Below are 144,179 nucleotides of genomic sequence, written 5' to 3'. Positions count from 1 at the left end.
TCCTATTTGGCTGTTTGCTGAAATTCGATTTCTGACCCTTCCAAACAGGATTGGTTGAGGATCTCAAATATAAGGGAACCTCTTACAGCTCCACACCTTTAAATCAAGTTTTAGCCACAAGCAGACTTTACCAAATTGTTAGACCTAGTGTATGTCCTTGCATCTTCTGAGACAACAGAGTAAACCTGTCATGACATAAAACAAGAACACGTTCAGTGACGAACCCATTTTTAAAAGCAAAGTGCACATTTATGTGTTTACCACCTTCCCCTGAACTGACCCCCCCTTCTGATCAATGCATGATCACCTCAATCCAACAGTTCACTATACTAGACACAGTAGTGATGTACAGGCTGCAGGATCAGACCACTGAACGCAGTATCGGACCTGGAACCCAACACTCCTGGAAGTGTCTATTACAGTACCTCCATAGTCCACCCCGGAGCCTAATCAATTCAGTTCATGTGCCACTTGTCACGTGGATTTGACCGGTTGCACATATAGGCTCTTGTTGGCAGTCATCTGCTTTTGCCTGCCACCCGCCTCGACCTCTGCCTGGATGATGACTCTCTTGCCTGCCACAACCGCTGTGTCGACTCCCAACTACTCTCTTGCCTGCCATCTTCCTTGACCTCTACTCAGACCATTGACCTTCTGTTATATCCCACACTGTCTCCCCAGCATAGCCATCCTGTTCCTGCGCCCCTTTGGTGGGGCCCTGAGATCCATGACTTGATGTCATCTTGCAGAAAAGTGAAGCAAACTAGGATATTTTGAACTGAACATCAATATGATCAGCTACATAGGTGCAGAGATCATGTTTGCTCACATAAGTGCAAGAGAGATCCGATCATACTCTTGAAGTTTATGCCTACTCTTTTATGTTTTTTTAAAAAAAAAAAAAAAAAAAAAAAAAAAAAGCTATGCTGTCCGATAACCACAATTTTTCATAAATAAATCACAAAAAAAAAAAAAAAATAAAAATCATATGGGATGATAATAGAATATACCGGTAATTCAGATAGTTCTTTAAAGGAAGTATGTTTTTTTTTGTTTTTTGTAGTTTTATATTTACCTAGGTGGATGCTGCATCTGTCCCCAGTCAACTCCACACTGAGAACCAGGCAATCGAACATTGCCGATGGCTCGGTTCTCACAGCTCCCCGAGCAGAGAGCTGCTGACTGTCGACCACAACCAAACCAACGAACCACATAGCCCACCCTGATGCCGAGGGTCCCTGCTTTGCAGTGAGGCGTTTATTTTTGGTAGATGAGCAAACGAAAGAAACAACCGCTGGCCAAGATGAATGTCACCACACACTCCAGCCAAGATGGCCGCCGTAACACAACATCGCACTGTATCTCGCCTGCATCTACCCCTGATCTCTTTGAGGAAGCCCCGGATACCTCTCCACCATCCTCTCCGAGTGTCCTGGACCCCCCGAACGTGTCTTAAATATCCACTGGAGAGAATGGCCCGGATGGCGGGACTGGGCCTACACTGTTGGACATATTACACACCATCAAGGTAAACCACACTGATCTAATAGGGATGGTGGCTGAGATGAAAACAGACTTTGCAATTATGTGGCAAGATGTACAAAAAATATGGGCCCGGGTTACTGAAACCGAATGCCGCATTAGTGATCTTGAAGATACGGTTAACACCCTATTGCCTAAATTTAATACATATGGTGGGAAGATTGCAACCCTAAAGGATACAGTGGATGACCTGGAGAACCGCCTCCACAGAAACAACCTACGGTTGGTAGGTCTCCCTGAGCAGGTGGAGGGGTTTGACCTGGTGGCTTTCATGGAAAGCTGGCTGGAGCAGGAGTTCAGCCGTGACCAACTACCCACGTGCTTTGTGATAGAACGGGCCCACAGCATCTCGGGTTGGCCTTTTCCTGCAGGAAATCCTCCCCACACCATGGTGATCCATCTGCTAAATTACAGGGGCCGAGACTCCATTCTTGTGCTGCTAGCTTGAAAGGGAGCCTTAGGATCAACAACGCGGTGGTCTCGCTTTTCCCGGATTACTCAGTGGCAGAGCCAAATATTAGCAAGTCAAGCAGAAGCTGCGGGAGCATTCCGTTCAATATGCCATGTTATTTCTGGCTACCCTCCGGGTTGTCCATCAGGGAAAGACTCATTTTTCCAGTCTCCTAATGATGCCCTGACATGGTGGGAATCGCTGCCACTGCTTCCCCAGTCCCCTGCCTGACGGAGTTACATTCATCCTATAGGCCTACATTTTCATTGAGCTGTGGGACTTGCAGCAACTCTTCTAATGTGTGGTTTGGTCAGCCAATACATCCGTCTTGCAGGAAATTCCCAGACCCTCTTCTACTGAGTTGGCATGAGCTGCTATGGGAGATAAAATGTTAAATCCTCCTTTTTTGAACATTGACAGTTCTCTTTTCGTTCTATAGGTAAAGGCCATGCACCCCATGCATGGTACAAGTTTAGGCTCTAGGCCCGCTCTGTTTGCTTTCGTAGCCTTTGTTCTCATGTACATAGTTTTATTGATGGGTGTATGAAGTATGGATGGTTGTTTGAATGTGCACTGGAATGTCTCACATGTGGCACTGGGATCATGACTGGACTCTGGGAGGTTTTGCCCTCCCCCCCTTTCCCTGCCCTATTGATAACCCTGCTATACTATGGCTGCATTAAATTCTTTGCTCTGGGAATGTCTGTGGTCTGAACTTGAAGTTCAAAAGAGCTTTGATTTTTGAATGGATCAAACATCTCAAACCACATATCCTGTGTCTACAGGAAACTCACCTGATGGGTTGCAAAGTTTTAGCCCAAAAAAAAAAAAAAAAAAAAACCAATGGGTCTCCCATAACTACCACTCCACATATTCCAGCTATGCCCAAGGGGTGGCAATTCTGATCTGTAAAGGGCTGGCCTTTCCCTGTCACCAGGTACTCTCAGATCCTAAGGGCCAATATCTCATCTTATATGCCACTATACATGGGGTTCCTATGTTACTGGTCTCAGTTTATGTCCCTCCTCCAGTCGCGGCTGCAATGTTTACTGAACTGAGTGCAAAGCTCTCCTCCCTACCATTATGCCCTACGCTCCTTGTAGGGGATTTAAACTCGGTGCTACAACTGTCTCTAGACAGATTAAAACCAAAACCTTTACTGTCTGAATCTAAATTGATCCTTAGGTGGTGTGAACATTAAGGATATGTAGATCTCTGGCCTTGGAAATGCCCTACTGTTAAAACCTTCTCATGCTAATCTAAATCTTATTGTACCTTCTCCAGGTTGGACTATGCACTGACCACCAAGGACTTCCTTTCATTTGTCCAGTCAATTGCCTATGTCTCCCAGATGGTGTCGGACCACTCGATAGTACAGGTAACCTTGATTCTGGGTCATAGACCCACATTTTGGGCCTGAAAGCTCAGTCCCCTCTGGATCTCCACGCCTGAAATCCATGAATCCATCCTATGTTTAACTATTGGCCTCTACCTCCAGCACCATGACTACAGTGCCAGTATAGGATGCATTAAAGATGGTATTGCGGGGCTCCTACATATCATGCCTCAAAACATTATTGATCTTCTGAGCGGGCTCTACATACAAACACTAGAACAGTCCTAAGATACTGTTAGATCCCGACATATAGCAAACCCAACCTCTGAATCTTGCAGGGAGTTGGCAGAGGCCCATAATACATTGCAACTACATATGGTTGGACATAACAAAAAAAAAAAAAAAACACAGCAACTGTACATATGAGCATGGGGGGGGGGGACCCAGAAGGCTATTGGCCTTTCTTGCCCATACTGACTTTCAAGACAGTTCAATCTCTGCCATACAACTCTGATGGGTCTATTCTTCCGATCCTTTCGTTATCATTCAGGGAGTTTGCATCCTACTATGATGATCACCTGATCCTTACAGAGACTGCATTTACATTATTTTTCTCCTCTATAGATTTCCCTGCCACTTAGTGACTCTCAAAGACACCTTCTGGACCAGCGATAGAGGAAGTGTAGACTACCATTTGCTCTCTGCCTTCCTCTAAAACTCCTGGTCTAGACGACCTCCCCTTTAAGTGGTATCAGGCATATAATCAAAACACTTGCCCCTAAACTCCTTGCCACCTTTTGTGCATCCTTGGATCTGGGAATACTGACTCAATGAATGATGCACTTATGGTCATTATACTTAAGCCTGGTAAAGACAAGCTATTATGTGGGTCCTACCGTCCCATCTCCCTTCCAAATATTGATGCAAAAATACTAGTAAAAATCCTAGCACTACGGTTGCAGAAAGTTATACCGTCACTTATCTCTCCCGATTAATCAGGGTTTATGCCAGGCCGGAACACCTTTGACAACATCCGGAGGTTATATCTACATATCCATAAGGCAACTGATGAATAAACGCAGTGGTCTAGTGCTTTCTTTAGATTTACTGAAAGCATTTGACACTGTTCGATGGTCCTTTTCATGGGAAACTAGGTTCACAATATTTGAAATGGGTCCGCCTACTATATGCGGATCCAAAGGCTAGAGTTTGTACTAATAGGGATGGCTCCTCGCCATTTTCACTAAAGAGAGGTACTAGGCAGGGATGCCCCCTCTCTTCGCTCTCGCCACTGAGCCCCTTGCATTGGGGGGGGGGGGGGTATCTGCTATGGTCCGCTGACAGAGAAGATTTCCCTGTATGCGGACGATGCCCTCATGTACCTTGACGGCAAAGAAAGTTCTTTCAACAAGTTAATACAGGTGGTGGAGGAGTTTGGTGAGGTGTCTGCTCTGAGGGTTGGCTGGGAGAAATCTATAGCTTTTCCTATTGGTCCTTCTTTTTCCACTGACTACTGAGGGGCTCTGGTTTACAAACCACCCATACCTTCAGATATTTAGGGGTCTATATACACACACACACACACACACACACACACACACACACACACACACACACACACACAAAAAATCTCTAAATATGAGGAACTCATATTGCTCCACTCGTTAGATGACTGATAAGCTTTGTGTATGGTCAGCGCTGCCACTTAATCTCATAGGTCGTATAAATTTTTTTTAAATGTTTTACCAAAATTTTTATAATGGTTTTAGAGCGGTCCCTGTCCCCCCCCCCCCCAAAAAAAAGCTCTTTTTGACTACTGAATCCATCCACCCTCTCATCTTTCCTATGGAATAATATCCAACCTCGGATTGCGAAATCATCTCAGCAGGCATCTGAATCCTCAGGTGGTCTCGCATGCCCAAAATTACTAGGGTTGTCCCGATACCACTTTTTTAGGACCGAGTACAAGTACCGATACTTTTTTTCAAGTACTCGCCGATACCGATTACCGATACTTTTTTTTTTAATGTCACGTGACAGTTTTTTTTTTTTTAACAATGCTTTCTTTTTTTTCGGGGGGGGGGGTGAACGGTGTCTGTGTGTTTTTGTTTTTTTTTTACAATTTTTATTTTTTAAAATAATATTTTTTTTTATTCATTTTTGCAATATGTTTTTTTTTTTTTTTTTTAAATCAGCCCTGTTGGGGGGCTTTGGTGAGATATCAAGGGTCTTAACAGACCCCTGATATCTCCCCCTTGAGACAGAGAAAGAGACAAAGGATAGAGATTCCCCAGTCCCTTTCTCTGCAGCCTCAGCTCACTGAGAATGAATGGAGAGAAGACAGCGGCTCCTCTCCATTCATAAACTGACACATTGTAATCACAGGAGATTACAATGTTTCAGTTATGTGAATGGACAGAGTCAGCTGACTCTATCCATTCACAAAGGAAGGAGGAGGGGGAGAACGGAGAGGCACAGCAGAATGGAGGAACGGAACGGAGGGGGACAGAGAAGGAGAGGGGGACAGAGGAACGGAGGAACGGAATGGAGGGGGACAGATAAGGAGAGGGGGACAGAGGAACAGAGTGGGCATGGAGGAGGATGAGGTGACAGTCAGCGGTGATCGCGTGGGGAAGTTACAAGCACCGATCACTGCTGTATGTCACTGAAAGCCGCTGAAAGCCGCGGGGGGGAAGCTTGTAACTCCCCCACACGCCGATCACCGCTGACTGTCATAGTATCGGCGGAAGCATCGGGAGCATTTGCCCGAGTACAAGTACTTGGGCAAATGCTCGGTATCGGTGCCGATACCAATACTGGTATCGGTACAACCCTAAAAATTACGCAACTACTTTATTGCATCTCAACTCGCTTATATCTATGATTGGTTGCATTCTGACCCTCAGACCCCCTCGACAGCTCTCTTATTAGCCTTTTTTGGTTTGGCCACTTCCCTCAAAAGATGAATTGCATAAAGCACTGAGATCCAGGTGCTCTCCTCATTCTCCTATAGATGTGGGTTCCTTAGCATGGAAAGAAGGGGGTAATATACTTATGACATCGGATCAGGGACCATCGCCACACACTCCCATATGGAATAACCCCAACCCCCCTGAACACTATGGACATTCGGATTCAACCTGGTGGGTTAGTTTCGAGGTCACTCATCTCTCACATATTGTCAGTGGGAATACATTTTTACTTTCAAACAGGCAGGAACGGGGCATAGACAGCAAATTCTTTTTTAAATACCGGTTACTCCGGCAGGCCATCTGTATGCAATTTGGGGCATTGACTATAGAGCTCACAGAAAATTGGGAGAAAATCTCCCAATGGGAGATTTTCTCTCCTACCCCGAACTTACCAAACTGGTGACAACATTCTACAGCAGACTGTCTTTGAGGGGGTTGGACCCGTTTCAGAACTCACACGGTAAATGGTTGGTGTTGTTGCCTAAGCTCTCTTTGCAGGGCTGGGAAAAAAAAGTCACTGAGGTTTGTTTTCAAGATATCATTAGTACTGCTGACCAGTTCATCCAATTTTAATTTATACATCACTTACATTATAGTCAGCTAAAATTGTCTCACATGGGTTTGGAAATTGCTGCTGTTTGTTCCAGATGTAATCTAGTTGATTTATTTCACATGTTTTGGAGCTGCCGAGGACTGTCCTCTTACTAGAGGGATCCGTTTGTTTTTTTAAAATTCAGCTGACACTTCCTCTACCTCAGACCCCAGAAGTTGGACTTTTAGGTCTACTGAACGACTTTGTACACAGAACCCATGCTCAATTCCTAGTTCACACAGTTTTGTATTATGCACGTAAAGTTATACTATTGCACTGGAAATATTTCAACTCTCCAACGACCCAAACCCTTTTTCGTCAATTCAAACCTATACACAAAAGTAGAGCATGTACAAAAAACAAAAAAAAAAAAAAAAAATTCACTAAAGTGTGGCAACCATGGCTGGATGTCTCCAATTAATTCTGGGGTACAATCTTGTGATCCCAAATGGTCTAATTAAGGTTGATCTGCATTGAGTTGTATTTTTACACCCAATGAGGAAATTGAGTAGTTGAACTGGATATTGTCTAATATGATATTATATTCCTGTCTTTATGTAAATTAGGAGTGAGGTGGGCTGAGATTCGTGCTGACCTATTGTATCCTGGTTCCTAGTTCCCCTCTCCCGATACTATAATTTTTTGGGGGTGATCATGGTGGTATATCATTACTTTAATTTGGTTGCCAAGACCCACATGGATGCATTTGGTTTTCTGTAATACATCGCTGGTACTTTGTTTCTCCCCATTTTACTGTATTGTTCATTCTTGTGTCTTCATGTAAAACTCACCTTTCAAAAAAAAGATTTTGAAAAAAAAAGTATTCTTTTGGGAAAGAGAGCACCAAGTACATTTACCTATCATCGTGCGAATCCCTTATCTTGCAGGCTGCTACTTCATGTAACAATCCTTAGTTCATGCCACCAGGTATTGCCCAGAGCAGCTATCTTTCAGTGCTGCAGGGGTGAACTGCAGCATCTGCAAACGTGAAGAACTTGCTCTGCTCGCTAACCCCTTCCTGTTCCCTCCATCATTCACAGAACTCCTACTACTACTGTCCCACAGTGCAATGCACTTTATGAATGGGTGGCAGAGATCTTGTCATTCATCTGTTCCTCCTCCAGTAACAGAATGTTATGTATTGTGGTACAAGCTCTGTGAAGAGAGGTGGAGATCTGCTCTTCTATTCACAGGGAGTGGTGAATTGGGGGAAAATAATAGTACAGGTTTTTAGAAAAGGTGGTGGAGATCCTGTCATCCATCTGCTCCTCCTCCATTCACAGAAGGCACTGTGGGAAAATAATAGTATGATTTCTGTGAATAGGTGGTGGAGATTTTATCATTCAGCCACACCTCCTCTATTCATAGAACGCATTGCATTGTGGAACAATAACAGATTATCTGTGAATGGAGGAGGGGCAGAACTGAAATATCCCAGCTCTGGGCAGCATGAAGAAAGGATTTTTAGCAGAAGCAGCAGCCTGCGGGTAATTGGGATATCATTGCACATAACTACCGGTAATGTGTTTCCACATTCCCATTACGGTACATGATGTTAAATGTTGCACATTTGCACTTTTTGTGCGTGTTGTCACGCAACACACATAAGGTAGCCCATATTTCAATGGGCTGCCCTACATAAGGGAAAGTAGCTTGTGCACCTTTCACGCAATTTGTCACAATTGTTGCATGAATAACCATGCATCTACTTGCCGAGTCTGAGGTGCCATTTACAATGAATGGTACCGTGAGCTCGATACGTGTTTATGACTAAATGTGATCACGTGAATGCTGCCTTAAAGTGGTTGTATTGTAAACCTTTACATACACCCAGTGAAGTGACTGGCTCAGGTGATAAATAGACATGAAACTAACCCTCTTACATAAGTTGTATCTGTTTATCTGTAGCCCTCTCTTCTCTACATCTATTCAAGGTGCTGAAGAATTTAGAAAAAGGGGGAGGAGAGCTAAAGGTACACTCTGCAGAGATTTGAGAGCTGATTGGAGGGAAGGGACACACCCCCCTCCACGCAGGAACAAAACTGAGGCTAGCAATATGCTGGAGATCCCTCCTCTGTCATTTTCTCTTGGTGTCGGGAAAACTTGTTAGAGGTGACTGATGCTGATAGCAGAGGAACGAAGCAGTAGACAAAAGTGACACTTAATGCTTTTATTAGAGACAAGTACACACTATAGAGGGATATGCTTTGTACATATTTCATATCTGAGGTTTATAACCACTTTAATGTGTTTTTAGATTGTAATATCTAACAAACAGGGCCCTCTGATTCGTCTTGTATTGAACTGTAATATACTGTAACTGTACTTTCTGCCCTCATCTTGTAAAGCAGTGTGCAAACTGTTGACGCTATATAAATCCTGTATAGTAATATATGGCACAAGACATGTTAAAGCAGTAGTAAACACATTTTATTTTTATTTATTTTTTTTAATACTTTTTTTCCATTTCATTTTTTTATTTGAACTCTTCTGTTATCACAAGGGATGAACAACATCCCTTATGATAGCATGGGCCAGGACAGGTGCTCTTTATAGAGAGATCTTAAACTCCAGATCTCTCCTCTGCCCGCCAAAGCATCTCATCAAACCGAAATCGGTTTGATCAGATGCTTTACAAGCCATTGATGGCTTGTAAACAAACCTACAGGTAAGATTATCATAATACTGTAATAAAAGTTTGCACCTACAGGTAAGCTTATAAGGTTTACCTGTAAGTACAAGGAATATCTCCTAAATTATTAAAAATTACCTAAACAGTTTGAGCAGCGCTTTACAACGTTACAGCAAACAGTACAGCTACAATACAAAAGGAATCAGAGGGTCCTGCTCGTTACAGTTTACAATTTAAATAAATAAATAAATAAAAAATGGCACCATTTAGATGAGATATTCACTATTTCTGCAGCCGGTGACGTCATGGACACATGCACACTGAAGGGACGGCATACTAAGTATGCCGTCCATTCAGAGCCCTGTGCAGCGATTGTGGCTCCTACTGTGCATGAGTGACATCATTGCGGCCCAGCCAGTCAATTGGGCCTGTAAACCCGGAAGGAAAACTAGGTGAAGCTGGAAGCCCTGTCAGTGGTGACAGCGTACCGCTGGAAGGCTTTGTTTTAAGGCAAGTCCTTCATAATGTGCTAGTATGCAAGGCATACTAGCACATTATGACAACTTGCAGGAGGAAGGTTTTTTCCCCAGACTTCACTAGCGCTTTAATGGAGCGCATGGTGTGAATGAGCCCTCACTGCTTCCATTTTTACTACTAAAGAAAGACATTCTTTAACCTCTTCTTGGCCGTGGTATGAATATATATGTCCTCGGAGCGGTGATATCTCTGTCACTACCGCAGCAACAATCGAGTTATCATTTATTACTGCAGGCAATGGGCTTTCATGTAAAAGTGATCTGAGTGGCTGTACAGCCACTCGATCACTTTTACAGGTGGCAGATGGAGGTCATCTCCTTTAGCCGCTGCCAAGTGGGACAGAGGAGACCGAGACTGATGTGACTGGTCTCAATGGAAAAGCGGGAGGAACTTCCGGTTTTGGTTTGTTTATAAGCCATTAATGGCTTGTTAAGCATCTGATCAAACCGATTTCGGTTTGATCAGATGCTTTAGAGGGCAGAGGAGAGATCTGGGAGTTTAATAGACTCCAGATCTCTCCATGAAGAGCACCTGTCCTGGCCCATGCTGTCAAAAAGGGATGTTGTTCATCCCTTGCGATAACAGAAAAGTTCAATTAAAAAAGTACAGGGTTAAAAAAGGATTAAAAAATAAATAAATAAAATGTCCCCCTGTGCAAATGTGAATGCACACATATATGTAAATGGTGAACATCAGAGTGAGGATAATAATTTTAGCTCCAAACCTCCCTTGTATCTCTAAGCCCCTGTCACACCAGGTGACAATACGCACCCTATTGTCGTCAGCAATGGCACTTTTCAAATCGGTGCAATGCCGACTGTGCGGTGCTGCATCGATTTGAAAAAGTAGTTCCTGCACTACTTTTGGCGATTTCAGGTGCGACTTGGATAAACATCTGTGCATGAAGCTGCACAGATGTCTTCCAAATCGCACTGACACGTGGCTTTGAAATTGTGCGATTTCAAATGAAGTCGCATGATTTCAAAGTCGCATTCAACAAGAACGAGGGCTAAGCTTTTAACCTCTAAAGACTTTCAAAAGCGTCGCCTATGACAGATTTTTAGGTACCGTTAATTGTCGCCGTTCCACGGACATATTACATTTTTAAGGAATGACATGTTAGGCATCTATTTACTTGGTATAACATCATCTTTTATTCTCTGCTTTAAAAGAAGCTATATCATGTTTGGGGGCTCTAAGTTATTTTGTAGCTAAATAAAAAAAAAAAAAAGCTGATTTTCCATGTATGAGAGAAATGTCAGAACTGGAAGTGGTTAAAGTATGCAGTAACAGCACATGGCTTCATAGTGCCTTAAAGCGGAGTTCCACTCATGTTTGTGTTTATTAAAAGTCAGCAGCTACAAAAAAAGTGTAGCTGCTGACTTTTAATAAACACACACTCAGCTGTTCCGCGATCCAGCAATGCGGCCACCCGAACCCTCAGTTCTCTCCCTCACCTCTCATTGGCATCACAAGTGTGGGCACCCAGCTGTGACAGCTTTCACAGTGCGCACCCAGCTGTGAAAGCAGGAGTCACACTGCGCCTGCTCAATGGCCGGGCAATCTTCTGGGACCTGTGACGTGTCCCAGAAGATTGCAGGGAGGGAGGGGGGAGAGGAGAACTTCTGTTTGAGTCACCTAGGCGGCCTGTGCAGAAGTGGGAGATGGGTACCTGTCAAAACTAGGTATCCACTCCCCCCCCCCCCCCCAAAAAAAAAAAAAATGACATGCCAAATGTGGCATGTAAGGGGGTTAGGAGTCCTTAGAGCGGAGCTTCCACCTTTGGGTGAAACTGTGCTTGAGGCTCGGTTCACATTGGTGCGATGTGGGAAACCTTGCGAATCCACAGTCGGTTCCCACATCGCACCTGACTCGCAGGCAGTTCACACTGCCCTATGCGAACCCTTGGGAGTGTCAATACAAAGTTAATTATGCCCCCAGATTGGTTTGTATATCGCAGCGCGAACGGTAAATTCGGACAGGAATTGAATCGCATGGGATCCAATTCTGGTGTGGACGAAAAAAAAAAAAAGTCCTGCACAAGTTTGGTCCGAATGCGATCCAAATTCAGGCTTACAATCTGTATGGCTGACTTTGCAACGTACAGACATCGCACCAATGTAAACCCAGGAGAGGGAAGGAGAGAGGGTGACCCCAGATCTCTCCATAAAGAGGACCTGTCACGGCCCACCCTATGTTGTTCATTGTATTGATGCTGATGTCAGAGCGAGAACAATAATTCTAGCCCCAGACCTCCTGTGCCATGCTAAACTGGTAACCTGTAAAGACGTTTAAAGCATCGCCTATGGAGAATTTTAAGAACTGTAGTTTGCCACCATTCCAGGGGCAGACGCAATTTTAAAGCGTGACATGTTAGGTATCTATTTACTTGGTGTAACATCATCTTTTATATTTAACCAAAAACAACTGTATTAACTTTAGTGTTTTATTTTATTTTTTTAATTAATAAAAAAACAAAATGCATTTGAAAAACCGCTGCACAAATACAGCGTGACATAAAAAATAGTAACACCCACCATTTTATTCTATATATATATATATATATATATATATATATATATATATATATATATATATAGAACATACGTTTTTTTGTTTTTTTTTTTTTGTTTTTTTTTTGTTTTTTTGTTTTTTTTAGGGGGGGTTCTAAGTCATTTTCTAGTAAAAACAAAAAACAAAAAACAAAAAAACAGTATATTTTTACATGTAGGAGCGAAGTGTCAGAATTGGCCCAGATAGGAAGTGGTTAAAAAGGAGATATAGACCCCCCCCCCCCCCTGTCAGACACTGAATACACTGAGGTGTGCACACCCTGCCATTGTCTGTGAGGAAGATCAGGAGCTTTCTTTATCAGTGATTAGATAGCAGGATACAAAGGTGGGATTCGTTGTATACAGAAGAAGATGGGGGGGGGGGGGGGTATCTCTATGTGAGGAAGGAGGGAAAGGTCAGCCTGGGTGGATGACATCGTACACTGTATACAGCCAGCTGTTCTACGAGCTCCTGCGTGCTTACCTTGTTTAGGTAGCTGGTCACCACCTCCTTAAAAGGGTAAGGATAAACCTTCTTCACGTCCATTGAGACCCCCATGCTGCCCTCACACTTCCCCTTTCACACACTTTTCCTCCTTCACACTTTTCTGCTCTTCTCTGTCTTAATAAAGCGCCATGTTTTTGAAGCCCTCCTTTCGAATAACTTTATTGTTCTGCTCACAGACACAAAGTCACACGCACACGTGTGAGAGCTGGTACGGAGTCACTCGCACAATGTCACATTCTTGTAGGTTTTGTGTCACATTAAACCGGCTTATCTCCAGGCAGCTGTCACCACTGCTTTGTGTACACAGCACATTCATGTGAACGAGGTGTACAGGAGAGTGAGTCAGGGACACCATGTGTGTTATACATACATTTATATATATATATATATATATATATATATATATATATATATATATATATATATATATATATATATATATATGTACATATTTGTTTTTATTCGTTATTGAAGATTTTTCTGTTATTTCTCATGTCCTTTGTAAATTTTCTAAGCTTCCTGTTTGACTTTAGCAAAGGTAGAAGCTTAAAAAATGAAAGAATAAAGATACCAGTGAGCTTCTGTAAGTGATCACCAATGGAACAATCTTAAATGCATGATCACAATATTGAATAAATCAATTCACATCCTAAGTGACAGTTCATAAAAATAAATCTTGAACAGACAATCCAATGGATAGGCGAATCTCCCAGTGATTTGACAGTGTTCAACATCCGACAAACACAGCGTGAAATGTGCTCATAAGGTTGCCATCCCCACATAAACTCACACCTCTTACCAGATTAGGATCTCAAGCTATAGAGATCTATCTCGCTATGTAAAATATCCATGGAACCCAGCAGGTGAGGAAGGGTCATCCCGATCAAATCCCCGCAGTAATGTCACCTGAGACAGTTGGTTAATACACAGTGGGGCATATATATCACTGACTCGCTGACACTCTCAAACATGGGCGGTGGCAGCCTGTCGATAGGGGGAGGACGGGCACTGCCCCCCCTATGAATGCTCCGGCCCCCTTATCTACATGCGTGGTTTCAAATCAGGGATTTTTTGGGTTTTTTTGAAGCACGTGATTAGAGCCAGAGGCTCTGATAGGCTTCAAAAAAGGGTGGGCTCAGAGCGCAGAGCACTGCGCCTGAAGCCCACCCAGATATGTGACAATAGCGAATGAATATTCGCTATTGTAACATTGATTCTCCTTCCGGTCAATAAGGAAGCGGGTCCTGAGACAAAAAGGAGATCCGATCAGATTTGCCACCAGGAGGAGAAGGCAGGAGACGCAGAGGAAGCGAGGAAGCAGCAGCCCGGAGTGCTGGTAGCTAGATGGGGTAAGTGCGGGGCCCCGACTACTGACTGACCAACCCGGGGGGTGCCACCTGTGACCCGGCCGACCGCCCGGAGAGAAGCTGCCCAAAGCACTGCCCGCGAGATGGTATAAGTGTGGGGCCCCCCGACTACTGACTGAGAGACCTGGGGTAGGCCCATGACCAAGCCGACCCGGGGGAGGTGGTGTATGGCATCCATAACCCAACCAACCGGGGCATGGTATCCAGTTGGATTGTTTGCCACCCAGCCTCCCCCCAAAAAAAACACCAGCCACAACTGGTGGAAAGAGGAGGATACTTCATGGTGCGGTATCCTAAAACAATGCATTTTATTAAAGGTAAACATGCACTTACACTTAGAAGATAAAATAACAGCGGTTTAAACACAAATGCAGGCTCGGCCGTGGTCCTCACCCACCAGCTTGTACGCAATGACGTCACAGATGTGGCTCCACCCAATGCGCTTCTCCATAATAGGCGTCAACTGGGAAAGAAGTAGTAGCTTGTAGATTGCTTCTACAACAATAAATTTATCCCTGTCACACAGGGATTATTGTACATAAAGCGGAGCTCCACCCAAAAGGGGAAGTTCTGCTTTAAGGACTCATCCCCCGCTCTTCTTGAAGAATCGGCACCGATTTTGACAGGTACACAATCCCACTTCCACTCTGACCACCTAGGCGATCAGAAACTGAAGTTCTCCACCAACCCCCTCCCCCCTGTCTTCTGGGATACGTGACAGGTCCCAGAAGACTGCATCCACCATTCACGATGCACAACGTCACAACGTAGCTCGTGCATGTGCAGTGGGCACCCGGCTGTAGAGCCGCAAGCTGTCACAGCGGGTGCCCATAGTTGAGGTGCCGGCGCCAAAGAAAGAAGACAGTGGGTGATACCGACTGGGGTGAACACACTGCTGGATTGTGGGACAGGTGAGTGGCTGTTTTTAAAAAGTCAGCAACTACAGTGCCACTTATCAGTGCCCATCAGTGCTGCCAATCAGTGCCTCATCATCAGTGCCACCTATCAGTAATGCCTATCAGTGCAGCCTCATCAGTGCCTCCTGATCAGTGCCGTCTCATCAGTGCCCATCAGCACAGCCTATCAGTGTCCATCAGTGCAGCCTCATCAGCACACATCAGTGAAGGATAAAAATTACCTGTTTGCAAAATTTTATAATCAACTATGAAAATATTTTTTTTTTCTTTAAATATTCGGTCTTTTTTTGTTTGTTTAGCAAAACCCCAGTGGTGATTAAATACCACCAAAATAAAGCTCTATTTGTGTGAAAAAAATGATAAATATTTCATATGGGTACAGTGTTGCATGACCGCGCAATTGTCATTCAAAGTGCGACTGAAAATTGGCCTGGGCAGGAAGGGGATAATTCTGAAGGTTTTTTTTTTCTTTGTTTTTACCTTTAACGGTAACTCCACTTTCATGAAGAAAAAAATAGCAGATAGAAAAAAAAATGATATATGGTATACAATTGCTACACAAGCCATAATTGAATGTTATTAAAAGTGACCTTTCCTTTTCAATGTGTGGCACTGTCCTTTACTAATATGCCCTTGCTCCTGTGCCATCATTTTAAAAAATGTTTCTGGGATTAGTTTGCAATATACTTCCAATTCACATGTGTTAGATGGAGCACATGACCTCATATGTCTCGTCTCACACATGCACTGTATGTTGTTACATTTATCTGCGGCCCGTTCTGGGAGGACATCATATGACGCCCACTCAGAACGACGAATGTCCTGCCCAGCTTATAGTCAATTGATTAAAGCGTTTGTTAACCCCCAAAAAATATATATAGATTCTGGTCCCTTAAAGCAGATTACACAGGACAGTGCTTGTGCTATGTAATTTGCCCCCCTCTAAACTGTAAAAAAAAAAAAACTCTGAACATTGAACTTCCTGTATGGCCTCTCTAAACAGACCACGATAACCAGGGCTGCTCCTCCCTGATTACCGTGGTCAAAGTGGCTCCCTCCGTGATAGGCTGCCCTGCTCTGCTCTCCCCCCTCCTTCCTGCTCCGTCCCAGCCCCGTCCCCTCCCGCCACTATTATTCTAAAAAAAAAAACTTAAAATTGTTACTGCCAGCCCCTCTGGCATAGCACGCTGTCTATGTTGTTATACTTACCTGTTCGGTGTAATGGTTTTGTGTTACTTTTCAGGAAAGATATATACAAAAGTAAGGCAAAACAATAACCACTTGCAGATATTGTTATGCCTTGCTTTTTGCAAGTGGTTTAACACCCCCCCCCCCCCCCCCCCCCACCGTCGTACGCTTACGCTGATGTTTCTCAGACTTAAAAAATTGCAATGATTGCCATTTTATTCCCTTGGGTCCCTGTAAAAAAAAAAAAACACACACACATATATATATATATATATATATATATATATATATATATATATATATATACTGTATATATACAGTATATATATATATATATATATATATATATATATATATATACACAGTATCTCACAAAAGAGAGCCCTCACATTTTTGTAAATATTTTATTATATCTTTTGACACTTACAATGTAAAGTAGTGAGTGTACAGCTTGTTTAACAGTGTAAATTTGCTGTCCCCTCAAAATAACTCAACACACAGCCATTAACGTCTAAACCGCTGGCAACAAAAGTGAGTACACCCCTAATGGAAAATGTCCAAATTGGGCCCAATTAGCCATTTTCCCTCCCCAGTGTCACTTGACTCGTTAGTGTTATAAGGTTTCAGGTGTGAATGTGGAGCAGGTGTGTTAAATTTGGTGTTATTAATCTATCAATGGGTCCGCGCTTCAGACTTTTAAAACACTGCTGCCCCCCTATGTAAGTAGAGAACACCTTAGTGATACCCCGAAAGGTTAAAAACAGAATATAGGGGATGGCGCTGTGTAAATGTGAGTGTTTAAAGTGCCAAGTGCTTTGGTGCGTAATATAATCCTACCTCGATACAAAAAGCATAAAAATAAATATAAAATAAAATAAAATAAAAGTTGTGAATTGACCAAAAATTAATCAATACGGTGAGGTGATAAATCCTTAATGGAATTGCAAGTAATAATAATCCCATCCATTAAGCAAACCCAATCCTAATATTGTCTAAATTGTGAAACGTGTGTGAACAAAATCCACTAAAAATGCAGAGTGACAAGTATCGAATCTAAAAAAGTTGGTTGTCAGACCACAGTGCAACCCACACAGTGCAATAATGTGCAAATACCGTTGAGAGTTGAAACCATTCTATTAGATGTGAAAAAGTGTATCAAAAAAATGTATCACAAAAAATTAATATTAACAAATATTCAAAGAATTATATATATATATAGTCCCAACTGCTGTATAGTACAAAAGTTCATAATGGTGATACCATTGCAGTGTAATAAATCGTATAGCGTATTTCCCAGAAGATTCTTCTTTAGCAGTGGAGATCCATGCAATAATTTTTAGCAATTTCCCCCAATGTGATTGTACTCACCGGAGCTCCCTGCCCCTGCAGGGGTATGAGCGTGTGATGTTAATCCTCAGCCTTTAATCGCTCCGATCTCACCGGTGCCAGTATTCTTCCACTCAGCCCAATCCAGGAGAACCACTTGTTGAGGAGGGGAGGGGGACTCACTGCCCTTTGCTGTAGCACAGATCCCAGCCAGGCATCCACTTTCATATGTTTAGATAAAAAATAAAGATTCCTTCATAGCGTAACTTTGTTTCTAATTAATATTTTATTTGTGTAATACAGTCCAACGACTGAATCCACTAAGACCAAATATAAAACGTTTAAAATTGATATTAAATCCACAGAGAGGGAGCTCACAGGCTCACACGGTCCGGGGACGCAGCGCTGCTTAAAAAACTACCGCTTGCGTTCCACCGGCCTAGTTTCCGGAACCACGGTGTGCGGAAGTGACGTTGTACGTGCCAAGATAGTCCCGCCTTACGCGTTTCGTTAATGGAATCCTTAAATCCATTAAGGATTTATCACCTCACCGTATTGATTAATTTTTGGTCAATTCACAACTTTTATTTTATTTTATTTTATATTTATTTTTATTTTTATACTTTTTGTATCGAGGTAGGATTATATTACGCACCAAAGCACTTGGCACTTTAAACACTCACATTTACACAGCGCCATCCCCTATATTCTGTTTTTAAATTTGGTGTTATAGCTCTCATTTTCTCATACTGGTCACTGGAAGTTCATCATGGCACCTCATGGCAAAGAATGTTTGTAAAATATTTACAAACATGTGAGGAGTGTACTCACTTTTGTGAGATACTATATATATATATATATATATATATATATATATATATATATATATATATATATACCCGTATATATTGGTCATGTGAAATACGTATCCTCAGTATTCTTTTAGTGCACCCCACGTAGTATAACCCACATGGGCACCACGACAAATAAACAACATGCGTTTTGTTGCAGGTAATTAACACATCAATCGAAAACTCTACAGCAGCCATAGATCTGAAAGAAGTATGACTCCTATTTCTAATCTTGACAGTCTTACAGCATATACATTTTCTACATGGATAGAATCCATTTTTATCAAAACTGAATTTTTGTATTTTCGATTGTCCAGGTGGATCTAAAATTTTCCCGACTACCCTGTCACAGAAATTAGGCGTCTTCCTATAAATACATTTCGGATTGGCAGGGAGGACCAAACCCAAGTTCCTATCCATAGTTAATATGTGCTTTTTAAATATAGTCTCATTCTCACGGAGTTGGTGATGAAAATCTGATATAAAACCCCATTGATGCTGATTAGGTACTGTCTGAGGTGGGGGACTCGAGTCACATGACTTGACTCGAGTCAGACTCGAGTCACCTGTTTGAGGACTTGCGACTTGCTTGACAAAATTAAATAAATGACTCGACTTGACTTTGACTTGTCACTAATGACTTGCGACTTGACTTTGACTTGGGCTATTTGACTTGCAATGACTTGGCACCACCAGTGCTGTGTCTTGGCCTAGGCAAAAGCCGCCCCCCCCCCACAAAAGAAAGCTCCCCCCGAGTCCCGGCTTCAGATTAGATCAGTATTTTGACTTAATTTGTGACTTGACCAAAATAAATGACTTGACTTGACTTGCTTGACTTCTAGCAGGGACTCGACTTGACTTGCTTGCTTTTCGCCACAGTAACTTGGGACTTGCTTGTGACTTGAAGGTTAAGACTTGAGACTTGCTTGTGACTTGCACATGTGTGACTTACTCCCATCACTGGGTACTGTTGAATTATTAATAGCTGTAGACCCATGAAATCTAGTGGTATTAGCCACCTCTCTTATAATATTATCTAAAAATGTAGGATCATATACTTTTTGAATTAATTTGTAATGCCACGACTCAGCCTCCTAGACATATTGTAAATGGCATTGGCTCGGTGACTTCAAGGCTGGGAGAGTACCTTGATAAATTCCTCCAGCCTTGTGTACACTAGGGCCTATTTAAAGGATACGAAAGATCTGTTGGTGTCACTGAATGAGGTCAAACTGGATAGTGAGAAACACACCTGTTTATGGCTGAGTGGGAGGATAGATACGTTTTCAATGTTGTTAGACCACAATTAAAATATTACTGTAGGTATATTGATGACCTTACATTTATATGGGAAGGTACAGAAGAGTCAGTCTATTCTTTCCTATCATTCCTCAATATCAACAACAATAATATACTGTACATTTGGATTATCAAGTAAGTGCCGATTCCATTAACTTTCTGGATGTTACTATCCAGATAGTAGGCTCATCATTTGAAACAAAGGTTTATTTCAAACCAACAGATCACAATAGTTATCTCTTGGTAAAAAGTGGACATCATCCAACATGGCGAATTGCAGTAAGGTAGATAACTACTATACACAATCAAACATATTGAAAGGGATTTACTTATTTACTTTAGATTTACCTCAGTGTCCCTTCTTCTAGCTCTAGTCTCGAATAGAGACTGAGCCTGTGAGGTGACACCGTTTCCGATTTACTATCTTTTCAGTTATGGTGTCACGATGACCTATGTTTAGAAACAATAGGGCAGTGAGGCTGTGCTATTTGGGTTACTACAGTACTCAGGATCAGCCTAGGTATAGGTGATTATCATCTGCACGACTTTGGGTATATTAGGAAGGTTGCCGTGCCGTGCAGCCAATCCCAGGACGAAGTCAAGATGACGAAACGCATCAGGGGAGCTGCACCACAACTAGTAGGAAGACTTTTGTTACAACAAACTACGTTTTTATACGCAGTGTGGTGAGATATTGCTGGTACTCGGCTTAGAGATTAACACAACGCTCTGGGTTTTACATCTTTTATGCTTGTTTATACATACACCTTGTAAGTGCAATGTATGAAGGTTTTAATTCAATAAATTATAAGTGTGTTTTGACGTTATCACACTAGTGGAGCTCTTTTCTTATCTTTCCCATGTAATTGCACACCCGTCTACACTGAGTGGGGAAGAGCTGTCCGTGGATTTAACGCTTTATGGGTAACTGTCTTGCTGCCAAACATGTGAGTGTAGGGCAATATCTCTTTGTGAGTTCATTACTGATGCAGTGATTTGAAGACTTTTTTCACCCTTTGGAAGACGTTTTACTTGGTCTTGGACATTTCTCCTACTCTTTATGGACTTTCAGTCACTGAAATTCTATTTAATCACCATTGTGTCTACATATCATGTGTAGTTCATTTTAGCGCTGATGTTAACTCGATTGTTTCTTTTGTTGTGATCATTAGTATTCTAACATGACAATGACCCCAAACACACCTCCAAGACAACCACTGCCTTGCTAAAAAAGCTGAGGGTAAAGGTGATGGACTGGCCAAACATGTCACCAGACCTAAACCCCATTGAGCATCTGTGGGGCATCCTCAAACGGAGGGTGGAGGAGCGCAAGGTCTCTGACATCCCCCAGCTCTGTGATGTCATCGTGGAGGAGTGGAAGAGGACTCCAGTGGCAACCTGTGAAGCTCTGGTGAACTCCATTCCCAAGAGGGTTAAGGCAGTGCTGGAAAATAATGGTGGCCACACAAAATATTGACAGTTTGGGCCCAATTTGGACATTTACACTTAGAGGTGTACTCACTTTTGTTGCCAGAGGTTTAGAGATTAATGTCTGTGTGTTGAGTTATTTTGAGGGACAGCAAATTTACACTGTTATACAAGCTGTACACTCACTACTTTACATTGTAGCAAAGTGTAATTTCTTTAGTGTTATCACATGAAAAGATATAATAAAATATTTACAAAAATGTGAGGGGTGTACTCACTTTTGTGAGATACTGTGTGTGTGTGTGTGTGTGTATATATATATATATATATATATATATATATATATATATACACACAGTATCTCACAAAAGTGAGTACACCCCTCACAATTTTGTAGTATAGGCAGCACTCATTCAACCCCAGACCATGACACCCCCACCACCATGCTTGACTATAGGCAAGACACACTTGTACACTTTGTACTCCTCACTTGGTTGCCGCCACACATGCTTGACACCATCTGAACCAAATAAGTTTATCTTGGTCTCATCAGACCACAGGACATGGTTCCAGTAATCCATGTCCTTAGTATGCTTGTCATCAGCAAACTGTTTGCGGGCTTTCTTGTGCATCATTTTTAGAAGAGGCTTCCTTCTGGGACGACAGCCATGCAGACTAATTTGATGCAGTGTGTGGCGTTTGGTCTGAGCACTGACAGGCTGACCCCCACCACTTCAACCTCTCCAGCAATGCTGGCAGCACTCATACGTCAACCTCTGAATATGACACTGAGCCCGTGCACTCCACTTCTTTGGTCGACCATGGCGAGGCCTGTTCTGAGTGGAACCTGTTCTGTTAAACCACTGTAGGGTCTTGGCCACTGTGCTGCAGCTCAGTTTTAGGGTGTCGGCAATCTTCTTAAAGCCTAGGCCAGGGGTAGGCAACCTCGGCCCTCCAGCTGTTTTGAAACTACACGTCCCATGAGACATTGCAAAACCCTGACAATCACAGGCAAGACTCCTAGAGGCAGAGGCATTATGGGATTTGTAGTGTCACCACAGCTGGAGTACTGAGGTTGCCTACCCCTGGCCTATGCCACCTGTAGAGCAACAATTCTTTTTTCAGATCCTCAGAGAGTTCTTTGTCATGAGGTACCATGTTAAACTTCCAGTGACCAGTATGAGAGAGTGAGAGCGATAACACCAAATTTAACACACCTGCTCCCCATTTACACCTGACACCTTGTAACACTAACGAGTCACATGACCCCGGGGATCTGAAATAGCTAATTGGGCCCAATTTGGACATTTTCACTTAGGGGTGTACTCACTTTTGTTGTCAGCGGTTTAGACATAAATGGCAGCGTGGTGAGTTATTTTGAGAGGACAGCAAATTTAAACTGTTATACACGCTGTGCACTCACTACTATACATTGCAGCAAAGTGTCATTTCTTCAGTGTTGTCACATGAAAAGATAGAATAAAATATTTACAAAGATGTGAGGGGTGTACTCACTTTTGTGAGATACTGTACGTGTGTGCTCGCTTCTGCAGGGTGGGATGGGGTGCTTTACATTTTTCTTTTTTCCTCTATTTATTTTCATTTTAATTTTTTATTTTTACACTGTCTCTTTATTTTTGTATCACTTTTATTTAAATAATATATATATATATATATATATATATATATATATATATATATATATATATATATATGTTTGGGGGGTCTAAGTAGTTTCTAGCAAAAAATACAGATTTTTAATTGTAAACAAAAAGTGCCAGAAAAGGCCTGGTCATTAAGTGGTGACCATACACTTCAATAAATGATTTCTTCTGCTATTGATTTTCTCCTGCAAGAATAATTGACCTATAGCTGACAATCCATTTGATCGATATACCACACACAAGGAAGAGGATTTGGGTTGATAGTTGGAATAGATGATTGGAAGTTATCAGTTATATTTCTGATTTTCATGTACCATGTAATAATACTGTATGACCAATCAAAATATGATCACATTCATGAATAAAGCATCTCAGTGCTGGTGATTGATGCAACACGATCGATAACTTTCCATCCTGGCTAATCGACTCAGTTTGATGGAATGTGTTCTAAATCAAGTCTAAATTGAATAGAAGGGAGGTCTATTTGCTGATTCAGTTGTATCATCCAGGCATACATTGATCGGGTAATAAATGGAAGCGTGTATAGCCACCATAATATACAGTATGTGCTGGTCTCAGGGGGTTCCTGTTTATGGTCAGTGTACAGATTTCATTACTAATGTTGGTATATGGGATAACAATGTAATTAGTAATGAATAGGGGTCTAATTAACTGTGTTTTATGATGAATGTATGTAATCGCACCAGGCTTTCATTATTATCTTGTGCTGCGCAATTGAGCCATGCGAGCATATCGTTTATAGTGAATGAATGAATGAATGAATGATTTATAAAGCGCTGCAAATGCGAACTGAATCGCCTCAAGGCGCTGGATGCATTCTCTGATGTCAGTTTCTCAGAAAAGGAAGGTCTTTAGTTTTTTTCTGAAGGCCTGGTGGTTTTCTTCCATGCGGATGTTGGTAGGAAGAGCGTTCCATAGTCGAGGTCCTTGGACTGCGAATCTTCGTTCTCCCTTTGCTTTGTAGCGGTATTTGGGAATGGTAAGGAGGTTTTGGTTAGCTGATCGAAGACTGCGATTCGGTGTGTAGTGTTTTATTTTCTCGCGGGGATATGGTGGGGCGTTTCCTTGTACGCATTTGTGGGTGAGACAGAGGGTCTTGAATGTGATCCGATTCTTCACAGTTAGCCAGTGTAGGCTCTTTAGAGAGGGGGAGATGGATTCCCAGGGTTTTTTTCCTGTTAACAGTCTTGCCGCTGTGTTTTGGATGAGTTGTAAGCGCGCAAGCTGATATTGGGGTAGTCCTACGTAGAGCGAATTTGCGTAGTCGAGTCGGGAATTGATGAATTGTTCCTACAACTGCCGCTCTGTCCTCTTCTGGGATGAAGGGGATGAGTCTACGTAGTTGGCGGAGGAGATGGTGGGATCCGCTCACCACTGATCCTATTTGTGCATCCATTGTCATTCCTGAGTCAAAAATGACTCCGAGACTCTTGGCTTTGGTGCTTGGGGAGATGGTCTGTCCAAGGATGGTGGGAGGTGTCCATGTAGTCTTTATTTTGGAATTTTTGTTAGCCTGTAGGAGAAGAAGTTCTGTTTTTGATCCGTTGAGTTTGAGGGAGCTAGTGGTCATCCAGTCGTCTATAGTGTCAGTGTAATGCAACAGCAAGCAGTCAATGGTCAGGATAGGAATGTAACCATGCTGACCAATGATTATCTCTCTGAGTCCTCTTTGTTCTCAGAATGGCATCCAAAAAGAAAGAAGGGCACACAAGTACATTTTTCTTTTTTAAAATGCCTAGACTACTACATTGGATAACGTAGGCGGTGGAAGATAATCTTGGAAGGAGCTAAGTGTAATGGAAGGAGGGGAGGGTGTTGTAAGGTACAGTGGTTCTGAAGCCTAAATATTTTTTACCTTAATGCATTCTTTGCATTAAGGTAAAAAATGTTTAAAGTATTAAAGCCCCCTTACCCTCTAATACTTACCTGAGCCCGATCTTGATCCAGTGCTGTGGCCTCTGCAGTTGCTATCTTCTTTTCTCACTTTCACAGGCTTTGCTGAGAGCAGGGGGAGCCATTGATTCCTGCTGTTGTCAGGCAAGTTCTTTGATGAGGCAGTTGGGGACAGGGCTGAGCCTGTCAATGGACAGTGGCTTCCTACGGTGACACACCAAAAAGAGGAGGGGCCGGGAGCACCGGTAGAGGATCGGGCTGCTCTGTGCAATTCCATTGCACAAAGCTGGTAAGTATAAATCTCTTTGTTATTTATAAAAAATAACATGTAAGACTTTACACTTTTCCTCACCTTCCCACTTTTTCATGAAATGGGGAACGAGCTTATCACAGGAAAAGGAGGCATATGGGTGGTACAAAAACACTAAATTTCAAACAAGCAAATTTTCCTGAACTACGGTCATTGCTACATGACATTTATTGGGACCAAATCCTGGGGTCATTGAACACAGAAAATAAATGGGAATGCTTTAGGAGCATATTAAATAAAAGTATCAAGCAGTGCATTCCAATGGGCAACAAATATAGAAGAGCAAAAATGAAACCTGGGTGGTTAAATCATAATGTAGCCTCATCAAGGAGGTAAGTATGGCCTTTAAGAAATACAAAGAGAACAGGCCAACACCAGCATTCCTGCACTACAAGGAATGCAACAAGAAATGTAAAATCGCGGCGGCCAGAAAAGATTACAAGAGACACATAGCGGAAGAAGGTTAAAATAACCCCAAAAAGTTTTTTAGATATATTAACAGTAAAAAGACAAAAAACTGAGCACATTGCACACTTAACCACTTTATCCCTGGAAGATTTCACACCCTTCCTGACCAGAGCACTTTTTACAATTTGGCACTGCGGCAATTTAACTGACAACTGCGCGGTTAGGCAATGCTGTACCTAAACAAAATTTGCGTCCTTTTTTTCCCACAAATAGAGCTTTCTTTTGGTGGTATTTGATCACCTCTGTGGTTTTTGTTTTTTGCTCTATAAACAAAAAAAAGAGCAACAATTTTGAAAAAGAATATATTTTTTACTTTTTGCTATAATAAATATCCCCCAAATGAAAAAAAAAAACAACACATTTCTTCATCAGTTTAATATTCTTCTACATATTTTTGGTAAAAAAAATTGCAATAAGCGTATATTGATTGGCTTGCGCAAAAGTTATAGTGTCTACAAACTATGGAAAAGATTTATGGCAATTTTTTGGATTTTTTTTTTTTTACTAGTAATGGCGGTGATCTGCGATTTTTAGCGTTTTTGCGGCATTGCAGTGGACAGATCAGACACTTTTGACATATTTTTGGGACCACTGACATTTATACAGCGATCAGTGCTATAAATATGCACTGATTACTGTGTATATGTCAATGGCAGGGAAGGGGTTAACACTAGTGGACGATAAAGGGCTTAAATGTGTGTTCTAACAGTATGGGGATGTGACTTACTAGGGGAGGAGACATATCGTTATTCCTACTTAGTAGGAACAAACAACATGTCTCCTCTGCCCTGACAGCACAGGGATTTGTGTGTTTACACACACAAATCCCCGTGCTGGCGCTCGTGCACTTAATCACGTGTGGCCGGCACGATTATGCCCGCCGGCCACGCGCATCTGGTTCCCGCTGTGCAACGGGGGTGCGTGCCCTCTGGTGGCTCTTAAAGAGAAACCTGTATATATACAGGATTTCGCCCAGGAGAGCCATTGTGCCGCAGTAAATCTGCGTGAGCTGGTCGGGAACTGGTTAAAAGATGGGGATGGGGGAATGGTTACAGATGACACAAAGAAGGCAACTGTACTAAATGCCTTCTTTCCCACAGTTTTTACGCAAGAAAAGGAAGGGTTTACCGACAGCGACTGTAGTGTTAGTGGCACAACACAAGACATACCCACATGGCTAACAGAGGCCAGAGTCAAAGATAGACTTAGTTGGCTCAACACAAATAAATCACCGGGACCAGATGGCTTACACATGCGAGTCCTCAGAGAACTCAGTCAAGTTAGAGCCAGACCATAATGACAGGATTGGTACCAGCTGATTGGAGAAAAGCCAATGTGGTACCAATATTCAAAAAAGGACAGAGACATATTCCCGGGAATTATAGGCCTGTCACCCTATCATCAGTAAGGGATAAATTATTGGAGGGGATGATTAGGGACTACATCCAAAGTTTTACTGAGGAGAAGAATATCATTAGTGGTAATCAGCATGCGTTTATGGGGGGATGTTCCTACCAGATCAATCTACTAATCTTCTACGAGGAAGTGAGCAGCCATCTAGATATGGGGAGGGCTGTGGATGTGGAGTATCTGGACTTTGCAAAAGCATTTGATACAGTCCCTCATAAACGCTTAATTTACAAGCTAAGGTCTGCAGGCTTAGACCATAGGGTTTGTGCTTGGGTAAAAAACTGTTTACAGGGACGGGTCCAAAGGGTAGTGTTAAATAACATGTACTCAGACTGGTCTGGAGTAGTGAGTGGGGTACCCTAAGGTTCTGTCTTGGGACCAATTCTATTCAACATATTCATAAACGACATAGGGGATGGGATAAATAGTTCAGTCTCAGTTTTTGCGGATAACACAAAGTTAAGCAGAGTAATAGACTCTCATCAGGACATGTACATTTTGCAGAATGACCTGAACAAAATAAAGGAGTGGGCAGACAAATGGCAAATGAGGTTTAATGTGGAGAAATGTAAAGTAATGCACTTGGGGTCAAAAAACAGAAGTGTAACATATTCACTAGGTGGAGTACAGCTGGGGGAGTCGAGGATGGAGAAGGATCTAGGGGACAGGTTGTGCAACAGCATGCAGTGCCAAGCTGCAGCTGCCAAAGCCGGCAGAATATTAGCATGCATAAAAAAGGGGTATACTCCAGGGACAAAACCATAATTCTGCCACTTTATAAAACTCTGGTTAGGCCTCATCTGTAGTTTTCAGTCCAGTTCTGGTCACCAGTCCTCTGAAGGGATATGCTGGAGTTGAAGAGAGTCCAAAGAAGGGCAACAAAACTAATAAGGGGACTGGAGGACCTCAATTACAAGGAACGGCTGCCAACACAAAATTTTTTTCTAGCTGGAGAAAAGACGCTTGAGAGGATATATGATAGTGATCTACAGATATCTCAATGGGGATCCCAGCATAGGAAATAAACTATGGGAGAGTAAAAGGACACGGGGCCACAAAATAAGACTGGAGAAGAAGCGGTTTAACCTTAAACTGCGTAGGGGGTTCTTCACTGTTAGGGCAATAAGGATATGGAACTCTCTACCAAAATTGGTGGTGGCTGCGGGAAGTATGGATATCTTTAGAAAGACTTTTAGATTTACATCTTAAAGGACACAACATACAGAGATATGGGAAAGCATTATAGACACTGATACGCATGCACCCACACAGGTTGAACTGGATGGATTATTGTCTTTTTTCAGCCTTACCTACTATGAGCTATCAATGAGCTTATAATAGTTACTTGTATTGATCTTTCCTGCAGTCTCCATGGTCTGTTTTCTCCCCTGATGAAGAGAATGTTACCATTGGTCAGCGGTTCTTCCTTATGCCAGCTCACTGGTGACGTCTGCTCCTGATTGGACACATGCACTGTATGAGATTATGAAGAATAATGAATCTCACCAGATCTGGAATGGAGACATCAGGTAAGCTTTTCCTGGAAGACACTGGTGACATATTCTTCCCAGGGGGCAGCTGTAAGATCCTGTCTACAGTATATCACCAGTGCCTAGTGACAACCCAGAAGTCCTTTTTTAGTGGTTTTTCCACCACCCTCTCCCCAGCACCGCCATTGTGGGGCATGTACAGATGTGCCAAAGGGCTGTACCCAGACTTCAGGTTCTGGCAGAGTCCTTAGTTACATCAGTGCATGCGAAGGAGATTTATCGCAGAAGAGCAAACACAGGAAAGTTTCAAGCATTCCACAATAGCTGTCTTTGCTCATGCATTGGCAGCACAAAAAATATTTTAAAAAGTTAATTCAAGTGTGGGGGGGAGGGGGAGAGGCAGGGCAATATGAGACTTGGTTTAGAGTGAAGGTCTGCTTTAAGTAAGAACTCATTGACTACACAAATAACTTGCAGTTTAGGGATGCAGATGTAGAGGTGGGGATTTGAGATTCCTGCATGGCGGGGCAAACAGACCGGCTTCCATGATTATGGGCTCTTACCTGCCCCCTCTGGCACCTCACTATTGGTCAGTTTCTGTGATAGGTAGCCATGCTAGACAATAGTAAGGCTCAAAAGGGGATGGATCGAAGCCAGTAACCACAGAAGCATATTCGGGTTCACTAGTCTAGAACAGATATGGTGTGCAGGAGTATGGATTTATTTTATTTTTTTGCCTCTCCAGTAAAAACTGAAAATTTAATCCATTAATACATACAAAGAGTAAAGCATACCTGCCCTGTACTGCAGTTTTTATCCAGGTGATACTGTAGATCACCACAGAAATTCCAGTCTATCCCAGTCCGTTTTGTTGGTGATCTGAGAACACATGCTTTTCGTACAGAAGAGCAATTCACAAATATGCCCACTGCAGTCCCTTTATTGCCTCTCACATACAGACATCCTAATCTAAATGGAAGTGTTGTTTCTAAAAGGTACGAAAAAAATCAGATTCAGACTTGTTTAGGAATTTTGTATGTGATTGGTGATGCAGGAAGCTGTGGGACAGAGGAGAAGTACCATGGCCTTCAGGTACTATGATTCCTGTGAGGTCCCTTCTGAATTCTGGTAGCAGCTAGTTACATAGAATTCTGGTTAAAGCAAACTGAGTGACATTTCTGATTATAGCTCAGCTGCAGATTTTTGTGGAGGAGCATTAGAATCTCTCTCATTGGTTTACCTTGTTTCCTGGAATTTTCTATAAGAACTAAATTCCTCAATCCACAGGGGTTTATTTACTAAAGGCAAATCCACTTTGCACTGCAAGTGCACTTGGAAGTGCAGTCGTTGTAGATCTGAGAGACATGCAAGGTAAATAAAAAAACAGCATTTTTGCCTGTACATGATTGGATGATAAAATCAGCAGAGCTTCCCCTCATTTCAGATCTTCCCCTCAGATTTACAGCGACTTCACTTCCTAATGCACTTGTAGTGCAGAGTGGATTTGCCTTAAGTATATCAACCCCACAGTCTTTTTGGTGTAGTAGTTTAGAACATTTTATCTCATTCTTAAATACAGTATTTTGTATTTTTGTATACTTTTGAGATTACTTTCTTAAATGGGCAGGTGTAAAACAGGTCATGGAATTTGAGTGGAATTCTGTTATTATGGATTATTTAGCATCTTATGTGAAAGAGATCTTAAAGCCCAACTCTGGGCAATAATTTTTTTTTTTTCTACACATTGCATGGGTCAACTGCTGTGAAGGATGGGCCTTAGTGGGCCTCATTTAAAAAATCACCTTAAAGAACATGTTTAGTTGGCAACTTCCAACAAACAATCAGATTCAGACTTTTCCAACTCGCTAATCAGTTTCCAGTAGAGAATAGAACCTGCATGGATGCTCTAAGGTTGTCCAAGGCTATTCTTGTCATACACCATTTTATAAAGAAGGGCCAATATGATTTCATGTTTGGAAGTAACCAACTTCTGCTCTGCCTTAAAATTCTATAAATAATTTAGAGCAGAGCATTTGAAGTTCTGGATATTGCGTTTGTGAATTGTGTAACATCAGGATTTAATTTTCTGTGGTGCTGGAACATCTGCATTGGCTGTGATCTTTGTAGATTGTTGTTTTTTTTTAATAGTCACTTGTTTGTAATAGACACTACAGTTGTTAAAATACCATTGTGTATCTCTTAAAGTGTCCCTACCATCTTATTTGCCATAACAAACTCAAAATAGACTAAACCTATGATACACGAAATATGTACACCTGTATCAAAACTCCCAACATCTGTAGGTGGGAAAGAAGGACTGGTGGGCACAGCGTGAAAGTGGGTAGGATTAGATATACACACTAATTATGGTGACCTAAAGCAAAGGTATTTTTTCTTAAAATACCAAACATGCTATACTTACCTGCACTGTGCAATGGTTTTGCTTAGAGCAGCTCCTAGCCTCCTCTTCTGGAGTCCCCTGCCAGCTCTCCAGGCTCCTCCTCTTCTCAGTTATCCACCATAGGCAGCTGCTTTCTACAGAGGCCCACCTGCAGGCTCTGTCCAGAGGCAGGTTGTGTGTGTCTATTGACGCACAGCCCAGCCCTGCCCACCGCTCTCTACTTGCAGGATTTGATAGACAGCAGCAGGAGTCAGTGGCTCCCACTGCTGTCTCTGTGAGCGGAGAGAGCTTCTGTAGATGTGCACAGCGCTGGATTGAGATGGGTACCATTGCATAGGGCATATTCACATCGGCAATAGTCGATGACATCAATCGTGCAAGTGCAATAATGCTCTTCATTTGGGGCATGCAGAGCACTGTGACATCATTGCGGCCCAGCCATTCAAGCGGCTGGAGCTTTCAAACCTGGAAGGAAGACCAAGTGAAGATAAAAGCCCTGTCAGTGGGGACAGTCCACTGCTGGAGGCTTCATTTGAAAGGAAAGTTTGTCATAATGTGCTAGTGTGCCCTGCATACTAACTCATTATAGCATAAACCTGCAGGGAGTCCCGATTTTTTATTTTTTCCCCTTGGTGGACAGTTTACTTCTGATTTACTTCTGATTTTCCCAGAGTTCACCTTTTAAAGCCAAAGCATTAGCATGAGAGGCTAGGTAACTAGCATTTTCAGAAGAGTAGGTCACAAGTGGGAACAGTGGTCAGAAGTAGTCAAATAGTCAGAAGCCAGCCTGTGATTCTCTCCTTCCATTCAGCAGTTATTCATGATGCCTATGGTCCATTCACAAGGATTGTATTCTGTATTCCAGCACTGTAAATAATGGAAACCAGAATGAAGTATACACAAGAGAAAATTTGTCTCCTGTTTCTAGTGTAGCTGTGCTAGTTGAGTGTTTGAATTTAACGGACAATATTTGAACAAAACCAACTAGTAGGATGGCCATACCCATATACTGTAGATACCATGTGGATGGAGGAAACTCCCCCTGTGGTTATTGTATTCTGACAGCCAGCACCATAGGCTGCATAGGATCTCATTGGATGCAGCCGCTGTTCAACCACCAGTTTTCTGCCTGGCTCCTTTCATTTTTCAATTAAAGGATGTTGGGAGGTGGGGTGATAACAGGAGGACCAACCATGTAGTGAATTTTGGTTGGTTCATCATGAACTCACTGCAGTTCACATAGTGTATGGTCAGCTTTAGGTAGGTTCACACTTACGCATTGGCAACCTCAAGCATTTTTTTTAAGTGTTTTTATTTAGGCCAAAGAAAAGCAGGTTACTAGGAGGAGGAGACTGACTGTTATGCTAGAAAAATGCATGTTATGCATGTTTTTCTGGTGCTCCTATTGAAGTCTATAGGACCAGAAACATGCGTCCAAAGAAGGGCCTGTACTACTTTGGTACAACAGGTGACAGGAGACTCAGATGTAAATGGGCCCCATAGAATAAGATGGAAATCTTACTGATGAGTGGTGTCACACTTTTGGAAAGGCCCAACAGATCACTTAATTCAGTTCAATATGGCAACCTGGAAGAATTCTGAATACTGCTGGTGTAGGAATGCCTCCAGAATGTAATTTGCTTGTGTGATTGTCTGACTGATTTCCCAGAAGTCTGCAGTAAGGTAAGTCAGATTTTAGGCATCCCCTGCAACACAAATTTCATATTTGGTGCGATACTTTCAGTATCACTTCTAAGGGGATGCTGACCCTGTAACATTCCTCATTAGAACACTCTAAGTACACCAGCTGATCAATAATGAACAAGTCACTCCCATTTAGATTCACTCTGCAGACAACAAACAGTTTTTTTTCTACAGAGCAGAAACAGGTAGGGCTTAGCTGGGTGCTGTTTCAGGCATGTGGGCGGATCCTGACCATATTGTCGCAATATTGCTTCAGCCTGGACCGGCTCTGTGACATCAACTGGCTTCAGCTCGCTGACTGCTGAAAACTGATCACAGGAGTGCAGAACAATCTACACTCCTGTGATCCACAGGAGATGTCCAGCCAAACAAGCTTTGGCTGTACTTTTCCTTTTAAATCATTGCAATGTACATATATCATCCAGAGGGATTTTTTATTTTTTCTTCACTACAGTGGAGTTACTCTTTTTAACCGTTTATGTACTATGGCCGGACAGGGGCAGCGTCGATGTGGGTGGATGTACCCATTCGTCCTCCCACATTGCACACTCACTTGCGCTCTCTAAGCACACAGCAGTGGGATCTGTGACCCACCATTGTCCACGGCTCACAGCCGATGACTGATCACTGTACCAGGCCACTGTGAGCGACCCTGGTACCATGTGATTGCTGTGACAAATCACAGCTAGCATGTGAACAGTAGTAAACAATGCTGTCACTGGTTTCTACTGTGTGAGTTCAGTAATTGGTCAAAGAGATCACATGGTACCAGGGTCAATCACTGTGGCCCTGTACCATGACGAAACCTTTACACAGTCTTGATCATCACTGTAATAAGCAATCACAGTATAAAAAAATAAAAATAAAACCTGATCACCCCCTAGAGTAGTACAGTGTCACTATGGTAACACTGCACTGCTCTGGTGACAGTATGTAAAAATTATATCTACAGCGGGTAAAATAAGTATTGAGCACACCACCCTTTTTCTAGGTAAAAATATTTGGAAAGGTGCTATTAACATATTTTACCTCAAGTCGGTAACAACCCATGCAATCCATACATACAAAGAAACCAAAACAAATAAGTTCATAAATTAAGTTATGTGTAATAAAATGGAATGACAAAGGGAAAAAGTATTGAACATGCTAACTTACTTCGTACAAAATCATTTGTTGGTAATGACAGCTCAAGACACCTCCTGTATGGAGAGACTAGTCGCATGCATTGCTTAGGTGTGATTTTGGCCCATTCTTCCTTTTTTTTGGTTTACAAACGGATTTTATTATAGAAGACAATCTCAATACAAGTTATTTGCATAACGGTATACATAAGTATGGAAAGTGAGGTACAAATGTATGTATATATATATATCAATGATGAAAAAATAGTGCATTAGTAGAAAGGTACATCTGATCCAGAATTGAATAATTTCAGTAGATTGTATGGTCTGTTGTTATCAAAAACTGTATATAACATATATAAAACAATAATAAAACACATTATTCTATAAGAGATGACTCCCGTGGTGTCCATTTTTTTTGTATATATGCATGGTGTCAAACAATGTGTGATGAATGTGCTCTGATAATTTAATATTCAGCATACGGTTCATTATCTGAGGCCATGGGATAGTAGAAGAGCGCCAATTGAATGCTATAGTCCAATGAATGGTGCTAAATAATGTATGTATTAGTCCGGTGTGTGCTATATGTATATCTGGCATAGGAAAGAATAAGAGGCATATTTGTGGTGTTAAAGCTATTTTCCTACCTATTATTTGTTCTATTTTGTTGTTTGCTTTTTGCCATGTGCGTGCAGTCCCAGAAGGTGTGTAATAGTGAACCTTTTGTGGGGCACCCCCTGAAACATAAGGGGGATGTTGCTGGGTAGGATTAATTAATTTTATCAGGGGTAAGGTACCACCTGTGTTGCAGTTTTATGGCTGATTCTCTGATGGATGCTGTTTTGGTACATTTTTGTAAATTACAAATCATAATATCCCATTATTCAACTGAAAATGATTTGTTCAAGTCGGACTCCCATTGGGTCATTGGGTGTGATTTGTCTGGTGTATTATGCTCATTTACATTTTTGTAGATTCTGGATATCAATCCTCTATCTCGTGGTGATGTTAAACATATTTGTTCGTAAAGGGAGTTTGGAGGGTGAGTGAATAATAATTTTGATAGAAAAGTTTAATTTTGTTATAGTCTATTTGTTCGGTATCTGTTAAATTGTATTCTACTTGTAGATCTGAGAATGGACGGAAAATATTATTTTGGGTAAGATATTTCAAGTTAGTTAGGTTATGGAGTTGCCATGTGGTTGGGGGATTTGGGTTTTGATTAAGGGTAGTATAGAGGGGGTCGCTTATGAATGATGCTAATGGGGATGTCTGACGACACATTCAATTTGTGATTGTGCCAGTTCCATAATAATAAGGTTTGAGTTACTATTTTATTGAGGGGACTAATTTTCTGAGGTGAAATATATTTGGACCATAATAGGCCTTGTAAGTGATATGGAAGGACAGACTGTTCCTCAAATAAAAGCCAGGCAATTTATATGGTTGAGGCGTACCATTGTGCCAGTTGAGTGTATCTGGCTGAAAGATAATATATAGCCATAGGTTTGGAATGCTTAGCCCCCCTTTAGATTGAGGGCTGAACATTAGAGCTTAGCCAAATCTAGATTTTTTATTCTGCCAGATAAATTTGTTAATGTCACTTTGGATTGAATCCAGGGTGATTTTAGGTATTAGAAGGGGGGGTGCTCTGAAAAAAAAATAGTTTTGGTAATATAACCATTTTTGTGGCAACTATTCTACCCATAAATGAGATATGATATGCTGACCATAATTTGAGTAGGTTTCTGATGTTGTTGAATAAATTAGGATATTTAGTACGGAATAATGTTTTATATGATGAGGTGATTTGGATACCTAGATATCTAAATGTTTCTGAGCACCATTGAAATGAAAACGTCTCTTTTAGTAACGCAGTCATCTCTGGTGGGCAATTAATAGGTAATGCTGAGCATTTAGATAGATTTATGCTTAGGCCTGTAAGGTCATGGAATATGTCCAAAGTTTTTTTATGAGATTTGGCAGAGAAATTAGAGGTTCAGCGAGAAACAAGAGGACGTCATCAGCATAAAGGCTTAGTTTAAATTCTTCGGATCCTTTTGTGTATCCTTTGATGTTTATGTTGTTACGGATGGCGCAGGAAAGGGGCTCATTGGCAAGAGCAAAAAGGAGAGGGGATAGTGGGCAACCCTGTTGTGTGCCCCTGCTTAATGGGAAAAAATCGGAGTTATTACCAGGGAGTTTGATATGTATATGTGGATCATGATATAAGGCTTTAAAACCACGTAGAAACTCATTACATATGCCAAATTTGGGGAGCAATAAATCTAAGTAAGACCAGCTGACGCTGTCGAAGGCTTTGTGCATGTCTAGACTAAGTAAGAGTGTAGTTTTAGAGTGTAGGTTGGAGTCTTGAATGATGTTCATTGCTAATCTTATGTTATCTGTTATTTGTCTGTCTGGAATAAATCCTGATTGATCTGGATGGATTAAGGGTGAGATAACCGAGGCTAATCTGTCTGCTAGCAAGCGGCCAAATATTTTTAGATCATTATCTATGACTGAGATTGGGCGATAATTCTGTGGAGTGGAGTGATTTTTGTTAAATTTTGGCAAGAGCGACATATTTGCCAATAGCATTTCAGTTGGGAAGTTTCCTTGTAGAATATGATTATATCATTTAGAAAGGTGAGGGGTTAATATGGAAGCAAATTTTTTTTAATAGGATGTGGAGTAGCCATCTGGGCCTGGAGCTGTAGAAGTTTTTAGGGAGCCTATTATTCTGTTAATTTCTGTGTCTGAACATGGGGCATTCAGTGTTTCAATTTGTTGGATAGATAGAGTGGGAAGTAAAACCTCATTAAGCCAGTGTAGTGAGGATTGTTTTGGTGAATTTTGAGGAGTGGACAGAAGTTTTTTATAAAAATCTAGAAAAATTTCCATAACTCCTTTTGGGTGTGAAATTGAATTACCCGAATTGTTTCTTAGTTTATATATATGGGGGGGGGGCGGTTTAGGGACTGGTTTAATTTTCTGGCAAACATAGTGGAGGATGAATTACTGTATAGTAAAAATCTAGCCTTGGACCATCTCAAGGCCTTTTCCGTGTCAGATATTAATAATGTATCCAGGGCTGTGCATTTTTCTTTAATTTGTTTTAGTAAGTCACTAGAAGGGGATTGATTGTGTTTGTGGTATAGTCGGTCTAAATCCTTAGTTAGGGATTTAATGTCTGCTAGTTTCGTTTTGTTTTTGGTTGATGCTATATTGATTAAATGACCCCTCATTACTGCCTTGTGGGCCATCCATAATGATGTGGGTAGTATATCAGGGGTTGAATTATGTGCAAAGTATTCTTCTAGATGAGATGATATCTGCTGTGTAGTCATGTGGTCCGTCAATAATGCATCATTTATACGCCATTTATATGGAGTGGGGGCTAGGTCTATATGTGAGGTTGTAAAGGAGACAATATGGTGGTCTGACCACAGACAAGAGTGGATATCTGCTTTTGAAGAATTTGCTAATAAAATTGGGGTGCAAAAGATGTAATCTAGATGTGCAAAACCATCATGTGGATGTGAGTAGAAAGTGTATGCTTTGATGCCTACGTTGTGTGCTCTGCGAGTGTCTATTAGTTGATGATTGTTTAACGTGTGATTTAGTGTTTTAGGAAATGCCTTAGATGATGGAGCTACTTTACTCCTGTCTAGAGCTGAATGCGCTGCTAAGTTGAAATCCCCGCCTACTATCAAGTGGGGGGGGATAGGTATTTGTCTAGTGTATCAAAAAACTACAAAAAAAGTTGCTTGAGCTTCATTAGATGCATATACTGAAGCAACTGTAATCATGCGTCCTTTGATAGTGCCTTTTAATATTATATAACGGCTCCCTGAGTCTTTAAAAACGCTGTGGGTTTCAAACACCACTGAGTTTTTAATAAAGATAGATGTTCCTCTTGATTTAGAATTATAAGTTGTACAGTGGAATTGACTGTAAGATTTGTCAAAAAACTGGGGGTGTTTGAATGTGGAAAAACGTGTTTCTTGCACTAAAATTATATCCGCCCCCCAGCCTTTTGTAATGACAGAAAGCTTTTTTCCTTTTTTGGGGTGAGTTAATGCCTTGGGCATTCTGGGAAATTACTTTAAGTCCCTAAAGGGTAATGATCTGACTAGTGAGGTAATAACAGAAACCCTTGACATTCAAATATTGATGAGTGTTTGGATATTTTGGTGTAAGGGTAGCAACGTACATGATACCTTTATGTTCTATGGTGTTACATATGTATAACAAACATGAAGATATATGTGAAACCATTATATGATCCAAGTAAATAAAAGTTTTGCAAAACCAGTTCCTAAACAAAAACTTGTAGGAATAGCATATTTCACTGCTTTTGTGAGACGCAAGTAAAATTAACAATCATGAACATAACCGTAGATTAACTATATCAGATTTTCTGGTGTAACTAAACATGTTACGTAACCTGCAATAATGTGTTAGGTATAGAAAACAAAATAGAAAGGGGTCAAGCTGAAAAAAACCAGTTTGACTGAAAAACAAAATCACTTGGACTGTGTCGTCCATATTTCACTCCGGGAGCCCTGCCGAAAAGGGCCAAGGTGTAATGGATCAAGAGCACTAAAATCAGTGCTATTTGGTCCATATATGGGCTTCAAAAGTGAGAGGGGGTCAATCAAGTGGAGGCGGAGAGACTCACCAGTATTCCATTTCTTTTTTTTTTTTAAGTCAAGAATAGCATGCATGCTGTTTCGTATCTATAACCTATTACCGTACCATATATGTTTAACAATGAAGGTTTTTGTAGTGATATATATTAGATTCATGCGAGAGGTGTTAATACTAAATTATGTATTAAAAAAAAAAAATTTCTTTTTTTTTTTTCATGGCTCTCTGCAGTATCTTCCTTCTTCTTCTGTTTGGAGCTTCTTCTCATTGAGCTTCAAGCATCATAAGGTGGTATGACCAGTTTAAAAAAATATTGGATAAGAAAAAAAAAAAGAAAAACTCCAAAAAGAATAGTCCAAACTTGCTTGAAGCATCCTTTATGGATTAGCATATCTTATAGATGGTCTCATTCTTCTTTGATCCCGTCTCGAGTAGGGGGTGACCCAGATGGGTGATGAATGTGGTGTAGGTGGCGGTCTCGGATTTGCTTCTGGTTCCAGCAATCCTAGTTTGATCAGTAGCTCTTTACCCTCTGCAACATTCATGACTGTATACGTGGTGCCATTGTGGGGTACTGTTAGTCTAAACGGGAATCCCCACCTATATCTAATATGAGCAGACTGTAAGATTGTTGTTATTTCCTTCATCTTGGCTCTTCTTTCAAGTGTGGCCTGTGAGATGTCTGGAAATATTTGAATCTTTGTTCCATTCAACTCCATGTTTTGTGAGTTTCTAGACGCCCTTAGGATATTCTCCTTTGTAATAAAATCCTTCATACATAAGATAATGTCCGTGGTGGTTTATCTGGTGGTGGTTTGGGGCGCAGAGCACTATGAATCCTGTCACATATGAAGGATTTTGGCAGGTTGTCAGGGAGGAGAGATTGGAATAGTTTGGAGACAGCAGGCATCAATTCTGTAACTGATTCTGGAATTCCACGGATTCTCAAATTGTTCCTTCGATTTCTATTGTCCAAATCCTCGACTTGTGTTTGGAGATAGGAATAATTCTCAGCTAAAAGCTCAAAATCCTTTCTCAGGTCACTATGGGCTAAAAACAGCTCATCATGCTTAGTTTCTAAGATGTCTGTGCGCCCTCCCAGGGAAGCTATCTGCTGCTTTAGTGTGCTAGTGGATTTTTGCAGTTCTGAATGAATCTTGTCTGCCAGCTTGTCATAAATAGCTGACAGGCTGGCGTCCAGATCTGCTTTAGTAAGCTGTGCAGGGTACTCACTTTCTTGCTGAGCTGAAACTTTCTTCTCTGAGGCACACGAGGCTGTAGGGGAGAATTGAGAAGTTGAGGGGCGCCATCTTGAAACATCTTGCATTTGTCTTTAGTACGGAGCAAATAGTTGGTTAGAGAATGCTGTGGCTGGCGACCTTTTTGCTTGAAGGCATGCACGGAGGTGTCCTGCAGGGGTACTGATATATTTCGAGTGTCCGTTTTATATTATGGCCCCGCGGACAGGGTTTTTTCCTCCGCGACTGTCAGAGCTATTAACCTCCCTGCGATATGATTATTTCAGATTTTTGATGCTGAAAGTGGTACAATTATTTTGCACAGAAATTTGGCATTTTATATTGTAGGCCTGTAATTCTTAGGAATAACTCACTTAAATCTGTTCAAACAAGAGTCTAGTAGACATCCCGGGTATGATAAAGTTTGAAAAATGAAATAAAAAATTATAATATAATAAATAACTATAAATAATTATAAGAAATAATAATAAAAATGATTCAATAATGTAATCAAATCAAAAACACTGAAATTTGCTCAGTTGAAGAATTGTCGCTGTCATTACTTTTAGTGTTTGATGACGAATTTCCCCACAAATCACTATCGCTCAATTCTGCAAGTGATTCTAATTTATTATCGCTTTTTTCTAGCTGGTCTAAAAGCACTTTTGATGTAAACGGACATTTTTTGGTTGCTATGGACAATCACCAGTTTCCAGGCAGAAAGAACAGTTTTTATAATATAAAACTGCATGCAGGACACTGGGCAGACCACTAGGGACAAAGGGGATGTGTAATTATTTGATACAGTACTGTAATCTGTAATATTACAGTATACTGTATCTTTACTGTGTTTTTTACTTTTTGAATTTGGCGCCGAACTTCGTCCACGTGCGTCGCAACGCTCGCAGGGAACGGAGCTCGGCACTGTGAATCGAGCGAGACACGGCCGATCGCAGATCACAGCGGGGAGACATCGCAGGATCCAGGGGACAAGGTAAGTAACCTCTACATAGATCCTGGGATGCGATCCCGAGTCTGGCTCGGGGTTACCGCTTTTGGTACTGAAAATTCACCCCGAGCCACACTCGGGAATACCGCCAGGGAGGTTAAGGAGAGCTGCCGTTCTGCATCGCGCCGCGCATACGCCCCTGGATTTTGGCCCATTCTTCCACACAGTCTTCAAATCTTGAAGGTTCCGTAGGTCTCTTCTATGAACTCTGATCTTTAGTTATTTCCATAGATTTTCTATTGGATTCAAGCCAGGTGATTGGCTGGGCCATTCTAGCAGCTTTATTTTCTTTGAAACCAATTGAGCGTTTCCCTGGCTTTGTGTTTGGGATCGTTGTCTTGCTGAAATGTCCATCCTCGTTTCATCTTTATCATCCTGGTAGATGGCAGCAGATTTTTATCAAGAATGTCTCGGTACATTTTTCCATGAATCCTTCCTATAATGAAATTAAGTTTGCCAGTACCATATGCTGAAAAACAGCCCCACACTATGATGTTCCCATCTCCAAACTTCACTGTTGATATGGTGTTTTTTGGGGTGATGTGCAGTGCCATTTGACCTCCAAACATGGTGTGTAATATGGCATGCAAAGAGTTCAATTTTGGTCTCATCTGACAAGACTATATTCTCCCAGCATATCACAGGCTTGTATAAATGTTGTGCAGCAAACTTTAAATGAGCAAAATACTTTTTCATTTTCTTTCCGTATTTTCCAAAAGCTTGTGGTAAAAAAATGACATTTTCAAAAGACTCACTTTCCTTTCAGAAAATACATTGGAGTGATTGCTTTCTAAAATTGGGTCATTTTGTGGGTGTTACTACTGTCCTGGTGCTCCAGGGCCTCCAAAAATGTGATTGGTAGTCCAAAAATTAGATGTTTCATTTATGTGCCTAGAATGCCTGAAGGATTTTGGGTCCCCTATACAGCTAGGCTGTGAACAAGTCTCACATACATGGTATCCCCATACTCGGAAGGAGTAGCAGAATGTGTTTTGGGGTGTAATTATAAGTATGTCTATGCTGTGTGTGAGATTTAACTTGATAAAATAAACAGTGGTGATTAACCACTTCGATACCAGACATTTTCACCCCCTTCCTGCCTAGGCCAATTTTTAGCTTTCAGAGCTGTTACTTGTTACAGTGTTGCATGACAATTGCGCGGTCATGCAACACTGTACCCAAATGAGATTTTTATAATTTTTTTTACACAAATAGAGCATTCTTTTGGTGATATTTATTTTACCACTGGGTTTTTTATTTTTTGCTAAATAAACAAAAAAAGACTAGAATTTATTTTTTATTTTTTTTAAAGCATTTTTTGTTTGTTTCTGTTATAAAATTATGCAAATAAATAATCTTTCTTTATAAATTTAGGCCAAAATGTATTCTACTTGTTCACATTTTTTTCTTACATATTGTCACCAGTGCAGTACAGTGACATAGTTACATAGTTACAGTACATAATTAGTCTGGTTGAAAAAAAGACATAAGTCCATCTAGTTCATAAAACTGGTGTGGAGGTGATCAGGGTCACTAATTAGTGACAGTATGTAGTAATTTTTTTACATTTTTTTTTAAATCTTGTTTTATTACAATTTTTCTTTTTCTATGATTATATATATATATATATATATATATATATATATATATATATATATATATATATATATATATATATATATATATATATATACACATACTGTGACCAGAGCAATGCATTAACATTGCACTACTCTGTGGAGGTGATCAGCATTTTTTCCAGGCTGGAAGCAGTTAAATACCATCAAAAGAAAGCTCTACCTGTCTCAAAAAAATGATAAAAAATGTAATTTGGGTAGTTTTGAATGCCTGAGTAATTTGTATGCAAAGTGGGACAGTGCTGAAAGCTGGTAACTGACCCGGACTGGAAGCGGGTAAAAGTGTCCAGGCTTGAGGTGGTTAATGCATTCTCTGCATTCAGGGCTGGTTCACACCAGATGCTTTCCAGTGCGTTTTTAAACTGCATCAAAACCTCATGCACAGTGTTTTACATGTATTCCAATAGCCCTAGTTCACATCAGTGCAGTCTACAAAAGTAGAACTTGCTGCATTTCTTTCATCTGGAGCACGCAATGTAAATGTGCCAGATTAAATTTGGATGCACCAGGAAGCACATTGTCCTGAATTAAGATTTTTCAAGTATCAACTGAACGCATTGAATCACACATCTAAAACGCTTTTAGATGTTTTTAGATGCGCTTTTAGATGCGTTTAGCTAGCCCTAATTTAGCCCTAAGGTAAAAAATGCCCCACTACCTGTCCTCTTCCTGAATGAGGATGATTACGCATGAATGAATTCATGAATGTACTAGTATGTGGTGCATACTATTATATTATGACTTAAATCTGCAGGAGGGAACATTTTTTTTACTTTCTTAAGGAAATTTTACTACCATTTTAATGTGGTATGACATGCGTTGATTTATAATGTAAAATGCATTGCAGCATTTTGATGGGTTTCTGTTGATTTCAATAAAAAGCGTTTCAGAAAAAAATGTGTTTGGGTCTTAAAAACTTTTAGACAGGGGGCATCTGGGGTTATGATTGTACGAAATACCCATGAACACTCTGTCTAACTGGTAAAGTACAAAATGGCTTGTGTAGCACTTATATAGCACATAATGAATTATTATGGAGTTTTGTGGAAACCTCCATATTAAACAATGTACATAAACCTAGAGAGTTCAGTCTTTCATGGCGACTTCTTGCCATGAACCAGAGCTGTATCCCACCCTTGCACCCCTGTAATCCGCACACCTCTGGATTTGGTAAGGAGGTAATCATAGACATACAGTGCACAGCATTAGTGGAGTTCTTTAATATTTCCAGTATAACAAAAAGAAAACACTAAACCTCAACAACTCATCACAGTAATCACACATGTAAAAAATACTAAAATTATTCAGAAGGGTAGAAGAGGTTAACTATATTATTGGGTTTGAATCCACTTGAAAAAGATCTCAGCTAAGATCAATACATGCAATGCACTGTCACTTTTCTTTTACTTTTATCATCAGACATCTGTTAGAAGTAATACTCTGTGTTGTACTACGACATATTTTACCTGCTGCTAAGTAGGTATCTTTAATACATCAGAGTTTTAGCACAAAACCTATAATGACCTACCTAGAAACAGAAATGCAAATGAAAAATGATTGAATATGAAGATAATTCTGAATATCTACATTTCCAGTTCATTGTCCACACAGAATGTCCAGTTCTCCCTTTTGGGATAATAAGTAGAGAGCTCAAAAGGCACTGTCTTTCCACACCTTAGTATCTTCATGTACCAAGCTACAAATTTTGAAGGGTGGAAGGATGTTTGGTTTAGAAGGCCATATTTTCTTTGGTGTCCTGATTAGAAATCTTGATCTTTAGAATGTGATCTCTTTCTATATGTCTGATGTTGCAGTACCTGAAGATCTAAGTATGACATACACTTTATTAAATTCATGATATTATTTAATGCTTTTGAGGCATAAATATTCAGTTAAAAATAGATTGTTGCACTGTAGGAAATCAAATGGCAGTAGTTAAATAAGTATTTGCTCATGCGAGGCAAAGTGCAATTACAGTATCTCACAAAAGTGAGTACACCCCTCACATTTTTGTAAATATTTTATTATATCTTTTCATGTGACAACACTGAAGAAATTAAACTTTGTTACAATGTAAAGTAGTAAGTGTACAACCCAGTACAGTGTAAATGTGCTGTCCCCTCAAAATAACTCAACACACAGCCATTAATGTCTAAACTGCTGGCAACAAAAGTGAGTACACCCCTAAGTGAAAATGTCCAAATTGGGCCCAATTAGCCATTTTCCCTCCCCGATGTCATGTGACTCATTATTGTTACAAAGTCTCGGGTGTGAATGGGGAGCAGGTGTGTTAAATTTGGTGTTATTGCTCTCACTGTCTCATACTGGTCACTGGAAGTTCAACATGGCACCTCATAGCAAAGGACTCTCTGAGGATCTGAAAAAGAGAATTGTTGCTCTACATAAAGATGACCTAGGCTATAAGAAGATTGGCAAGACCCTGAAACTGAGCTGCAGCACACTGGCCAAGACTATACAGCGGTTTAACACGACAGGTTCCACTCAGAACAGACCTTGCCATGGTCGACTAAAGAAGTTGAGTGCACATGCTCAGGGTCATATCCAGAGGTTGTCTTTGGGAAATTGACCTATGAGTGCTGCCAGCATTGCTGCAGAGATTGAAGGGGTGGGGGGCCAGCTTGTCAGTGCTCAGACCATACGCTGCACACTGCATCACATTAGTCTGCATGGCTGTTGTCCCAGAAGGAAGCCTCTTATAAAGATGATGCAGAAGAAAGCCTGCAAAAAGTTTGCTGAAGACAAGCAGACCAAGGACATGGATTACTGGAACTATGTCCTGTGGTCTAATGAGACCAAGATAAACTCATTTGATTCAGATGGTGTCAAGCATGTGTGGCGGCAACCAGGTGAGGAGTACAAAGACATGTGTGTCTTGCCTACAGTCAAGCATGGTGGTGGGAGTGTCATGGTCTGGGGCTGCATGAGTGCTGCCGGCACTGGGGAGCTGCAGTTAATTGAGGGAACCATGAATGCCAACATGTACTGTGACCTACTGAAGCAGTGCATGATCCCCTTCCTTCGAAAACTGGGCCGCAGGGCAATATTCCAACATGATAATGATCCCAAATGCACCTCCAAGATGACCACTGCCTTGCTAAAGAAGCTGAGGGTAAAGGTGATGGACTTGCCAAGCATGTCTCTAGACCTAAACCCTATTGAGCATCTGTGAGGCATCCTCAAATGGAAGGTAGAGGAGCGCAAGGTCTCTAACATCTATCAGCTCCGTGATGTCATGGAGGAGTGGAAGAGGACACCAGTGGCAACCTGTGAAGCTCTGGTGAACTCGATGCCCAAGAGGGTTAAGGCAGTGCTGGAAAATAATGGTGGCACACAAAATATTGACACTTTGGGCCCAATTTGGAGATTTTCACTTAGGGGTGTACTCACTTTTGTTGCCAACGGTTTTGACATTAATTGCTGTGTATTGCGTTATTTTGAGGGGAAAGAAAATTTACATTGTTATACAAGCTGTACACTCACTACTTTACATTGTAGCAAAGTGTAATTTCTTCAGTGCTGTCACATGAAAAGATGTAATAAAATATTTACAAAAATGTGAGGGGTGTACTCACTTTTGTTAGATACTGTAACTGCTACCCACCTCAGTTGTACATACTCACCTTCCCTTCATTCCACCACCTTTCAGTTTAACCTCTGGGGGGTGTTGGGGAGCCTTGCCATCCTCCTACATGGGAGCATTTGGGCTTGGTGATTGGCCAAAAAGCCAGCAGGAACCGGACGAGATTGAAACCATGTATGGGCAGGCTGAATGTACCTAAGTTGATTGATCAATCAACTTGGGGACAACCAGCCTGTCGGATTTTACATGTGATTACTGCTAGCGGCTGTTATAGCCATTAGCAACAATCACTGTGTTCTCTCTCAATCTACTGTTCCCCCCCATCAACACTGACTATGACTGGTCCCCCCCTTTCCTGGGGGGGAGGGTCTGGTATGGATTTTGGGGTGGACCCCATGGTATTTTTTAAAAATCATTGGGCATGGAGGTTCCCCTCAAAAGTCATACCAGACAAAAGGGTCTGGTATGGATGGGAGGGGGGGGGGGTACCACGCAATTTGTTTTTTTCATGTTTTTGTATTGCTGGCAATGTTTTTGTTTACATTCAGTTGTCAGCAGGGAACCCCACTGACAGCTGACAGCTATTCACTGGTTGTTAAGGATGCTGGTGGCCTCTGCTTAAAAAAAAAACAAAACAAAAAGAGTTTAGGAGAGTTTAAAAGTTGTTAACATGCAGGGGAGTTTATGCATGCAGGGGAGGCAGTAAAGGCAGTAAAAAAAAAAAAAAATCTGACGCCCAAAAGAGCAGCTGTAAAAACGCCCAGTGTGCTTGAGGCCTAACCAGTATGTAAAGTGTTTGTTACCCCAACATTTCATACCCCTATGTGCCTGCTGTACCGTGTACTTGTATGAGAAAGTATCCTGTTCTCTTTGTATTGCTTCCTTTGTGTGAAATCACTGGCATTCCTGCTAGTCCTCTTGCTTTCCTATTAAAAACTGACCACACTAAGCAGAAGAGCTCAGTGTGATCAGTTGTCTAGCTGTGGTGGGAACACAGTCTGCTCTCCTCCAATGATCAGACTGATACGCCCCACCTATACAGCCTGTTACTGGAAAGCTTTGTGTTCTCATCCCCCCTAGATATTATGCAGCTGAGAACAGAGGGAATGTGATCACTTATAAAAAAGGGAAACAAATTAATTAAACAAATATTTATAATGTTTTTGTTTTTTTTATATCTATACAAAAATGTTTTGCCTTTCATTTATATTTTAAACTGAATGGGTTGTTTTACAAGGTGAAGGGTTTACAACCACTTTAAGCTTGCTCGTTTCTTTCTTGATGGCTGTACATTACTGCAGGGGAGTGATAAGAAGGAAGGAGTGTATACAGCTGGGTAGCATGGGCATAACTCTGGTTCACTTTAGGATTTATACTCTCTTTAGCACAGCAAAGAAAATAATACCTTGCTATCTTGAAATAAGCAGCAATTCTTTTGATTTTAGGAACGAGGGGATAGTAATGGGCTGTATGCCCCAGAATCGCAAGCACATGTCTGACAAGGCTGCAGGCCATTCTTGTCACAAGCTGGACAACGCAATGCCCGGTATGACTCTTTAAACCGGTTGGCTAACATGGTAAATTTGCTGCCATGGCATAAAGCACAAGGGGAGCATCCGGAGCCTTTACACTGTGGGCAGTGGTGAAGATTCTCCTCATCCTACAATACACAAACAAGAAAATACATTAGCAAAAATATTTCAGGCTAATGAATAAATATAGGTAAATGTATGCATCTCTATAGTTTGCTATTTTTAAAGACAAAAAACACACTTTAACCACTTGCTGACTGGGCCTTTTTCTGACATTTGTTGTTTACAAGTAAAAATCTGTATTTTTTGCTAGAAAATTACTTAGAACCAAACATTATATGTTTTTTTTAGTAGAGACCCTAGAGAATGAAATGTCAGTTGCAATATTTTATGTCACACTGTATTTGTGCAGCGGTCTCTCAAACACAATTTTTTGGGGAAAAAAATATACTTTAATTATGATGTTACGCGGAGTAAATAAATACCTTATGTCATGCTTTAAAATTGCGCACACTCATGGAATGATGTCGACAAACTATGGTACTTAAAAATCTCTATAGGTGACGCTTTAAAATACATACATCACACGTGTGGTTTAAACACCGTTTACATATGCGGGTGTGACTTACAGTATCTCACAAAAGTGAGTACACCTCTCACATTTTTGTAAATGTTTTATTAAATATTTTCATGTGACAACACTGAAGAAATGACACTTTGCTACAATGTAAAGTAGTGAGTGTACAGCTTGTATAACAGTGTAAATTTGCTGTCCCTCAAAATAACTCAACACACAGCCATTAATGTCTAAACCGCTGGCAAGAAAAGTGAGTACACCCCTAAGTGAAAATGTCCAAATTGGGCCCAAAGTGTCCATATTTTGTGTGGCCACCATTATTTTCCAGCACTGCCTTAACCCTCTTGGGCATGGAGTTTACCAGAGCTTCACAGGTTGCCACTGGAGTCCTCTTCCATTCCTCCATGACGACATCACGGGGGTGGTGGATGTTAGAGACCTTGCGCTCCTCCTCCCTCTGTTTGAGGATGCTCCACAGATACTCAATAGGGTTTAGATCTGGAGACATGCTTAGCCAGTCCATCACCTTTACCCTTAGCTTTTTTAGCAAGGCAGTGTTCGTCTTGGAGATGTGTTTGGGGTCATTTTCATGTTGGAATACTGCCCTGCAAGCCAGCCTCTGAGGGGATCATGCTCTGCTTCAGTATGTCACAGTACATGTTGGCATTCAAGGTTCCCTCAATGAACTGTAGCTCCCCAGTGCCGGCAGCACTCATGCAGCCCCAGACCATGACACTCCCACCACCATGCTTGACTGTAGGCAAGACACACTTGTCTTTGTACTCCTCACCTGGTTGCTGCCACACACTCTTGACACCATCTGTACCAAATGAGTTTATCTTGGTCTCATCAGACCACAGAACACAGTTCCAGTAATCTATGTCCTTAGTCTGCTTGTCTTCAGCAAACTGTTTGCAGGCTTTCTTGTACACCATCTTTAGAAGAGGCTTCCTTCTAGGACGACAGCCATGCAGACCAATTTGATGCAGTGTGCGGCGTATGGTCTGAGCACTGACAGTCTGACCCCCCACCCCTTCAACCTCTGCAGCAATGCTTTCAGCACTCCTATGTCTATTTCCCAAAGACAACCTCTGGATATAATGCTGAGTAGGTGCACTCAACCTCTTTGGTCGACCATGGCGAGGCCTGTTCTGAGTGGAACCTGTCCTGTTAAACCACTGCATGGTCTTGGCCAGCCCTCAAAAAATCCATTCGCCTGCTCGCATTTTGCGAGTGGATTTTGAGAGCTGGTGAGTGTGGGCTGCCTGGGGGCGGGGGGGCGAGCACCGCCAGCAGCCTGGGTTTGTCGGAGCGATCGTAGGGGAAAGGAGAGGAGAGCCGCTGCCGCCTGGTTGATCAGAGTACATATACAGCCCCTCCTCTTTGTCCGGGCACTTTGATAGACAGATCACCCATCCCAGGATTGTTATGTTCCCCGCACTCTGATCAACCAGGCAGCGGCTCTCCTCTCCCTTTCCCTACACAGGTAGGCTGCATTGGGGACACATGGCTGCATTGGGGACACAGAGCTGGATTGGGGACACAGGGCTGCAATGGGGACACAGAGCTGCATTGGGGACACATGGCTGCAATGGGGACACAGAGCTGCATTGGGGACACATGGCTGCAATGGGGACACATGGCTGCAATGGGGACACAGAGCTGCATTGGGGACACAGGCTGCACTGGCAAACACAGGCTGCATTGGTGGACACAGGCTGCACTGGCGGACACAGGTTGCACTGGCGGGCACAGGCTGCACTGGCAGGCACATGTTGCATTGGTGGGCACATACTGCACTGGCGGACACAGACTGCACTGGGGACACATAGCTGCATTGGGGACACATAGCTGCATTGGGGACACAGGCTGCATTGGGGACACAGGCTGCAATGGGGACACGTAGCTGCATTGGGGACACATGGCTGCAATGGGGACACATGGCTGCACTGGCGGACACAGGCTGCACTGGCGGTCACAGGCTGCATAGTCTGCACTGGCGGACACAGGCTGCACTGGCGGGCACAGGTTGCATTGCTGACACAGGCTGCACTGGCGGACACAGGCTGCACTGGTACACAGGCTGCACTGGCGACACAGGTTGCATTGGTGACACAGGCTGCACTGGCGGGCACAGGCTGCACTGGGGACACATAGCTGCCTTGGGGACACATAGCTGCTTTGGGGACACAGGCTGCAATGAGGACACAGGCTGCACTGGCGGGCACAGGCTGCACTGGTAGACACAGGCTGCACTGGCGGGCACAGGTTGCATTGGTGACACAGGCTGCACTGGTGACACATAGCTGCATTGAGAACACAGCTGCATTGGGGACACAGGCTGCATTGGGGACACAGGCTGCACTGGGGACACATAGCTGCATTGGGGACACAGATAAAGTTGTTAATATCTATTTTTATAACGTAATTCTGCATAAAACATTTAAGTGTCATATCATGAGATAATTTATGAGGGCGTGTTTAGGGGTAGGATTAGGGGTGGGATTAGGGGCGGGGCATGGTAGGGGTTGGGTGGGGCAACTGGTAGCGAGTAACCCTTGAGGCCTGGCTAGCAGCTCAGAACTTGAAATTTTGAGCCCTGGTCTTGGCTACCGTGCTGCAGCTCAGTTTCCGGGTCTTGGCAATCTTCTTATAGCCTAGACTATATTTATGTAGAGCAACAATTCTTTTTTTCAGTGACCAGTATGAGAGAGTGAAAGCGATAACACCAAATTTAACACACCTGCTCCCAATTTACACTTGAAAAACTAACAAGTAACATGACACCGGGGAGGGAAAATGACTAATTGGTCCCAATTTCGACATTTTCACTTAGGGGTGTACTCACTTTTGTTGCCAGCGGTTTAGACATTAATGGCTGTGTGTTGAGTCATTTTGAGGGGACAGCAAATTTACACTGTTATACAATCTGTACACTCACTACTTTACATTGTAGCAAAGTGTCATTTCTTCAGTGTTGTCACATGAAAAGATATAATCAAAAATTTACAAAAATGTAAGGGGTGTACTCACTTTTGTGAGATACTGTACGTATGCATTCGCTTCTGCACGGCGGGATGGGGTGCTTTACATTTTTCTTTTCTTTTTTCCTTTTTTTCCTTATTTATTTAAATTTTTATTTTTTTATTTTTACACTGTCCCTTTATTTATTTATTTTATCACTTTTATTTAAAAAAAAAAACACAGATCTCTAATTTACCCTTAAAAGCAAAATTTTAAAAAATGACACTTTGACTTGTCAAAGTAATGACGTATATTTACAGTTAGGTGGTCAGCAAGTGGGGGCCTCTTTGTATTTTATCTTCAGTGCAAAGATTTGTTTTATTAATTATGATCTAATTGGGCTAGTCTTGTCAGCAATGTTTCTGTTGCCTTGATGAAGCTGATTTAGGCAATGGGCAGCCTAAAAGATCAATTCAAACCAAAACTATTTTATTGTTCTCAATTGACTGGAGACATGTTAGAAACCCTGTCACCTTTGTATTGCTGTCTGTATCCCTATTTGGGAAATTTTATCCTTACCTCCTGTATGTATAAGGTAGGGCAGAGCAGGAAGTGAAGGAGAATTTTCCTATGTTTTTAGTGAAGTATGGAAGGTTTGAAACCTCTACTAGGATTTTATTTCTGTCTGTGTCCCCATGGGGGAGATTTCCTCTCACTTACTCTTTGGCAATGGTTACCAGACCAAACAGAAAAATAATCTCTTCTATGGGGAAACATAAAATCAGACAGAATTTTAACCAACTTACCATGGTTTGTTCTGCATCCACCTTGGTAGAGGCAGGATTATGCTTTTTTTTATTTCAGAAGCCTTCATCAAGAACAACCGGTAGAAGGTCTGAAGCAACATCACCAAATTTCCGGAGACTAGCAGTCAAGAGGTGGTAGTGCCTTAGATCAGTGTTTCTCAACTCCAGTCCTCAAGGCGCCCCAACAGGTCATGTTTTCAGGCTCTTCATTAATTTGCACAGGTGATTTGATCAGTTTCACTGCCTTAGTAATTAACACAGCCGTTTCATCTGAGGGAAAATCTTGAAAACATGACCTGTTGGGGCGCCTTGAGGGCTGGAGTTGAGAAACACTGCCTTAGATCTCACTCTGTAATATTACAGCCCTAAGTCTGTAGACACAGGAGTGCCTAGGCACACTCAAATACCAGGAAGTGCACAGAAACATTTAGAAGGTGTTCAAGACAAATAAGTAACGTGTTTAAATGTTCCCTATTACATTGCAAATCTTCATGTCTTGGTTTAGGTCTAGATTAAAAATTCTGCCACCTCTGTAACTATTACAGTTGCAGTGCCTACATGTAAACAAACTCCCAGACACCACAGCAGCCGTGAGTTTGCTTCACAGTCGCTCAATCACTACATGGTAAGGAATGTGCTGCTGATCTCCTCTGAATATCTGAACATGAACATCTGCTTGCTGATCTCCCCTGTGAACTATTAACCCAAAAGTGTTCAACTCTGTGCTCCTCTGGGTTCAGAGCTGTCAAACCCTGGCTGCTATAGCCAGGAAAGAAGCTGACCAAGCACAGTGTGTGCTCAATCAGCTTCAGCAAAGTGGAGAGGTGGCATTAGGGGGTCTCTAATATCTCCTGAAAGGGAATCTGTCCCCTGCACTATGCTACCACATAGGTGGCCATTCGCAATCTAGTGATAGCAATAAAGTTAGTTTAAATTTTTTAAAAACTAAAGTTTAATTAAGTAAAAAAAAACTGCCAATTTTTTTTAAAAAGCACTCTGCACCTACATGCACATATGAACACAAATTCATGCATCTGGTGTACACACATATGAAAATGAATGAAAGCAATAATTCTTGGGGGCATCATTCACCGTTAACACTAAACTGATGACCTGTAAAGTCTTTTAAAGCATTAGGTCCCTTTCACAGGGGCGCTTCCGTTTGGCGGACTCAGCGGGGGATCGTTCCGCTTATCCCCGCTGAGGAGGTGGATGAAGTATCTATTTACTGGACACCACCTTATACTTTATATTTTAACAAAAAATTAAGATTATATTGTGTTGTGTACACTAAAATTAATTTGAGTGTATTTTCTACTTAACATAAGGATTTGAATACCAGTAGCATGGGTATCATGTGACTTAAAAAAAAATTGCAAGTACTGCTATTTTATTCTACAGGGTCTGTGCTTTCAGAAAATGTATAATGTGCATTTAATTTACAAAATGTGCATTTTAGTATGTGAAAAATGAAAAAAAGGCTCTGGAAGCTAAAGGATTACCTACCAACAAGCCTATAAAAGCTTACTGGTTACCTGCACACAACATATAAAGTAGTAATAAATTCAGCGCTGACTAGTATATGGACACAACAAGATAAATGCAAGCAGGCACTAAGGTCAATTCAAAAAATACCTCAAAAGCATAAATAATATAAGAAGTGCTGCGCAAATAAAAAAGTCCTTAAATCAACATATGAAAAATGTAGTGACAGGATCAGAAGACAGGGACCACCAGTGACAATATGCACGCTGAGATCAATATCTGGATAGTGACTATTATCCCTCCACCGGGCATGGATGGCCCCTCACCTCAGATATTCGACCTGAAACAGGTCACACCGCTTAAAAACATAGATGGATCAATCTGTATGGTTGGTGATTCCTCCTTCACTTCCCAGCACTCAGTACAGTAACGGATGGTACATATAAAATAAAGGGCAAAACATAGTGCTCTCCGTCGCTGTTGTGTCTCCTTCCACAACAGGAGACACAACAGCGACGGAGAGCACTATGTTTTGCCCTTTATTTTATATGTACCATCCATTACTGTACTGAGTGCTGGGAAGTGAAGGAGGAATCACCAACCATACAGATTGATCCATCTATGTTTTTAAGCAGTGTGACCTGTTTCAGGTCGAATATCTGAGGTGAGGGGCCATCCATGCCCGGTGGAGGGATAATAGTCACTATCCAGATATTGATCTCAGCGTGCATATTGTCACTGGTGGTCCCTGTCTTCTGATCCTGTCACTACATTTTTCATATGTTGATTTAAGGACTTTTTTATTTGCGCAGCACTTCTTATATTATTTATGCACACAACATATGCCATATTGTATGGCATAAAGCATGTCATGTTATATTACATATATTTTACAAAAAAATTACTACCTGTAGAAACCTGTCACAAACCAGAGCAATTCAAACTCAATATATATTGAGAATAAAAATAAGCAGAAGTTATATTTATTATAAATTATATGTCAAAATCCCCAGATAAATGCAGCTGAAATTCTCCTTAGCAAGTCTCCCTATTGCTTCTCTAATTAATGTGCAGGGGTCTAGCTGAACATTTACAGGAAAAGATAACAATTGCATATACATTTAACTGCATATACCTTTGTATCTACTGATCATCAGAAAGCAACATCTGTTTCTGCATTTTGAATTGCCCAGATTTTTGACAGGTTTACCTTAGGGCAGATAAAAATTTATGAACATTATCCAGCCTATTTTTTGCTACAATATAACAATATATGCTTGCGGTGTTTGACAGCCTTGCTCAGATTAATTGTTTATACAAAGTTTGATATGTAGCTCTTGCCATGATACTTATTTCTCAGGGATGGGAGCATTTTCCAACTGACAACATTTGTAAAAGGTGTGTTGTATTGCAGCTGATATTCAGCATCTTGAACTAAATGTTTAAGGCCAATATCATATCTATGAGATGTGTTTTAACATACAGTACGTTAAGGCAGCTCAAAAATGTAATTTCTTGCTTGGGTGAAGAACTCTGCACTAAGATACATGTTAACTTTTAGGAATACTCTGCAACAGAAATTTCATTTTTGGTGAAATACTTCATAATTTCTATAATGATACACACACCGCAACATTTCTCATAAGAGCACAGAAAGTGCACTAGCTGATTAAAATGAATTGGTCGCTTTTTCAGACTCAATGTGCACAGGATATTGTCTAACAGCAGAAATGGGTAGGAATCTGCAATAAAGTTTGAAATGCACATTGATCACCCAGAGGGAATTGTTTTTTTCTTAACAAAAGTGGAGTTATTTTTTAGGGACTATGGAACAGCAAATTTTTAGGAGTCAACAGGTAGTTGGCAGTAAACCTTTAAGTGATAAGGAAATGTGCATGGATTTGTTTTGGAAATTGGAAAGACTTCATGACTTTGGACTCACATCAATATTTAAAATAAAGGAGAGTTCCCAGGGACCTTGGGATAAAAGTTTCCCTCTTTTGGAATAATGGATGAGGAGTTCAAAAGAGATTGGAAAGCTGTCTTAGATGAGGTACAGTTCCTATTGATGAATTTGATAGTAGGCTATGTGAAGTACTGAGTATGTTAATATATGGGTACGTACAGTAAAATACAAACTAAAACAACTACTTTAAAGAAACCATGATTTTCCTTTTTGGATGATCAACTAAATGCAAAGGTAGTCTCCATAGAGGGTGAAACCTTGGGTGCCAAGTTGTGTATGGCTTTGTAAGTTGTTAGTATTTTAAATGTAATTTGTTAGGTAAGTGAAAGCCAGTGGAGGGACTTGCAGAGAGGGGAAGCAGACACTGAACGGTTGATAAGGTGGATGAATCTGGCAGTAGCATTCATGATAGACTAAAGGGGGGATAGCCTGTGTAAAGGTAAACCAATGATGAGGGAGTTGCAGTAGTAAAGGCAAGAAATTACCAGGGAGTGAATTAGTAGCTTTGTGGTGTCAGAAAGAGGCATATTTTGGAGATCTTGCGGAGGTTGAGGCGGCAAGCTTTGGACAGTGATTGTATATGGGGCAGAAAGGAGAGTTCAGAGTCCAGGATTACACCTAGCACCCCAGGGGAAGAGGCATGTGGGAGAGGAAAGATTATGAGCTCAGTTTTGGATAGTTGAGTTTGAGGAAGTGGTGTGATATCCAGACTGATATGTATGTTAGTAAATTAGTAATGCGCGAGGAGACTGATGGAGTGAGCTGAGGGGTAGAGAGATAGATTTGGGTGTCAGCATAAAAATGGTATTGAAAGCCATGGGAGGCTATCAACTGACCCAAGGAGGAGGTGTAGATCAAGAATAGGAGAACAAAGAACAAAGCTTGGACCCGGACCAAAAAAAGGAATAGGAGAGAAGGAAGTAGAATTATAAGTGATGCTGAAGGTGGGGTGGGATAGGTAGTGTAGGTAGTGTATTTTTAGCCAAAATATAATTTGATGTTTTCGGTAGGGGGGCTGTCAGGTAGGCTGTACGGGGCCTTGGAATTTCTAACAGCAGCCCTATCTTTACTTACTGTATTTATTTTTTCCAATTACGCTTACCTAAAATTAGTTTGAAATTTATTTTTCTGCAATATTCTAGATTATAAACTAAATTCATAACAACAACTTTGTGAAATAGATCAATGTACCTCAATGTGTATGGAATTTTTTTTTTTTATCTATATGGCATTTAAACATTAACTTGCATGCTGTGTTAAACTTTATTATACTTATGTCTTGCTTTAAACAGTCTATTTGCCTGTCATCTCAGTAGATGCTTGTAGATACATGACATTTGTAACTATGTGCCTGTTTTTCAAAGATTGGATCTATCTGTGAAGTAAATATTGTTTGGTGAATATATATATTTTTAGATAGTGGAAACTCAGTGTTAATCATGCCACAGGGAGCTGTTTTCAGCATGCTGCTAAATCATCTAGGTTGCCCTGGCTTATAAGGTCAGACATGGATTATATCTTTATGTGCTGGTGGTTTCATAATGCATAAGAGCTTATTTCTATCTGTCTCCTCACAGACCTGGACAAAGGCCTCATTCCAATAAACACACCATGATACATGTCCAATTTAATGCTTGGTGATAGCTAGAGTAAATGTTGAATATGGCAGTAAAGCTTTGGATTAAAATTTAAATTGTGGTTTATGGTTATGTGCTGTCTAGCAAATAAGGCTAACCCTAAAATAGATGGCTAACAAAATTTCTGTTCTTTAGTAGCAGGTAACAGGAAGAACTCGGCTTTTACCATTTTATTCATTTTGTGTTTGAACTCTTTTCTGTTTAGCTAAGTTCATTACAAAACATTTTTTATACTACTAATTTGAAGCTTTTATTTAAATGTAATAATAATTTTAAGAACTTAAAAGAGGTACAACTAAAGGGAGAAATTAGCTTACATTCTCAATGATTTGTGCAGGAGATTTGGATTGCACTGCACCCTTCCCACACCCTAAAACATGCGGCCCAAGACTGCTATGAATGGGGCTCAACACAAAATTGTAAACTCACATAAACATTTTGATTATTTGGGGGCTTTTTTGTAAAAATGTGTTTACATTTAGCAGCCACAGAAAAAATTGACAGTGTCTCTTTACTGGACTTTTATAAGCTTCATCTACCCCCAAAAAATATCCCACTCTTCACAATCATGCCTTATTCAGTTTTTGATAGCACCTATACTTGTGAGCAACTATTTTCAAGGATGAAGCACATGAAGGGCAAAATTAGAACCAAAATTTATAAAAAGCACCTTGAGAATGAATTGAGAATTGCTACATCTATTGAACCAGATATTGATACATTGGTTTATCAAAAACAGTGTCAAATATCACACTCGTTTTATATTGCCCTCTTTTACAGTTATAAATATTACAAAAAATTATGTTTTTTTACTGAGATAGATACTGTACATTATCCCTATCATTAACTTGTGATCTGCCTGACTTTTCTGCTCATCAGCTCTTCTTATTTTTAGTTTAGATTATGTGTGGCCTAAGACAATTCCTCTTCTTCCAATGTGGCCCAGGAAGATCAAAAGGTTGGACATCCTTGCCCTAAATAATGCATTAAGTTGGCGGGAGACAGGCAGGGTATGGCTTGCTACTTTTCAGCTTACAATTACAGATGCCAAAGAAAGGAAGAGCTACCATTCACCAGTTTTATGTTTATCTCCTGTAATCAGGCATTTATCATACCCCTTTATCATGTTTAGGTTGCAGATGCTTTCCTGCTTAAAACGGTATGAAACCTGAAATCAAAAACGTAATATTTTGCAGCTTACCAATCCTTAATTGCTATGGATACATTCATTTTCTTTGTTAGGCTTTTTCCTTTATTTTTTACCTGGTGATCCAGCCAGTAACACAACCCCTGTATTAGGGTACCTACACTTTTGATGAAAGAGAAGAGAGACAGGACAGCAGCATTGGTAATCTAGGGCAGTGGTGGCAAACTTTGGCACCCCAGATGTTTTGGAACTACATTTCCCATGATGCTCAATTACACTGCAGAGTGCATGAGCATCATGGGAAATGTAGTTCCCAAACATCTGGGGTGCCAAGGTTGCCATCACTGATCTAGGGAGAGGGTAGTGTTAGATAGAATAGCAGACTAATGCCCCGTACACACGATCGGAATTTCCGACAACAAAACCGTGGATTTTTTTCCGAAAGATGTTGGCTCAAACTTGTCTTGCATACACACGGTAACATAAATGTTGGGCAAAATTCCGAACGTCAAGAGTGCGGTAACGTACAACACGTATGACTGGACTATAAAAAGGAAGCTCAATAGCCAGTGCGCCACCCTTTGGGCTCCTTCTGCTAATCTCGAGTTTATCTCGTGTTAGTAGAAGTTTGGTGAGAGGCGAATTGCACTTTTCAGCCTCATGCTTTTCAGTCTGTTTCTGCTTGTCAATTTGTGCTTGTAGGTTCATAACTGTTCTTCAGTGCGTGTTGTCAGTTCGTTCCTGTCTTTCAGTGCGTTCTATTTAATAGTTTGCTTCTGTTTTTCAGTGCGTTCTTGTCCGCTTGTTTCTGATTTTCAGATCGTTCTTCTCAGGTCCTTTCTGATTTTCAGTGTGTTCTGTCAGTTCGTTCTGACCAGCCGACCATTTTAAAGCCATGTTGCGGGTACGTTATCGTCGTAGAGTTTGTGCTGTGCTTGGGCTTGGTGTTGGAGTTCTTGCTTTGACCCAAGTCCAGTCCATGAACAGGGCGAGGAGGAGTTCATGGACGGAGAATTGGTTGCTCCAGCGTGACCAATTCTCGCACATGCCTTTGTTGCGAGAGATCCAGGAGAATAATCCTGATGATTTCAGGAATTATCTCCGGATGATGGACCCCCTTTTTCACCGTCTGTTTGCTTTGCTGTCCCCTTATATTACGAAGCAGGACACCTGCACATGGCAAGCTATCACTCCCGAGCAGAGGCTCGTCACCACCTTGCAGTACTTGGCAACGGGTAGAAGTCTCCAGGATATTAAGTTCACAACTGGAATCTCCCCCCAGGCACTAGAAATCATTATTCCAGAGACCTGTTCTGCCATTATTCAGGTCCCGCAGAAGGACTATATTAAGGTAAGTTTTATCCTTTAACATCACATTCTATGTATTTAATGTTTGCTAATGTATTGTATTTATTTCATCATTCCATAATTACCATGATTGTAATATGCTGTGAATGTCCTCTTTGTCCTCATGCATGCTGGAAGCTTTTAATGCTCCCTTTTTGTCCTTGATGCATATCTGGCTTCACTAACCTCCCCAGCATGCTATCATGGGCCCATACACACCTAGCCTAGTCACTTAATAATGTATTTTGTCAGCTCCATTGTAGTGCTTACCCTAAACACCCCCTAAAATGTGTACAGATGTTATTGTTGTCCTTAAATTCAGGCAGCGTGCAAGAGGCTTTTTTTTGGGGGCCAAAACTCATTTGGAACCCTCCCTCCCCCAACCGCTAAGTCAGCCAATACCAATACTATATCTGCTGCCGAACCCATACACACTATACCTACCTCTAGTATGGTCAGGTTTATGGATGAATTTACCAAAGCATGTAGTGCAAGGGCCTGCCTGAATACTTTCAAATGATACTGTTTAAAGTTTTGTTCTCCTATTATCTTGATAGGTAATTGCAGAATGTAAAAATGTGCTTCAATTTGGACAGTGTATATTCATATTTTTGAATTATGACACTTCTAACCTGTCCATTGGGCTGCCAATGGTGTAAGTAAGGAGGGGCTTGCCAAAGTAACACACATTATTTATGCATTCAGAGCTCTCAATGAAGTGGAGAGGGTTACCTGTCCAAAACATCCCCCCCACCCTTAAATTTTTACAATGGGCCATCAGAGGGGGTGAGGAATCTGATAAATGGACCATATACTTTTGTCTTTAAACACTCATTTCAATAAATGTTCTATTTATGTTGGCCAGGAATGTTTGTGTCTAATCTGCTTGCAATGTTATGTGCAAAAGTACTATTTTTTTTTTTTGTCATTCAACTCCACAGTTTCCTTCAAACCCACAGGAATGGCAGACTGTGGCCTCCCAGTTTGCCCAGCAGTGGGACTTCCCCATCTGCGGTGGAGAAATAGATGGGAAACACATCCACATCGTCCTACTCCCCAACTCTGGGTCATACTATTATAATTATAAGGGGTATAGTAGTATAGTGTTGTTGGCGGTGGTGTCAGTAACTTACAAGTTTTTGTATGTGGACGTGGGGAAAAGTGATCGGATGTCAGATGATGGAGTCATCTACCAGATGGAGTGTTACAGACGGCTCCAGAATGGCAGCTTGGGCTTGCCACCTCCAGAACACCACGTGGCGGGACTCCCACTCGTCTTCGTCCCTGATGAAGCATTTGCGCTGGGGGACCATCTTATGCGGGCCATTCTCGATGAGGACCCTCACCCCGGACCGAAGGGTTTTTAATTACTGGCTGGCCGGAGCCAGAAGGGTGGTGGAAAATGCCTTTGACATAATGGCCAGCCGGTTTTGCCTATTCCTCACTGCTATTAATATGGCGGAATATAAACTAAATCACATAATTCTTTCATGCTGCATTTACACAACTATGAATGCAGCCAACTATGTGGCCTCAGTTGCAACTGAAGCCGGCTTACCGGATACAACTCTGATGGCTCTTGAAGCTGGCTGTCCTGGCGTGAAGTACGGCAAAGATATCTAGAGTACTTTGCAGGTAGGGGGGCCATTGATATTCCAGAGAATGTGTAACCTGTTTTAAATAAGTTGTTTGTTAAAAACTGAACTCATATTTCATTTGATTTACTGCTTGTGTTTCTTTTAGCTGTCTCCTAGGTTCTCCAATGGCCTTTTATTTTTGGCCATTTTCTTCAATAGTGCAAATGTAACTTATTTGATACATGAGGTAACAATCTCTTCTTCAGCTAACTATTATGTTGTACTATGGGTCTGCTACACACACACCTTGTTTTTGTTGTTAATGTATGTAATGCATTCATGATAAAAATAATCATCCTTTTCAACTCCATGAATTAATTGCTTGCAGTCCCTAAAATGGCCTGATTGGGCAAATTTTAGAGCACTGTGGGGGTTATTTACTAAAGGCAAATCCACTTTGCACTACAAGTGCACTGCAAGTGCACTTGAAAGTGCACTGAAACTGCACTGAAAGTGCACTTGGAGTGCAAAGTGGAGTTGCCTTTAGTAAATAACCCCAATTGTCACTGTAACTACGCCAACTTACTCCAAAAAAATGGTATTGAGCATTGGCAGAAGAAGCCACACATTGTTGAGTATAAAACATTTTACTCCAAGCACATTCACATGTGCATTATAAAAGGGTTTTAAACAAGCCAACATCTTTGGTGTATAACATTATTGTGTGACAGTATATAGCCTTTTTGTGGCTAAACAGGCATGTTTAAAACCATAACACACAACTCAGGAACTTACAAAGTTCAACTTTGATAAAGTGAAGGCAATGGGACACATTAGTATGTCAAAACTGTGTTGATTTTGCCTTCATCAGATGGGGTGATGTCACCCCTGTAAAATCCAAATTTTGAAGATGCACACAAATTGGGACTCAAAAATGTGGATTTCCATCATGATCCCATGCCTAAAATGTGTGTCTTTCCCCTACATCTATTTTGAAAGAAAAAGACACACAGTGTGTCAACATGTGCTATCTGCCATCATGGGATATCAATGTACACGTTTTGTGGGTGCAGCCCCTTCCTCACAACTAAAGTAGATGGGAGGCAGGGGTTGCACCGACAAAACGCATACATTGATATCCCATGATGGCATATAGCACATGTTGACACACTGTGTGCATCTTCAAAATTTGGCTTTCAAATTACTTTAAAATTTATATAAAAAAATTAAAATAACAACAACATTGTTTTTTGAGGGGGGGTTAGATTTTGGATAAAACATCAATGATGTTGGTGAGTCTTTTTTCAACATCATTGATGCTTTCCTTGACCTTCTCTAAATCCCGATTGCACACCATTATTTCGCCGATCAGGATCTGTGCACTTGCACTGTTGAAGTGAGTTTCTTCTTCCACATCACCAACATCCACATCACCTAAAAATAAAAAAAAACACACCATGTATTATAAATTTGCAGGTATACATCTATTACCTGAAGCTGTGGTCTCAGACACTGACCTGTTGTGGTCACCATTTCGCCCACTTCATGTACCTCGGAATCCACATCTTCTTTATGGTGTGTGGGGATTTCCCCTTCTTCATGAGTAATGGGGTTCCTGGTGTCCTCAGATGTCCGGATTATTTTCTCCCCCTCTTTTTCTCAGTGAATACAAAAAAGGTATACTTAGCACACAAATATGTGAAACAAGAAATAGTAATATGAAACATTGCTTGGAAGTATTGTCCAATTGTCTGTTTTGGCAGAGTTACAAGCTGAAGACATGATTTTTTCCCTTTCCAAAGCTGGAATACTTACCTAGAGAGACCTCTAGTATCCACTGGAACACCTGCGTGGGACACCATAAAAAGGGTGTTTGGGTGTCCCACACTAGTGCTCCTCCATCCAGATGTGTAAACAGCTGCTGAGTGTCATCTCCTTACACTGAATCAAGTTTGCATTTCATTCTAGTTACAAACACATCTAGACAACAATGTACTAAACTTCTTTTCATACAAACAGGCATGAACAAATGTAGTTAACCTGCATGTGCCAAAAACGTTGTATTAGTGGTCGAACGAACAATGTTTAATACGAATGATTACTGTATCCATGAACCTCAAACTTGCCATTTAAAACTGTACCAACAGTAAAGAAAAGCACATGGAGCAGCACTAAAGTAATAATAATAATAATAGGAACACACGACAAAAACATACTTTTTAGAAGCAGTTTCCTGATCCTTCTGTACTGATCGTGCTCCCTCAATTTTAGGTCTGACCATTGTTTCCTCAGTTGATCCTTGGATCGCCGTACCCCAAAATTCTTCAGTAGACTTTTCACAACTTTAGACATGATCTTGGCCTTTCTCACATTTGGGTTGGGGTAAGGTCCATGCTTCTCGTCATAGTCGGCCATCTTCAAGATGTCCACCATCTCCACCAGCTCTACAAAGGACATATTTGAGGCCTTATATCTCATCCTGGATCAGGAACTGCCTTGTTCTGGGCTTACCTCGTCCTCCTCATTGCTGCTATCTGCATGCAGCTGCTCTGGCTCCACCATGTGCTCTTCCACTGCGCTGAAAGAGAAGGGGCAGGGGATACACTAGAAAGAAGGTCAGGGGCTGAGTTTCACTCATGCGCAGTGTATATAAAGCATAACACACGTGCGCAGTATGTACGATCTGTGAGCGGAGGACAGAGTAGCTAAAGCGCCAATCGTGCAAGCGAAGGTACAATTTTAACTTGGGGCATCAGTGGTTAGTGGCCTATACTGCTTTTATAGATTGAGGCCTATATTGGGACAAGATTAGGAGAGTTTAGCCTGACATTAGGGTTTGTCCTGTGTTGTGTCTTGCAGATAAAATGGATAAATTTACAGACCCAGACTTCTTGTCAAACTTTATAGACAAGTACAGGGAGCTGCCATGTCTCTGGCAAGTCAAACACCGAGAATACTCCAACAAGAGGAGCAACTGTTGGAATTAGTGAAGCCGGTGACTCCCACGGCAGACATCACCTATTTGAAGGCCAAAATTGGTGGCCTGAGGAGCACATATAATAGGGAGCGCAAAAAGGTCCAGGATTCCATTAGATCAGGAGCAGCAGCAGATGACGTATATGTACCCAGGCTGTGGTACTATGACAGACTGCGGTTTTTGTCAGACCAGAGTGAACCCAGGCCATCACTATCTACCACTATCTACACTTCCTTCCACACTTCCTTCCACATCAGATGAGGCTTCAGAAGTCCAACCTGGGCCTTCCACCCAGGAAGAAGATGTGGAGGAGCCCAGCTTGAGCCAGGTATAGCATTGTTCAACATATTTCTTGTCAAAAATTGAATGATGTTAACTAGATGCTCTTATTGATCACTAATTTCTGATTTAACCAAGTGGTTTACATATCAATAGACAATAGTAGCCAAAAATGATTGGGACAAGAATGAAAAATGCTGGGGTCAGAAGGATAGTCTTTTCTATTTGTTAACATTCAATTTGCAACAGTCATGAGCATCACGGTACTACTTACTGTGAGCCCACAGGCGAGCAGGTGACACGGGATCCCCCAGGGCGTGGAGTCTAAGGGCCAGCTGGTATTCTGCCAGGGACCCCCTCACGAGGGTTTGAGCTTAGCTGCATGCTGACCCCAGGTCACGACCCCCGGGTTCACCCTGCTCGCTAGGGAAGTACCAGAAAACACTGTCAGACAAGGATGGATGGATGAAGCAAAAGGAGAGTGGGATAGCGAGCCAAGGTCAGGGCGGGCTGCAGACAACGTAATCAGAACAAGCCGAGTCGGTACACAAGAGATCATTTCACGAGAGGTCAGGTTTAAGGCAGGTTACACGAAGAGAGCTCAGAAACAAATGTTGCTCAAGCAACCAGTAGCTGGTTTGAAAGGGAATTAAATAGGGAAGCACATGAGGGGCTGGACAGGAAGTAGCAAGAAAGAATCATATATTAGGCAACAGGTGTGGCCGGCGACACCCATAGCTGCACAGAGCTGAACACAAGCTAGTGGAACAACAGGTGCCAGCCGGCCTATAGCAGTAAAGGTGAGACACAGATCAGCTCCGCAGCTGATCTGTGACAGTACCCCCCCCCCATTACGAGGTCCCCCTACACGTCTGGGGGCTGGCTTGGAGGGAAATTTCCGATGGAATCTGGTCCCCAAACGTTGGGTTGAGACATTGGTGGCAGGAACCCAAGACCTCTCCTCTGGACCATAGCCCTTCCAATCAATGAGATAGAGTAGCCTCCCCCGGGAGTACTTGGAGTCCAATATTTGTTTAATCTCATATTGATCTGAGGTATCAGCCACAGGAGCGGGATGAAAAGAAGGGCGAGAGAAGCAATTGAGGACCAGTGGCCTGAACAGGGAGACATGGAAGGCGTTGGGTATCCTGAGATGAGAGGGCAGACGGAGCTTGAAAGCAACTGGATTGATCTGATGGAGAATGGGAAATGGACCAATGAAGCGAGGGGCAAATTTCATCGAGGGCACTCGGAGTCGGATGTGCTTGGTAGAGAGCCAAACTATCGCCAGGCAGGAACTTAGGAGCCGGATGGCGATGATGATCTGCTGCCGTTTTATGCCTGGAAGCAGCTAGATGAAGATTCCTAGAGACTTCTTTCCAGATTGAGTTGAAGGACCTCTGGGTCTCAGCTGCTGCTGGTACAAGAGGAGAAATGGGAACAGGAAAGGGAAGAGATGGATGCTGCCCGTAAACAGTGAAGAAGGGAGATTTTCCAGAACTGCCATTGGAGTGATGGTTTAAGGCAAACTCTGCCCGGGGCAAAAGGTCCACCCAGTCATCTTGGTGGGCTGAGATGAAGGCACGGAGAAAACGCTCTACATTTTGATTGGCACGTTCCGTTTGCCCATTGGGGATGAAAGGCAGATTAAAAATCCAATTTAATCCCAAAGGAGCTGGCCAAGGCTCTCCAAAACCGAGCAGTAAATTGAACTCCTCTGTCGACATGGGAAGGCATCCCATGAAGACAAAAAATCTCCTTAATGAAAGTTGTGGCAAGACTGGGAGCAGAAGGTAGGCCTGGGAGAGGAATGAAGTGACACATTTTGGAGAACCGATCCACCACTGCCCAGATGACTGTAGAACCTGTTGAGGAAGGCAGATCTGAGATAAAATCCATGGAAATACAACGCCAAGGTATATCAGGCACTGATAAGGGCAACAGCAACCCAGCAGGGGCAGACGTGGAAGATTTGGATAGTACACAAACCGTACAAGCTTGAACGTATTCCTTGACATCCTTACGAAGAGAAGGCCACCAATAATGAAGATGAATAAGATCATAAGTACGAGGTATGCCAGGATGTCCAGAGAACTTGGAGTCATGTGCCCACGCAAGGAGTTTGGAACAAAGTGCGGGAACTACAAAAGTTTTACCTGGAGGAGGCTGCGTAGACTGGAGCTGAGTAGTGGCTAGAATACGATGTGGAGGGATGATGGGACCAGGATCTAGGTGATTCTCAGAATCATTGACATCAAATAACCTGGACAAGGCATCAGCTCCAAGGTTTTTGGTACCTGGACGAAAAGTAATTTTAAAATTGAAGCGGGCGAAAAAGAGGGCCCAGCGAGCTTGACGTGGGTTCAAGCGTATCGCGGATTGTAAATACTGCAGATTTTTATGATCAGTATAGATGGTAAAACAATGGGGAGAACCCTCTAGAAGATGTCGCCATTCTTGAAGAGCTAGTTTAATAGCAAGTAGCTCATGGTCCCAAATAGTGTAGTTCTTCTCCGCATCAGAAAACATCTTGGAAAAGAATCCGCAAGGCTGAGACTTGCCCTTCTGAGCTTGGAGCAGGATGGCACCGACTCCTACTGAAGAGGCATCTACCTCCAAAGAAAAGGGTTTAGTAATGTCCGGACGTAGGAGAATTGGGGTGGAGAGGAAGGCTGCCTTGAGTTTGAGGAAAGCATCAATGGCTTCAGGGGGCCAGAGCCGAGCATTGACACCCTTGTGGGTGAGAGATGTAATAGGAGCCACCAAGGTGGAGTAGTTACGAATGGATCGACGATAGTAATTGGTGAAGTTCAGAAAGTGTTGGGTGGCTTTAAGACCAGAGGGCTGGGGCCACTCGGAGATGGCCCGAAGTTTGGCTGGGTACATGAGGAGACCTTGAGACGAGATTATGTAGCCTAGAAATGAAACTTGTGTTTGTTCAAATAGACATTTCTCCAATTTTGCATATAGACAATTGTCCCGTAGACGCTGTAGCACAGCTTTCACATGAAGACAATGGGTAAGTAAGTCTGGTGAGAAAATAAGAATGTCATCCAGATATACAATAACACAGACATACAGAAGGTCACGGAAGATCTCATTAACCAAATTTTGGAAGACCGCTGGGGCATTGCATAAGCCAAAGGGCATCACAAGATACTCATAATGTCCGTCCCTGGTGTTAAAGGCGGTCATCCATTCGTCTCCTTCCTGGATTCTTATTAAATTGTAGGCCCCTCTAAGATCCAGTTTAGTGAAAACATGAAAACCTCGCAGTCTGTCAAAGAGTTCTGAAAATAAAGGAAGAGGGTATCGGTTCTTCACGGTGATGGCGTTAAGACCCCTGTAGTCGATGCAAGGACGGAGTGAACCATCTTTTTTCACTACAAAGAAAAACACGGCTCCAGCAGGTGAGTTAGATTTCCTGATGAAACCCTTTTGCAGGTTTTCCCGAATGTATTCAGACATGGCTTGTGTCTCGGGGATAGATAGAGGGTAGACTCGGCCTCAGGGAGGAGAGGTCCCAGGTTACAGATCAATGGAGCAGTCAAAGTCTCTGTGAGGGGGAAGGCGATCAGCGGACTTTTTGCAGAAGTGTGCAGGCAACATGGGAGGTCTCAGCCAGAGGAATGGAAGGAGGATGTAGCACCTTGGAAATACATCGTTGCTGAGACGGAGAACCCCAAGCTAATACTTGTCCAGAATTCCAGTCAAGATGCGGGGAGTGTTTCTGCAACCATGGAAGGCCCAAGATGAGGGGACTGGAGGATTTAATCAGAATTAGGAAAGAGATCTCCTCACCATGCAAAACCCCAATGTGTAACTCAATAGGAGGGGTTTTAAACTGGATGGGACTCATAGGCAAGAAGGAACCATCTACTGTGGTCACAGAGAGGGGTATAGCCAAGGCAACAAAGGCAATGCCCAACTCAGAAGCTAAAGATTGTTCAATGAAATTCCCGGCAGCACCAGAGTCCACGTATGCAGAGAGCTGATAGGCATTTTGAGCCCAGTGAAGAGCCACGGGAAGGGTGAAACAAGGGAAGCGAACAAAATTAAGGGATCGGTCTAGATCCGAGTGAGCTAGACCCTGGAGTTTCTCAGACAGACTGGACAGGAGTTCAAAAGATGTCCTTTATCGCCACAGTAAAGGCACAAGCCCAATCCCATGCGTCGGGCACATTCCTCGGGAGTGAGGTGCGTTCGCCCAAGATGCATAGGTTCTTCCAACGTGTGAGAGGTTGAAGACGGAGAGGATTCCACAGGTCTTTGGACTACCTGTGCTGGACAGCCAGCAGGGGGATGACTGGTTCTGGATTTCTCCAGGACCTGCTCCTGGATGCGAATGTCTATTTGAATGCTTAATGCGATTAAGTCATCCAATGAGGTAGGAATGGTGGGTCCTGCGAGTTCATCCTTGACACGCTCAGATAGGCCTTGCCAGAAGGTAGCAGTAAGGGCCTCATTATTCCATTTGAGTTCAGCAGCCAGCGTACAGAATTGAACTGCGTATTGGCTGACTGTCATTCCTTGCTGATGAAGACGAAGGAGGGCCCCAGCAGCCGAAGACACTCTGCCGGGCTCATCAAAAGTTTTCCAGAATGCATCCAAAAAAAGCTGGAGGTCGGAGGTGATAGAATTCCCAGAGTGGGGAGGCCCAAGCTAGAGCATCACAGGAGAGGAGAGAGATGATATATGCGACTTTGGTGCGATCAGTTGGCAAATGGTGGCTGGAAAGTTCAAAGTGGATAGAACACTGCTTAATGAAGCCCCGACAAGCCTTAAGATTGCCAAAAAAACGAGGTGGCGACGGCAGATGCAGGCAGGGATTGCTAGGTGTAGCAGGTAACACGGGAGAAGCTGAAGCACAAGCAGGAATGGGAGGAGCTGAAGTCACAGCGAGTTGCAGATGATCCAGACGGGAGGCAAGATCCTGAAGAACCATCATTATTTGCTCTTGATTTGCTTGCTGGGAGTTAAGTCTCTGAACTAGATGTTGCATTTGATCCTCGGTCAGTGGCCAATTCTCAGAGGAGCTCATGGCTTGAGCAAACTGTCATGGTACTACTTACAGTGAGCCCACAGGTGAGCAGATGGCACGGGATCCCCCAGGGCGTGGAGTCTGCCAGGGACCCCATCTTGAGGGTTTGGGCTTAGCTGCTTCCTGACCCCAGGTCACGACCCCCAAGTTCACCCTGCTCGCTAGGGAAGTACCAGAAGGCACTGTCAGACAAGGATGGATGGATGAAGCAAAAGGAGAGCCGGATAGCGAGCCAAGGTCAGGGCGGGCTGCAGACAACCTAATCAGAACAAGCCGAGTCGGTACACAAGAGATCATTTCACAAGATATCAGGTTTAAGGCAGGTTACACGAAGGGAGCTCAGAAACAAATGTTGCTCAAGCAAGCAGTAGCCGGTTTGAATGGGATTTAAATAGGGAAGCACATGTGGGGCTGGGCAGGAAGTAGCAGGAAGGAATCATATATTAGGCAACAGGTGTGGCCGGCGACACCCATAGCTGCAGAGTGCACAGAGCTGAACACAAGCTAGTGGAACAACAGGTGCCAGCCGGCCTACAGCAGTAAATGTGAGACACAGATCAGCTCCGCAGCTGATCTGTGACAAAGAGCTAAAAATTGTGTGTGATTGATGACCAAAAAACTAAAACTATGCCCCATTTTCATACACAGGAATGTCTCAGCCAGGAGGAGGCCGTGGAAAGTGGCAGCCAGGAGGTGGCCACGTCCAGCAGCCTGACCGAATTCCAGGTTCGGTCACCACCAAAGCCACCCAACCCACCACAGCGGCCTGGAAGGAAGCGTGGAAGGAAGTGTTGAGAATGATGGCCTGGGTTTTGTGTGGTCTGCCAAAAGACGCAGGCTGTTGTAAGTCCACAGCCTCGGGACATATATGTCATCTGCTGCTGCTCCAGATTTCTCCTGGACCGTATTGTGCTCCCTATTAAATGGACTCCTCAGATTACCAATTTGGACAGTCAAATAATTGATGTCTGCACTGGGATACAAAGGCTTCAACAATTCCAACTGTTTCTCCAACGTTGCCTTCCTCTTTATTTTGTTAGGACCCCTAATAAATTTTAAATTTTCTTTTTGACAAATACTTGGCTATGTGTTACATCAAACAGGACAGTTTGTTTGTGAGTAGGCAGGTACATTTCAAAAATACAATGTCAAATTAACAAGGGACACCAACCAACCTCTTTGAGGTAAAAAAATACAAGATAAAAATGGTGTTGTGGTAACGACACACAAAATGACAAAAAATATTATGGAGATCACTAGAAAAAAAAAAAAAAAGCTTTTATTCTGGAGATCTGGAGAAATAAAAAAAAAAAGGAGATCACTATAAAAATAAAAAAATAGATTATTCTGGAGATCTTGATAAAAAAAACCAACAAAAACAAAGATTATTCATGAAATCACGAGAAATAATAAAAAAATCCATTTGTCAGAACTCTGTGTGAATATCAGCAGCAAAGCAACTTCATTATTCTAGCATTATAAAGAAGAAGAGAATGCGCTGCATTGAAAGATTTAAAAATTTGCTTTGTGACGAATGTGCTATCTCCATTACGAACGCTAGTTTTACAAGACCGAGCGCTTCCGTCTCGTACTTGATTCTGTGCATGCGTGGACTTTTGTGCGTCGGACTTGTGTACACATGATCTGACTTTCAGACAACAAAGTTTTGTTGACGGAAAATTTGAGAACCTGCGCTCAAACATTTGTGTGCGGACAGCAAATGTTCGATGGAGCATACACATGGTCGGGATTTCCGACAACAGGCTCACATCGAACATTTCCCTTCTGAAATTCCGATCGTGTGTACAGGGCTTAAGATGCACTAACAAATTGAAACTGAACTCTAGCTAACACTCTTTTAGTGGTTACATTAACATTTTTTATGTTCCATTTGGAATAAAGGTTTTACATAAATAAATAAATAAAAGCTGATCATTGTAAGTACCCATGTTGGTGGTAAATGGTTTGTCTCAACTCTCTAACTGCCACTTTTGCAGGATAGCTTGTTTTGTTTAAAAATAATGGACTTACTGGCTGGATCACCAATAGAAAGTAAAGGAAAGAAAGCCTAGAAAAGAATACAAATGCAGCCACCACAGCTAATAACTGGTAGGCTGCAATATAATAAATGTTTATTTTGGGGTTTATTTGGGGAATTGCAGAACTAATATGATTAGTGAAAGGGTATTGTAAAATTTATTTGAAAGGATAATTGTACCTACATATGTATTCTTAAATGAAAGTCATAATCAATGGTCTTCATCCGTCACTCGGAGGATGGCTTTGGCATAGAAGGGAATGGGGCCTTGATATTTATGTGCAGTATGAAACAGCTGTTTTAGGAAAAAGGACTTTGTAGCTCGGAGCCAGGTCCCATGGTGAAGATCACTTGATTGGAGGGGGAAATGTATTTAAGGACAATTGTACAAAAGTACAGTTGTCCTTTAAATATTCCTGTTTTTAAATTACTACATGTGAATATGAAGATATCTCAGATATAAGCATTCTGGATATTGAAACTCAGACCTGTCTCTCATAAATATTGAATACAATCTGACTCAGGAATATTCCTAATATTTTAAGGGGGAAGTAGTTGAAAGAAAATGTATTGAAAGAAATAAATCCTAGCATCTCACCTGAGTATCTTGTGTCTTGTTCATCTCAGGAATTTCATTGTCCTTCATCGATTTATAGCATAAGTGCTTCTCAACTGTTCGTCCCTGTTTAGGTGACCATTTTGGATTGTCAGAAACATCTTTATTTATAACTGGGGTTCTTATAATCTTTAAGTTACTGGTGTAGATAATGATTTTGCCAAAATCTATAACATCAGAATTCTATAAAACAAAAGGAAGAACGTGTTACCAGAATACAAGTAATTTTTTTTCCACCCAACATGCTCATCCACTGTTTAGTACATTTACCATTACTGACTAACAGGTGATACTCTGTACTGTAGTTCCTCAGTGTTACAAATGTGTTTTTTGGCTTAATTCCCAGATGGCATAGAAGACAGGGATATGCAACATCACCAGTATCATTTATTATATATTTCTCTGTTTTGTTGTTTTATGTCAATACATTGGAGTAGAGTACAAAATAACACACTTCAAACTTGGGATCAAATGTAAAAGGTCATTACTTGGCATTTAGAGATGCATGGGCCAATGTTGACTATAAAGTAAGCGTTTCAGCACCATTTTCTGAATGTTATCATTCTTTCATGGTCATTAGAAGTGATCCTAGGATCTGTTTTTACATATCTCAACACCGATTCACTCTGGTATATTTACTTTTGCACTAATGGATTTGTGATTTGTGTGGATTTGGTAGACTTGACCACCTATGATAACTAGCTCTTCATGAAATTTCCAAAGAGCTGACTCTGCTGCAGTACATGAGCAGTTTGACTATGGTCAGTCACTCAGGATCTTTCAGTACTTACAGTTTCAGAACAATAGCTAAGTGACATTTGTCTCTTTTTTTAATCTAAAATGGGAAAAGCTGACATAATTAAATGCACTTGAATCTCAAATTGTAGTAGCAGTAGTAGTAGTAGTACTAGAAGTAGTGACTTTGTCTTTTAATGTAAATGTGCTTAACCGCTTCCGGACCAGCCGCCCCAGTTATACTGCGGCAGATTGGCTCCCCTGTGTGAGCCTTTGTAGCTGTACGTCGGCTCTTTAAAACGCCTCCAGTGGCGTGCGCGTGCCCGAAGCCGATGCGAGTGCTCGGCAGGCGGGATGACTGCTGGGCACCTGCGATCGTTCCTGATAGAGCGAGAACCGGGATCTGTGTGTGTAAACAAAAAACAAAAATACGTAGAAGAATAATACGTATCGGCCTAAACTGAGGAAAATTTTTTTCATTTTGTTTTTTAAATTGGGATATTTATTATAGCAAAAAGTAAAAGAAACTGTGTTTTTTTTTCAAAATTGTCGCTTTTCTTTTGTTTATAGCGTAAAAAATAAAAATCGCAGAGGCGATCAAATACCACCAAAAGAAATCTCTAATTGTGGGAAAAAAATTTTGTTTGGGTACAGTTTCGCATGACCATGCAATTGTCAGTTAAAGCGACGCAGTGCCGTATCGCAAAAAAATGCCCTGGTCAGGAAGGGGGTAAATTCTTCCAGGGCTGAAGTGGTTAAACACATTCCCGGTACGATGAATGAACTTGTATTGAGATAATACAAATACCCAGTGGGAAGGCATCTCAGCTGGCAAAAGTTCCAAAAGCGTGTAGAGAGCGGGATTCAGCTGAACTGACAGCGCCTGTTGAGAGGGGCAGAATCCGACCTGGCCATCTTGTGCCCTAGCAGGAAGGTGTCCAGGAAGGTGTTGCACTTTCCCTCCTCATCAGGAACATTTCCCTGCCACTAGTTCTGTCCCTACCAGGTGGGGTACCTGTCCCTTCTGTACCAACTCACAAAATGCGCCCCGAAACCTGTGAGCCAGGGCCCTTAAAAGGCTCTACCTGACCCAAGATGGCCGCAAGTGTGACATGAGGGCAGCGACATCCAATAGGATAGCTTTCCCAGTGACCCAGGAAACTATAGAGGACCCCTGTTCCTCTGGACTTCCTCTCCAACTACAGTGCCTCTTTGGAAGAGCGCCACCTACAGTGGAGAAAGTAGACTGTACTGGTCTACAAGTCCCCTAATGATGGGTCTGCCAGTGCCGCCATTTTTGAATTTGTGACGTATGCACAGATGTGTTGCAGGTCTCATGTGCAATGTTAATCTAGCCTAAGCAAGAAAGGGGGAAGTGCTGCCCCACAGCACAAAAAAAAAAAAGAAAGCAGTTTAAGAAAAAGAAATATCCAATTGTGGGAGAGGGAGTGAGCTGGAGCGAGGTGCAAACACATTGTTTTTTGTAAGGAAGGTCTGCTTTAAGGTATTGGCTTGGGGGAAGCATGCTCCCAAGCATGTATGTCACTACAATGTTATGTTTTCATAGGCTTAAGCTGGATACACACTATACAACTTGTGTTGTTCGATTTTCTTTAGAATTACCTTCAACCATGTAGTGGAATGGCCTGCCTGATTGCATACAAATTGAAAGTGTTTAGGTTTGACCTCATATTATATGGTTTTGGTAAATCTAAAGAAAATTGTATAGTGTGTATCCAGCTTTAGCATCATCCTTTGTAACCCAACTAGGCAAATGCAAAAGTTAGCTTCATGATTAGTTCTAAGAGCTTGTCTCCTGATTCCCCAGTCTCTCATCACCATAAATATATTGATGCAAAATGTTTTCCTGCAAATACTATTGCATGCATTTTTTCTTTTTGATCTTTGTCTTTATCAGAAATTAAGAAGCAAAAATGAATGTCTGTCTTTGTGCAATAATATAAGGAAGTGAGAGAAAAGGGGTCACAGACAGAAAAAAATACAGACATACATATTAACTCTTCCTCCTTGGGCCAGGTCTTGAAAAGATTTCTGTAGTTTCACCTAGCTCTGATTTTAGGTCTTCTGTTGGTAACATGGCCAAAATACTGACTTTCCTGTTAGTATGGATTTTCTAATTTGACGCTAACTCCTTTTGCTTGGATCCTAAAAGAATGGTTTTAAAATTGGATTCATGTTTCTTAGTAGTCCTGCAAATACAGGCTACCCTTCATGTTCTACATATGTTTCATCTCGTTTTCCTTAATGCGGTATTAGACCAAAAAACAATATATTGCAGCTTACCAGACCTTAGATGTGATGGCTTCATTCATTTTATTTTTTCATTTTATTTTCCTTTACTTCACCTGATAACAGCGGTGTTTTATGAAATTACCCCCAGTATATAAAAAAGAGGTAGAATCGCGCTAAATAAACAATAATAAACAAACATATACTTGATAATGTGGTATTGTGTTCATGTGTAAATATCACATATAATATAATCAAATTATGAAGAGTATCATAGCACCAAACTGGATAAACAATAATTGATGCAATAAACAATAAAATGATGTGGAAGTGAGTCCAAACATATAAATATATCACCCGTGAATAGGTGATGGATTATAATAAAAAGTCCATCCAAAATTGTGGGATCCTTGATATTGTGGAAAAATGAGTGCTAAATCCACCACCAAAGAATGAAGATTGGCCGCTTACCAGAGACTCATGATCCCCCACTACAGAGGATCAGGGAAAGTCTGAATGAAAAGCTATCCTCCTGAACGTATCCAATGCAGCAAAAACCTGAATTCGTTAGTGGTATAGTGTGGTGTCCAAAATACAGCCAGCGGGACATGCGTGCTTCAGATTTCAACGTGACATCCCCAGCTCACAAATAGGTAGAGGTACCATGAAAGATATAAAGGCTCCAATAGTGTAAAACCTTTAAAACTTTTATTAATGTTAAAAACACAAAGTTACACTCACATGGTTCTAGTAGAAAAAGCGCCTGTACGTCTGGAGCGCCGGCCAGTAAGCTCACAGACTAGCCCGTCCTACTGGTAACAACAATAGCGATGAGGGGTGACGCAAGCGCGTCGCTCCACCCTACGCGTTTCATAATAGAGTTACGTCATCCAGGGGCACCCTGGATGACGTAACTCTATTACAAAACACGTAGGATGGAGCGACGTGCTTGCGTCACCTCGGCACAACCTCCCCAAAGTTAGCCTGTCCCCCAGTATAATACCCCCCAGGTCAGTCTGTCCTCCATAATAATGCTCCCAGGTCAATCTGTTCCCCAGTGTAATCCTCCCCAGGTCAACCTGTCCCCCAGCATAATCCTTCCTCCCCCAGGTTAATCTGTTCCCCAGTATAACCACTCCAGGTCAGTTTGTCCCCCCAGTATAATACCCCCACTCCGGGTCAATCTTTTGCCCAGTATAATCCCCCCAGGTCAGTCTGACCCCAGTATAACCCCCCCCCAAGGTCAGTTAGACTGAAGAAGAGGGAATTGTACTGGGGGACAGAGTAACCACCAGTACAATCCTCCCAATAGTTGCTTTTTAGGCCCTGCAAATGTTATCAAATCACTGTTTTTTCTTTCACATAGGGCATACAAAAGTGTGCACCTGCACGGGAGCCGTGTTTACCCGCACAGGGCAGGCAGTCCCATTCATGTCAATTGGGACACAGCAGTTGCAGACGGTGTGAGTTTAAGGACATGCACCCCCATCCACACGGAAGGCAAATTGAAAGCAGTGGACGTGTCCGTGCAGCCATTGCTCCTAAATTGACATAAATAAGACTGCCTCAAGTTTACCCTTGATCATCCCAGATCTACACATATCACACTGGAGAACTAAGGGCATAAAAGTAGTTGAAGACCTTATGGTGGGCCCTACACCAAAAACATTTAGGGCCTTACAATTAGAATATGATATAGAAGAACGTGACCAATGTAGGTACATTCAAATTACCCATTTCCTCCACACCAACCCCCACACCTCCATGCTGCTTCCGTGAAGCGTAGCCTTGTACCTCACAAACATCAAAGGTATCTTGTTATTCTACAACACTTTGAACAACAAAAATGATTTCACAAAATCTACACCCATAATAGCATGGAACATGACATAGGCGTGACTTACACCACAGACCAATGGCAAAAAGCACTACACATTACATATGCAACGACCAAGATTGTCAACCTATGGGAACTTACCCACAAAATACTGCAACGTTGGTATCTAACACCTTACCGAATATCAAAATTCGACTCTCAAACTTCCTCACTATGTTGGAGTAGCTGTGGATGTATTGGCACACTGCACCATATAGTTATAGGCTAATCTCAAACATTGTAGGGACACAGGTCCCTCTCTCTGCAGGCATGGCCATCTTATCCCTAGGTATAGACCACATTCCAGCAGCTCGAAGAACCATAGTAATCCATGTTCTACTTAGCGCCAGAGTGTCAATAATGAGACACTGGAAGGACATAAGACAGTAAAAGAAGTAGTGGAGACAACTAACACGCATGCCACCTATGAGCTAATGTTCGCGGCAGCCAAGGGTAATCATCAAAGTATGAGTTCCCGATGGAAACATAAAGCAATAAAATAATGTAGCGCTGGTAGATTTTTAATCTACCGCTGATAGGTAAATTTTGTGGGTTACTTGTTAGGTGAAGTTAGATTTGCCTCTGTTCCAGCTTGGCTGAGTTGTGTGTAGTTCCACACTGTGCCAGTGGGTGTCGTTGTCACCATGGGCTGGTGTTGGAAAGGCAACGTGTTGAAGCGTATGAGTGCTCCTCTGTCCCAGAGACAACTCGGTGGAGGTGGTCCTCCGAGTTGCATTCTGGGAGAGGGTATTTATGGGACAGACGCCATGTTTAGGGGTTAGTTTTCAGCCACCTGCTGGCCCTCCTGGCCGACAGGTATGCGTTAAGAGTACCACCTCGTGGTCCTCCATTCCGGAGGCCCACGTCGCTGTGGCATGTGGGTGGGCCCAGAAGCCTGTCTGGGGCCTACCACAGCAGCAGAGGAATGGTCTTGAGCTGTCTATCCTGAGTGAAGAAGCTGGACAACCGAGGAGATCCCAGGGGAGGACCCGTCATGGAAGGATCATGCAGAGTGCTGGTCTGGAGAGGGGCCTGGTGACTCGGTTGGAGGACGTATCCTAAGTAATCTTACTGCATAGTACTGCCTGGTTGGCTTAAAGGTTCAAGTACTGTGTCTGACATTCATCGCAAACCAATACATCCTGTGGCAGAGGATCGTACGGGTTTTATTCCAAACAAGTCTGTGGCAGAGACTTTTGTTCGCGCTACGTACTGGCTGCTAGGCAAGTGAGAGAGGCCTATCCAGGCGGGCAAAGATTGAATCCCACAAGGGGAGTGCATTCAACTACAAGTGATCAATTCCAAAGAATGTTCTAAAGCAGTGGTTCTCAACCTCTCAAGTGCCGTGACCCCTTGATAAAATTTCCGAAGTTGTGGAGACCCCCAACCGTAAAATTATTTTCATAGGATGGGTTGTCAGCACCCAAGGCAAGGCAAGTAATTTGCGCCCCTAACCCATGGACATTTAGTGCTCCCTGAGTCCCTTCCACTCGTACAGTATTAAAACCCCTTATGGTACATTTTAGGATGTACCACTCTTTCTCTTTGTTCTCCTTTCTTTCCCTTTTACCTCTCTCTATCCTAATCTCTTGGTTTTTTCCCCCATCCCTCTTTCTAGCCATCTTTCTTGTTCTTTCTCTTATTCTTTCTCTCCCTTTTTCTTTGTTCCTCCCCCTTCCATGTATTCTCTATTTTTATTCCTTCTCTTACTCCTTGGTGGGGGGGGGATGAGTGGCAATGTTGGCGGGGAGTTCTGATCAGCCAACTAAGGTGCTCTTGATCAAGCTCATCTGCTGATCTGAGAACTGTAGTGGGGACTTTTAATGGCAACTATAATCACAGGTAGTGTTACTCACTGTGTCTCCGAATTGGTGGTGTCTCGTAGCAGTGACACCTATGCCGAAATCAGGAGATGGGGTCTCCTCCAGACGGCGGGCGGCTGCAGGCTCCAGGGACAGCCCTGCTGGGCGGCCACAAAAAGGCTGGGAGAGCGGTGCAGGCTTCAGAAACAGCCAAGGATTTGGTGACCCCTGGCAAATCATCATTTGACCCCCGAGGGGGTCCCGACCCCCAGGTTGAGAACCACTGTTCTAAAGGATACTAAGGAAAGGTATTTGAGCTTCCCTGAAACTTTCCTTCTGCCTCTTTTCTGCTACTTCCCTTATTACTTGTTCAATAAAGCATTGGAAAATATACTCAAGTGTTTGGTGTCTACATCGTCCAGAGGTAAACTCAACGGGACCCTAGACCCTGTGACGGTGAAACAGAGGTATCGAGAGTGAAGGTAACAAGCCCGCTTTAAATCAGCAGCTCCACCGAGAGTTAGTGCTACAATAATAATTACCACAATACATTTTGAACAAGAAGTCGGACTGTTTAACGACATTATATTATTTTCTTCTCTTTTCTTTTCGCATTTCTTTTAAATTTAAGTCTGTTCATAGCATAACTATGCTTTCTTGTTATTCTCGATTTTAGTTTAAGATAAATAAAGTTATAAATCTTCAGAACATCACAGAAGCATCCAGCTGACAACATACCATATTATATACGTGTTACACTATATATATGCTATACGTTGTAAGTTCCATGTGTAACGCTTACACTATTGATGCTGCTTTATGATGTCAATTGTCGATTGTTGATTTCTATAACCAATAAAAAACTATGGAAATTAAATAAGACTGCCTGCACAGGGATGAACTGTACATCCCTGTGCGGGTAAACACTGGCTCACAAAGGTGTCTGCTGTCAGGGGCGGCTCCAGCCCAAATTTTTTGGGGGTGCTGTGCAGGTGCTGGAAGAAAAAGCGAGGGTGCTGATGTGGCACGCGCCGCAAAATTTGCATGTGTGGGCGTGGCCAAAGGGTGGGTGTGGCTAAAATGTGTGTGGCCAAATGTGAGTGATTTTTCCCGATCTATAGCTTGTAGTGTGCCACCTTTCCCTCTTTGTATAGGCTAAAAAGAGCCTGGAGGTACACTGAAGAGATTGTGACGTAAAAGTTCCATTGAGGCCAACAATTATAGACCCCAGCATATGTCAGGGCCAGCAATAACCTCAACTCAGTGGGGTAGTTAAGTATAAAAAGTCAACAGCCACAAAGAAGCCAGAGAACCATCTAAAAACTCAGTCACACATTGAAAACAGGCCATGCAGTCAGGCACATTGTCCCATACTCCAAAAAAAAACAAAATGTGCTAAAGGTAATTATCACCACAATGTACGCCACAATAATTCAAAGAAAGCAGTAAAAGCATAAAAAATATCAATAATATATAAATTAAATATGTGATAAAAACAATAAAAATTTAATCTGTGCATACATCTAAAGTGCAACGTGCAACACAAGTGACCCCTATTAGAATTTCACATCAACAAAGTTCAGTAGAATTGTCTGCAAGCAGAGTGAATCCTTTGCAACCTATTAGCAGCTACCTCCATAACCCACTGGGTGAGAGTTCAGCCTGCTTACTAGAGGTTAAGGCCATAGATAGCAGGCCCAACAATGCATGGTCATGTTCCACGGGCAATCAGCATACCACCAACCGGACCTCAGATAGTTAATCTTCCTCCAGCATTACCTGCATCAGGGATTGTTCCCACAATAACACACAGCAGCCAGGCGAGCAATTGTACACATACAAATACAAGAGCTGCCAAACAATTTCTAATACTGTTCAGCCAGCCTTATGATCCAGGCACCCCTGCCAGGAAGCAAAATCGGGTTGTGACCTTACTTATCTCCGCTGTAGTTGAAGAAAACCTACCACCTCCTCCTCCTCAAATGTAAGTTACATTGATTGGTGGAATATATATTTATCAGGTTAGATTTTTTTTTTTTATGGTAACATGAGGGAGAGTGTTCAGAGGGAAAGTTCACTTTTCTTATAATGAGGTATACTGTGACACCACACCAGCAATGTTGGGGCTCATTTGCACTAGCGGTTAGGCAATTGAATCAGCCTTTTCACAACCTGCCAAACATGCTTAGATCACTTTTTAGAGGAACAGTGGTGCCTGTTCCACCTGTAAAACAGCCCTTAGCTGCATTTGACGGTGGTACGTGAGACTGGGGTTGGTAAAACCCTGTGGTTGCGTCACACTTTTACCTTCCCCAATCCCTACTCGCTTTAGCTTCAGAGGTAGCAGCCAAAGGTGTACACATGCCATGTTGTGCCAATATAGCTAATATTGTGCATCTGTATGGGCTCAATAGTATCTTTATGGGCTCAATAGCATCTTTATGCTATTGTGCCTATATAGCTGCTATTGTACCCACATAGCTTTTACTGTGCCCTATCATGCCTACTGACCTTAACTTCTTGCAGAACTTCCAGCTGCTGTGGATCTACCAAGAATGAGGGGCGGACTGCTATTGGTATCACTCCACTCCACATTGCAGCCGGAACTATGGACAAGGCATTGACTCATGAGGCAGGCTTGATGCCCCCGCGGCCGCCTGCTCCCTCCTACCCTGCTTTTCTTGTTCTGTGGCTGGCCGCCGCCTTCATCCACAATCTGTGCCAGAAGGTCGGTAAGCCCAGGAACAATCTACCAGTCACCTGGATGCGATCGACTGGTAGATCGTGGTCCATGGGTTGCCGACCTGGGCTCTATAGTAAACATGATTTCTTCTGGGAGAAAGGAATATTAGGTGTCTGTGTCCCCTCTGACACTGCCCCTGAGCATTTTATAACAACAGCCTCCCGGTGTGTAAATATACACAACATACAGTATATAGGGAATGCTTTCCTCTGTTTCCTTCACTGCCTACACTAAACCAAGGAGCTGTGACTGTCCAGGCCATTGCAGAATTTGGTTCTCCCCTCCCTGAAGCAATGTACAGAAAAAAAAAAAGACTCACATGGGTGTTTAAGAGCTGAGGGGTCATTTTGGCTTCTTCTTGCTCTGGCACTGAAAATCATTTTTGGAGTGTGCTGCGAGTATAGGTGTATGGAAAACGCATGGAGTGTGCAGCGAGCATAGGAGGTGTATGGGAAATGCATGGAGTGTGCAGTGAGCATAGGAGGTGTATGGGAAATGCATAGAGTGTGCAGTGAGCATAGGAGGTGTATGGGAGATGCATGGAGTGTGCAGCGAGCATAGGAGGTGTATGGGAAATGCATGGACTGTGCAGCAAGCATAGGGAGTGTGTGGGAAATGCATGGAGTGTGCAGCGAGCATAGGGGGTGTATGGGGATGCATAGAGTGTGCCACGTTAAGAGTGCACAGCGGAGGGGTGCGTTATTTACATACATTTACAAAGTGCAAGATTCAGGAGTGCGCTACACACAATGCAGGGTTCAGGAGTGCGCTACACACACAATGCAGGGTTCAGGAAAGAGATCAGGAGTGCACTGCGTATGCAATGCAGAGATCAGCAGTGTGCCACCTACGCAATGTAGAGTTCAGGAGTGCGCTATGCACACAATGCAGGGATTAGGAGTGCCTTACATACACAATGCGGGGATCAGGAGTGCCTTACATACACAATGCGGGGATCAGGAGTGCCTTACATACACAATGCGGGGATCAGGAGTGCCTTACATACACAATGCGGGGATCAGGAGTGCCTTACATACACAATGCGGGCATCAGGAGTGCCTTACATACACAATGCAGGGATCAGGAGTGCCTTACATACACAATGCGGGGATCAGGAGTGCCTTACATACACAATGGGGGGATCAGGAGTGCCTTACGTACACAATGCGGGGATCAGGAGTGCCTTACGTACACAATGCGGGGATCAGGAGTGCCTTACGTACACAATGCGGGGATCAGGAGTACGCTACGTACACAATGCGGGGATCAGGAGTGCGCTACGTACACAATGCGGGGATCAGGAGTGTGCTACGTACACAATGCGGGGATCAGGAGTGCGCTACGTACACAATGCGGGGATCAGGAGTGCGCTACGTACACAATGCGGGGATCAGGAGTACGCTACGTACACAATGCGGGGATCAGGAGTGCGCTACGTACACAATGCGGGGATCAGGAGTGCGCTACGTACACAATGCGGGGATCAGGAGTGCGCTACGTACACAATGCGGGGATCAGGAGTGCGCTACGTACACAATGCAGGGATCAGGAGTGCGCTACGTACACAATGCGGGGATCAGGAGTGCGCTACGTACACAATGCGGGGATCAGGAGTGCGCTACGTACACAATGCGGGGATCAGGAGTGCGCTACGTACACAATGCGGGGATCAGGAGTGCGCTACGTACACAATGCGGGGATCAGGAGTGCGCTATGTACACAATGCGGGGATCAGGAGTGCACTATGTACACAATGCGGGGATCAGGAGTGCGCTATGTAAACAATGCGGGGATCAGGAGTGCGCTATGTACACAATGCGGGAATCAGGAGTGCGCTATGTACACAATGCGGGGATCAGAAGTGCGCTATGTACACAATGCGAGGATCAGGAGTGCGCTACGTACACAATGCGGGGATCAGGAGTGCGCTATGTACACAATGCGGGGATCAGGAATGCGCTATGTACACAATGCGGGGATCAGGAGTGGGCTATGTACACAATGCGGGGATCAGGAGTGCGCTATGTACACAATGCGGGGATCAGGAGTGCGCTATGTACACAATGCGGGGATCAGGAGTGCGCTATGTACAAGAGATCTGGTCTGGTACTAAAGTGTGGGAAATATAGGGTTAGTATAATGCCATCAGAATATCTTTAATTTGTCAATCTATTCTTCTTGTATTGTGACACCAGCAATGAGGAATGGATGGTCTGATGGATGAATGAATGGATGAGTGAGTGAATGAATGGATAGATGAATGGATGGATGAATAGATGGATGGATGAGTGAATGAATGGACAGATGCATGGATGGATAAGTAAATGAAAGGATAGATGAATGGATGGATAGATGAATGGATAGATGAGTGAATGGATGGATGGATAACTCAGAAATCCTGCATTTTCTACTTGTCAGTTTCTGTAAGATCCATGTGACTTGTGCTGAGGAATGTGAGAGGAATGCAGGTGTCAGAGTACAGGATGGATACATAAACCATCTTGCTCTCCTCTGCTAACCTTCCCACACTGTAGAACCCAGCTTGTTCTCTCCATGCTGGCAGCAGTGCAGACAAACACAACTCACTGTTTCTCAGTGCTGGGCTGAGGAATGTGTCCCCCATAGCAGGCTGTGTCCTCTCCTCTCCCCTCTTTCTCTCCAGCTGCCGAATCTCCTCTTCTCAGAAACCATAAAAGGCGGGCTGGGGGAAGGGGGCGGGTACAGTCTTTACCATTGGCTGAGGAGGCAGCAGAGAGGTGGATATCCATCCGCCTCTAAAATTAGTCTGTGCCGGGTCTAGCTAAAGATTTTCGGCTTCTGCGGCCGCAGCTGTTGTATCCTTCCACAACAAAAAAAGAGTCCCCAGCTTCCAGGCAGCAATAGAGAACACGCAGGCAAGGAAAGAACAAACAAAAAAACAATAACATCTGCAAATACTACCATGTGGATTTTGGGGGTGCTTAAATAATTTTTGGGGAGGCTTGAGCACACCCAAGCACCCACCTAGCGCCGCCCCTGTCTGCTGTAGTATGCCCCTGTGAATGAGGCCATCCAGTGACAAGCAGATACCTTTGGGCAGCAGCCTGGAGAGAGGGGAATTGTAGACTAGCAGATTTAGATGGACTTGACTAACAAATTGAAGCCAAACTCCAACTAACACTTTAAAAAGGGTTTAAATCAAATGTTTTTTTTTTTTGAGATAAAGGTTTTACATAAATGAATAAAAACTGACCATTCTAAGTACCCCTGTCAGCGTTAATTAGTGTGTCTCAACCTTCTAACTGCTACTTTGTCTGAACAGCTTGGTTTGTTAAAGCAAGCTGAAAAATAACAGAATTACTAGCTCAGTCACCAGGAAAAAATAAAGGAAAAAAAGCTAAAAAAAAAACTAAAGAAGCCATCACATCTACATCATTTGTAATTTGCAATTTAATATATTTTTGCTTTTGGATTTAATACCTTTCTCATGCAGATCAATTCCAAATGGTAGGTTGGTGAATCAGTAACTTCCTTGTGGTATGTTAAATGTGATAAGCAAAGGGTTGTCCTTCTCTAGCTTTATTTTCCCCTTATTTACATGGCACCCAAACAGTTTGCAATGGCCACCTTGGTAGTTATGTCTTTCCTTATGTTTTGCAACTCTTTATAGCAAACAGCATTTTGGTACCTCCTCTTTTGTTTTAAAGATCTATCATTACAATTTTTGTCCCCTATGAGACAAAGTACAAGTAGCGGATGTCACACTGAATAGGAAGTGAGGGGAAATTCCTCTAATAGAGACACAGATCACATATAAAACCTGACAGAAAAATCTTAAAATTATATATATTTTCAACCCTTCTAACTAATTCCTGCTCTATCCAAAACCAAAATAAGTTTAAACTGGATTTGAATCCTTTCCTCCTAAAGGTTTATGCTGGCTGCTTATACTCCAGCAATCTACTTTTTATCAAAACAGAAAGCATTATATTGCTTGAATAGTTTGTAAAGATCTTCAGCTTTTGAAATAATTTATGCTTCTTGAGTAGCTTCTGGAAACAAGACACAGGAGACAAGCTTGCTAACCATATTCTTCAAATATAACAAGAATAAAAATGACTCCAGTCAGTGACATGGCACAACAGCCAGACAACTAGTTTTTTTCTGAATTGTACCAATGGCAGCCAATTTCTCTACCGTGACAGTGTTAACAGAAAGGTTGAGTTACATTAATGTAGGGCTTTGGTGAATGGGAGTGCGTCAGGATCCATCTTGTACTAGATGCATGAGGGATCACGGCGACCTGATCCATATGTTGTGGAGGTGCCCCAAACTGCACATATATTGGAAGGAGTTGGTGGGGTTTATTAACTGAGTATTTCAGATTCATCTCATAGAACACCCTAAACTATGCCTGTTGGGAATTATAGGTGAAGTTCTGGTGGAGGAGACCTCTAGACTAGCCATAGCTAGGGCCCTTTTCCAGGCCAGGAAATTATTTTGAGGCACTGGAAATCGACAGATCCCCCACGGTGAAGGAGTAGCTGACGCAAATGGGCAACACTATAAGAATGGAAACATTTATCTACCAGCACAGGGGTAGTGCAACAAAATTCAAAAAAATTTGGGGACCGTGTCTAGCTGCTCCTGGTTTAGCTCCTGTAGACCTAATTATGGACCGCTTACTTCTGTAAATTGGAATTGTGAATGGGCTGAGTCCTCCCATCTGGGGCCTTGGTTGTTTCAGTGTATTTCATTGTTGCAACTGAATCCTATGCGGATGTTATGTGATTATGTGCCGATGGTGTTGAATACTAAATGCAAAGTGCTTAAGCATAATCTGTACCGATATGGAATTCTGTACTGTTTCTGTATTACTGATTTTTCAATAAAGTTCCTTTTGATTTAAAAAAAAAATAGGGCTTTGGTAAGGGGAAAGTATATTGCTAGGGCCAGCCTAAAGGTCAGGTTAAGTTTAGGGGTCAGAGATGTATAAGAGGACACTTTTTTATTTTACTTGTTTTAAGCACTGAAACTCCTCACCAGACTCTTATGCCACGTACACATAGTCAGAATTTCCGACAACAAATGTTCAATGTGAGCTTGTTGTTGGAGTTTCCGACAACAAAAATTTGAGAACTGGATCTCAAATTTTCCAACAACAAAATCTGTTGTCGTAAATTCCGATCGTGTGTACACAATTCCGACGCACAAAATTCCATGCATGCTCGGAATCAAGCAGAAGAGCCGCACTGGCTATTGAACTTAATTTTTTGGCTCGTCGTATGTGTTGTGCGTCACCGCGTTCTTGGCGATCGGAATTTTCGACAACATTTGTGCGACCGTGTGTATGCAAGACAAGTTTGAGCCAACATCCGTCGGAAATAAATCCAGGATATATATATACATACATACACACATATACATACACTGAGCAAAATTATAAACGCTTTTGTGTTTGCCCCTATTTATCATGAGCTGAACTTAAAGATCTACGACTTTTTCTATGTACACAAATGCCTATTTCTCTCAAATATTGTTCACAAATCTGTCTAAATCTGTTAGTGAGCACTTCTCCTTCGCCGAGATAATCCATCCACCTCACAGGTGTGGCATAACAAGATGCTGATTAGACAGCATGATTAGTGAACAGGTGTGCATTAGGCTGGCCACAATAAAAGGCCACTCTAAAATGTGCGGTTTTATCACACAGCACAATGCCACAAGTTTTAAGGGAGCGTGCAATTGGCATGCTGGCTGCAGGAATGTCCACCAAAGCTGTTGCCCTTGAATTGAATGTTCATTTCTCTACCATAAGCTGTCTCCAAAGGCGTGTCAGAGAATTTGGCAGTACATCCAACCGGCCTCACAACAGCCCAGGACCTCCACACCCGGCATCTTCACCTCTAAGATCGTCTGAGATCAGCCACCCGGACAGCTGCTGCAACAATCAGTTTGCATATCCAAAGAATTTCTGCACAAACTGTCAGAAACCGTCTCAGGAATGGTCGTCGTCCTCATCGGGGTCTCGACCTGACTGCAGTTCATCGTAACCGACTTGAGTGGGCAAATGCTCACATTCGATGGCGTCTGTCACTTTGGAGAGGTGTACTCTTCACGGATGAATCCCGGTTTTCACTGTACAGGGCAGATATGGCAGACAGCGTGTATAGCATTGTGGGACTGAGCGGTTTGCTGATGTCAATATTGTGGATCGAGTGGCCCATTGTGGCGGTGGGGTTATGGTATGGGCAGGCATATGCTATGGACAACGAACACAAGTGCATTTTATTGATGGCATTTTTAATGTACAGAGATACTGTGATGAGATCCTGAGGCCCATTGTTGTGCCATTCATCCACGACCATCACCTCATGTTGCAGCATGATAATGGACGGCCCCATGTTGCAAGGATCTGTACACAATTCCTGGAAGCTGAAAACATCCCAGTTCTTGCATGGCCAGCATACTCACCGGACATGTCACCCATCAAGCATGTTTGAGATGCTCTGGATCGGCGTATATGACAGCATGTTCCAGTTCCTGCCAATGTCCAACAACTTTGCACAGCCATTGAAGAGGAATGGACCGACATTCCACAGAGTGCAATCAACAAGCTGATCAACTCTATGCGAAGGAGATTTGCTGCACTGCGTGAGGCAAATGATTTCGGCCCCCCAACCCCCCAATACAGTAAAAGTGCACATTTTGGAGTGGCCTTTTATTGTGTCCAGCCTAAGGCACGCCTGTGCAATAATCATGCTGTCTAATCTGCATCTTGATATGCCACACCTGTAAGGTGGATGGATTATCTCGGCAAAAGAAAGCGTTGCTAACTAACACAGATTTAGACAGATTTTTGAAAAATATTTAAGAGAAATAGGCCTTTTGTGTACATAGAAAAAGTTGTAGATCTTTAAGTTCAGCTCATGATAAATAGGGGCAAACACAAAAGTGTTACATAGTTAGTTACATAGTTAGTAAGGTTGAATAAAGACACCAGTCCATCCAGTTCAAACTGAGTGAGTGTGGATGCGTGTCTACAATTGCTACAATTGTCCCTATCACTGTACATTGTGTCTCATTAAGATGCTCATCTATTATATTATTATTTATTTAAGGTACTCATATAGCAACGACAATTTATGCAGCGCTCCACACATACATTGCACACTCACATCGGTCCCTACCCTCAAGGAACCCACAATCCAAGGTCCCCATGCATTCATATACTAGGGCCAATTTTGGACAGAAGCCAATTAACCTACCAGCATGTCTTTGGAGTGTGGGAGGAAACCTTAGTACCCGGAGGAAAGCCACACAGGCACAGGGATAACATGCAAACTCCAGGCAGGTAGTGTCGTGGTCGAACCAGCAACCCTTTTTACTGCTAGGCGAGAGTGCTACCCACTACACCACTGTGCCTCCTGTGTTGCGTTTATAATTTCTCTCTCTCTCTTTATTTAAGGTACCCATATAGCAACGACAATTTATGCAGCGCTCCACACATACATTGCACACTCACATTTGTCCCTACCCTCAAGGAACCCACAATCCAAGGTCCCCATGCATTCATATACTAGGGCCAATTTTGGACAGAAGCCAATTAACCTACCAGCATGTCTTTGGAGTGTGGGAGGAAACCGGAGTACCCGGAGGAAAGCCACACAGGCACAGGGATAACATGCAAACTCCAGGCAGGTAGTGTCGTGGTCGAACCAGCAACCCTTCTTACTGCTAGGCGAGAGTGCTACCCACTACACCACTGTGCCTCCTGTGTTGCGTTTATAATCTCTCTCTCTCTCTCTCTCTCTCTCTCTCTCTCTACCCCTCACATTTTTGTAAATATTTTATTATATCTTTTCATGTGACAACACTGAAGAAATTACTCTTTGCTACAATGTAAAGTAGTGAGTGTACATCTTTTATAACAGTGTAAATTTGCTGTCCCTCAAATAACTCAACATACAGACATTAATCTCTAAACCTCTGGCAACAAAAGTGAGTACACCTCTAAGTGAAAATGTTCAAATTGGGCCCAAAGTGTCAATATTTTGTGTGGCCACCATTATTTTCCAGTACTGCCTTAACCCTCTTGGGCATGGAGTTCACCATAGCTTCACAGGTTGCCACTGGAGCTGGTGGATGCTAGAGACCTTGTGCTTCTGCATGTTCCGTTTGAGAATGCCCCACAGATGCTCAATAGGGTTTAGGTCTGGAGACTTGCTTGGCCAGTCCATCACCTTTACCCTCAGCTTCTTTAGCAAGGCAGTGGTCGTCTTGGATGTGTGTTTGGGGTCGTTATCAAGTTGGCATACTGGCCTGTAGGCCAGTCTCCGAATGGAGGGGATCATGCTCTGCTTCAGTATGTCACAGTACATGTTGGCATTCATGGTTCCCTCAATGAACTGTAGCTCCCCAGTTCCGGCAGCACTCATGCAGCCCTAGACCATGACACCCCCACCACCATGCTTGACTGTAGGCAAGATACGCTTGCCTTTGTACCCCTCACCTGGTTTCCGCCACACACGCTTGACGCTATCTGAACCAAATGAGTTTATCTTGCTCTCATTAGAACACAGGACATGGTTCCAGTAATCCATGTCCTTAGTCTGCTTGTCTTCAGCAAACTGTTTGCGGGCTTTCTTGTGCATCATCTTTAGAAGAGGCTTCCCTCTGGGACGACAGCCATGCAGACCAATTTGATGCAGTGTGCAGAATATGGTCTGAGCACTGACAGGCTGGCTCCCCACCCCTTCTACATCTGCAGCAATGCTGGCAGCACTCATACGTCTATTTCCCAAAGACAACCTCTGGATATTTCAGGGTTTTGGCAATCTTCTTATAGCCTAGGCCATCTTTATGTAGAGCAACAATTCTTTTTTGAAGATCCTCAGAAAAAAACATCTTTGCCATGAAGTGCCATGTTGAACTTTCAGTGACCAGTATGAGAGAGTGAGAGCGATAACACCAAATTTAACACACCTGCTCCCCATTCTCACCTGAGACCTTTTAACACTAACGAGTCACATGACACTGGGGAGGAAAAATGGCTAAATGGGCCCGATTTGGACATTTTCACTTAGGGGTGTACTCACTTTTATTGCCAGCGGTTGGGACATTAATGGCTGTGTGTTGGGTTATTTTGAGGGGACAGCAAATTTACACTGTTATACAAGCTGTACACTCACTACTTTACATTGTAGCAAAGTATAATTTCTTCAGTGTTGTCACATGAAAACATGAAAAGATATAATAAAACATTTATAAAAATGCGAGGGGTGTACTCACTTTTGTGTATATACATATATATAGATGATTAGCAGCATAGCTTTACCTCATTCACTGAGCTAAGTGAAAATTCTATTTGCCTTGGCAAATTACTTGCATTATCTCAGAAAAGTATACATTACTTATTTTTAAAGGTATGATAAAGCATTAATAGTAAGCTGTTTTTTTCTCGCTCTGGAGGCATATCTTGACAAGCAGTACATTTAGCAGGGAATGTGTATGTGCTGTCCAAATCTGTTTTAAAACGTGTTTTACTTTACAATTAATAATGATGAAAGTAGTAATGGATCATATTTTTTTCTATATATTTAAGTTTGTTTACAGGTATAGATGTGCATAATACATTTTTGCAGCTATTCATTTCGTCAGTTAACAGAATTTTATCATTTATGCACAGTTTTTCAAAGCAAAAAAATAAATAAGCAAATGCATAAAAAAAGTATGGTTAACGTGCATGTAAAACCCAACAAAAAACTTTTCCTATTTGCTCCATTTTGGACAGTCCCATAAACCCTGGAAGCATGTTGTTCTATCTATTTGATAACTGAAAAAAACATGTTGATCAGAAATTTAGTGCTGTTATGTGCATACCTCTAGTGTTATCTCAAATATCTTATAATGGATTAAAGAATGTTTAGCCTTTATGTCTTAAGGCTCATACACACTATAAGAAAATCAGGCGAACATTTTCATCTGAGGAACGATCGTACAATTTTCTGATAGTGTGTACGCAGCTTTTGACAGCCGATTCTGACTTTGTGAACGAAAATTTTCGAAGGGACAAATGCTAAACGTTTTCTGATATGGGGAACAGAACAAACAATTTTATTTTAATGTGTACCATTTTTCATACGAGAAAAATCAGAAAAGAAAGACTGCGCATGATCAGAAACAATCAATAAAAAAAAGCCTTTGTCGTACAAGAATTTTCGTACATTATTTCCTTCCTCGGTTCTGACTTGCTGTGAAACAACGAGGAAAATCAGACGATCGTTTGCCCAATTTTCTTATAGTGTGTCTTTAGAGATCTAAGAGTGGGATTGTCAAAGTAGTTTAGTAAAAGACACTGGGCAGGGCTGATACCATTATGTTCACAAAAATACTGTGTTGTCAGCCCACAGGGCTTAGAAGTTGAGTGCACTTCTGACAGATCAGCAGGGTTTTCCTGTACTTGCAGGATCTTTCGAGGGATAAAGCACAGGAAAAGGTGTATGTGCTGCTTATGTCGGATTTTTTTTTGTTTTATTATTATTTTGCCTTGACATACGGTTTATGTAAACATATATTTTTTTACATTGCTAAGAACACGTTGTATTGGTGCTACATTTTGATATGGTACTCACTATACTCACTTATACACCTTATTAATGGTATGACTAAGAAGATGTAGGTTTATAATTTTCTCCAGGGGCATTGCTAGGTCTACAAAAGATCTGGGGCTAGAGCCCATAGCAACGTGGTAAAGAAAGTCATATGCTTGGGTGGGCATACACGTGTATATACATACCTTACAACAGGGTCCCCAGAGAGCCCCCTTACAGTAGGATCCCCAGAGAGCCCCCCTTACAGTAGGATGCCCAGAGAGCCTTCCCCTTGCATCAGGGTTCACAGAGAGCCTCCACCTTGCATCAGGGTCCCCAGAGAGCCTCCCCCTTAAATTAGGGTCCCCAGAGAGCCTCCCCCTTAAATCATGGTCCCCAGAGAGCCTCCCCCTGCATTAGGGTACCCAGAGAGCCCCCCACTTACATCAGGGTCCCCAGAGAGCCTCCCCTCCCCTTGGGGACCTCTGCAGAGACTCAGGGCTATGGGCCCCAGATTTGGGGCTATAGCCCCAAAAGCTACCCCCTAGCGACGCCACTGATTTTCTCCACAATCGACTTTATTTATGAAATTATCTAAAAGGTGACCCTTGCTAAACAAACTGCCACTCACACTCAAGTTTCTGTCCTAGAGGAAGATAAATTAAAGCGACTAAAGAGCCAATCTAGGAGCCAATGGGCAGCTTTTTGATGGATTGTACATTGTTTTCAATAATTTCTTTCACACTAGTGTAAAAATTTAATTTTTGACCTAAATGATCATATCAGTGAATGATCATTTTTTAACAAAAAATTTTGGACCCAACCACTTTTAGTCCAACATCTGAAATCATTAGAAAATACTTTTTTACATGTTATGCTTTATGTTATTTTCTAAAAACATTAGGGTGTTTCCAGTTCTCTGCTAACTTGTACAGCTAGCAATTTGATAATGTAAAAATTGTTGCTGCTTGAATTGGGCAACGAAGTTCATATTTTAAATGAGGTTAACTCAACACTTTACCTTATATATGACATATTTTAGTATAATTTTTAGCTTTTAGTTGCATATAAATTTTGAGTTTATGAAGTTTATGTAGTACAGAATACAATTAGGAAGTTTATATTTTTGCTAAGCACCAATCAGTAACTCAATAATGACTATGAGACTTACGCTTTTGTCTGTTTCATGGCTGCCAGAAAACAGAGGGTCACTTGCAAGTCTGTAGGAGGTACCATCTCTGAAGACACTTATTCTCTGAGCTGTCAGTCGAGCTGTTGGGTAAAACTGGGGATGAGCTTCTCCTGAGCTGAAGTAATGTTCCGAAGTCTCAAAACTGTCATGCAGAAAGCTATGGGGATATTCTTCATCTGGGGACTCCAGTTCCTGGCCATCTTCAAAGACCTGTTTCAATACTCGGCCACTGTATGCGGAAGAAATTTTAAATCTCACCTTCCGGGGTCTCTCTTCATATCTTTGGTTTAATTTCTTCTGAAGCTCATCCATAGAAAAGTTTTCCCTGTGTTATATTCATTTAATTCTTCAGTAAATACATATACCTGTGTGCGTAGTTGCAGCTTCCCTGTACGTTGTCTTTATTTGTTCCTGCAAATGATAAATAATTCACAAAAGGCTTGAGATCCTCTCATGTAACTTCAGACCCACCACCACCTTATTAAGTATTAATAAATGCTCATGAAAGAAGTAATCGTATATACATGGTGATTAATGCGGCACCTTTTCCTCTGCTTACTTTAGGTGAGTCAGTTTACAAACACATCAGAAGCAACAGGCCAAATATGAAATAAAGCTTTTATTTACAGGACTATGGCCAGAAAATCAATTCTTGTATGCTGGATACAGTAGAATTTCTGCAAGGCATTTCCTACCTGTTATGTTGCTTTTAAATTTGAGCCTCAGTGGCAGGCTCTGTTCATTTAAGGACCTACAAACCGACTTCCACCTCCCCCCCACGATGCAATTTTATTACGTTCAACTCAGACACGCAGTTCGTGTTCATGGTTTGGCCACGGACTGGACTTTGTCTCCCATGCCCGTGTTTAGGTATGTTCAATCAGTAATGGACACGAAAGGCTTTATTTCCACCTGTTATGGTATGCTATTGCCTTCTTATTTGGAAAGCTACTTGTGCCAAACATAAGTGGGAGCAGGATGTAGGCCCAATAGAAGAAGAACTTAGGGACAATGCCCTAGATTCAGTTCTACATTACTCCCTTAACATCGCCCAGAGACTTTCGCAACTTTTCAGTGTGCTTAGAGTTCATTACACCCCTTTGAAATTACACTGCATGGGTATTCTGCAGACATCTCTATGTGCTAGGTGTGCCGCAGTGGCTGGGCACCTTATCCGTCAGTAAACGCTATTTCTGATTTAAAAATGTAATAAAAATTGAGCTTCATTTACACCTTTTGAACATAGTGCCAAAGTGATTTGTTTCCTGTGTTCTATCTATGCCCAGGTGTTAAAATTTGTGGCCTGTATTTTGCTGAATTAAGCCTAAACCAAAGCTAACTCGGAATGAACAAGCTGCATGTAATGCCCCGTACACACGGTCGGATTTTCCAAAGGAAAATGTGCGATCAGAGCATGTTGTCGGAAAATCCGACCGTGTGTGGGCTCCATCAGACTTTTTCCATCGGATTTTCCGACACACAAAGTTTGAGAGCAGGCTATAAAATTTTCCGACAACAAAATCCGATTGAGTCAATTCCGACCGTGTGGGGACAATTCCGATGCACAAAGCGCCACGCATGCTCAGAAGAAATTCCGAGACGGAACAGCTCGGTCTGGTAAAATTAGCATTCGGAATGGATAAAGCACTTTCATCACGCTGCAGTGTTTAAAATTGTTTAATACAGCGCACTCTCTTCTTCTTTATAATGCAGGAAGAACGAAGTAGTTTTGCTGCTGATATTCACACAGACTTCTCACAAACTTATTTCTTTATTATTTATCGTGATTCCCTCAATAATTATGATTTGTCACATCTGACAAAAAATCTATATCATCTTTTTTTTTTTTTTTTTTTTTTTTGTTTGTATTTTTTTCAAGGCTGAACTTGTTTTTTTTTTTTTTTTAGTTATTTAACATCCAGAATATTTTTGTGTGTGATTTGTGTGTCAAGTTACCACAACACCATTATTATCTTGTATTATTTAACCACTAGGCGTCCGCGCTATAGCCGAAAGACGGCTACAGCGCGGACTCCAATTGCCGGGAGGGTGTCCCTGGACGTCCTCCCTTTTACTTCCGCGTTGCGCGCTCCCGCGGGCGCGCATCGGGGAAGTTTTGTGCTGGCCGTGTCCCTCGGACACAGCAAGTCACAGATCGCCGTAAACAGCCAATGACAGCGGCCGTTTACAGTGCGATCGCTCTGCCAATGAGAGAGGATCTCATATGTAAACATATGAGATCCTCTCTCATTGCCGGCTCTCCCTTCTCACACAGAGACAGCGTGTGAGGAGGGAGAGCGGAACCGCTGCGGCGGTGAGTAAACAGAAAAAAAAAAAAAACGAAAAAAAAAGTGTCAGCACAGTTATCTGCCCCAGCCATCTGCCCCTGCCATCTGCCCCAGCCATCTGTCCCCAGTGCCATCTGCTCCTGCCATCTGTCCCCAGTGCCATCTGCTCCTGCCATCTGTCCCCAGTGCCATCTGTCCTGCCATCTGTCCCCAGTGCCATCTGTCCTGCCATCTGTCCCTGCTGTCATGTCCCTGCCATCTGTCCCCACTGCCATCTGTCCCCAGTGCCACGTATAAATGCCATCTGTCATCAGTGCCACATAGTGCCATCTGTCATCAGTGTCACGTGTCATCAGTGCCACGTATCAGTGCCATCTGTCATCAGTGCCACGTATCAGTGCCATCTGTCATCAGTGCCATATATTAGTGCCATCTGTCATCAGTGCCACGTATTAGTGCCATTTGTCATCATCGTCACGTGTCATCAGTGCCACATATTAGTGCCATCTGTCATCAGTGTCACGTGTCATCAGTGCCACGTATTAGTGCCATCTGTCAGTGCCATGTATTAGTGCCATCTGTCATCAGTGCCACGTATTAGTGCCATCTGTCATCAGTGTCACGTGTCATCAGTGCCACGTATTAGTGCCATCTGTCAGTGCCATGTATTAGTGCCATCTGTCATCAGTGCCACGTATTAGTGCCATCTGTCATCAGTGCCATGTATTAGTGCCATCTGTCATCAGTGCCACGTATTAGTGCCATCTGTCATCAGTGCCACGTATTAGTGCCATCTGTCATCAGTGCCATGTATTAGTGCCATCTGTCATCAGTGTCAGTGCCACGTATCAGTGCCATCTGTCATCAGTGCCACATCAGTGCCACGTATCAGTGCCATTTGTCATCAGTGCCACGTCAGTGTCACATGTCATTGTCCTGGTTCTCCAGGGCCTTCAAAAGTGTAATAGGTAGTCAACAAATTCGATGTGTAATTTATGCTTCTAGAACACGTGATGGCGCTCCCTGCATGTTGGGCCTCTCTATGTGGCCAGGCAGTGAAAAAGTCCCACACACGTGGTATCGTAATACTCAGGAGGAGTAGCAGAATGTATTTTGGGGTGTCATTTGTGGTATACACATGCCATGTGAGAGAAATAACCTAATACAATGACAATTTTGTGGGGGGGAAAAAAAAAAAAAATCTTCATTTTGCAAAGAATTTTGGGAAAAAATGACAACATCAAAAACCTCACCATGCATCTTACTAAATACCTTGGAATGTCTACTTTCAAAAAAGGGGTCATTTGGGGGGTATTTGTACTTTCCTGACTTGTTCGGGTCACAAGAAATGAGATAGGCCGTCAGTACATCAGGTGTGATCAATTTTTTATGATTTGCACCATAACTTGTAGAGTCTCTAACTTTCACAAAGACCAAATAATATCCACTAATTTGGGTTATTTTTACCAAAGATATGTAGCATTATAAATTGTGGCCAAAATTTATGAAGAAAAATTACTAATTTGCAAAATTTTATCACAGAAACAAAGAAAAATGCGTTTTTTTTCAAAATTTTCGGTCTTTTTTCATTTATAGCGCAAAAAATAAAAAACCCAGAGGTGATCAAATACCACCAAAAGAAAGCTCTATTTGTATGAAAAAAAGGACAAAAAATTCATTTGGGTACAGTATTACATGACTGAGTAATTGTCATTCAAAGTGTGAGAGCACTGAAAGCTGAAAATTGGTCTGGTCACGAGGGGGGTTTAAGTGCCCAGTTGTCAAGTGGTTAATCTCAAAAAGATTGCTTGGTGTTGGTGTCTCTTGTTAATTTCACATTGTATTTTTGAAATGGACCTGCTTCCTCACAAACAAACTGTTCTTTTTGACGGAAAACACACATAGGCGAGTATAATTGAAACCAAAAAACCTTTATTAAGGGCTCATAACAAAACAAATTGGGAGGCAACGCTGGAGAAACAGCAGAAATTGGTGAAGCCTTTGACCCCCAGAGCACACATCAATTATTTTACTGCAAAATTGGTGGCCTGAGGAGTCCTTATCTAAGGGAGTGCAGTCTGGTCCAGAAGTCCCAGAGATCCTGAAAGCAGCAGATGACATGTATGTCCCCAGGCTGTGGTCATACAAAAGACTGCATCTTTTGCCAGACCAGACTGAACCCAGGTCATCACTCTCTGGTCTTCCTTCCACGCTTCCTTCCACGCTGTGGCTGTGGTGGTGTAGTTGTGGCACGGAGGAGGAGGAGGGGGAGGAGGAGGAGGATGGTCCAACTCACTCAGGTGGGTATTGGGTGTGATTTCGCCCCTCACCCCCTTAGTTAAGACTTTATAAAGAAGGTCCTCACACAGCTGGCGTTGGCCCTCCTGCATGCCCTGCAGTTTGGTGGTAGCCATGCAAGCAAAGGCCTCTTCAGGAGTGGGGGTGGCTCTGAGGGACGCAGAAGCCTCCTGAATCAGCCTGAGTGCTGAATCCTGTAAGTGACTCCCCTTCCTGGGTCTTTTGGTTGGAAGGCGGAGGGGAGGAACCTGCGATTCTGTCAGGCTCCTACTGGGCCCAGGCTTCTCCTGGCTGCCACTTAGCCCTGCCTCCTCCTGGCTGCCACTTAGCCCCGCTTCCTCCTGGCTGCCACATTCCACAGCCTCCTTCTGTGTGGCACACTCCACAGCCTCCTCCTGGCTGAGGTCTTCCTGTGTATGAAAAAGGGACATAGTTTTAGTTTTTTCTTCATCAATCACACACAATTTTCATCTCATGACTGTTGCAAATTGAATGTTAACAAATATAACAGACTATCATTCTGAGCCCAGCATTTTTCATTCTTGTCCCAATTATTTTTGCCCACTACTGTCTATTGATATGTAAAACACTTTCTTAATTCAGCAATTAGTGATCAATAATAACATCTAGTAAACATCATTTATTTATTGCCCAGAAATCTGTAGAAGAATGCTATACCTGGCTCCAGCTGGGCTCCTCCACTTCTTCCTGGCTGGAAGTCCCAGGTTGGACATCGGAAGCCTCAGCTGGGGTGGAAGGAAGAGTGGAAGGAAGAGTTGAGAGGGATTCCCTGACTCCAGTCTGGTCTGACAGAAATCGCAGTCTCTCATAGTACCACAGCCTGGGGACATAAATGTCATCTACTGCAGCTCCGGATCTCTGGGAATCCGTGACCTTCTTGCGCTCCCTAAGATAAGTGCTTCTCAGGCCACCAATTTTGGCTTTTAAATAGGGGATGGTTGCCGTGGGGACCACCGGCTTCACCAACTCCAGCAGTTTCTCCAGCGCTGTCTGCCTCTTTTGTTTATGATTATAATGTTTGACCTGCCATAGACAGGGCAGCTCCCTGTACTTGTCTATGAACAGGGGGAGGAAGTTGTGTTCATTGAAGCCATCCATTTTATCTGCAATACACAAGACAAACCCTAATGCCAGGTGAAACTCTCCTAATCTTGTTACAATATAGGCCTCAATCTAGAAGCAGTATAGGCCCAAGTTTTGATCTTACCTTCGTTATCACGATCGGTGCCTCCGATACTCCTTCCTCCGCTCACAGATTGTATGTACTACGCACGCGTGTTATGCTTTATAGACACTGCGCATGCGTGAAACTCCGCCCGCCCCTGACGTTCTTTCTAGTCTATCCCCCGCCCCTTCTCTTTCGGTGCACTGGGGGAAGAGCACATGGCGGGGACACAGCAGGTGCGTGCTAATTACAGCAACGAGGAGGAGTAGGAAGAGGAAAGCCCAGAGCCTGAAACGTCCAGATCCCGGAGAAGACGATTTAAGGCCTCAAATATGTCCTTTGTGGAGATGGTGGAGATGGTCGACATCCTGAAGAAGGCCGACTATGACGGGAAGTATGGACCTTACCCCAACCCCAATGTCCGAAAGGCCAAGATAATGGCAAAAGTGGTCAAGAGTCTGCACCGGAATTTCGGGGCACGACGTTCGAAAGATAAGCTCAGGAAGCGGTGGTCGGACCTGAAATTAAGAGAGCATGAGCAGTACAGAAGGATCCGGAGAGTGCTGCAAAAAAGTAAGTAGTTGTCCTGTGTTCCTATTCTTTATGTTTATTACGTTCGTGCTGCTCCATGTGCTTTTCTTAACTGTTGTCCAGTTTAAAATGTCAAATTTCATGTTCATGTGCACATTATTCGTTCGTATAAAACATTGTTCGTTCGGCCTAGAAAACGCCATTGTTTTGGCCATATGCATTTGCCAACATTTTTTATGGCCTACTTGTCTGAAAATAATTTGGTTGTGTAGATGGGTTTGTAACTAGAATGAAATGCAAACTAGATTCTGTGTAAGGAGAGTACACTCAGCAGTTTTCACATCTGGACGCTGGAGCACTAGTGTGGGACACAAGAACACACTTTTTATTAGGGGGCCCCACACAGGTGCTCCAGTGTATACTATAGGGGTGTCTTCATCTGTGAAGCTTGTACTAAACAGGTAAAGTATTGAAGCTTGACAAAGGACAATAAAAATTCTACATCTTGGAACTCTGCCAAAACAGACAATTGTACCTCACTTCCAAGCAATGTTTCATATTCCGATTTCTGCCATCAAATATCTGTGTGCTAAGTATCCCTATTTTTTTTACATAAGGGATAAAAGATTTGGAGGACACCCCTCATCTGAGGAGACCAGAGACCCCACACCTCATGAAGAAGTGGAGACCCACCCAAGCCAAGCAGAGCAGGAGGAGGAAGGAGACGTGGTGGAAATTGTCACCACAACAGGTGAGTGTCTGCGACCACAGGCTCAGGTAAGAGATGGATGCCGGCAGATTTATAATACATGGTGTGTTTTTGTTTCTATCTTTTTAGGTGATCGTGATGTTATGGATCCAGGGCATTTCACCTCAGAAAGTGCACAGATCCTGATCGGGGAGATCATGGGGTATAATAGGGACTTGGAAAACATCCAGAAAAGCATCAATGATGTTCAAAAAAAATTAAGAACATAATTGATGTTTTAGGGAGAGTTTAAAACCCCTCGAAATCCCTTTGTTTTATTGTGCTTTTTGTGAGCTAAAACTTTTGAACATTTTTTGACATATTTGTGAAAAGCCAAATTTTGAAGATGCACACAGTGTGTCAACATGTGCTATCTGCCATCACGGGAGATCAATGTAGGCGTTTTGGGGGTGCAACCCCTTCCTCAATAATAAAGTAGCTGTGAGGAAGGGGTTGCACCCACAAAACACGTCCCTTGATCCCCCATGATGGCAGGTAGCACATGTTGACATTCGGCAATTTGTGTGCATCTTCAAAATTTGGCTTTTCCTGGGGTGACTTCACCCCATCTGAACACAATATCAAACACAGTTTGTAAATACTCATGTCCGATATTGCCTTCAAGTTCTACCAAATGTGAACTTTGTAAGTTCAAGATTTGTGTCTTTCTTGTTGGTTTTAAACATGCCTGTTTTATCTTAAATGGACATTTCTACTTTTTCTAATGTGACCCCAAAAATTGTTATACAGCAAACATGTTGGTTTGTTTTAAAAACCTTTTCTAAATGCACATGTGATTGTGCTGGTATTAAAAAGATTGATAATCAAGAATGTGTGGATTATTGTTTCAACGCTCCAAAACTTTTGTTGTGCTCTAATTGGTGTTTTCAGTGACAATGGGGGTTATTTCCTAAGGGAAAATACACTTTGCACTACAAGTGCAGTTTCAAGTGCACTTGTAGTGCAAAGTGTCTTTGCCTTTAGTAAATAACACCCAACAATGCTTTGTTATGTTACACAATCATGCCATTTCACCACATTTCTGTCAGGGTCAGCTAAAAGAAACACAAGCAGTAAATGTCACCAAAGATTTTAGTAGTTAAATTTTTTTTTTTTTAAAAAGGTTTCAGACATTGTCTGGCATATTGATAGCCCCCCTACCCGCAAAGTATTGAAGGTATCTTAGACGGACATCACGGGCACTCGGGGGGGCAAGCCAGGACGGCCACTTTCAAGTGCCGTCAGGGTTGGTTCATTTTGAATTTCAGCCTCAGGACCAACTGAGCCTGCATAGTTGGCAGAATGTTGCCGTAAAAAGTTGTGTAGAACACAGCACGCCAGGATGATGTGATTCAGTTTGTACTCCGCCATGTGTATGGGTGTAAGAAATAGGCGGAACCGGCTGGCCATGATTCCAAACATATTCTCCACCACTCTTCTGGCTCTGGCCAGCCGGTAATTAAAAACCCTCTGGTCCGGGGTGGGGGTCCTCATCGGGAATGGCCGCATAAGATGGTCCCCATCGCAAACGCTTCATCCGCTACGAAGACGAATGGGAGTCCTTCCACATTGTCTTCTGGAGGTGGCAAGTCCAAGCTGCCATTCTGGAGACGCCTGTAGAACTCCGTCTGGGCGATGACTCCACCATCGGACATCCGGCCATTCTTCCTAAGTCCATATACGGGAACTCATAAGTAGCCGACACCACCGCCAACATCACAATACTATTGAACCCCTTATAGTTGAAATAGTATGACCCCAAGTTGGGTGGTGGGACAATGTGGACGTGTTTCCCATCAATTGCCCCCCCACTCAGGCAGGTTCAATGGGACCCAACACAAATCCCCCCACGGTGGACACGGGGGATTATGAACAAACTCTAGTTTAATGGAAGGTAAAAATTATGTAATCATATAATGAAAAACTAAGATATAGGGGGAGTGCACACCCAGGTGGAAAGGAAGATGGAGTGGGGGGTGGTGGCAGCGGTGAGAACAGTAAGGGGGAAGAAGGGGGAAGAGGGGGGAAAGAAGGGGGAAAAAGGAGGGGGGCATGTTGGTGGGGGGAAAAGGAGGGAAAAGGAAGGGGAGGGAAGGATGGGTAGGTAGTGGGGAGGAGTGAAATGGGACGGGTCGGGAAGGGGGGGGAGGAAAACAGTGGAAAAGGAAGGGGAAGGGAGGGGGAAAAAAAAAAGGGAAGGAAAGATGTAGGGAAGGGAAGGGGAGGGGGGAAGAGGGAGGGAGGGAGAAGGAGGGGGAAGGGGGGGAGGGGTTGTTGATGTGAGAAAAGGGGAGAAAAAAGGGGGGGAAGGGGGGGAGGGAAAGGAAGGAAGGGGGGAGGGGGAAGGGGGAAAAAAAGGGGGGAGAGGGGAAAAGGGCCAATGAAGGGGGGACGGGAGGGGAAGGGACAGGACGTGAGGAATAGAAGGTAGAAGGGGGAAGGTAAGAGGTGATGGATAGGGAGTGGTAGGACACAGAAAGGGAAGAGAGTACCGAAGGAACGCCCAGGGGATGAAAGTGATGTGAATATATTAATAGGGAGGACTGAAGAGATAACAAACTGACACTCACCGGGTGGTCAGTGAGCCAGAAATAAGCGCATGAGCTAAATATGATGAATTGTGCTCGGAGGCCAGCAGCATCAATGAGTAGCATAGGAGTAGTCCTGAATTCAATTGTTGAACCCTAGGGTTTTGGGGTTACAATGATGCTAGGCAAAATAAAGCATGGCAGCCTCATCTAAAAGATAAAATGAAAGAGTATGACCAGCATGGAAAGGATCATGGTTCCAAGGGTCAGAGGTCAAGAAGGATGATAGAAAGAGCAAGCAAGAAATACATTGAAGGGTAGGGGGAGGAGACAGGAAGAACCTGCAAGGCTGGCAGGGGTGTAAGATATAGGAAAGGGGGAAGAGAGACACATATGAGTGGAGAGGGAATTCACATCCCTGCGAGGATCGCAGGGGCATGTGAGACCTTGAGGCAGGGGCACACTGACCTTGAGAACGATGATCCATCCATACAGCTCGGCGAATAGGGTCCGTACAAGCTCGAACAGCGGTCCCATCAGGGCCGCTATAAGGGCTCCCCAACCCGGAAGTTAGCGCACGACAGCGTGGGCGGCGTCTGACGTAACCGGGTCTGTTTGTCCGCACTGCGCAGGTGCACGGGACCCGTGCTACTGCGCAAGCGCGCTGATGTCAGAAGGAATCTCGATCCAAGACATACAGTGCAAGCAGAAACACACAGGACTACAAGGGCAAACACATGTCCGCCGGGGGGAGACGAGACAAGGATCCTGCATGGCACCACAACCACTGAGAGGGGGGGGGAGATAGATAGATAGTCCTCTTACAGCAATAGATAACGGAATATTATTAAAAAAGGGGATACAAATAAATTGTGAAGAGGAATTTACTAGAAGGTTATCTCTGGGGATATCACCCCGAGACTGTCACCAATCCCAACACAAATAAACAGGTCAATCGCAGAGTGAAGTGTCAGTGGGACAATAGGACAATGCAATAATGAAAGAGAAAAAAAAGTATTAATTCCCATCAAAGGTAGGGAGGGATGGGGGAAGGAAGGCGGGGGAGGGGGGGGCAGGGGAGGAAAGAATGCAGGACATGGGAAAGGGGGAAAGGGAGGGGAAGGAAAAGGGGGGAAAAGGAGGGGAGGCTGGGGGGGGGAACCACGGGGAGGGAAGGGGGGAGAGGGGAAGGGGGGGAGAGAAAGGGAATAAATTAGGAAGAGTCACAAGAAGGATCACAAAATTATCACAAAAAAGGTTTGTAAGATACCATTTCATTGAGGCCAGGAGGGAGGGTGGCATTAAGCCGCTCTATCCATAAGGTTTCCCTCTGGAGGACTGTACGGTCCCAGTCACCTCCCCTGGGATTGGGTTGCACCACCTCGAGGACAGAAAATTGAACAACAGATTTATCAAATCTGTGATATAAACCAATGTGTCTGCCGATCGTAGTCAATTTACCATTCTCGGAATAATAAAGGTGATCACCAATCCTCTGTCTGAATTCTCGAATGGTTTTTCCAACGTAAAAAGCTTTACAGGTACATAACATCAAATAAATCACCCCTCTCGTACCGCAATCAGCAAAGGTTCACGGGAAAAAAAGTTCTCCGTTAGGTAAAATGAACTGCTTGCCCTCGCGAACCCAAGCACAGCGGGGGCAGTCCCAACATCTGAATGTACCGTTAGGTCCTATTCTAGGGAGTTTTTCGGAAGTATAGTGGCTGGAAGTCAGTTGGTCCCGCAGGGAACGAGCCCTGCGGAACACCAATTCCGGGACAGACCGTACATATTTAGCTAGGATATGATGCTCAGCCAGAAAATGCCAGTTGTTGGATAAGATGTTACGAAGTACGTTATGTTGTGCTGAGTAAGTAGTAATGTACCTAACAGAATCCTTTGAGGGGGGGTTTTTTGACGGTTAAATAATAAGGAATTCCGAGGACGTGACAAAGCTCTGTTGAATGCTTTTCTAAGGTTGGTAGAGGAATATCCTCATAAAAGTAGACGTTCACGCAACGCCTTGGCCTGCAGTCTGAAGTGGCTCTCAAGCGTACAGTTTCTGCGCAAGTGCAGATATTGTGCGTAGGGTATGCTGCGCACCAGTGGACTAGGGTGAGCACTGGTGGCAAAAAGTAGGGTATTGCCGGCCATAGGTTTACGGTAAAGGTCCGTACCTAAGGTACCATCTTGTTGTTTCATGATGTTAAGATCTAGAAATGAAATTTGGTCCGTATCAATCTTAAAGGTGAACTTAAGGTTTAGGTCATTGATGTCCAACTCATGAAGGAACTGCAAAAGTTTGTCCCTAGGTCCAGTCCTTACCAATAGTAGGTCATCAATGAAATGGTACCACAAAAGGATATCATCTAGGAATTCTGTGTATCTATCATCCGAATGGATGTGCCTCTCCCAACCGCCTAAATAGAGGTTGGCGTAGGCTGGGGCGCAGGATGTCCCCATGGCGACTCCTTGTGTTTTGTATCAAAAGAGTATATTTTGCGCTAACCATATGTAAGAAAACAACAAATCGGTGCAGCTGCTCGTGTAAGTCAAAAATACAAAAAGGACCCAAACAAAATAACAAAAAAATACAAGCGCGCCACCAATAACTATGTATCTTGATACAATGTATACAACTACATTTCCATGATTCACCATTATTCTTGTGAAGAAATGTTTAAAAAAAATAGATACATTTTTCAAACTAGCTGAAATATCTTGTTTGTGCAAAGTGTTTATATGTCACAAATAAGGACCAACTAATTTACTCCATTTACTTTTACTTATACCAATGGGTTAAACGAATAACTATTCAAATAGTGAAATATAAGTAAAAAGTTACTAAGTGCCTATTAAAACTGGTGCTTATGTGAAAAAAATCAATTGTATAGATCTATGCATTCATAATCTTTCAACACACCAATTAAATTATTACTTGTTCCTCTTTAAAAAAAATAGCAGAAACAAACACCCTTGTGATGTGTCATAAAAGATAAAGTCCATATGAGGATATCTTGTATTGTAGATCAATCATGAATCTTCTGCTTTGGAACAAACAAATAAATGATCTTCCTGCTATAGGTAAAGTAGAAATGCTCGCTTACCGAATCTGTAGGATCTCAAATTATAGAGATCTTAAAGGCTTGTTGCATTCGCCTGCCGGCATCTGTGATCTCCACCTGGGTAGTAATCCAGAAAGTTTTTCCTGTTTTTCTTCAATGGAATAACCAACAGACACTTTCTTTGGATTCAGGTGTTAAACTTCCACAGCTGTGGGAGGGAAGGTCAATTATCTTCCCTCAATCCTCCACACATCCAGACCCCTCAATGAAAACAAAACGGGGGAAACTCCATAGTGTAGATGTAAAAATTTATTAAAAGTCACTTGTAATTCCACAGCAATTGCACACAGCACTGAGAACACAGCATTTCGGAAACTGCAAGCCAAAAGTCAAATCAAATTGCACAGCAACATCACCGCAAATAGTGCACAGCAAAGGGAACTGGATAAACATATTTCACAGGCAGCAGAGGGTTGAGCCTTCTCACTGCATAGGGAAAAAATGAATAAAACGTGATGGCATCACAGCCACTTGCTCCATCCGACGCACGTTTCCCCTCAACAGGCTTCCACTTGTGTTTGCAAAAACAACTGATTGTTAAAGGTGAAATAATTTTTCGTTAGAATAAAATGTAATAATGCAAGCACAAAATGATTAAGGGGCCATGTGGTAGTATCCTGCTCAAAAAGAAAGGAACCAGCCGTCCGTATGCCCTGCTCGTGGGGGATACTAGAGTAAAGTGCCTCAATATCGACAGCCACGAGCAGGGCATCAGGAGGGATCTGGATTCCTTCAAGGCGTTGCAATAGATCGGTGGTGTCTCTAATATAGGACGGGAGGCTGCGAACATGTGGCATCAGAAATAAACTTACTAGCGTTATCGGTTAAAGAACCTATCCCCGAGACTATGGGTCTTCCTGGGGGGGTTCAGACATTTTTGTGAGTCTTGGGCAGGGAATAAAAGGTAGGGACACGGGGGAATTTGGGGACCAGGAACTCCAACGTATCTTTGTCAATGAGGCCTGCAAGGAAGGCCTCAGTGCAAAGGACTTGGAGTTCCTGTGCAAAGGACGACACATGGGATTGGGTGATGGGTAGGTACCAATTACGGTTATTAAGGATGGCCAGGCACATGGATTGATATTGACTGTGTGTCATTAGGACGATGTTACCGCCCTTAGCAGACTGTTTTATGGCGACATCAAAGCGTCTCTGCAAGGATTGGAGTGCTTTAGTTTGGCTGGGGTTGAGGTTGGAGGGAAATTCAGGCCATTGTTGTTTTTTAAGGTCTCTGATAGTAGCTTGAAGGAAGGCCCAGATCTCCGGACAAGTGTTGAGGTCTGGGAACCTACGAGATCGTAGTCGAAAAGGTTTAGATCATGGTACTTGGTTGGGGATGACAGTCCGACTGGAGGGATTAGGTGCAGGATTGTGGCAAGAGGGGGTCCCCGAAGAGGACACTCTCTGAGAAGGATCAGTAGGGGGCCGGGCATCCTGGGAAGGTCCCAGGTCTCCCGTGTCCCCCTCATCATATAGGAGCATGAGATCATTGAGGTTGGTGTCACGTGGGGGGTGTTCTGTGAAGGTTGTGAGGATTTCAGGATATACGTGTCTAGGTTGCTCTGTTGCTTCTTTAGGTCTAAAAAAATTGCATCTTCATTTATTTTAGTATACTTATTTGCCATGATAGCTGAACTAAGAACTTTCGGAATGGTGCCATGTAGTGTAGAATGGCCCACCGCCCCTTCCAAAGAGGCCGTGGTGTCGGCTGAGGTTTGTGTAGGGGGTGCACGTATAAATTTAGGACCTTTCGGGCCTTTTTTATCCTTTTTGGAATTCGTTGGTGGAGTACCTCCCCCATAACGAAGTCTTTTTCGCGAAGAATTGGTTGCTGGTGTAGCATTGGGATGAACATTGCTCTGAAGAGAAATGGTTGAAGATAGAGACAAATCAGATTCGGTATCCATAGTGGAATTCCTGGTGGTGATAGCTCGAGTACCACTCGTTATTTACTGTATTCAGTGTGGTATATATTCTTGATTTTATTATTGTATGTATTCACTATTTTTGTAATTTTGTATTGCAATCATTAAAATTTATATAATTTTTATGTTCTTTTCAACTGGAAGTTATTATCAAGTACCGAGATAGTCCCAATTCCCAACTCTGGGGGTGAATGCGTGAACAGGCAGCAGCAGCAACTGCCTCCACGCCTCCACCCCTATACCCCTTTCATTCTACAATATTGGGATGATGGTACCCATAACAGTTTTTTACTAATATGCAATTGAGGCTTCACTCTTTCCTTTAGTATACATAGGGTGGATAACACACTCACTTCCTCTTTTTTTGCATCCCTTGATGCATGGCAACATCAATTGATGCTTCCTTTTGAGTGCCTCTACATCTCATGTTTTCTCTATGATTGTTTTTTACTAACGTATTCCCTTGTCACCTCAACACAATTAAGGTCTCTTTGCTCTAGAACAGGGGTCTCAAACTGGTGGCCCTCCAGCTGTTGCAAAACTACAAGTCCCATGGGGCACTGCAAGGCTGACAGTTAAAAGCAAGACTCCCACAGGCAGAGGCATGATGGGACTTGTAGTTTTGCAGCAGCTGGAGGGCCGCGAGTTTGAGACCCCTGCTCTAGAAGAATCTGGCCATGGATGTCCTCGATTGGGTAGGCTTTATGACCAACCTTAAAACTGCATGCTTGAATGATCACAAAAAACTGAGGATGACATCAAAACGTTTTTCGCCAAGATGTTTAACTTACTTAAATGTAAATCGCATTTGCATTGGCACATTGAATATTTTAAAATGTATGTCACCGAGAATATTTGCCCTCTCGTCTTGAGAAGCCAAATATTTCCCACCATAAAAGATCCATCGGTGGACTTCAAAAAAACATGGGAGAATATCTTGACCAAATGCAGTCTTGACTTAATAAGACTTCTCATTACTCAGTACACCCACGATATGACTACCCTTGACAGCGATATTGAACGTCTCAATTCCGACTATTCTCACCTTGCAGATAATACTATGTTTAAAACTAAGTGGAAAGAGCTAAAAGAGCGCTTAGAAATAATGAATAAAGACATTATTGTCAAGAAACAAATCAAATTCGGTAAAGATAAGTCAGCTTTCACCGAGGGCCTAGCGTACTGTTGGTCCGGAAGGAACCAGGGTAGACGGGGTCCCCCTCGAGCTATCACCACCAGGAATTCAACTATGGATACCGAATCTGATTTGTCTCTATCTTCAACCCTTTCTCTTCAGAGCAATGTTCGTTCCAATGCTACACCAGCAACCAATTCTTCGCGAAAAAGACTTCGTTATGGGGGAGGTACTCCACCAACGAATTCCAAAAAGGATAAAAAAGGCCCGAAAGGTCCTAAATCTATACGTGGACCCCCTACACAAACCTCAACCGACACCACGGTCTCTTTGGAAGGGGCGGTGGGCCATTCTACACTACATGGCACCATTCCGAAAGTTCTTAGTTCAGCTCTCATGGCAAATAAGCATACTAAAATAAATGAAGATGCAATCTTTTTAGACCTAAAGAAGCAACAGAGCAACCTAGACACGTACGTCCTGAAATCCTCACAACCTTCACAGAACACCCCCCACGTGACACCAACCTCAATGTCATAAACCTTACTCCCTATGTGCTGACTGACGAGGAAACCTCGTTATTGCAGCTGGGCTTAGGCTTCTGCCCCCTTGATGCTCTCAGAGTCACTGAGACCATCAAGGACCTATACCTTATTTTCGACACCGATCGCACCAATCATAGCCTGGAGCGTGAGCTCACGGAGCGCACCAGACACTTCAGTATGGAGGAGTTTCGGGCGCTTCGCGATCTCATGCTCCTATATGATGAGGGGGACACGGGGGACCGGGGCCCTTCCCAGGATGCCCGGCCCCCTACTGATCCTTCTCAGGATCAGGATGCCCAGGCCCCCTACAATCCTGCACCTAATTCCTCCAGCCGGACTGTCATCCCCAACCAAGTACCACGATCTATACCTTTTCGACTACGCTCTCGTAGGTTCCCAGACCTCAACACTTGTCCGGAGATCTGGGCCTTCCTTCAAGCCACTATCAGAGACCTTAAAAAGCAACAATGGCCTGAATTTCCCTCCAACCTCAACCCCAGCCAAACTAAAGCACTCCAATCCTTGCAGAGACGCTCTGATGTCGTCATAAAACAGTCTGCTAAGGGCGGTAACATCGTCCTAATGACACACAGTCAATATTAATCCATGTGCCTGGCCATCCTTAATAACCGTAATTGGTACCTACCCATCACCCAATCCCATGTGTCGTCCTTTGCACAGGAACTCCAAGTCCTTTTGCACTGAGGCCTTCCTTGCAGGCCTCATTGACAAAGATATGTTGGAGTTCCTGGTCCCCAAATTCTCCCGTGTCCCTACCTTTTATTCCCTGCCCAAGACTCACAAAAATGTCTGAACCCCCCCCAGGAAGACCCATAGTCTCGGGGATAGGTTCTTTAACCGATAACGCTAGTAAGTTCGTGGACGCATTTCTGATGCCACATGTTCGCAGCCTCCCGTCCTATATTAGAGACATCACCGATCTATTGCAACGCCTTGAAGGAATCCAGATCCCTCCTGACGCCCTGCTCGTGGCTGTTGATATTAAGGCACTTTACTCTAGTATCCCCCACGAGCAGGGCATACGGACGGCTGGTTCCTTTCTTTTTGAGCAGGATACTACCACATGGCCCCTTAATCATTTTGTGCTTGCATTATTACATTTTATTCTAAAAAAAATATTATTTCACCTTTAACAATCAATTGTTTTTGCAAACACAAGGAGTCGCCATGGGGACATCCTGCGCCCCAGCCTACGCCAACCTCTATTTAGGTGGTTGGGAAGAGGCACATCCATTCGGATGATAGATACACAGAATTCCTAGATGATATCCTTTTGTGGTACCGTTTCATTGATGACCTACTATTGGTATGGACTGGACCTAGGGACAAACTTTAGCAGTTCCTTCATGAGTTGGACATCAATGACCTAAACCGTAAGTTCACTTTTAAGATTGATACGGACCAGATTTCATTTCTAGATCTTAACATCATTAAATAACAAGACGGTACCTTAGGTACGGACCTTTACCGTAAACCTACGGCCGGCAATACCCTACCTTTTGCCACCAGTGCTCACCCTAGTCCACTGGTGCGCAGCATACCCTACGCACAATATCTGCACTTGCGCAGAAACTGTACGCTTGAGAGCCACTTCAGACTGCAGGCCAAGGCGTTACGTGATTGTCTCCTTTTACGAGGATATTCCTCTACCAACCTTAGAAAAGCATTCAACAGAGCTTTGTCACGTCCTCGGAATTCCTTATTATTTAACCATCAAAAAAAAAAACCCTCAAAGGATTCCATTAGGTTCATTACTACTTATTTAGCACACCATAACTTACTTCATAACATCTTATCCAACAACTGGCATTTTCTGGCTGAGCATCATATCCTAGCTAAATATGTACGGTCTGTCCCGAAATTGGTGTTCCGCAGGGCTCGTTCCCTGCGGGACCAACTGACTTCCAGCCACTATACCTCCGAAACACTCCCTAGAATAGGACCTAACGGTACATTCAGATGTGGGGACTGCCCCCGCTGTCCTTGGGTTCGAGAGGGCAAGAGGTTCATTTTAACTAACGGAGAACTTTTTGTCCCGCGAACCTTTGCTGATTGCGGTACGAGAGGGGTGATTTATTTGATGTTATGTACCTGTAAAGCTTTTTACGTTGGAAAAACCATTAGAGAATTTAGACAGAGGATTGGTGATCACCTTTATTATTCCTAGAATGGTAAATTGACCACGATCGGCAGACACATTGGTTTATATCACAGATTTGATAACTCTGTTGTTCAGTTTTCTGTCCTCGAGGTGGTGCAACCCAATCCCAGGGGAGGTGACTGGGACCGTACAGTCCTCCAGAGGGAAACCTTATGGATAGAGCGACTTAATGCCACCCTCCCCCCTGGCCTCAATGAAATGGTATCTTACAAACCTTTTTTGTGATAATTTTGTGATCCTTCTTGTGACTCTTCCTAATTTATTCACTTCCCTCCCCCCCTTCCCCCCCTCCCCTCCCCCCCTTCCCTCCTCGTGGTTCCCCCCTCAGCCTCCCCTCCTTTCCCCCCCTTTTCCTTCCCCTCCCTTTCCCCCTTTCCCATGTCGCGCATTCTTTCCTACCCCTTCCCCCCCCCCCCTTCCTCCCCCCATCCCTCCCTACCTTTGATGGGAATTGTTACCTTTTTTTCTCTTTCATTATTGCATTGTCCTATTGTCCCATTGACACTTCACTCTGTGATTGACCTGTTTATTTGTGTTGGGATTGGTGACAGTCTCGGGGTGATATCCCCAGAGATAACCTTCTAGTAAATTCCTCTTCACAATTTATTTGTATCCCCTTTTTTAATAATATTCCATTATCTATTGCTGTAAGAGGACTCGCTCTCTCCCCCCCTCTCAGTGGTTGTGGTGCCATGCAGGATCCTTGTCTCTTCTCCCCCTGGCGGACATGTGTTTGCCCTGGCAGTCCTGTGTGTTTCTGCTTGCACTGTATGTCTTGGATTGAGATTCCTACTAACATCAGCGCGGGTCCCGTGCACCTGCACAGTGCGGGCAAACAGACCCGGTTACATCAGACGCCGCCCACGCTGGCGTGCGCTGACTTCCGGGTTGGGGAGCCCTTATAGCGGCCCTGATGGGACCGCTGTTCGAGCTTGTATGGACCCTATTCGCCGAGCTGTATGGATGGATCATCGTTCTCAAGGTCAGTGTGCCCCTGCCTTTCATGTGGGAAGCCTTCCTTTATCCCCTCACCCCGTTCCTTTCTCAGCGTCGGCGTGCCCCTGCAATCAGTGCAGGAATGCGCCCTCCACTATTCTCTGCAACTCCCCTATGTCTCACATGTCCCTACGATCCTCACAGGGATGTGAATTCCCTCTCCACTCATATGTGTCTCTCTTCCCCCTTTCCTATATCTTACACCCCTGCCAGCCTTGCAGGTTCTTCCTGTCTCCTCCCCCTACCCTTCAATGTATTTCTTGCTTGCTCTTTCTATCATCCTTCTTGACCTCTGACCCTTGGAACCGTGATCCTTTCCATGCTGGTCATACTCTTTCATTTTATCTTTTAGATGAGGCTGCCATGCTTTATTTTGCCTAGCATCATTGTAACCCCAAAACCCTAAGGTTCAACAATTGAATTCAAGACTACTCCTATGCTACTCATTGATGCTGCTGGCCTCCGAGCACAATTCATCATATTTAGCTCATGTGCTTATTTCTGGCTCACTGACCACCCGGTGAGTGTCAGTTTGTTATCTCTTTAGTCCTCCCTATTAATATATTCACACCACTTTCATCCCCTGGGCGTTCCTTCGGTTCTCTCTTCCCTTTCTGTGTCCTACCACTCCCTATCCATCATCTCTTACCTTCCCCTTCTATTCCTCATGTCCTGTCCCTTCCCCTCCCGTCCCCCCTTCATTGGCCATTTTCCCCTCCCCCCCCCCTTTTTTTCCCCCTTCCCCCTCCCCCCTCCCTTCCTTTCCCTCCCCCCTCCCCCCCCCTTTTTTCTCCCCCTTTTCTCACATCAACAACCCCTTCCCCCCCTTCCCCCTCCTTCTCCCTCCCTCCCTCCTTTCCCCCCTTCCCCTTCCCCTTCCCCTCCCTACATCTTTCCTTCCATTTTTTGTTTCCCCCTCCCTTCCCCTTCCTTTCCCACTGTTTTCTCCCCCCCCCTTCCCGACCCGTCCCATTTCACTCCTCCCCACTACCTATCCATCCTTCCCTCCCCTCCTTTTTCCCCCTTCTTTCCCCCCTCTTCCCCCTTCTTCCCCCTTACTGTCCTCACCGCCGCCACCACCCCCCACTCCATCTTCCTTTCCACCTGGGTGTGCACTCCCCCTATATCTTAGTTTTTCATTATATGATTACATAATTTTTACCTTCCATTAAACTAGAGTCTGTTCATAATCCCCCGTGTCCACCGTGGGGGGATTTGTGTTGGGTCCTGCTATCTCATTGAACCTGCCTGAGTGGGTGAGCCAGTCCTCAATTCTATTACCCCTGTATTATGTTGTTCTGTGATCATTTTTGTGATTATTTATGTTTGCTGCATACTTTTAATCCGTTTATGAATTAAAGACTTTCAATTACCTTGTAGACCTGTTCCTCCTGAAGAAGCGGTTTTGACCGCGAAACCGGTCGAGATAAGAGTCCTGTATACCCCCTCTACAGAAATTTTGCGGGTCCCACTCGTTATTTACTGTATTCAGTGTGGTATATATTCTTGATTTTATTATTGTATGTATTCACTATTTTTGTAATTTTGTATTGCAATCATTAAAATGTATATAATTTTTATGTTCTTTTCAACTGGAAGTTATTATCAAGTACCGAGATAGTCCCAATTCCCAACTCTGGGGGTGCATGCATGAACAGGCAGTAGCAGCAACTGCCTCCATGCCTCCACCCCTTTCATTCTACAATATTGGGATGATGGTACCCATAACAGTTTTTTACTAATATGCAATTGAGGCTTCACTCTTTCCTTTGGGGAATTCATCCATACATCTGACCACTAAAGAGATGGGTATAGTGTGTATGGGTTTGGCAAAGTGAGCAGATAGAAAGATAGGATAGATAGAGAATTTGTATCAGCTGACTTAGCAATTGGGGGAGGGAGGGTTCCAAATGATTTGGGGACTCCCCAAAAAAAGCCTCTGGCCTGAATTTAAAGCACAAATCACATTTAAAAACATTTTAGGGGGTGTTTGGGGTAAAGCACTACTATGGAGCTGATAAAATACATTGTTAAGTGACTACATGAGGTGAATATAGGGCCAGGAGACCATGCTGGGGAGGTAAGTGAAGGCAAATATGTATGAAGGACAAAAAAAATAATTACATAAAAATTCAGCATGCATGAGGACAAAGGGGACATTCACAGCATATTACAATCATGGTAATTAGGGAATGAGGAAAGAAATACAATATATTATCAAACATTAAATACAATAAAATGTGATATTAAAGGATAAAAATCTTACCTTGATATACTCCTTCTGCAGGACCTGGATGATGGCAGAACAGGTCTCCGGGATAATGATCCCCAGAGCCTGGGGGGAGATGCCTGTCGAGAACTTGAGGTCCTGCAGGCTTCTCCCCGTCGCCAAGTACCGCAGGGTGGTGACTAGCCTCTACTCCGGAGTGATGGCTTGCCTCATGCAGGTATCCTGCCTGCTAATATAAGGGGTCAACAAAGCCAACAAACGGTGAAATACGGGGTCCGTCATCCTGAGAAAGTTCCTGAAATCATCAGGATTATTCTCACGGATCTCACGGAGCAAAGGCATATGACAGAACTGGTCAAGCTGGAGCAACCAATTCTTGGTCCATGAACTCCTCCCCACCCTGTTCATGGACTGGGCTTGTGTCAAGGTAAGGACCCCAACACCAAGCCCCCGCACAGCACGAACTCTACGAGGAGTACGTATACGCAACATGGCTAGAAAACGGTCGGCTGCTCAGAACGATGTTAAAGAATGCACTGAAGAACAGCAAGGCCTGTGAAGAGCGACCTGAAAAACAGTAACAAACGAACAAGAACACAATGACAAGAGTCACACGTAACTCACTGCATGCACTGAAGACCAGATACAAACCCACAAGCACAAACTAAACAGCAGAAAACAATCTGAAAACCACGAGTCTGAAAAAGCGCGAATCGTCTCTCACCAAACTTTTACTAACACGAGATTAGCAAAAGGAACCCAAAGGGTGCCGCGCTTGGTTCTGAACTGGCCTTTTCTAGTCTCGTCATACGTGGTGTACGTCACCGCGTTCTTGGCGATCGGAAATTCCGACAACTTTGTGCGACCGTGTGTATGCAAAACAAGTTTGAGCCAACATCCGTCGGAAAAAATCCATGAATTTTGTTGTCAGAATGTCCGATCAATGTCCGACCGTGTGTACGGGGCATAACAATTCCAATTCCCACATGCTTCACTGTACATTTTCTCAATAGATTGCAATTTCTTTCTCTGGTCAAAAGCCTGGTACACACTATCAGTTATTTTTTAGTTCAACTCAGTAGGCTGAATGAAAAAACCAAAGAGCTCAGGCAGAGATCTTGTACTAACAATCCAATGTTAGTACAGTGATCTCCCCACTGAGCTATTGTGTTCTGACATGAGGACTGCCCCCTCCCTCACCAGAACACACTGGTCAGCGCTCTTAGCCATTGGCTGAGAGAATTGATCGGATGCTGATCGGCAGACCTTTTTCGATCATGCCTCTAAAACAGAAGCCGAACGTTCGGCTGGCTTCTGTCGGACCGGCTGCCATACACACTGGCAGACGCCGCCCGATATTTGGCCGTGTGTGTGGCCCTTTACTTTTTTTTTTACTTAACAAATCTATTACAGTGTATCAGTGATAAGGTTAGAAGGATTTCAGCCCACTAAACATGTTCCAATTAGTGAGTAAAACAGATTTCTGTCAAATGATAACCCTTAGCACTCTCTCAAGAATTTTTAGATTTTGATGATTTGGTCGTTTTTCTTTGGTTGTATAAACATTAGTTTGGAATCTTTTGAGCAAGAAAAAGGGAATAAGGGGAAACCTGTAACCCTGTTAACCTAGGAGAGCTTTCTGTAACTAAAGCAGATTAGCTCCTGTGTTTTTTTCCTTGATTCCATATTTAGCGCCCTGCCCTAGTTAGGCTAAATTTCATTTTTGGCTCTGCTCATTGGAGTGGTGAGATTTTTATTTTTGGTCTGGTCAGGTTTCCCTAAGCTTAGTAATTGATTATTCCTGTCTGTCTGTAGAAGAAGCTTCCAGAGAGTAGAGTAGGAGGGTCAGCTACTGAAGTTATGAATATTTATCTGCTCTCAGACAATTCTGGGAGGAGCACCCAGAAGTTGACAGAGGGAGAAGATAAATGTTTGGGAGACTTGCTCAAAGTGTTCTTGTCCTGGGCTCCTGCCCTTGGGATGCAGTCTGTGTACTGGAGTTGCTGTTTGTGCCTCAGCATGTGCTCAACTGAGGTCCTAAAGGAGATCTAATTGAGAGACATTTGCTTTAGGGTATCATATGCGGAGGCTGGTCTAGAGATAGACCCTTTCTTCCTCACTGGGGAGTATTTCAGGCTGGGTGGCAGACAGCTGTCCTTGGACTTTGTAATTAAAACTTTGATTATGGATCCCAAGTGTGCATGTGCTTAGGAATGTAAGTGTCAGAGGTTGCTGTAAGGACTGGGACTGCTTGCCTCCAGATTAGCTGGCCATTCCTTCTTATCCCCAGCAAAGGTTGTCACATGAGGATTTTGGCTAAAGTTTGCACCCCAGCTAATTTTTTCTAACGTTTTGGAGTATCCTGCATCTGTACCCCATCTGTTTAAGTTTCCTGCAATAAATCCACAAAATGACATCCCTTGGACTGAGTCTATATTTGTTGGTGTGCTTGAAAATGTGTGTGGGTCTGGCAGCCTGTGTGCTTTAGCAAGGGAGACCTGTTCATTCTCCTCTGGGAGTAGCACCACACATGCTTTGGTAGCCTCCCTGACGGTATTCCCGAGTGTGGCTCGGGGGTTAAATTTCAGCACCATTAGAGGTAACCCCAGCCACACTCTGGATTACATCTCAGGATCCTGGTGCAGGTTACTTACCTTGTCCCCAGGATCCTGCGATGTCCCCCCATGCTGTCTGCGGGCTCCGTTCTCTGCCCGAAGCCTCTCTGTGCCAGGCTCCATTCCCTGCAAGCGTCGCGACGCACGGGGGCGGAGCCTGGCGGCAAATTAAAAAAAAAAGTAAAAATCATAACACATACAGTACTGTAATCTTACAGATTACAGTACTGTATGAAATCATTTCACTTTCCTTTTGTCCCCAGTGCTTTGGCCCATGCCCTGCATGCAGTTTTATATTATATATACTGTTCTTTCTGCCTGGAAACTTGAGATTGTCCATAGCAACCAAAAAGTGTCCCTTTATGTCAAAAGTGGCTTTAGACCAGCTAGAAAACAGCGATAGTAAATGAGAACACTTGCAGAATTGAGCGATAGTGAATCGTGGGGAAATTTATTTTATTATTATTATATTATTATTTTTTAAAATTATTTATTATATTATAATTTATGATTTTGTATTTCAAACTTCATCATACCCGGGATATCTACTAGACTCTTGGTGAACAAACTTAAGTGTGTTATTGGTAAGAATTACAGACCTACAATATAAAACGCCAAATTTCTATGCAAAAGAATTGTACCGCTTTGAGACGCAAAAATCTGAAATAATCATACCGCCAGGGAGGCTAGGCAGAGAAAAGAAGCCAAATAGTAAACAGATATACAAGTAGGCTAATTTACTAAAATAATTGAGAATCTTTATTCAAATTGTGTGAATATTCGCTTCAGCTATCTAATTACGTGCATATGAAATAATTAACGTATTTATTGGCATATAACATGTACAGGCGTATAACACGCACCTTAATTTTAAGAGGGAAGTTTCAGGACAAAACTTAAATTTTAAATAAAGAATTTTGAAGAAAAATAAGGGTCAGTGCCCATCAATGCAGCCTTATCAGTGCCCATCAAAGCAGCCTTATCAGTGCCCATCTGCAGCCTCACTAGTGCCCATCAATGCAGTTTCACGGTTGCACATCAATGTAGCCTGATCAGTGCCCATCTGCAGCCTCGTCATTGCCCTTCATTGCAGCCTGATCAGTGACCATTTGCAGCCTCGCCATTGCCCATCAATGCAGCCTCACCATTGCCCATCAATGCAGCCTGATCAGTGCCCATCTGCAGCCTCACCATTGTAGCCTGATCAGTGCCCATCTGCAGCCTCACCATTGCCCATTAATGCAGCCTGATCAGTGCTCATCTGCAGCCTCCCCATTGCAGCCTGATCAGTGCCCACCTGCAGCCTCACCATTTCCAATCATTGCAGCATGATCAGTGCCCATCTGCAGCCCTGCCATTGCCCATCAATGCAGCCTGATCATTACCCATCTGCAGCCTTGTCATTGCCCATCAATGCTGCCTGATCAGTGCCCATCTGCAGCCTCACCATTGCCCATCAATGCAGCCTCACCAGTGCCCATCTGCAGCCTCGCCATTGCCCATCAATGCAGCCTGATCAATGCCCATCTGCAGCCTCACCATTGCAGCCTGATCAGTGCCCATCTTCAGCCTTGCCATTGCCCATCATTGCAGCCTGATCAGTGCCCATCTGCAGCCTTGTCATTGTCCATCAATGCAGCCTGATCAGTGCTAATCTGCAGCCTCGCCATTGCCCAGTAATGCAGCCTTACCAGTGGCCATCTGCAGCCTCGCCATTGCCCATCTATGCAGCCTGATCAGTGCTTATCTGCAGCCTCGCCGTTGCCAATCAAACCATGCTGAACATTCTGTGATATGTTTATTATAAAACCCTATCGACTCAATGTCTGTACATTTGTCTGACTTTATTGTTGCTGGGAATTTTACATCCTCATAGTTACCTATACATATACGTACAGTATATGGGTATAAGTATACCCTTTCTCTCTTTCTCTCCTCAAATTTGTGCCAGAGTATATTGGGAAAAAAATACAGGACATATTGCACAAAATAATATATATTGTGACAGTGTGAGGCCCTGCCACTGTGAAAAGGGAAGTAGATATGATACCGGTTTTGCACATATGCAGAGTGCGGGGCTCCAGATTCTGAACAGAGAAGGGTGGTGTCATGATCCTTGGAATACTGAAGTATTTCTCCTTGATTCTATTACACAGTGGTGGGTCCTCCATCCTGTCTTAAAGCTAACCCCCTCCAGAAGGCTCCGTGGTCTGGGAGGAAGGCATTGTTCTGTGTTTGACCATTTGTTTATGTACTTTAATTATCTCCTGGGACTTCTTTGTGTCATTACACATATCAGCCCTCCTATTTAAACTATCGGACCAATCCCAGTTGACCCTGTTTCAAGTCCTCATTTGCATGGCCAAGAGGACTTAAGTGAAGACTAGAGTGTACTTTACAATTGACCAATAGGAAAGTGGTTTGTTTGGGCGGGGTGTTCAAACTGCTATGTATAAAAGTGTGTTGTGTTTATCCAATAAATGTGAGATTCCTGTTTAAACATACATACAGCCTGCCTGGTGTTTGTTCTGAGCTATAACAACTAGATTCGAATGGCATAACGGAGCATCGGAGGACCGAACTATCAGGCGTTGGGATCTGCAAACTGATCCAATAGCAGCAAAGGAGTGTCAGAAGAATGGACCCGAGCAAGCAGGGGCTTGTTACAGGTTTTTTTTCAACTTTCTCCAGGTTTTGAGCTCTGGAGTTTGGAGGTTTCGAAGAGTTTTGGGAGGGAGACAATCTCCTGCCCAGTGTCCAGGTCTTGCAGGAGAACATCAGGCTGTGAGTGCACGTGTACATAATGAAGGACTTGGGCGTAATTCAGGGCTCCCGTTATGAGACAGGTGTGCTCCACTCAAGAGACAACACTACATGCTGGAGGAGAGATTCCTTGTCCATAGGATTGTGTTGAGATGGCCAAGCAAGTCTGGGAGACAGAGAGCCAAGATGACTTGGTGAGTCCAGGGGACTGAGGAAATCTGGAAGTGTCAGAGGTGTGAAAGAATCTGGGGTGTCAGACGAACACCTAACAAGAAGCCAGGGAGTGGGCCCAGGCAGCAGGATGCTGCAAGAAAAGAGAAGACAGCCAAATACTCTCAGCGCTCAGTGGTCTTCGCCAGAGGGAAAGCCAGCCAATATATCATCACATGCACAGTTCAATGCCCGGTAGATGCAGCCCTCCATGGATAGGGATATCCCATGTGGAACTACAAAAACAAAGAAAGGAAAGGCGCAAGCCCCTAGTGCATTAACCCGAGGAAAAACAGAATTTATTGATATGAAAAGCAATCAATAAAATGCATACTCACAAAGGTGCACAAGTATATAGCAAGTACATAGCAGGATGACATTAGGTAGAAACTCTGAGTTGACTAGCGGTTTGCGCCTTCCCTCTTCTTTGTTTTAGCAGGGTGCTACAACTGAATTGGCTGGGAGAGCCAGGAAGGTAAGACAGCCAGGAGAGCTGGGAGAGGGCTGCAACTGGAAACATGGAGGTACTGTGTTAGGTGATCTGGGGACCAGAAGTCACAGGCCAAGGTTTGGGGCCTAAGCAGCGGCCCTACTGAAGAGAGCGCCAGGTGGCTGGGCATTGTTTTCTGTTACCTGCTTTTGATGGTGAAAATCCCTGTGTGGGCAATTGTCTTTGTTGAACTTTGAATTTGTTAATAACAGTGGGCCAACAAGCCCTAAACAACAGTTTATACTGTTGTGGGCTCACTAAAATTGCTTCCACCACTGAGCTAACAATTCCCTATTGTCACAACATATATATTCTTTCTATCTTGCTGCTGGTAGGAGAGGTCCCTTGGATTTTCCTATGCAACTGACAAGATCATTTTGAAGGTAATGTTTATTGTATCTTACTTGTCTGCCAGGTTTGTACATTTCATTCTAGTAAAGAGCAAGTCATTTTACCCTGGAAACCACTATATTTGTGTGTAACTTAACTTAGAAATCATAACTTTAATTCTGCCTCCCAAGGATATATTTATTACTTGGTGCAAATTTCAAACTCAATAGCGTTTTACTGAATGAACGTGCTTGTCTTGCAAGTTTGATCTTAATCCCACTGAAGCCATATTAAGGATTTATCCTGCTGTATGGTGCATGGTGAATTGTTTTCATAATCACAAAATTTAATAATGAGAATGCTTGAGTAATGCTTGAGTAAATAATGAGAATGCTATAGGTGATCTGCGCTTATGCAAGTTACTCCAACTTAACTGACTGAAAATGCAATGGCTGAGTAAGGAGATGCCTTCAACAACCGTATTAAATATTTTAAAATATATGCTGCTCTGTAGCAATCATCATATTAAACATATCCCCTTTGCATCGATATGCGGCCTCGGATTTAAGGGGTTATACCAGGGAGATGCCTGCAGCTGCAGGCATCATCCCGGTACTGTCTTTTAGAGCGGGCAGTCGGCTCTTCAGGGATAACAACCAATGTGGCTAAAAGCCACTCGGCTGTTATCCCGGAGGAGAGGGAGGGGACACCCCCCTCCTGCCCCTGCCTTCTGCCGCTCTTCCTGGGCCTCCCATCCCACCGGGAGACCCGAACCAAGACCTGGCACTTCCACCGGCTAGAGTGAGACTGGAAGTAAGTTGGAAGCGGCTTTGTTCCAGTCTCCTATGTGTAAACACGGAAGAGAAGTCATGAAGTCACTTCCGGTTTACTCGGTTGCTAATGGCAGTGGTTTAAAAAAAAAATCACAGTATTCAGAATCGCCGTTTTTGGCGATCTGAATACTTTGAAGTGCAAAGGAGGGATTGGGGGTCTTTTAGACCCCCAATCCCTCCATAAAGAGTACCTGTCACCACCTATTACTGTTACAAGGGATGTTTAAATAAGAAAAAACATTTTTAAAACACCCCCGTCACCACGAGCTCGCGCATCAAAGAAAACGCACATGTAAGTCGCACGCACATATGTAAACGGTGTTCAAATCACACATGTGAGGTATTGCTGCGATCATCAGAGTGAGAGCAATAATTTAAGCACTAGACCTTCTTTGTAACTCTAACCTGGTAACCGTTAATTTTTTTTAAAGTGTCGCCTATGGAGATTTTTAGGTACCGTAGTCCGTCGCCATTCCACGAGTGTGCTCAATTTCAAAGCATGACATGTTAGGTATCTATTTACTTGGCGTAACATCATCTTTCACATTATACAAAAAAATTGGGCTAAGTTTACTGTTTCTTTTTTTTTTTAATTCGTGAAAGTGTCTTTTTTTTCTCCAAAAAATTGCATTTGGAAGACATCTGCGCAAATACAGTGTGACATAAAATATTGTAACGATCGCCATTTTATGCTCTGGATTCTCTGCTAAAAAATATATATAAAATGTTTGTGGGTTCTAAGTAATTTTCTAGCAAAAAATACGGATTTTAACTTGTAAGCAACAAATGTCAGAAATAGGCTTATGCCCCGTACACACGATGGGAAATTCCACGAGCAAAAGTCCGATGTGAGCTTTTGGTCGGAAATTATGACCGTGTGTATGCTCCATCGGACTTTTGCTGGCGGAATTTCCGCCAGCAAAAGATTGAGAGCAGGTTCTTTATTTTTCCATCGGAAAAAGTTCCTAACGGAAATTCTGTTCGTCTGTATGCAATTCCGACGCGCAAAAAAACACGCATGCTCAGAATCATCGCTTCGTATGGAACTTCCCTTTTCTAGTGCCGTCATATGTGTTGTACGTCACAGCGTTCTTGACGGTTGAAAGTTCAGAGAACTTTTGTGTGACCGTGTGTATGCAAGCCAAGCTTGAGCGGAATTCCGTCGGAAAAACCATCCAAGGTTTTTCCGACGAAAATTACAATTGTGTGTACGCGGCATTAGGCATGAAAGGGATATGATATCCAGAAGATAATCTGACAAAGTACTCATTTCTGAAAAATGCACAATATTGCTTAATGTATCTTTCAAAGTGGAACTGAACTCAAAATGTTTCCTATGGTCTCCACATAACCCGCACTGTAGACTAGAGTGCAAGCCCTCCTCATTCCTTTTAGTTGCTAGGATGTTGCACCCACCATGTACACATTAATGGGGTACCTGTTTAATAGAAACCATTCCCTTTCCCTGCCCACACACAACAACACGGGCAGGCTCAGAATGTAAGAACAGTACAATAACAAACCTCACAATTTGGAGGCACACGTGGGGGAAGAATCAGTCAATAAAATGAATAAACCTCATTAAAAGCATCACAGTGGCCTGGAGAAAATGGATTCAGCCAACGGAATGAACGAACATCACCTGAGGTTCTACCAACTCAACATCATGGACAGGCTGGAGAATGAACTAGCAGCACAATGAGAGCATATACAACACACAGGTGCAATGGGGAAGATAAAACCATGCAGATCCTACAAGCACAACCTGTAGAAAGTAAAAGTTCTGCACCAAGTCATCCTGGAATAAAATCTTGTACTTTATTAAAGATCCATCAAGACATAAAAAAGAATCAGTTTCTGCAGTGAAAATTGATGCGTTTCAGCCATATGGGCTTTAACCATAATCATTATTCTTATGATTAAGGCCCATGCAGCTGAAAGTGTAAATTTTCACCATAGGAATTAATTATTTGTATGTCTTGATGGATCTTTAATAAAGTACAAGATTTTATTCCAGGATGACTTGGTGCCGGACTTTTACTTTATACAATTTTTGTACAGTATGTACTGCCTATGCTCTCATTCTTTTAAGTGTGAAATAGGGGTTGCAGCACTGCAATTTACTTTTCTCTTAAAAGCACAATCACCTCCTTAGAAAACCTATTCTCTACTATGTAAGTCATCTCTATTCAACCACACTCTTAAAGCCAAAGATGTCATAATTATCACACAGATAAATAGTAAAAAAAAAAAAGGTATTTTTTGACCTTTGCATTTCAATGACTAGCACAGCTTGATTTACAATCTAGAAATCAGATTAGCATTGGATTTATTATGAACTATTCACTTTATCACACAAACTTGGAGAACAGTGATCAGTTTCTTAAAATGCTACATTGTAGTGCTAAGTGATGATTTATAATAAATGGAGAAACAGGGGGCAACGGTTTAGCTAAACACAGAGACGTATTTAGTTAGTGAAAGTGTTATGGTAATATTTTAATATATCTCCTTGAGATTTGGAAGTTAAAGTGCAAGAACACTGATGAGTCATTGCTAAGGACACGTTTCATTTATGTTTTTTTTTTTATTTGCAGGGTTGCTAACAGATGTCATCCATTTGATCTACAAATAAATGACAATATCTGCAAGTGTCATTTTCATGTGGAGCCAGTCCTGACTGTCATTTTGACAGCTGAGATTAGCTGGCAATTGCAGCTGAGGAACCACCGTAGAGTACAAGGAGCAAGGTGTGGGATATCAAGAAATGGTTGAACAAGTTACTAGCAGGCTTTAGCACTGCTTGAAGTTTCTTGAAAACCCGTTGAATTCTGCTATCTGCTTGTTTAAATTGGGAGGGGGTGGTTAAAATGTCACTAACCACCAATGTTATGGTCATGTTTTTGGAGGGGGGTTGAAAATGGTGCTGACCACTAATGATAAGGTTGTTTAAAAAAAAAAAAAAAAATGCCAATAGCCACCAATGGTTTTGAAATTGTTTTGGGGAGATTTAAATGATTTTGTGTTTATGCATGACATCTGCCATTGCACACAATGCAGTTTAAAGTGATTGTAAGGGTTCATTTTTTTTTAATTTAAAATAACAAACATATCACACTTACCTCCACTGTGCAGCTCGTTTTGCACAGAGTGGCCCCTAACCTGCTCTTATGGGGTCCCCCGGCGGCTCTCGCGGCTCCTCCCCGCATCAGATAACCCCCTAGGGGAAGCACTTCCGTGAGAGGGTCACCTTGGGGAAGCTCGCCCGAGTCCATCATTCAGCGTCCATAGCCGCCAAATGTATGACTCGGCCCCGCCCTCCAGCGCCAGCCTCATTGGATTTGATTGACAGCAGCGGGAGCCAATGGCTGCGCTGCTATCAATCTAGCCAATCAGGACACGAGACATCGGCTAGAACTGGTGTGCTCGTCCCCAGTGCAAGAAAAAGAGGGTTCAGGTAAGTAAAACATAGGCACTGGGGGGCTGCTGCACTGCAAGTGGTTTTTTACCTCAATGCATAGAATGCATTGAGTTGAAAGACCATAAAGGTTTGCAACCCCTTTAAGTGCAATGCAATTATATCCTGCTTTTACTATTAATTAAAACTTTAACTTGGATTTAGTGGGTGACTAAATACACCTTAATTTTGTTTACTTGGCTTAATATTAGCACTGGTTTGTTTTTGTTTTCCTTAAAGTGGTCATTTTTAAGGGGAATTGTACTGTCCTGACATTTTTATTTGAAACAAACGAATGGCCCCTGCTAACATCTATAACTGGCCTTCAAAGCAAGGAGCACATGGAAGGGCAACACATGCAAGACAAAACCAGAGAAAATTTCCAGCTCAACTCACCAACCAGTCAGCTTACCAACTGAACTAACCTGTCCAACAGTATGCGTTAAAAACAGGGGTTTAGTTAGCACACATTTGCAAACACATGTGTAAGCTGCAGGGCCCCTTCATGGCACCCTGTATTACCTGCAGTCCTAACCCTTGTAAATTTATGAGAGTCTCCACCAGTGAGAAGCTAGAAAGTAAGGGAAGCAGTTTTTGTCTTTAACCACTCAGCGCCCACGCCATAGCCGAAAGACAGCTACAGCGCGGCGCTTAATTGCCGGGAGGGCGTCCCTGGACATCCTCCTGTTTACTTGTTCCCCGCACGCCACCGCAAGCACGCATCGGGGAAAATCTGTGTTGGCCGTGTCCCTTGGACACAGCCAATCACAGATCGTGCTAAATGGCCAATCACAGCAGCCATTTAGCACTCGATTGGCGTGTCCAATGAGAGATGATCTCATGAGATCATCTCTCATTGCCGGCTCTCCCTCCTCACACAGAGACCACGTGTGAGGAGGGAGAGCTTCTGTGCTGCAGCGTGAGTGAACGCTAAATAAAACACAGTGCCCACAGTACCTATCAGTGCCACCTGTCCCCAGTGCCACCTGTGCCCAGTGCCACCTATCAGTGCCATCTGTCCCCAGTGCCACCTGTCAGTGCCATCTGTCCCCGGTGCCACCTGTCAATGTCATCTGTCATCAGTGCCACCTGTCAGTGCCACATGCTGTCTATTATCAGTGTCACATGTCATCACGTGTCATCAGTGCCACGCATTAGTGCCATCTGTCATCAGTGCCACATCAGTGTCACGTGCCATCAGTGCCACATATTGCCATCTGTCATCAGTGCCACATCAGTGTCACGTGTTATTGTCCTGGTGCTCCAGGGCCTTCAAAAGTGTAATAGATAGTCAACAAGTTAGATGTGTAATTTATGCTCCTAGAACACCTGATGGTGCTCCCTGCATGTTGGGCCTCTCTATGTGGCTAGGCTGTGAAAAAGTCCCACACATGTGGTATCGCCATACTTAGAAGGAGTAGCGAAATGTATTTTGGAGCATCATTTATGGTATACACATGCCATGTGAGAGAAATACCCTATTACAATGACAATTTTGTGGGAAAAAAATAAATAAATAAAATTTTCATTTTGCAAAGAATTGTGGGAAAAAATGACAACATCAAAAACCTCACCATGTATCTTACCTTGGAATGTCTACTTTCAAAAAGGGGTCATTTTGGGGGTATTTGTACTTTCCTGGCTTGTTTGGGTCGCAAGAAATGAGATAGGCCACCAGTACATCAGGTGTGATCAATTGTTTATGATTTGCACCATAGCTTGTAGACTCCCTAACTTTCACACAGACCAAATAAAATCCACTAACTTGGGTTATTTTTACCAAAGATATGTAGCAGTATAAATTGTGGCCAAAATTTATGAAGAAAAATTAATAATTTGCAAAATTTTATTACAGAAACTAAGAAAAATGCGTTTTTTTCAAAATTTAAAGGTCTTTTTTCATTTATAGCGCAAAAAATAAAAAACCCAGTGGTGATCAAATACCACCAAAAGAAAGCTTTATTTGTATGAAAAAAAGGACACGACTAAGTAATTGTCATTTAAAATGTGAGAGCACTGAAAGCTGAAAATTGGTTTGGGCAGGAGGGGGTTTAAGTGCCCAGTAGGCAAGTGGTTAAATATTTGGTCTTTTTTTCTTTTTATATAGTTAAAAAAGTCTTAATATACAGCGATACCTCGGTTCACGAACTTAATTCGTGAAACGACTCTGGTCGCGAACCAAATTGGTTGCGAACCGAGGCAAATTTTCCTATAGGGTTCATGTAAAACAGGTTAATCCATTCTGAACTTTTTAATTTTTGTTCATATATAAAATTATCACAAAAGTGAGTACACCCTCACATTTTTGTAAATATTTTATTATATCTTTTCATGTGACAACACTGAAGAAATTAGACTTTGCTACAATGTAAAGTAGTGAGTGTACAGCTTGTATAACAGTGTAAATTTGCTGTCCCCTCAAAATAACTCAACACACAGCCATTAATGTCTAAACTGGAAACAAAAGCGAGTGCACCCCTAAGTGAAAATGTCCAAATTGGGCCCAAAGAGTTTGTATGGCCACCATTATTTTCCAGCACTTCCTTAACCTTCTTGGGCATATAGTTCACCAGAGCTTCACAGGTTGCCACTGGAGTCCTCTTCCACTCCTCCATGAAGACATCACGGAGCTGGTGGATGTTAGAGACCTTGCGCTCCTCCACCTTCCGTTTGAGGATGCCCCACAGATGCTCAATAGGGTTTAGGTCTGGAGACATCTTGGCTAGTCCATCACCTTTACCCTCAGCTTCTTTAGCAAGGCAGTGGTCGTCTTGGAGGTGGGTTTGAGGTCCTGCAGCAAAGTCTCCGAAGGGAAGGGATCATGCTCTACTTCAGTATGTCACAGTACACACTTGTCTTTGTACTCTTCACCTCGTTGCCGCCACACTCACTTGACACCATCTGAATCAAATAAGTTTATCTTGGTCTCATCAGACCACAGGACATGGTTCCAGTAATCCATGTCCTTAGTCTGCTTGTCTTCAGCAAATTGTTTGCGGGCTTTCTTGTGCATCATCTTTAGAAGAGGCTTCCTTCTGGGACAACAGCCATGCAGACAGTGTGTGGCGTATGGTCTGAGCACTGACAGGCTGACCCCCCACCCCTTCAACCTCTGCAGCAATGCTGGCAGCACTCATATGTCTATTTCCCGAAGACAACCTCTGGATATGACGCTGAGCAAGTGCACTCAACTTCTTTGTTCCACCATGGCGAGGCCTGTTCTGAGTGGAACCTGTCCTGTTAAACCACTTTATGATCTTGGCCACCATGCTGCAGCCTTGGCAATCTTCTTATAGCCTAGGCCATCTTTATGTAGAGCAACAAATCTTTGTTTCAGATCCTCAGAGAGTTCTTTGCCACGAGGTGCCATGTTGAACTTCCAGTGACCAGTATGAGACCGTGAGAGCAATAACACCAAATTTAACACATCTGCTCCCCATTCGCACCTGAGACCTTGTAACACTAATGATTCACATGACACCAGGGAGGAAAATGGCTTATTGGGCTCAATTTGGACATTTTCACTTAGGGGTGTACTCACTTTGTTGCCAGCAGTTGAGACATTAATGGCTATGTGTTGAGGTATTTTGAGAGAACAGCAAATTTACACCGTTATAAAAATTGCTCTGGTCAGGAAGGGGGTAAAATCTTCCGGGGCTGAAGTGGTTAAACAAGCTGTACCCTCATTACTTTACATTGTAGCAAAGTGTCATTTCTTCAGTGTTGTCACATGAAAAGATATCATATAATATTTACAAAAATGTGAGGGGTGTACTCAGTTTTGCGAGATACTGTATGTACAGTACAAAAAAAAGGATTTTAAAAATATATTACATGAGGTCTTTTACATTAAGCGGACCTCTTTCATGTGTACGTCTAAAAAGAAAAAAAAAACTGTAGCTCCACTTTAATCCTTGTTTGAAACAATCCCAAACCCCAATTTAAATGGCTAATCTAGGGGCCAGAAAACAGCACTGTGCATCCAGGAAAAGATCATCTGAGGGCATGATAAAGTTGTAGAATTCATATGAATTGTTTTTCCATGATTCCCAATCAAGTGAGCCCACCCTCATGGTAGTCAGGGGGCAGAAACCCCTATCTTAGTGGACTGGTTCGCCTAATGCCGCGTACACATGAGCGGACTTTACGGCAGACTTTGTCCTGCAGACTTTTCGACGGACTTTACGACGGACTTTCCGAATGAACGGACTTGCCTACACACGATCAACCACAGTCCGATGGATTCATATGTGATGACGTACGAATGGACTAAAACAAGAAAGTTCATAGCCAGTAGCCAATAGCTGCCCTAGCGTCGGATTTTGTCCGTCGGACTAGCATACAGACGAGCGGACTTTTCGACCGGACTCGAGTCCGTTGAAAAGATTTGAAACATGTTTCAATTCTAGGTCCATCAAACTTTTGGGGGAAAAAAGTCCGCTGGAGCCCACACAAGATCGAATTGTCCGACGGACTCCGGTCCGCCGAACCAAGTATGCCGTAAAGTCCGGTCGTGTGTACGCGGCATAAGACTCTCATCTTGCACTGCTCTTCTCACTATGAACGTGTCAGAGCAGGGAAGATGGGCATGGCTCATGTTCGTGAACTAAAGCAGAGTTCGTGTACTGAAGCAAATTTTTGTGAACTCTTCTGTTCGTGAACCGAGTTGTTCGTGAACAGAAGCGTTTGTGAACCTAAGTATCACTGTACTGCCAAAAGAAACTTCTATGATATAAAAATAATTTGGGTAAAGTGTTTTTAATGGTGGAGTAATTGTCATTTGAGCTATCACGGCTCTAAAATATGCTCTTAAATATGGCCTGGACAGGAAGGGGGTGCAACATTGCCAGTCCTGAAGTGGTTATCTGTCTCAGCTGAAATTACTTTAAAGGCTTCAACAAAGCTGCTTGAAGCTTACTAGAAGCTTTACAAATGCTTTGTAAAAGCTTGCTGTACACACTGTTTTTATAAAAGTTAAAACACATGAAGCGCCCTACTCCCATAGGAGCCGCTAAAAGTTCGTTCTTCCCAGAAGTGTGTTCCATTACCCCCTTTCCCCTCCAAAGATATGACATGCAGACAGTCATTAAACAGTTGAACTATGTACATCTTTATTGCGGTTCCATGTTAAATGCTGCACAGCACCGGAAAGTCACTCTGAATAACTTCCAGTGTTTTTGAGTGATGAGAAATACAACTTTCAATCCAGAATAAACGAAACCCTCGTTAGTAAAGCTTCTATCTGGCATGAATTCTCATAATGAATGATGCATTGCACCAGAAAGTCACTCTGAATAACTTCCAGTGTTTTTGAGTGATGAGAAATACAACTTTGAATCCAGAATAAACTAAACCCTCGTTAGTAAAGCTTTTATCTGGCATGAATTCTCATAAGGTAATGCATCTTTCCTTCCTCCTGTTAGCCACCACTTCCTGACTGTACAGTCCTTCTGATTCTAACTCCATGAACGATACTCTGAATAAAGTTCAGGAGATGACTCTTGGATTCCTCCAGGGTATTAGTTCTCTAAGGCCCAGCTCCTGTTCTCCTGAACCCGCACACTAATCCCTATAAAGTCTCTCAGAAGTACTGTTCCCCTGGGTTACACTCACATGTGTTGCCGAGTAATCATCCATGCCACACATAGAAGATCCCCTCCCAGTCTCCTTTTTGTGTCAGTATAGCGATTGTCCCATAAAGAATCTCCTGCAGTCTCTTCTTCACCTGCATATCTTGCCTCCCTCTTCCCTGCAGGGGAGAGCACTAAAGCTGTATCGGTATCCGCATCCTCCACCTGGATCTCTCCAACTGCCATGAGCATAGAAGCCCAGAAAGCATGTCCCTCTCCCCCCGAAGGGGCGAGCACCCACACAAAATCCTCCTGGATCCTACATCCTCCAACAAGTCTGAACTAACTAAAACCCCAGGAAGCATGTGACCAAACCTTTTATAGAAGTCCCGCCCCTGCCCAAACAAATTAATGATTGGTCCAGAGGGGTCTTCCAGAACTACCTGTCACTCTAACTTGTATTCCTTCCATCCTCCAAGTCAAAACATGGAAAATAGAGGAAACTGCTCAAGTAAAGTGCAAGGGGGTCACACCCTCCTCTACTCTAGTAAACCTCCCATGCCAAATTAACCCACCAGTTTTACACCGCAGGGTGAAACACTGGCAATTTTGGCCTATTTCTACACCTAACTCTCTATTATAGCACTCACCTAAACAGGTGGGTGCTACACACACATGAACAAGGCCTTAAAGGAAAGTCAGAACTGTACTGAATGGGCTACAGGTGGCTCATGAGAGATGATATCATCAATATCAACCATTGATCTCAGCAGCTGGCTGCAGGCCTGTGGACTCACTGAGGATTGTACTGGTCATTTCTTTCACCCAAACTCTTCAAAATTCTGCGCAGCATTAAGCATGCATGTGTACTTCTGACTCTTCAAAGTAAAAATAGTGAATCTGCTGACTGCCAATTTATGTCAAGGAATTGATTCCTCAGTATGCATGCAAAAGTGGCGCTGTGCTGAAAATTGAATAGTGTGGCAGAAAGGCTATGTACCAGTAGGTTGCCTGCAAAGAAAAACATTACAGTTGGAGTTATGGGTAAGTACTGAGCCAAATCCTCTTTCATATGAAAGTCACACTCTCCCTCTCCCAGACACTGCAGATCATAGTGTGAAGGTTTCTGCAACAGAAGCAGTGCTGCCAATCCAGAAAGCAATGGGTAGCACTAGGTATGGCCAGTTACTGACATACAGCCTACAGGATTGTAAATCAGCCGTGACTAATGATGAGCCGAACACCCCCCTGTTCATTTCGCACCAGAACATGCGAACAGGAAAAAAGTTCGCTCGAACACTGTTAAAGTCTATGGGACACGAACATGAATAATCAAAAGTGCTAATTTTAAAGGCTTATATGCAAGTTATTGTCATAAAAACTGTTTGGGGACCCGGGTCCTGCCCCACGGGACATGGATCAATTCAAAAAAAAGTTTTAAAAACGGCCGTTTTTTCAGGAGCAGTGATTTTAATAATGCTTAAAGTCAAACAATAAAAGTGTAATATCCCTTTAAATTTTGTACCTGGGGGGTGTCTATAGTATGCCTGTAAAGGGGCGCATGTTTCCCGTGTTTAGAACAGTCTGACAGCAAAACAGTCTGACAGCAAAATTTGGAAGGAAAAAACCCATTTAAAACTACCAGCGGCTATTGCCGACAATACACACGGTGACTTGACGGGACTTCCCTGTGACGTCACGGGGAATGCCACAGGGAAGTCCCGTCATGTCCCGTGCGTCAGAGGGGGTGGGGTCACCGGGTGGCCCTGCCCCCGTTATTTAAGAACCGTCAGACAAGGAGACGCCGTCACACAGCGGGAGCCTAACTCCATGCCAGCATGGATGCGGAGCGGCCCGGAGAAGAAAATTAAGAAGAGAAGACGAGAAGAAGGAAGAAGAGAAGAGGATGAAGAAGAAGATGAAGAGAAGAGCGGGAGCCTCCCCCCATGCCATGGGTGCGGAGCGGCCCGAGGAGAAGAAGATAGAAGACGCCGTGGAGGAGATGCTGGACGAGAACGCCGGAGGAAGAACCAGAAGAGCCAGAAGAACCAGAAGAAGAAGAAGATGAAGGAAGATAGAAGAAAGAAGAAGCATTTAAATAAAGGAATTGTCAAAAACTGTCTCTTGTCATTTTTAACATTTTTGACAGGTTTTTAGTGAAATGGTAGGGGTAAGTACCCCCTTACCATTTCACACGGGGGGGGCCGGGATCTGGGGGTCCCCTTGTTAAAGGGGTCTTCCAGATTCCGATAAGCCCCCCACCCGCAGACCCCCACAACCACCGGCCAGGGTTGTGGGGATGAGGCCCTTGTCCTCATCAACATGGGGACAAGGTGTTTTGGGGGTTACCCCAAAGCACCCTCCCAATGTTGAGGGCATGTGGCCTGGTACGGTTCAGGAGGGGGAGGGGCCGCACTCTCGTCCCCCCCTCTTTTCCTGCGGCCTGCCAGGTTGCGTGCTCGGATAAGGGTCTGGTATGGATTTTCGGGGGGACCCCACGCCGTTTTTTTTTTTTTGGCCCGGGGTTCCCCTTAAAATCCATACCAGACCTGAAGGGTCTGGTATGGAATTTAGGGGGAACCCCACGTCATTTTTTTTTTTAAATTTTGGCCGGGGTTCCCCTTAATATCCATACCAGACCTGAAGGGCCTGGTATGGAATTTAGGGGGACTCCCGCGTCATTTTTTTTTTTTTAATTTTGGTTTGGGGTTTCCCTGTGGGGAATTCCCATGCCGTTTTTATCAATGAACTTTTATGTGTATTGTCGGCAATGCAATAGCCGCGGGTAGTTTTAAATGGGTTTTTTCCTTCCAAATGTCATTTTGCTGTCAGACTGTTCTAAACACGGGAAACATGCGCCCCTTTACAGGCATACTATAGACACCCCCCAGGTACAAAATTTAAAGGGATATTACACTTTTATTGTTTGACTTTAAGCATTATTAAAATCACTGCTCCTGAAAAAACGTCCGTTTTTAAAACTTTTTTTTGCATTGATCCATGTCCCCTGGGACAGGACCCGGGTCCCCAAACACTTTTTATGACAATAACTTGCATATAAGCCTTTAAAATTAGCACTTTTGATGTCTCCCATAGACTTTTAAAGGGTGTGGCATTCGAATTTGCCGCGAACACCCCAAATTGTTCGCTGTTCGCCCTTTTCGGGCACCGGGCGCCCGAATTACAGCGGCGAGGTAATTTTTTGTTAAGCACCTGATTAGAGCCATAGGCTCTAATAGGCGTCAAAAAAAGGTAAACAGCGAGCGCCATCCTTGGCGCTCACAGTTCACCCAGTTCACCCAGCTGTGTTACAAAAGCGAATAATATTCGCTTTCCTAACACTGAACCACCTCTCTGTCAATCAGATGCTCGGGTCTGCTACCTGTCACCTGATTGGCTGAAATGATAGGCGCCACTATTGGACATCTATCAGGAGGAGAGGACAGGAGATGAGGATGGCAGGAAACGCATTAAGGACACCGCTCGTCGCCGTCACCCGCTGCTCCACAGGGTAAGTGCCGGGCAGATGGCGAGCAGGCGGGGGTCACACTGGCGGCATTCGAGGGAACACTGACAGCATTTGATGGGCACACTGGCAGCATTTGATGGGCACACTGGCAGCGTTTGATGGGCACACTGGCAGCATTTGATGGGCACAGTGGCAGCGTTTGATGGCACAGTGGCAGCGTTTGATGGGCACAGTGGCTGCGTTTGATGGCACAGTGGCTGCAAATGATATAAATTTTACTATCCATTGCACGCTTTAAAAGCCTTTACAGGTTACCGCTTTAGATTTACAGAGGAAGTCTAGTGCTAGAATTACTGGCCATGATCTGATATTTGCGACGATACCTCGCATGTGTGGGATGATCGCTGCTTGCGTGCATGCTGGTCCATGCTTTAGCATTTGCGCACTAGCACGAAAGGACAGGGGCACTGCCTGCTGGTATCTTGGGTCTCCTTGTGGGATGGGAGAGGCCAAGCAAGTCGCAGAAGGCGCGGGGTGTTCTGCTGCTTGTAATAGCAATCGAGCGGCTAGTTAGTTGAAGTCAGATGATGTACTAGGTACGTGATTTGGCGGCAAGTGGTTAACATCTGGCATCGTTTGTTATTGTTTAAGACATTGCCATGGCTTCAACAACACGGGTATCATTATGCTACTTGACACTCACGTTGCTGAGCCATGGAAACATATAAACAATTTTAACAAAATGCTTTCTCTTGACAACATGCAGTTTACAGACAAGAACTATTTTCTTTCCAGGGTGCAACTGTAGTGCACTGGCTACGTCACCAGTGCCTCAGCATGCCAGCAAAGTGAATTAACACCTTCCCGCCAGGCCTATAGCAGAATGATGGTTGGGCGTGGGGTTCCATTGTTCTGACTGGACATCATATGACGTCCTTCAGAACAAGCGGCTCGTGCTCGCCCAAACACACTGCATCTCCGATTACGGTAAAGAGCCTATACATAGACTCTTTACCACATGATCAGCTATGTCCAATCAGAACTGATCACAGTGTAAATAGGAAGTTCCTGTTATCGGCAATTCCTCTACTTGTGCTGACAGAGTTTGAGTAGAGGAGAGCCGATAAGCGGCTCTCCTGACAGGGGGGTCTGTACTGATAATCAGTGCATTGATTTTCAGTGCAGCCCCATCAGCGATGCCTAACAATGCCCACCTGTGCCCACCAGTGATGCCAATCAGTGCCCACCAGTGGTGCCAATCAGGGCCCATCAGTGCTGCCTTTCAATGCCCATCAGTGATACCTGTCAGTGCCTCCTCATCAGTGCCATCTATCAGTGCCACCCATCAGTGCTGCCCATTAGTGCCGCTTATCAGTGCCCATCAGTGCTGCATATTGGTGCCTCCTCATCAGTGCCAACTCATCAGTTCCCGTCAGTGCAGCCTCATCAGCACACATCAGTGAAGGAGAAAAACTACTTATTTACAACATTTTGTAACAAAAACTAAGAAAAACTTTTTTTTTCAAAATGTTCGGTCTTTTTTCATTTGTTTAGCAAAAAATAAAAAAAATCGGTGGTGATTAAATACTACCAAAAGAAAGCTCTATCTGTCTCAAAAAAATGATAAAAATTTTGTTTGGGTACATCATTGACTGACCGCGTAGTTGTCATTCAAAGTGTGACGGCGCTGAAAGCTGAAAATTGGCCTGGGCAGGAAGGGGGTGTAAGTGCACAGTATTGAAGTGGTTAAATAAAATGAAAAGATCAGAAAGTGTGTTTTATTTTAAAAATGACTTGAAGATATTTTGAGCATGCTGAGCTCCATACACCAGAGCTTTTGAGTTTTGGGGAGGGGAAGGTCCACTTTGAGTCTAGAGTTTGTCTCTTGGTAGCTCAAAGTGTAGCTGTAATTTGCAAACAATCAGTGTACTGCTATGTAATCCATTATAGTAAACAAGTATGTAATATATAACGCACGACATGTATATATACAGTAAGCAATGAAATGACTTAGCATAGAGTTTGACATAGGTAAACAATTAATTTAGGCATCCAAACGCAATATAAATTACAATAGGAAAGAAAAGGTTTGTGATATTTATTTTATCCAGTTACATAAAACCTTTAGCTTTGCAGACCTTATTGATACATTTTATCTTTAAATAGGAACAGATTTAAACATTAACTCACTAAACCATGTCATGGCTTTTACTTATATTTACCTGTGTGTAGATAGAAGTAAATAATATTTTCTCACCCAAGGGAGATAAGCATATCTTCAAGCATTTAATACACTTTTAAAACTAAATAACCCTATCATTTTTACTCATATTTTCATTAACAGCATGCATTGTTCTGCAAGAAGTAGCAGGCATAAAGGATATCCAGAGCTCAGTATCAAATAATTGAGCCTAAGGCTTAAACAAAGCACTTCAATCTCACTAAGTGAATTCCCTTTACTAATTAAGAAAAGAGAGCTTACCATACAGTGAGGCCATTAGCTGGAATTAGACACACATTCTTTAAAATATGTTTCCATTTGGTTATTCCTTGTGGATATTCTGAGAGATGCCAGTTTAATTTTCAGAAAATGGTCATTGGGAATTCAGTGTATCCAGTTTACCCATAGGCAGTTCTGTATCATAACCAAAGTGGTCTGACCTCATCAAGGCTAGGCATGTGCCTTTTGAGAACAGGGAGGAACAGACAAGTGAATTCCAAGTAGGAAAGGAATGTGGAGAGCAAATGTAATGTAATGAAGAGTTTGCTGAGTTTACAAAGGTTGGCTACATCACTTGCAAAACACATGGCTATGGTTACGTGGCAATATACAAGTTAAAGTGTATGTAAACACAAAATTTTAATTTGATATTATGCCTCACTGTATAGAGTTGTCTTAGCGGAATAGCAAACCTTTCTACCCGTACGTTGTATCTTCCGCCTACATAAGATGTGCATTGATTATGTAGCATGATTTGTTGGTCTGCGCACACAGCAGTAGATTATAGTAAAGTAAATATTCACATTCTTAGTTTCTGTTTGTGTTCAAACACAATACATGTATCATGCACTGCATGCATGTCCTCTATCTGTAGTATAAAAGCTGATATTCACTATGCAGAAACTACATATCCCACAATCCCTTGATTTCTCAGTCTAGAACTTGTGCAGATGAGAGCCAGATAGTAACTAGATCTGACACAGACACAAACAGGCAAAACAATTAACAGAGATCTCACTGTGCTGGAAGAGATGTGTTTTCATCACATTAGCACTCCCACATTTGTGATGCAACACAGAGGAAATGGCTAGACATGCACTGGACCCTGTGTGACCTAGGGACAAGCTAGTTGAATGAATACATGGACATAGGGGAATTGATCAGCCATGACACTACAAACTGCAGCCAAAACACAGGAGCCCATCATTATGAAGTAAGGCAGACAAATAATACAAAGACTATAACTACACTAATACCTAGTTAAAACAGTAAAAACTTTTGAAAATGAACAATGCCTTTAAAGGAGAAGTGTGGGAAACAAAAAAAAAAACAAACAAATCTATGGCTGCAGCATCATTGTGATGCTCTAGCTAAAGCCGCGTACATATGACCGGTTTTGCCGTCGGAATAAACTCCAAAGATTTCTCCGACGGAACTCCGATGGAATTCCATTCAAGCGGTCTTGCCTACACACAGTCAAACCAAAGTCTGACCAAAGTCTGACCGTCCAGAATGTGGTGACGTACAGCACGTACGACGGGACTAGAAAAAGGAAGTTCAATAGCCAGTAGCCAATAGCTTCCGTCTCGTACTTGCTTCACAGCATGCGTCGTTTTTGGTCCGTCGGAACAGCATACAGACGAGCGGTTTTCCTGATAGGAATTGGTTCTGTCGGAAATAATTAGAACATGTTCTATTTCTAGGTCCGTCAGAATTTTCGAAAAAAAAAAGTCGGATGAGGCACACGCACGCGCATCGGAATATACGATGAAAAGCTTCCGTCTGACTTTTTCTGACGGACATTCCGCTTGTATGTATGCGGCTTAAGCCTGAGAACTGAGCGATCACATGACTTCTGATCACCAAGTTCTCAGATCCACTCTAAGCAAAGAATGGTGACTGTCAGTCACCCCTCTCTGCTCTGCCTCTCCAGCACTCACTGGAATGTCGGGCAGTAGGGGTGCAGGATTAGCTGGCTGAGACATCTAAGTGGATCTTGACATTATTGTTGGGACACATCCAGAAATTGGAACAGCTCTGTGACATCAGTCAACAGCGAACTTTCACTGGAGCGCTGGGCAGGGGCAGGAGCGGCTGTCTCAGGCATCTGGATGGATCCCAACATTATTATTGGAATGCATCCAGAAACTGGAGCAGCTCTGTTACATTAGTCAAAGCTTTAGCCCACTGTCAGCTAATTCTGGATCACAGGCATGAAAAGGTAAGTGCACTATTGTGATCCACATGCGAAGTATGACCAACAAACCTTGGCAAGCTTTTAGCAAATAAAATCTTTTGTGATTCTGTTGCATTTTACCAAAAGATCCTGCCAGTAACAGCACTTACTAGTTGACAATGCTATGCTGCTGTCTCACACTTAGCAGCAGTGTTGTCAGCTTGTTGTGCAGTTTGCCATTAGGCTGCCTATCAGGCTGAACTTAAGGAGTTCTAACGGAAAGCTAACAACGATGCTCCTAATTGCGAAGCAGCGGCATACTGTTGTCAGCATGTTGCTGCCAAGTTCTCCGGGGAAAGAACTTTGCAACAGATTCACAAAAAATGATTTGCTTTAGGAAACTGTATATGGTGAGGCATAATGCTAAACAAAGTGAAAAATACATTTAGTGATTGCTTTATTGTGAAGTCCCTTTCCTTTGCTCCCTTACAGCTCAGTTCAGCAACTGATCTTGATGAAAATATCTAGTTATTCGGGGCATTAAAGAAAATGTACCTTTTCTTCTCATCTGATGCCATTGGTGCTTGGCCCAGAGCGCTCGCATGAGGGTAGGGAGAAAGTCTTCAGCCCTTTATAAGCTATCACCAGTACAACTCAGACACTACACAGGACTTCCTTTTCTTGATCCCGGTGACTGGATTGATGGTCAGAAAAAGGGAGGATGGCATTATTGAGAACATGTTGCTTTGCCCCACATACAGCTAAATGTTGCTGTATAAATGCTTTAGCAAAACAAGGGGTGTTCATACGCCAAGGTTGGGTCCTGGACAGGCGCTATGTAGCACCTGTATTTGGGTTGGGGTCCCTTTAAGGGAAGTGTGTGAGTATTCCGGGGGTCACCCGAGATGGGTGAGGGATAGCCATACTAAGGAGAGGACTGACTCGCAGTTCTCTCTGTGTTAGTAGAGAGGTATTTGGGACCTGGAATTTCGGAGGACCTGAAGTGATGTGCAGGTATTCAGGTGTGAAAAGGGCCTCCACTCCTGACTACAGAGACACCTGTTTGAAGTACTGCAAATTTGCTGGAAACTGCCAAATAGCCCAACGGGGATGTGCTAACCCTGGGGTAAAGTCCCTTCAATGAACTGTGTATTTTCTTATATTTTGTTGATACTGTTTTTGTGCTGAAGACAAGCGGACTTTTGCTTTGTATTTTCTTTTGCTGCTGGAAGCATTCCTTTTGTGTTTTTGCCAGAAGAAAAAAAAAACCCCTTTATTTAAAATTTAAATGGCTTTGCACATGATCCCGTGGAGCTATCACCCCCAAACTTTACAACGGATGTCTTGAATGCTGACAGAGTGCATTTCAGCTGCAAAAGCCGTTTAAACTTGCAACTGACATTTAAAGAGACAGTGTACCTATTGCATGTCTTGGGTGAAATCAGTTCAGGCACTGCAAGCAGCAGGAAAAGACATGGAGGAGGTCATCAAAGCACTTATGCAAGCCACCGTGACCCAGCAGCAAGCCTCCAGTTTTCAGCCCAGCAGGAAACCACACATGCACAAGTGGCTGCCTTGCAGGAGGCAGTGAAGTGTCTTGATCAGGGACGGAAGCAAGTGGCCATTGCCCCTGGCAACCCAGTAGCTGTGGGAGACAGCTGTGTTTTGCAGAAACTGACACTGATGATTTGGAGGCCTTTCTCACCACCTTTGAGAAGATAGTTGATAGAGAGGGGTGACCCTGTGACCAATGGGCTGGCATTATCTCCCCTTTCCCGCCTGGGAGTGACCACAGCAGTCCTGGTTCAGAGGGTGCACCGCTGGAGGTACCAACCTGACCGGCCACCAAGGTCTCAAATGCATGAACTGGTGCTGCTGGTCAGAAAATGGCTGCAGCGAGAAAGGTTGACAGGGCCGCAAATGGTGGAACAGGTGGGGATAGACCGGTACCTGTGGTCCCTGCCAGATGACCTGCAGCGCTGGGTAAGCCATGCAACTGCAGACCAGCTGGTAGAGTTGGTTGAAAGGTACACTGTGGTGGAGAACCTACTCGGGCCTGCCAAGCGTCAGGAAGCCACACCAAGGGAAGCAAGGCCAGCTGCAGCGCCTAGGAGGGAAGCCCTACCAAACGTTGGAACCCCCAAACCTACCTCATCTTCCGGCGGAATCCACGGAGGTCGATCCCTGTCCCAATAATGGGGGACATACAGTGTTGGCGAACACCCTTTATTTAAAAAATGTAAACGGCTTTGCACATGATCCTGTGGCGCTATCACCCCTGCACTTTACAATACATACCCTCAATTGTATGTTTAGCAGCACAAGCTGGAAGAAAGAAAAGATTGTTTGCCACCTTTCAACTAAAAACATGTACATGACTGCTCAAGATCCATCAACTTTCAGGTGAACATAACGCATCTCAACTGGACTGCAGGAATGCTGCTTATAGGAGTAATGGACCCTATATATGAGTTCAGCAGCACTCCTTTTGTACACCTGGGTGCTGAATCTTAAGCCTGGTACACACTAATAGTTTTTTTTTCGTTCAAACAAAAATAAACCTGACAGATTTGGTCAGAGCCGCTGTACTAATGATCCAATGTTAGTGCAGCAATCTCCCCCACTGAGCTGTTGTGTTCTGACAAGGGACAGCCCCCCCGCCAGAATACTTCGATCAGCGCTCTCAGCTATTGGCTGAGAGCGGTGATCGGGAGCATGCTCGTCCTAAGGCTTCTGTCGGACCGGCTGACATACACACAGGCTGAATGTGGGCCAGTTTTTATTTAAGTAGCCGATGTCTCCCGACATTTGGCCCCATGCACTAGATACCACACAACACACTTGCTTTGATTCAGAGGGCTTCCCTTACTAATCTAGTTTACAGACTGGTATTTTTTCAGGATGACACATTGGTGACTATTGTAACTGCCTCTCTCAGTAAATGTTTGTCATACTGCGTTCATTAACCACTTTAGCCCCGGAAAATTTAGCTGCTGAATGACCAGGCCATTTTTTGCGATTCGGCACTGCGTCGCTTTACCTGACAAAATATTGACAAATATTCCCATTTTTTTTTTTAAAAAAAGCTAGTTTTAGGCCAATATGTATTCTTCTACATATTTTTGGTAAAAAAAATCGCAATAAGCGTATATTGAATGCTTTGCGTAAAAGTTACAGCGTCTACAAAATAAGGGATAGGTTTATAGTATTTTTATTTATTTTTTATTTTTTTACTAGTAATGGCGGCGATCTGGGATTTTTATCGGGACTGGGACTGGGACTGGGACTGGCGGACACTTCGGACACTTTTGACACATTTTTGGGACCATTGGCATTTATACAGCAATCAGTGCTATAAAATGCACTGATTACTGTAAAAATGTCACTGGCAGGGAAGGGGTTAACACTAGGGGGCAATCAAGGGGTTAACTGTGTTCCCTGTGTGTGTTTCTAACTGTAGGGGGAGGGGACTGATTATTAGGTACTATACTATACTAGCTATTAGGAACTCACGAGCTGTCACTCCTCACAGTACAGAACAGGGATTAGTGTGTTTACACACACACGTCCCTGGTCTGCCTCTCGTCATCACGATCATCGGCCATGAGCATCAGCACTCCCGCAGTGCAGCGAGCGCGTGTGCGTGCCTGCTATCCCGCTTAAAGGAACTGATGTATAGCTACGACGGCTCGTGGGATCGTGCCGACCTGACGCAGTATAATGACGGTGGCTGGTCAACAAGCAGTTAAAGTGGTTGTAAAGGCAGAGGGTTTTTTTATCTTCATGCATTATATGCATGAAGATGAAAGAAGCTGCTGTGTGCAGAAGCCCCTCTCAGCCCCCCTAATACTTAGCTGTGCCCATCTCTTTCCAGCGATGTTGCACGAGTGCTTCGGCCATCTGGGACTCTCCCTCCTGATTGGCTGAGACACAGCAGTGGCGCCATTGGCTCCCACTGCTGTCAATCAAAGTTAGTTCGCCAACCAGGAGAGAGGAGGCGGGGCCAAACCTCAGCTCCATGTCTGAATGGACACATAGAGTTGCGGCTCGGCTCGGGTGCCCCCATAGTAAGCTGAAGTGGGCCTCGAAAAGAGGAGGATCCAAGCTGCTCTGTGCAAAACCACTGTAAAAAGGCAGGTAAGTATAACATGTTTGTTATTTTAAAATAACAAAAAAACAATTGACACTGTTTTGAGGATAAGATCTTAAAAACTTAACAAACCACTCTGCAATATCAACACAGCCAAACGATGTAGCTCACATCTATGTTAAACTTTGCAAAGTGAATAGTTTGCTGACTTACAATCTTCATTGCATATACTGGCTCCTTTTAGGTAATCAACTATGAAAAGTCTTAAGTTGGGTTTTCTAATGTTTTTTTTTTGTGAACAAAATTCTAACTGTGAATGTGATTTTCATTACAAAAATATATATTGTAATAAAACCTTTTTATTACATCAAAATAAAATGTAAAAATGTAATCAATAAAGTATGATGTATTTTTTAAGAAAAACAATTTGAGTACATGAAGTGCCAAAGTCCAAACATTTTCTGAAATGTTTTGCAGGTTAAAAAATGTGCAATTACCTTTTTTTTTTTTTTTTTCAGGAGCCTGGAAGGCATTGCACCAGCGATCAGCAGACCAGTGATGCCATGCAGGACTCCTGCAGTTTGTCAGTGTAAGGCAGTTTTACACTGACAGGAAGAATCAATGAACTACCAGAGCGCTCAACAGCACCATGGTAGTAAATTGAGAACTACAAGCCCACAGTCGCAAAGATTGTCGGTACTTGTAGTTCATTCATTCACAGAACTCTGTGCATAAATGACGCAGCCATGTGGGCGAAGCCCCGCATGGCCATGCTCTTTTCAAAAAGTGACAGCTGGTACCAGGAACTTCTCCCCGTACTGCTGTCACACCAGGTACTCGGATCCCTGAGCAGCTGCATGAGTTGGAATATGTTACATGTTCTACCCTAAAAAGGGGTGGTAAATGTAGCATGTTCCCGAAGGTGAACTTATCCTTTAAGTTAATTTATTTGTGATGTT

General features: G+C 43.0%; 2 protein-coding genes across 2 annotated transcripts in view; both read right to left on the bottom strand.

Moving 5' to 3' along the window:
• PRELID2 (PRELI domain containing 2) overlaps positions 1-13,383 on the bottom strand; it is a 240,372-nt gene extending 226,989 nt beyond the window's left edge. Inside the window, exon 1 of the mRNA XM_073620629.1 lies at positions 13,099-13,383. Within this exon, the coding sequence (XP_073476730.1) occupies positions 13,099-13,173 (75 nt within the window). The 5' untranslated portion in view covers positions 13,174-13,383. The remainder of the gene's footprint in view (positions 1-13,098) is intronic.
• Positions 13,384-43,724: 30,341 nt separating this feature from the next.
• GRXCR2 (glutaredoxin and cysteine rich domain containing 2) lies at positions 43,725-137,415 on the bottom strand. The gene is made up of 5 exons (XM_073620628.1): positions 137,216-137,415; positions 93,259-93,690; positions 72,093-72,293; positions 47,527-47,781; positions 43,725-44,345 (listed from the first exon to the last, which is right to left on the bottom strand). The coding sequence occupies exons 2-4, from the start codon at positions 93,589-93,591 to the stop codon at positions 47,563-47,565; spliced, it is 753 nt and encodes a 250-aa protein (XP_073476729.1). The 5' UTR covers positions 93,592-93,690; positions 137,216-137,415; the 3' UTR covers positions 43,725-44,345; positions 47,527-47,562.
• Positions 137,416-144,179: the final 6,764 nt, after the last annotated feature.

This window comes from Aquarana catesbeiana, linkage group LG03 (genome assembly GCF_042186555.1).
Source record: "Aquarana catesbeiana isolate 2022-GZ linkage group LG03, ASM4218655v1, whole genome shotgun sequence".
Lineage (NCBI taxonomy): Eukaryota > Metazoa > Chordata > Amphibia > Anura > Ranidae > Aquarana > Aquarana catesbeiana.
The sequence above is the reverse complement of the archived record's forward strand: the minus strand, read 5'-3'. Positions and strand labels throughout refer to the sequence as shown.

Coding starts and splice junctions, on each gene's coding strand:
- GRXCR2 (XM_073620628.1), bottom strand. CDS start 93,591: ATGGATGAGCTTCAGAAGAAATTAAACCAAAGATATGAAGAGAGACCC. Junction 72,294..93,258: donor GCCATGAAACAGACAAAAGC/GTAAGTCTCATA, acceptor TTTGTTTTATAG/AATTCTGATGTTATAGATTT. Junction 47,782..72,092: donor ACAAGACACAAGATACTCAG/GTGAGATGCTAG, acceptor TGTGTATTGTAG/GATGAGGAGAATCTTCACCA.